The sequence below is a fragment of the Lathyrus oleraceus genome, chromosome 7, assembly GCF_024323335.1.
Source record: "Lathyrus oleraceus cultivar Zhongwan6 chromosome 7, CAAS_Psat_ZW6_1.0, whole genome shotgun sequence".
NCBI lineage: Eukaryota > Viridiplantae > Streptophyta > Magnoliopsida > Fabales > Fabaceae > Lathyrus > Lathyrus oleraceus.
The window spans coordinates 57919766-58063944 of record NC_066585.1 but is presented as its reverse complement, the minus strand read 5'-3'; positions in this window follow the sequence as shown (position 1 = coordinate 58063944).

The window sequence follows — 144179 nt, the reverse complement described above, 5'->3', positions numbered from 1 at the left end:
AGAGAACTCGTAGCTCGGCTAACGCACGCCGAAACAAAACGCTGAAAGGACGCTGAAACGTCAAAAGAAATACGCACCAAGGAAATGGAATGCCAATAAATGGACTTACATCCGACTCCGAACAAACAAACACAAACAGGAAACAGAATGCCAATAAATGGTCTTACATCTAACTCCACAAAAAACAAACAAACGGGAAACCGAATGCCAATATATGGACTTACATCAGACTCCGGACAAGCAAACGCCAACAGGAAACAGAATGCCAATGGCTGGTCTTACATCCGACTCCTAGCAAACACAAAAGGAAACAGATTACAACGAGGGTAAGAGAAAAGGAAGGTCTCGATCGCAACGAGGGCGAGAGAAAAGAATCGCAACGAGGGCGAAAACCAGCAAGGATTACATGTTAGTCGTCAGTTAAACTCGACAAGACATCGCATCTCGTGCCTACGTATTTCATCTGAACATGAGAATCAGAGTTGCCGTAGTTCGGCTAAACCATTTCTGTTTGTTTTGTGTTTTTTAGGTGAACGACGTTACTACGCAATCTACCGGGTGCTCGACCTTGGGAGACTTACTCACCTGTAGTAGAAGGAGTTAACGTGTCCTTAAGAGAAGGTAAAGTTTGTTTGTGTTTTAGGTAAGCTCGCGCAAGAAAGGAAGTCCTAGACGAAGGAACCGTGCTACCTTAATTGACATGCAAACGGGAGACTATACGAAGTCTAGCAATCCTATGGGGATACAATCACACCACACAAAAACAAGTGCATGAAGTAAACACACCAACAAGGAGGCTCAAACATCAAGGGCGAGGCTTTAGTCAAGGGGTCATATCAACCTCGACAAACAAGCCGGGCTTTAGTCAATAGGGGTCATATCAACCTCGACAAACAAGCCAACTGGAAGGGTATCTGAGGGCTCTTAACCACTGACATTGACCGTCAGGGTGAGCAGATGAAAGGTAATGAGGATAAGACCTCATAGCTCTTAACCCTGGTCTGGGTGAGCTTGAATCAATGAAAACATGGGGATCCAGAATGAGGGACCCTATTCCACTTGACTGACTCTATACAAGATCTTGGGTTAGGTTCAAGAGCGTCAGCACGTAGTGCGAGCATAATGAACGACTCAACGACTAACAGGGGACTGGCAACTAGTCCATTCTATCTGTCAATTGCCTCTTCACTTAGGAGGACTTAAGTAACATGCCTCGATAAGGAGGTCTTTAGCACAAAAGTAAACAAACACAGTCATTGCCTCTTAAGGAGGACTTCAGCCAAATGCCTGCCAAAAGAAACGACAGGGCTTCCAGACTACATGGAGTTAGAGAATGGTTACCTAGGTGGTATACCAACCACAAGCAAAGCAAAGCTAAAGCAATGAGCTAAAGCGACTAATGTACCTGTACAAAAGTCAAACAAGTCAATATCATATTCAGACAACCCAAACAGACAATCAACAGTGGTTCCTCAATATGTACATAGTACAAGTCCTATGTGTAGACAACTCAAGTAAGTTCATCACCACCTATAACACAACAAAGGTTAATGGACAAATTAATTTGCATCTCAAGTAATGATATCAACATCCATCATTAGAGTTAATTGCTTGAACCTGAAATACAAAGCTCCAAAGGTGAGTACAAACCACTAGTACCAAGACTAGGGTCAAAGGCAAAGCAAAAAGTCAAAGCAACAGCCAATATTCAGCATGAAGCACATTTATTCAAGTAAGAACATGTCCTAAAAAGGATCAAACTCAAATCTTAAGGCAAATCCATCTAATGATCATGCTAAGGCAAAGGCATTCAATGAGATCAACAATTGAGCATACAAATGAGAAAATGCACATTAAATCAGAAACACATTCAATGGTCATGAATTTTTTTATGTGATATCAACATGTTAAACACAAGTCTCATGCAAAAATTTAGGACCAGAAGAGATCAAATGGCATGTCAATGAAAATGAACAAAAGCATCATCCAAATGTGTGACACAAATTGTCACACCTAAAGTTCATGTGTCCAAAACAGAGATGGAATATGCTAAAAATGCCAAACAAAATCTCAAACATCATGTAACATGTTAGGATTCAGCACATCAAATTTCATGGCAATTGGACCATTAATGAGCATTTCACAATCAATTGAATGAAGCATGGTAATTTTGCATACATGTTCAAACATCAGTTCACATTCAAAAATCCAGAAATGATAAAATCACACAAATGACATCTAAAAATAATAGACATCAAGATAAACATGTAGGAAAAAATTGCATTCAATTTGGAGTCATTTTCTATTTTTTATGATTTTTTGAATTGACATAAAAATAATGAAATAAATGAAAACATGTGAAGCAATGTTAATGTGAATAGGAATTGGAAATAGCATCATGAAGTATTGAACCCAGGTCCGTATGGTTATAGGCGCTACAGCATGAAATAAAAACGGAACAAACACCAGGCCAAGTATCAAACTCAGGATCAACAGGTACAAGGCGCCTCAAACATAAAACAAACTGGAAAATCAAAACAACGTTCGCTAGGAATCGAACAGATGCAAGGTCGTATGCAAGCGTGTTTGACCAATGAAACGCTGCCGTTTGGATCAAGCGAAGTAACAAGTGGAAAATAAAAGAACACTCGCTGAGAATTGAACTGGATACTGGAAAATGAAAGGCGCGCGTACAGTAACATTCAAACGCTGAACCAGGGAACCCTAGTCCTGTGCACGTGCGGTGGTTGACGGTGGTTTCCACCGTCTTCCTCGTTGGAACCGGCGAAGCTTCTTGAAGAACAAAATGATGAAACAGTGGATTCAAGCTCCCTCGAGCTCCAAATCTTCTCCTCCAACCTTGATATGAAGTCTGGTACACGAATTGATGCTTGAAATGGCTTGGATCTAGCTCAAATTGCAATCTCCATGTTCATGTTCATATGCTTGATGTGCACGAATCTTGGCCAAAATCTTCAAATCAATGCTTGATTCTTCATCAATCACACTCAACAAACACAATTATGCAGTAAAATCAATGAGTTGTGTGCAAAAATTTGAAGTTTTAATTGAGAGAAAATATGGAGGGAAAGAAAATCTAGATCTAGAAATTGTGAAAACTAAGAAATTCTGTTATGATTAAGCTTTTATATCACATGTTAATCACTTTGCTAATGATAATTAAGCTTGGCTAATGAAAGTTTAATGAAAAATGAGGTGTATGACCAAATTGCAAAATTCACCTTATGCATGGCAAAAATGGATGTGAACAGTACACATGCATGGCTCAAATGCTCTTAAAATCAACCAAGGAACACAATGGCAATGGAATTAAGTTCATGTGATGCATCCAATTTTAAATTCTTCATTTTCCCTCCAAAAAGCACATGCATGGCCAAATGATCATGTGAGATTTTTTCATGCAATGCAATGATAAATTTGGAAAATATAGGTCATGAGAAGTAATATGGAAAAAGAGTGGCTCAAATTGGAGTTTTGAATCAAAAGTTATGGCACTTTGAAGTTTCATGCACACTTGGTGATCATTTGCTCATAACTCCCAAACCATTCATCAGATGTTCATGATCTTGGACTTTTTGGAAATGGGAGAGAAAGGCATTCAACTTTCATGTTGACCAAAAATTCATTTGAAGCTTCGTTGATGTTGGAAAGTCAAGTTGAATATGGTCCAAAAACTTGCCAATTTTGGAAACTTGAAATTACAGGTCACTTTCCATTTTTGGAAACTTTTGATCTGGCTTCAAAATCTTCAAAGTAGATGTTTGACATGATGAATAAACCTCTTTTGGACATGAATGAAGTGTCTCAAAACAATTCTCCACCTCCTAGCCCTCAGTTGACTTTAAAGTTGACTTTTATGGCCCCTAGATGACCTGGCAATGCATTGATAACTTTGAGCTTCTAACACTTGGCAAAATTGCTTCAAAATGAACCTTGATTCATATAAGCTCTCTAGAATACTCATGTGGCCTTCAACTCAAGGAGAACCTTGCCTTTTGCACTGATGATTCTCTTGATACCAAAGCCGGATTGCCATGATGCAATGCGATATGTAATGATATATGACCTAAAAAATGAAATGAATGCATGAATGGGGGGTGCAAATTTGAGGTGCTACAAGGCTGAAAACAAGGTGATTGAGGAGGCAAAAGAATATGATTGAATGATTGAATAAAAGAGTGGAATAGACTTTATAGTTACTTGATAAAAATCACACTAAAGTCTATAAGTAAAGGTGGAAGCGATAAGCAACTAGCCAAACGTCTCGCACCCAAAGATATCCAAAATGAGTGTAGGAAAGCTCTAGTCTCATTCCTTCTTTACCAGTTAAGGCTCACGACATATGATCATCATCCTAACTTTCAAATTGAAGGAGAAGAGAATTTGTTATTATCTGTTGCAATGGTGTGGGGAGAAAGACTTGACAGTTGATTGACGAGAATCACACTAAAGTCTATGAATAAGGGCGAACACTTTGAATAGCTAGCGCCTACGCCCCGTACGCAAAGTCGCTCTAGACAAGGATAGGAGAAACTCCATCTCATCATTCCCTATTACTTAAGGCTCATGGTGTATGATGCTTCTTATCACTGACAAGTTATTGGATAAGAATCTTCATTGTTGATCCTTATGTTGATGTTGTTTTTGTATGAAGAAGACTTGGTAGTTTGTTTGATTCGTATTGCACTAAAGTCTATCAATAAGGGTGAACGCTTTGAATAGCTGGGGCATACACCCTGTACGCAAAGTCGCTCTAGACAAGGATAGGATAAATTTCATCTCATCATTCCTTATTACTTAAGGCTCGTATCGTACAATTTGGATCGTATTTACCAAGTATTGACCTATGATTTATCTTGTATAATCTGTTGCTTGATGTGACTGAGGATGCCTTGATTGAAGATCTTGGAAGAATAAGTCTTATTAAGTGACTAAGGGTCTTTTGGTCACTCAATTTAGACTGTGGAATTATACAAGTTCAAAAGATTTAATTGATCAAAATTGCTTTTGATCAATTTGAAATCGGAGGTTTTGATGTAATTTTGAAATCTAATGATTAATCCTAATCTAATGGTTAGAATTGACCAAACCAACCTAAGGGATCATATTATGGTTAGTCAAGACTTGATTAAAAATCTACGTTAAAAATTCCAAGGGGAACATGCAATTATGTGGTTAAGATATCAAAATAACCCCTATGGGGTAAAATGGTCAATTCATAAAAATATCCAATTATGAACACAAACTTAATTCCAATTTAAGTTTAATTAGAAACTACAAATTGATTAAGTCCTAAATTCTAAAATTAACCTAATGTTCAAAAATTAACTAACTTCTAAAATTAACTAAAATCTAACTATTTTCTAATTTCTAATCTAACTAAACTATATTAAAATCTAATTATAAAACTATACAAAACTCCAATTAACTCCTAAATTCTAATTAAAATCTAAAGCCTAATTAAACCTAATGAAAATGCTAACAAAATAATCATCAAAAATATCAACACAAAATAAAATGGAATTAAAGGTAATTAAAATGTTGGACCAAAGGGGTTGCAGGTCCTGAATATAGAGTGCAAAATTCAGCAATAGGGGCTTTGGGCCCAACAGAATAAGCCCAAATACCAAGAAGTGTAGTTGGATTCAGCAAGTATGTTGCTAAGCAAAACAGGGGTGTGGAAAGTGAAATATTGGGCTTAACGACTAAGGCCAACAAAATTTGCAAAGGGAAGTGCAAAAATTCAGCAAACTCATTTTGTCTTCTCTACACATCAAATTCCAATTTTCATGTCAAAAAGGAACCACCACCGGAGCTTCGGCACCACCGCGCCAGAGGCGACGGAGTTGGTCGGAATCAAGAAAAGGCACCATTTTCCTACTCCTCTAAACCTCTTCTATCGTAATCTCTTATCTATTTCAACTAGAAGTTAATAAATTCTGGAAATTGAGCCATTAAAGTCAAGAACCCTAAACATAAAATCTTAAATTAAATGGAGATGGAGGAGTATCAAACCACCAAACCTTGCGGTTTTGATTCTCCACTACATAAGCTACATTGTGGTATCCAAAATTCAGCAAACAAGTAAAGATGAAAATTCACCGACCTGCAAGACGGAGGATTGTCTTGGAACTTGTTGAAATTTGAAGGTGATGAAGATGAAGAAGATGAAGTGAAAACCAGAGGTATGCTACTTGGACTCTTTAATCTTCTACTTCTACTATGAACTCCTCCTCTTCAAGAATCAACTCTGAAAAATTCTGAATTGAATTATTGTCATTGATGTTGATTATATGAATGTAGGGATGATTGTTGAAGGCAAGAGGTTTAACTCAATTGGTAACAAAATTCAATGTGAAGCTTGCTCCAATGGTGGTTTGAGCTTTGGTGTAGGGAGAGAGATTGGAGAAGATGAAGTGAGAGGAGAAAAGTTGAATTTGCAATGAGTAATTTGAGAGAATTCTGATTTTGGTCATCCTCCTTGATTTGATGAGAGTGATGAGTTTATATAGATTATAGGTTTGGATCAAATGGAGGTTAGGAGTTAGTTTTCATGTGGCTGGGAATTAGTTAAATGAGGCTTGGAGTTAGTTAAATGGTTTGGAATTAGTTTGAAGAGGTTTGGAGTTAATTTGAATTGGTTTGGAGTTAGCTTGGGAAGTTTGGTGAATTGAAGTGTTAAGAGCTTGGTTCAATGCATGGATGATATGGTTTGTTGCTGCATAATTATGTAAAGATTTCAATGTGTATTGATACAAGCATTGAGATTGGTTTGGAGTGCAAAGGATACTGCATTACTGCTGAAAAATGCAGTATTTTTTCTACTGCCAGCAGGTGTAATCGATTACCCTAGACATGGTAATATATTACCATCAAAAAATGGGTTTTTAGGCTACTGAAAGCAGTGTAATCGATTACCTAAACATGGTAATCGATTACTATCATGAAAAAATGATTTTTTTTTTGCTACTGGGAGCAGGGTAATCGATTACCCAAACATGGTAATCGATTACCATCATGAAAAAATGGTTGTTTGCTTATTTTTGATGCATGGGATCATGTGTGAGGCGTAATGGCTTGGCTTTATTTGAATGAGTGAATGAAATGGAATTAATGGGTCATGGAATGACTTGATCAAATGGACAATGAACTTGTATCAATGGGACTATAAATCAAAGCATGAATGAATCTTGTCATTTAATAAAACCATGAAAGTAATGGATGAAGCGGGAATGAAATAAGACTCGAATCAAATGGATCATGAGACCACGAGGTCAATGAAATATGAATGCAAACATGCCTTGAATCAATCATATAACACCATGCATTAGGGTTTACTAGGTCAAAGTTCAAAGTTATGTATCAAACAAGAATCTCGAGCCAAGTGAGAAGCCAACTCAAGTGGTGTATCAATGCCATGGACCACAACCAGGGTTTCCACTACCTCAATGAAAACCATGGGGTTCATAAACCTCAAAGCCAAGGACTAGGGTTTTGATGAACCATAGATCAGAAAGCCAAACCAACAAAGCACCTGAATACCAACTATCCCTGATTAGGGTTTCAAATAAATCCCAAAGCTTCACAGGCAACATCTCAAACCATGGACCCATAATTAGGGATCACAAGTCAGGTTAATTACATAGAAGGTCAAACACAAAATCCCATAGGAGAAAAGTCAAGAGTTAGAGTTGGGATGTACAAATGAATTTCAAGATGTAGGCCACAAGAGTCAAGGTCCCAAAGAATCCAGAAATTTGGGTTCCTCTCCACATGATGGGCAATACCATAATCCTCAAACCAAAACCTTGATTTTCATTAGCCACAAACCCTTAATCTATGATGCTTGTTAGCAAGTGTTAATCATGAATGAGCGATGCACATGAATGAAATATGAACGAGTCTCAAGCCATAAGTCAGATGAGAAGCGAAGAGGGAGGGAAATTTTTTGGGTACAACAGCTGCCCCTATTTAATCTTCTTGAACCTAAATACAAGAATTACATAAGCTTTTCAGGTATTAAAGGTAGAAGAGGATTAAATACTAACGTATCCAAAAATTTGCATGTTGGGAATGAATGTAATGTGATGAGAGCCAAGCTAAGGTTAGGATTTGGGTTAGTCAATAAAACTGGATTTTTAGCTTTTCTCATTTTCACGATTTCTTGTTATGCTTTATAAATGATATGCATGAGTGAAACGACGTGATTTATGCATGATAATGATTTATGCCATGGTTAAGCCAGATGCTCACATAGAGGGCGGTGTGAATTTTGGGCTAGGATAAGGTCATATCGACATGATTCTATGACACCTACTTCAAGCTCAAAAGTTATTGTCATACTTCTGGATTATGTCTAAAACATGGAGAGAGCTTGTACCTGCGTAGCCTGTCTCTGCCCCAATATACTAGATATTTGGACCAACTGCCTCAGTTACTATTTATGGAGTAGTCTTATCAACTGAGGTCTCAACTGGCTTACCCCAACGTTTTGAAAATGTATTCCCTAGATCAACCATCTTGGGAAGGATTGACTTCTCATGCTCTTGGGGTACCTTGCTCCAATATGAGCCTTGAAGTAAATTTTACCCCTATCCGGCTGATTCAGAGAGACTTGTAGAATCTCGACGTGGTTGCCCCAGATTGATTGACTCTTGAAGATATCTTAGATATGGGATATCAGGAATTTTTTCAACCTTCCCAATATGTAAGTTTCCTTGAGGTCAAATGTCTGTTCGCGTGTAAAATCTTCATTTTGAAATTGATAGTTATAACTTCATGGTTATGCAAGTTTCAAAAACTCAAGTGTGTTCACTAAGATTATGACATCTAGTGAACGACTCACTTATTAGAATGCCATATCAGCATCAATACAGATGTCAAATAAATCTTTAGGAGTCAGCTTAACGCGACCTTACCACAATATGCTTTTGAAATAAACCTTGTTTTAATTAGGACTTCTAAGGGTTGTAACGTGGTCTGGTTCACGGTTTTAGAAAGAAAGGATATAGGGCTCAAAACCTAATTTAACCCGCCCATTCTTCGTGATGTTCTTCAGCCCTACGTTCAGTTAGCTTACAACAAGCGTCCATCTTTTAGAAAAGGATTTTGGGTATTGTCAAAAATGGTTAAGGAACCCATGAGAGTTTAGAGCGATAGCCACTCACCTTTTGCTTTCGTTTGCAGTCACAAAAATTTGCTCTTGCTGAGGATTTTGATATTGATCCTCTTATTGTTTCTTTTGTTTTAAATCTTTGATTTCCCTTATTTTTTCCTGGGATGATCCTTTCGGTCTGCAACCCACTAGGATTCCCTAACTTTTGCCTAAGCCAATCTTGTTTTCAAGATTTTGACTTAGAGGGCTTTTCATTTGCTTTTGATTTTTTTCAATTTTTTTTGTATTGGAGCAAATCCTATGATACTCTGCTTTCTTAATTTATTGCACGGTTTGTGACTATCTTACTCCTTTTGTGGTAAGGGATAACCATTCTAAATTTGTGATTCCATCCTCTCGAGAGGGATGTGATATGATTGATCACTTGACGTGATATTCTCTTTCTGAATTTTGAATGCAAGTTCAAACTAACTGAAGACTATCCTGCCCCTAGTTAAACATGAGGGTTTTATGTGTTAAAGAAAGAAACTCCCACTTCAAGGCCCAAAGGGATTTAGTAGGGATTAACTTCCGTATATCTCTGGTGTTTAGGGATTTGAATAATGCCCTACATCATCAGCACGGTCTTATTCAAAAGCATACAAGCAACGATCTTGCGTATTTTTAATTGCATCATTCTCTTTTGATTTTATTTAACAAACAATTTGATACTGATAAAATAAAGTATGAGTGGACACAAATGGATTTAATCAAAACATGCACGTTTATTTCATTATGATCATTATTCAAAACAACCAAGTTCACAATTAGACAATACATTGACATACAAGAAAATATTACAAATGGAAAGTGTAAGACCCCAATTTTGTCCCTAAGATCCCTCATGGCATCACATCATATCATTGCATTGCCTCAAGGATCATTGGACACCTTACTTCCTTCCCTATGGGTTGGTTATCTTTTTGAGAGTGGTTATTGATCACCAAGCATTCCTTGCATTTGTATATCATTGCTTTTCTTTCTATCACTAACCAAAAGTACAAAAATATGTCATCTAACCTTTGTCTTGCAGATGAAGCAATCAACAGGTCAAGGCAATTCAAAGTCATTCATTGAGCAATAGATGGTGGTCATTCTTGAGATTTGGATCCCACAATCATTCACAAGAGTTCATATGAGCTATGATGTTATTTTGAAGCAAAATCCCAAGTGGTAGAGGCTTGAATTCCATCAGAACATTTCCCAGTCAACTGAAGGCCTAGAAAGTCAACTGCAAAGTCAACTGTGGATTTGGAGGTGGGAAGTGATTAGAAATACTTCATTCATGTTCAAACAGGTCTCATTTGACATTTCAAACACTCACATTGAAGAATTTAAAGTCAGGTCAAAACTTTCCAAAAATAGAAAGTGACCTATAATTTGAATTTGCCAAAAATGGAAAGGTTTTAGCCCAACTTCAACTTCAAATTACATCATCAAGAAAGCTTCATATGAAATTTTGTTGAACATGAAAGTTGTAGATCTTTCTCTCCCATTTCCAAAAAGTCCAAGATCATCAATTTCTCATGTGTGGTTAAGGAGATATGATCAAATCATGGCAAAGTGTACTTGAAGATTCAAATGGCCATAACTTTTCAACCAAAACTCCAAAATGAGTGGTTCTTTTTGCATTTTGTTCATCTTGACCTCTACTTTCCAAAAAATCCATTACATGACATGAATTTCACTTGCATGATCATGTGCACATTCATGAAGTTTTGAGAAGGAAATTCCATAAAATCATTTTGGTGAATTATGAGCCTACAAAACCATTTCCAAAACTTGCATGGGCCTTGTTTGAGTGGATTTGAATCAGATTCGTGCACTGTTCACACATGCATTTCATGCATATAGGTGAAAAACCAACTTGCACTTACACTCCATAACTTGCTAATTTCATTTGCATTTGATCTAAACCTGATTAGAGCATGATTAGCATTGCATATATAAAGAAAATCATAACTGTTTTCTGGAACAACCATTTTTTCAGATCTAGATCCAAATTCATCAATTTTTTTCTCTCAAAATTTTCTTCCAAATTCTTCACATCCAAGCCATGGCAAATGCTTGATTCATGATTCTGAACCTCTGTTGAACAAGTTGGCACGTGGAACTGAAGCAATCCATGCCATATTGAGCTATACTCGAAGATGGAAGCATCAATGGTGATTTCAAATTCTGTGGAATTCAAGTGTGTTTGAGCTGCAATTTCATCATCAATCAACTCCATAAGCGTTGTAGAATAGAATTGGAGTTATCACAAGTCTTGAATCAAGCCAAATCCAGTTCTGCTCTTCAAGAGGTTACAAATCGAATCTCTCATTTTTGAATTTCTTTGCCATGATGTTGTAGATCTAAGTGTGCTGGTTATGCTGAGCTTTGAATCATGAATTTTGGTGTTGTTTTGAGGTAGATATAAGTGATTAAAGTTTTGCTGATGAATTTTCTTTTCTTCGATCCGAGCTTATCTTGATGTTTTTGCATGAAATGTTTATGGATTGTTGATCTATGATGAAGGACCTACGTGTTAGTGTGTTTAATTTGGATTTCTGAAGATTTTGTTCTTGATGCATGATGAACATTCACTGTTCATGAGTTGCGCGCGATGAAGAAGATGAAGTTTACCTTTGGCCACGGTTTTGATCCGTTTGGGAACGGTTTCCTGCATGTGCATGTGTTAGCCTAGGTTTTGTTTCTGATTGGTACACGTATGCGCCACACTTGCAAAATGATTCGCTCACACTTGTTTGACCGCGCCACACAAGCATTGACCGACCAGGTCAATAAATGAAACGCATCGTTTCAGCCTTGCCGCGCCAGCATATTCAAATTGTATCTGGCTTCGATCCTCCGCGCCAACATTATTCAAATGCTTCATTATTTTCTCCTTTCCCTCCATTATTCCATATATGCTTCACATGTTTTTTTTAATTTTTTCTCATCTTTAAAAAATCATATCAATTTGAAAATCAATCCAAAAATTACCAGGTTTTTTGCATTGTGATCCTTATCCTCTCTAGTTTTTTATCATCATGATTTTACAAGTTGTGCTTGGTTGGATAATCTTTTGTGCTAGAATGATTGAAGATGTATGCTTATTTGACCTTGCCATGCTTATACCTTTGTGAAATGCTTGATTCTTATCCAATGATTCTGAAATTTTGCATGATGAAACTAGACACATTGCTTGACATTTTGGTTTTGATTTGGAATTTTTATCAATTGTCATTTCTGTTTTATGATTGTTCTAAGTTGGTGTGACAATTTGTGTCACACCTTTTGATGATCAACTTGTATGATGAGTTTGCCATGCCAAATGATGTCCTATGCTTCTGATATTTTGTGTGATGCATGTTATGAATGTTGTGATTGCTCATGAATTTTGTTGGAATTATTTGAATCATTTCTGTTTTAATTGAGATTTTTCATTCTGGTTGATCACATATGAGCTTTAAAATTGCTTTGAATTTCAATTTATCATGAAATGCTTTTGGTTAATGATATTGATGTGAGACCTTTTGGAATGTGTCAAGATGTGATTGAAGTTGATTCATGTTAAATTTCAGTTTCTGTTTTGGATTTTTTCTTCACCTTTGACCCTAGGCTTTGACCTAGTGGTTGGTTGCTTATCTTTGAGCTTTGATTTCAGGTTGAGCATTCAAGTTCCATAGTTGTTGATGCTTCATCACTTGAGCATTGATGTTTGCTTTTGATTACTAATCTTTGTGTGTTTTGTAGGTTGATGTTGACTCATTTGAGTTTGACTTTTGGCTTACACATTTTGTACATTGGGATTGTTTGTTGCTTATGGACTGTTGGTTGATTGTTTGAGTATTGTACTGATTTGTTTAGTGTTTCCACAGGTACATAAGTTGCTTTAAGTTCATTGTGAACTTTGCTTTGCTTGGTTGCTTAACCACTTAGGTATAATCTCTAATCTTCATGTAGTCTGGAAGACCTACTGTTATTGGTAGGCACCTGTCTGAAGTCCTCCTTAAGAGGCAATGCTTGTGTTTATTTATCTTTGTGCCAAGCAGGAAAAGTCCTCTTATGAGGCAATTGGCAGATAAAAGAGATGTGTAATCCATCTCCTGCTACTCAGTGTGTCATTCACCTTTGCTCACACCATGTGTTGATGCATGGTGAATAATAACCCAAGATCTTATAGAGTCCATTTGTGGAGAAGAGTTCCAACTTTCTGAACTCCCACACTTTCTATTGTTTAAAGCTCTCCCTGACCAGGGATAAGAGCTATGAGGCACACCCCTCATCTCCATTTCATCTGCTTCACCCTAACTCTCAATGTTAGGGTTAAGAGCACAATTACCCTATTCTAGCTGGCTATAAAGCCTAACCTTGCTTGAGCCTAATTGATTGTGTATAGTGTGTACTAATTGACTTGTTTGTCTGCTTACTTGATTCATCTGTGCATGTTTGCTTGTGTGCCTTTGTGCATTTATCTTCATCACTTGTATCTCATTCCATAATCATTGTTCATATCTTTGTGACACTTTGTTTGTCCATTGAGGAGTCAATTGTAAGTCCAGTTATTGGCAGTTGTTTCCTATGATCTGGAGGGATTTGGAACTAAGACCATTCATTGGCATTCCTTTCCTTGGAGTCGAGTGTAAGACCATTTATTGGCAACTTGTTTCCTCTTTCTTATTGCATTCTTTGTTTTGTTTTGTGAGGAGTCAATTGTAAGTCCATTTAGTGGCAGTTGTTTCCTATGATCATTCCTGTGAGACTAGTCTAAGACCATTGATTGGCATCTGGTATCATTGTTTCTTTTTGCTTTAGGAGATTGGAATAAGTCCATTGACTGGAATCTGGTATCCATGTTTCTTTTTACTTTAGGAGATTGGAATAAGTCCATTGATTGGCATCTGGTATCCATGTTTTGCTTTAGGAGATTGGAATAAGCCCATTGATTGGCATCCGGTATCCATTTGCTTTGTTCATCTGTTATTTGCATTGTTGCCTATTCCAAAGGAATCACTTGAATCATCTACATATGATCTCAAGAGGTGAACATCTAAGAAGTTTTACTTCCTCACCCTCCCACCTTTTTGTTTCCTTTAAACCTCCATTTGCATGTTAACCCAAAACAAGAAAACTATTGTGCAAACATTTTGACATGATTTCAAATTAGAAACCTAGGCCTTAAGCCTTTGATCTTTCAAACTTCATTTTGATAATACTTCTTTTGAATTGAATTCTAATCATACCTTGACCACTTTTGTGAATAATCCTAATTGGTTAATTTCACTCACTCAATTGTTTTGTGGCTTTGTCCATTCTTGATAAGTTTTCATACATTAGCCATAGGTTTGATTTATCCTAGTTGGTTGATGTTAATCTCACCTTTTGTCCTTAGTGATTGAATTGTAAGACTTCCTTGCTTATTATAGGGTTAACCCCTCACTAGCAAGTTGAAGCTTTTCTCACATGGTGGACTTGTTGTTTGTATAAGGTTGAGTTTTCTCCCGTGGATAACGAAAGACCTTAGGGCTTTTGTTTAAAATGAACCCACTCATATTTTGGAAATCTTTTAGCCGAACTACGGCGTTTTGATCCTTACCTTCCATGGAAAGGTACGTAGGCAACGGGTTCATCCGTTCAAACACAAAAATAATAAATTTGTATATTCTTTTTCTCATCCCTTCAATCCATGTTTGCACAATAAATATTTCATAAACAAATAACATTTCGTACAACAAGTTGTGAAAAGGGCTCCCTAGGAGTACCTATGACGTTTTGGGTGCCTAACACCTTCCCATTGCGTAATTAACCCCTTACCCAGATCTCTGATCTTTTCATTGGTTTTCTATGTGTAAAACTTCTTAGGCTTTTGTTCGCTTTTTAGCCATTCCTTCGGATAAATAAAAGTGCGGCGGCGACTCGATTCTTTGTATGCTTTGCTTTTGATTTAGTCAATAAATCATAAAGTGACGAATACACCGCTACAGAAAGATTGAAAAATAACATGATTATTCTTCTGCAGATACAACCTCAATTCTGAGCATCCTTCAACAATGACTGCACTTACCCTTTTCAGTCTTGACATTAGGCCCTTCTTTGGTAAAAGTCAGAACCTTCTGATTTATAAGTTCATGTACCCTAGCTTTGAAAACCCAGCATTCCTCAATAGAATGCCCCTTATGCCCAGAATGATAAGCACATGAGGCATTAGGATTGTGGTTTACATGATATGGGAAAGTGGAAGGCGGAATTTCCTTTGTCTCAATGAGTCCTTACTGGACAAGGTAAGGTAGCAGCTGAGCATATGTTAGAGGGATCTGATCATGTTGAGGACGCTTTCTATCAAACCGTCTGGTCTGCCTTTTCCCTTGGTGGTTATGTGGCGCAATTTGTTGACTTTTGAGAATTTGAGCATGAGGAGGTTGTTGATACTATGACGTAACACTAGGTGGAAATGAGTAGCATGGCATAGGTACCAAAGGTATCTGCGACTGAGAGTGGATTTGAGGGATAGCCATTGGTTGGAACATTTGAGCAGAATACACTAAGCCAAGATTGACTATCTAATGAGAAGTCTGACCATGATGAACTCCAAATAGGATATAGGGTGCCCTAGTGTAGGCGTATTGTGGTACGATAGCAGTAGAAGATGATGCCCATGGATAGGCCAACAACATTCCAGGGTGGTATCCTTGATTCAGATACTGCATAACAGGCTGGACTACAGGTGGATGAACCTGCACACGAATTGGAGGACCCTTGTATTCAAACTTATTTTCAATTGGCGCCTCAGCAGTTACAGGTGTAAAGCTCAATAACTTCTGATTAATGAGCTCTTGAACTTTGGCCTTGAAAGGGTAACAATTCTCTATAGAATTCCCTACATGCCCGACATGATATCCACATATGGCATGAGGGTCATGCTTACGACTGTAGGGAAATCTAGCAGGCTCGATTTATTTAGGCACAATTTCCCCAGTGTTAACAAGTACAGGTTGTAGTTGTGTGTAACTCATAGGAATTGGATCATTGCAAGGACATCTCCCTTCTTGATCTTTGTTTCCTTTGCTGATTTGCTTCTGCTTAAATTTATGGTTGCTTTAAGTAGGCCTCTAATGTGGTAGTAAACACTGCTCTTGAGGAAGAAGTGACAGAATACCTGTAACCACCTTCCGTTTGTTATCTCCCTTCAGACTGTCTTCAGCTTGCTTGTCAATCACAACCTGATTTGAGAAGTATGTTTTCATGTTATCCAAGAATATCCCCATAACCATGTTATCTCTATCAATGCCCTTAGTCTCTTCCATGATCCTTGGATGACTGGTGTCGGCAAATCATTGTCTTTCGGACGGAGGAATGGGTAGGGTGAGTTTTCTGGTTAACATGAATGAAATGCAAATGAATGAATACATATGTTATGGGATAGAGTGCAAATAATTATGCAGCATTCATAGATTCAAAGTCTGATAGCATAACAACCCAAGTTCCAAGGTCTAACATATCTACAACAATGTAATAATAATAATTTAACAACACCAATAAAACCGGATAATCTATGTATACTTCCTAATGTAGTATCAAAGGTCCGACGTCCATGAGAATAGAGGTATGTAGAGTCTATGGTTTCCTGCAGAAAATCCCATATCCCCCTCACAGGTAGGTTTTAGTCTTCAAAGGCAACCTAAGAGGTTCCTATAGTCAATGACCCATTTCTAGATACCATTGTCTTAGATGAATGACTCATCTGACAATGATGCTCCCAAAAGGATCTACTCTAGGTGTGACGTCTTGTGTGAACCATAATTGCGAAATAACTCCACGGAGGTCAAACACGACTCTAGTCACATTGATATCCTGTGTATGTACTCAAGTTCGGGTATATAGCTTCTCTCTCATGTATCAATAACCCAACCCAACAGGGAATATAACAGATAATATCCATAATAAATAGCAAATGAATATAATCATAAAGCAAGTAAGGCGCAAAGATAAACACCTAAAGCAAGCTAAGAAAGCAAACAAAACTAGGCTCGACTCCTTTGAGCGACTAGGAAATGCTCCAAGAAGCTAGATATCCCCAGCAGAGTCTCCAACTGAAGCTAGCGGAAATATACCTGAATGTATCGCACGCTCAAACATACAACAGAGTCGCCATCAAACTTTATTTATTCCCGAAGGAAAGGGAAAACATCGATAAAACTCAGAGGAAATAGATATGTTGGTGTCATACCCCAATTTTGTCTGGGTAAGAAAAATCTTTCGCTAGCGTTCACCACTAGATGTTAAGACATAAACTCTATCTTAGGGTTTCTCATCCCTAAACTACTCCAAAATCCTCAACCTTCTTAAAGGCTCATCCAACACTCACATGATTATTCTAAAGAAAACCCTCAGTGACATCAAATTTTCAACAAATCTTTTAGTGACATTTCATCCGTTAAGTTCTTGTACTTGACTCAAGAAAAAACATCTGTTGCGTTTATCTTTTATTGCTGTTACTAAAGCATGGGATGATATGCGCATTTTTGGGATTTATTGGTTAAAAGGCCCTTTTTTTTGTTTTATCCATAAAGACTTGATAGTTTAAAAAAAGCCCACGCCTGTTGATCCGCTGTCGCACGCGGATCAAATTGGCGCCGTTGCCGGGGATTCTTGTTTCTTTTAATCGTTTTTAGAGTCATAGGTTTAGTGTCTAAGCGTATAGGTCCTAGTTTCCTCACAGTTTCGTCCAACTTGCGTATTGGTCTTTTTGCGGTTTGAGATAAAAAAAAAATCTGTTTTTAAACAAATTGTCTCAAATTATTCCGATTTTTTGTCAATTCATTAGGAAAAAATCAGTAATCATAAATAGTGGACGACACCCTAAAAAATCGAAATTCCTTATTTTTCTATTTTTTATGATTTCTTTTCTGTTTTGATAGTTTTAAAAAAATCTGAAAAAAATCTCAAAATTCTTAATTGACTTCATTAGATTAATTTCGGTGTTAGTTTATTTTTCTAAATTTATTTTAATCGTTTTCCTTCATTGTGTTTGTTTTTTACTATGGCTGACCAAAGAACTTTAAGGCAGTTAGTTGTCCCTGATGTGAATTATAATGACATGTGTATTGAATATCCTGAAGCTGACACTCCTTTTGAATTGAAATATGGTTTAATATACTTGTTTCCAAGGTTTAGTGGCCTTGCAGGTGAGGATCCGCATGAGCATCTGAAAGAATTTGAGGTTGTGTGCTTTGCACCTTCTGGACCTTCACTAGAAGATATTGTCAAACAAATGGCTGCAAATAATCTCCAGTTTCAACAACAAGTAGATTCTACTTTAAAGACTTTGCAAACACAGATTGGCCAGCTTGCCACTTTGGTGAATGCCATGCAGCAAGCTCAAGGATCAAACCAACAACCCTTGGAAGAACATTTTGTTTTTCAAATAGATTTGATTTCTGAAATTGTTGATGATACTTGTAGTGATTTGTTTGCATCTGATTTTGCATCATTGTCTGGTTTTGATGATGTTTATTCTTGTAATATTTGTACTGAAACTGAAATTTGCTCTGTTTGTGCTGAAATTGAGGCTGCCTTGCAAGTTGATATTCTTACTGCAGATGAGGTTGCAAATAAAGTTGTTCATGTAGATAAAGCTCTTGACATCCTGGCTGCCCCAAACACTCCTTCTATTGAGCAGCCACCTTCCCTCGAGCTGAAGCAACGTCCTGAAAATATGAAATATGCTTATTTAGAGATGAATGAAAAACTACCGGCTATAATTTCTTCTAACCTTGATTTCGATCAAGAAAATAAGTTTTTGCAGGTTTTAAGGAAGCATAAAAAGGCATTTGGTTGGACATTGGCTGACATTCCAGATCAGATCACCTTCACGTGTCCATTTGACACTTTTACTTTTAGAAGATTCTTTGATCCTGGAATAAAAGGCGAAGATACTAATAAAAATTTCAAGTTCAATGGACATTACCCAAAGCTTTGGAAGAAGAAAATGTAGAATATAACTCTTTGGGAAAGGCTGCTTATGTGATCACATATCCTCCTTGACTACTCGGGTGTGTTCTTTCCTCTCCCTTCTCTCTCTTATTTTATGTTTGTTTCTTTCACTGAGGACAATGCATATTTTAAGTGTGGGGGAGGGAATACTTTATTTTCTTTGTTTTTGTTCTTTGTTTTGTTTTGTTTTTGTTTTCTTTCTAAAAAAAATTGCATCTTCTTGAAAGTTTTAGGCTATAGATTACTTTGAGTCGAGTTTGCGGAGACTTGAGAAAAATTCACAAGATCGGTATTGTTTTAACACCGTAAGTCTCCTGCATATGGAAATTGAGTTGAATTTTGATTATGTTTTAGCCTTACATTCTCATCCTCTGATAACTTTTGAGTAGTTTATTTCAGCAATCAGCACCATCTCACACACACTCTACGCAGGGAAGCAGATGAATATAAGTGAGTGTTCCGAAAAAAAAAAAAAGAGAAAAAAAATAAAGGAATGCACCTTCTAATTTTGGTGACCTTCACCCGGTCACTTAACCCAACGGATGTAGAACCTTCAATTTTTTTTTTGAAAATAAGACTAGTTGTCAGTTGGTTCAGCGGTTTCAGGTACTGAACTTGGTAGGGCGGATTACGGTCCGATCCCCCGCAACTACAACTGAAAAAGCAAAGGGTTATGCCACTTAAGTACCAGAACCCCGTGCAGAAAAGGATCAGAGTCACTAACCGATCTCCTTGCTATGAGTGTGTGGAGATAACGGGCTTAATGTGATTGCGCCTGAATGAAAAAGAGCAAAAGAAGGATGAGTAAGTTAGGCTTTAGTATAATAATATGATTTGAGTTGATTTGTGTATTCAGGAGGTTTATGTCTGCATAACTGTGGATTAGTGTTCTTACAATATCCTTAGTGTGCAAGATTAGTACCTATCAATGCAAAGTTAACCGAAGATGACTTGTAGCCTAGGATGAGTAACTGATGACGTATTTGTGCTTTCTTTGTTTTGTTTTTTGTTTTGCTCGGAGTGCAAAAGTTTAAGTGTGAGGGAATTTGATCAGTGCATTTTGATGCACGTTCTTTCATGTTTGTACTTAAGCATTTCTTCGTTTTGCTTTACTTATTTTTATGTTTTAATGTGTTTTTACAATTTATTTTATTTCTGCACTTATTTGTTTTTCGCATTATATTTTCAGCATTAGCAGCTTTCACGAGAAAAATCATATCTTGAGCTACGAGTATCAGATTGAGGCTGGTGAGTATGCGTTGGAAAGCTAAGGAAAAGATCTACAACTTTTGTTCAAAAGTAGAAAGCTGAATCGGACTGTAGCAGGGCCAGAAAGTCTGTTGAAGTTGCAGAATTTTATTTGTATTTTTGTTGGGTCATTTGTAGTGGGCTGGGTAGACCCAGTTGAGTTGTAAAACGGGTCTTCCCCTAGGTCTAGCAGCCGTACACCATGGGGAATGGAACGAGAAAATCACTGTTGAGGTACGAATTTGAGAGCTTGCAAAGAATGACTATGGAGAACTAATTTCCCAAGAATCAATTCACTGTAATCGGATGCCACTTTGAGGTTCTTTTATAATTTTCCAGTAATCTGTTCCTTTGAATTATATCTATAATCACAATTACTTGCTTAATTTAATTGTTTTTACATGATAGAATTCTTTAATTTGATTGTTGTCTGCTTTTGAATCAATTTCGTGATTAGTGTAGCTTTTGCATTATCGCGTTCGATCATATTGCGTTTGCTTATTTCGCAATAGTTTTAATCCGTTTGCTTTACTCGGAATTCAGGGACAGACTTCGTATAATTGTTATTGCGCTTGTCAGTAGTTTTTGTAATCGAATAGGATCAGACCCGTTTAGGGAATTGGAATTTTATAGGGATCAATGATAAGTCGGAAGATGATATAGTGGGTTGATTCGTTTCAGCTTATTCAAATAATCACTTTTCATAATCACTTATTTTCTGCATTTTTGTAATTGAACATCAAATCAACCCCCCATTCGATTACGTTTAAACGTGCATCAAAATGCACTGATCACCTATCAACACATTTGCAAGTCCAAAGTGTGTTTCAAATTTTTTCACGTTACTAATCCAAGTCCACTTTTCTTGTTAGTAAGTATTAAGAGCCATGTTTTTTTATGATCACTTGTTATTAGTCCATTTACACATCCCAAATATTTATGCCAAATTCTAAGTCCTTCATAGGTCCCTAAATTAACTTTGCATTTTTTTGAAGCATGTATGTGTTGGATTTAAGATAAGTCACCATGTTTAAGACTCATGTACCAAAATCCTTTGTTGGTTTTATGATTGGAATTGAAGTTACAATACTTATGACTTGTGGTTCATTTTAAATCTTTGGTTACGTTTGTATTTTACTGATGGTAATATACTAAAGGCAACCACTAGTTAAGTGTTTATGATGGTCCAAACAAGTTTCTAAATAAAATAAAGTTTAAATGTTTAAAAAGAGATTAATTACATAAATGAATTTTAAGTCTAAGATATTACAAATAATTCCAAAGTTAATACATTATCCAAATGTCCAATGATTACATCAAAGTGAACTTGAAAAGTTGAAAGCTGTTGCAAATCCAACAGTTTGGAAACGAAACTCTCAAAAGCCAGCGCCCAAGACCGTCGTTTAAGCCAACGGCCAAATCTAATTTCCTCATAAGGCCAAGGCGCCCTAATCCAACTAAAGCTGGCGCAGACTTCAGCTTTTTTGCAAAAAAAATCAACTCAAGATTAAAGGTCTTATCAATAAACATTTAAAAAACTGAAGGATAATGAATGAATCGATCAATTCAAAGATTTGCACAAAGGACCACCATGAACACCCAAGAACGTGTTCCGTTACCAGTTCAAAACAACAATAAATCCATAAAATAATAATCCCATAAAATCTGGGATGAAAAAGATAACTTAACAAGTTATCTCAAGACTTAAAAAACTCATCATATATACCCAGAGAAAAACACTTTAAGAGAGGACGGTGAATCATAAAAATGAATAAGAAATCAAAAAATATTTTTCATTCAAACACAACCAAACAGCACCCAAAAGCAAAGACATAGAAGAGGAAGACGAAGAGGAATCAAAAGTAATAGAAAACTTATCTCAAACATGGACGGGAAGCGTCGCTGGCGATTGACTCCGATCAAGTAAAACCTTCTTTCCTGCTTAAACTCTTTGCACCATCGTACTCGCCTTTCCAAACTGAGTAGAAACCCCCTGTTATCTTCTTTAAATCGTGACTGTAGAAGCTTTAATCTTGGAACTAGGGTTTAAGTTTAAACCATTTTCGTGTTTCTATTTGGGTTTTGAGTTGTTGGTAGAACGAACTAAGGTCTCCGCTGGTTATGTGGAAGGACGTTGAAGTTAAGGTTTAAGTTTATGTTTTTTTATTGAACGCCGATCCGATCGATTGAGGCGGAAAATAGGGTAGGTTAGTGTTTAGGGTTTGGTGTTTGGGTTTGGGGTCGCTGGAGAAGAAGGCGGCGCCGCCACGGTTGGCCGGCCGCCACCGTCTTCTCCAGTAGGTGATGACGGAGAAGAGGGATGAGAGTTGCAGAGCAACTCTGAACTCTAAATTGAAGAGAGAGAAAGAAAACGAGCAAATGAAATATTCCCTTCCATTTCCGTTTTTAAATGTTGGTTTTGGTGGGCGCATGTGCGCCAAGTAGCTTCCTCTTGGAAGGCCACGCCTGGGTTGACCTTGGTCAACCAGGCAATCCTGTGTGGACTCCCTACGTTTCCTTACAGTGCATTGCCAATCAGACCTCACCAATTCGTTTAACCAAGTCATATCAATGGATCTGACGGTCAAGAGCTTTCGTTGGAGGTCAACAAAGTTGATCGGGCTCAGCATCTCTTCCCTGTGTTTTGGGCCTCCGAATTGGGCTCAAAGACACTTTTTGTTAGTCAAACCCCCTTATTATTCTGTAAAGCACACAGATTTGGGCTTCTCTCACCATTAGCCCATTTTCTTTTTATTTTTTCTTATTCATTTATTTATTTTATTTCATATATTTATATATACATATAAAATATATATTAGAGTAATGTTGCTATAAAAAATAATATTTTTATTTTATTTACTCAACTTTTATTTTAAATGCTTTATTTGTTAATTGAAAATTAATCATTATTTAAAGTTGTAGAATTTGTTTAAGATATCATCTTGAATGTGTTTGATTAAACTCACTTGTGCAAATCCTAAGTTCATTTGAACCATGGTTTGAGTTATATTTTCATATTGACCTTCATCCCATAATCATTCTAAGTGTTATATTAAATCACTTAAAAAATTCATACTTCTCGATTCAATGTCAAGCCCATTTTCAACACCTTTCGTAAGTCGATCTTTTTTTTAAAGCATCGCCATCAACCTCACATGGATTACGATTGGGCCTTCTTACAATAAGACCTATTTGATTTTAATTAATCGATTAGATGAACTATTCACTAAATAAATTCAATTCATTCACATAATACAAATTTAAAACCTCGATCCAACATCGAGTATTCTTTATTAAAATTAAATTAAAATACTTAATCACAATTAAATTCTATTTCATTTAGAAATAAAAAAGGAGATGGCTTTGAGTTTTCAATTCCTCTCCTCGATTATTTGAATACGAGTTCTCTTACTCGGTTAGTCAAATAGTCGTCATTTCCATCCACCTAAGCACAAACAAATCAAATCATTTCATAATAAGAAATGAAAAGGGAGATGACTTTGAGTCTTCAATTTTTCTCCTCGATTATTTGAATACAAGTTCTCTTACTTGGTTAGTCAAATAATCTTCGTTTCTCTACAAACTTCTAAACCTGATTAAACCAAAACACTCTTATAAATAAATGAAATGAAAAAGGAGATGACTTTGAGTCTTCAACTTCTCTCCTCAATTGGTTGAATACGAGTTGTTTTACTCAGTCATTCAAGTACTTGTCATTCATTCTAAATACGTCAACCATATACAACCCTATTTTCATAAATATTCAGATGAAACAGAAAGCAGTCTAGAGTCTTCTATTCCTTTTCCCGGTTATTAGGATACGCGTTGTCTTACTCGATTATCCGAGTATTCGTCATCCATTCAAAAGACCTTAATTATTATCAAATCCTTTCTATAATTATGGATGAAAAAGAAAGTGGTCTAGAGTCTTTTATTCCCTTTCCCGACTGTTAGGATACGAGTTGTCTTACTCAACTATCCGAGTAATCGTCATCAAACCAAAAACATCTCAACCAATCAAAAACATCCAACATATTAATCCAACTTGTCACCCTCGTGTAACCAAAACTATTTTCATAAAGAACACTATTTAATCCTTTCTAATGCGCATAACAAACTAGTGCTTAAGCCTCCGCCGAGAGGAGACAAGCCCTTAGAACGCGATCTAAAACAGTCGTTCACTAAAAGACACCAACCAACCATAGTTCCCCAAACTACGAATGCTATGATTTCCTTATTACACCATAAGGATATGTAGGCAGGAGATTGTTGTATCTTCGCAAGCACGCTAATAAAAAACCTCCCCTTTTCCCTTTCTGAGGTTCTCATCCATTTCTATTTTCAATATTTTATAACCCAAAGATAACAAACAAACATAAATTAACACTCAAAACACAAATTAGAACTAAAAGGTTCCCGTTTAGTACAACGGACGAAAGGGGTGCTAATACCTTCCTCTTGTGTAATCCACACCCGAACCCGAATATGGTTGCGACGACCATTATTCCATTTCCTAAAGGTTTTATCGATATTTTCCTATTCCTTTATTGGGATAAATAAAGTTCGGTGGCGACTCTGTTCGAACATAAATTTTTTCCGCGACCATCGCGAGGAATCGTATTTTTCGAGATGCGACAGATGGTGACTCTGTTGGGGACTAGCTCCAAGCAAAAGAGAGTGTAGCCTAATTTAGTTCAGTTGATGTATTGTGTGTTAATTTTGTTTATTTGTTTGTTATTTATTCTGTTATTATTATATTGTCATAATTATTGTCTGGTGTTGTTATTGGCTATGTATTATTGGGGTTCTCTGGTTGGTGATACTTTGTGAGATAGGCTCTCCACCCGAGTCTGAGAAAAACTATAAGATTAAGTTGGTGGTTGCGTAGTGGACGCCCACAAGGAGTCTTCCTTGTTGGGAAGATACGCAGACCCCTCATAGTGGAGATTCTCTTGAGATATTATTGCCCGACGAGTTTTCATCACGACGATAGTATTCTCAAGTTGTATCAATGGCTCTAGGGACCGTTTAACCCATTATATCCGGTGGTTATGTAGTATTTACCTGAAAAGTCCCAGACTTATTAGGTTAATATGAAAACCCCAATCAGATGAGATCCCTTGGGCGTATTACTATCTTACAATAGTATTCCCAACCTCGATCTATGACTCTAAGAACCTTATTAGAACCTTGGACTCGAGAGTTGTGTAGTATGGACCCACTAGAAGTCTTTCTCTTTGGGACCATACGAAGGCCTCACCCAGACAAGACTCTATTTGGGGATGTTATTGGCGGATGAGTTTTCGTCATGACAATAACTTTCCTAAATAGTGATTGATGACTTTGGGAACCTCTTAACTTTAGCATCCTCCCAAAAGGGTTTTTGTTTAGTAACCAAGGATACCCACTCTCACGGCCTGTATATTGACCTACCTGTGGCATGCATAACATCATTCATAACATGACATTCATATTATTTTATTTCCAAGGAATCTGAGTGACATAAGTTGCAGGAATTCAAGAAACATGGAATCATGCAAAAGGAACATTTACTCTTTCAAGTTCAAAGATCCCGATCTAAGGAGCTTACGTGACTTGGTTTCTCAAATGCACCCGGTATACAGAATCAACTTTGGGAAGAATTATGGCAATCTGCTTAGGATCCTCAACCAACGAGTAGACTATACAACTTTAGTCACTTTGGCCCAATTCTATGACCTACCTTTAAGATGTTTCACATTCCAAGACTTCCAGCTAGCACCAACGTTGGAAGAATTCGAGTGTCTTGTTAGGATTCCTATGAAGAACAAGCCACTATTTAAAGGGATAGGTGAATCTTTGCCCCTTGAGATCATTGCTAGCACGCTTCACATGGATGAAAAGGAAGTAGAGGCTAACCTAGAGACCAAAGGGAATACCAAAGGATTTTCGCTAAGTTTTCTCTTGGAAAGAGCTCATACCCTACTAAAAGCATAAAGTTGGGACGCTTGTTACTCTACTATTGCGTTGGCCATCTATGGCATCGTCCTATTCCCAAATATGGATGGTTTCATAGACAGGGCTGCTATTTGCGTTTTCCTTACTGGAAACCCGGTGCCCACCTTGTTAGCTGATGGTTACTATTACATGAGCCATAGGTACACTAATAAGAAAAGGATGATTGCTTGTTGTGCTCCTTTACTACATCAGTGGTTTCTTGAGCATCTTCCAAAGACAGGAGTTTAGGTAGAACAGACAGATGTTAGTTGGCCTCAGAGATTGGGATCACTCTGATCCGAAGATCTTTCTTGGTATTCCAAAGAATACATCAACATGGACATCATATTCAGCTGTGGAGATTTCCCTAATCTACCACTTATTGGAACTCAAGGATGCATAAATTCTAACCCGGTTCTATCACTAAGACAACTTGGCTACCCAATGGAAGGCCCTCCAGAGGCGAGGTCTTTGGAAGCTTTCTTGTTACTTGAATTTAGGGTTGAGAATCCTAGCTTGTTCCAATGAATCAAAGAGGCTTGGAAGAATATCAATCGAGAAGGGAGAGCTGATTTGGGGAGAGCAAATGGGATTACAAAAGAACCATATTTTCATTGGGTAAAGGAAAGGGTGGAGATGATCAAAATGCCATTCGTCATTCGGACACCTGTACCTCTTCCTGAACCTAAGCTCACCCATGTCCCTATTGAAGAAGTGGAGGAACTCAAGACCACCATGGCAAAGTTAGAAAAAGAGAATGAAGAGTTGAAGATAAAACTCCAACAAATCATTAATGAGAAAAATAGCATGAAGTGGGAGCTTGAGAGAAAGGATGCATAGCTTCAGGCACATGTGGAAAAGTTCAACAAATAGGAGCATAAGAGAAAGAAGATCAAAGTGGGACTAGAACAAGCTGACCATTGCCTAGATACTCTTAAGGGTCAATTACGACGAGCCCGGAAAGAATGTCAAGACAATGAGCGTTGGTGGCATCTAGCCACGAAGGAAAACAAGACGATAAGAGATACACTTGGGGCTCAGATAAAAGAACTCACCAATTCCGTCTGTCATGCAAAGGCTGAAGCAGACCAGGAACGCCGACTCAAGAATATAGCCACCGAAGCTTCTAGGGTTTCACCCATGATATGGGAGGAGAAGTGTCGAGAAGTAAGGGACGCAAAAGAGTCTGCCAGCTATTGGAAGAGCCAGCTAGAGTCATTACACCAAGACAACTCCATATGGTTGAAGGAGCGAGAGTATGTGATTGAAGATTATGAATCCTTTAAGAAGACCATAGACTTTTTGCAAGGATATAGGGATAAGTTCCGTGCAAAGCTCGATGGGCTAGTGGGGTTCTGTAATTGGGCGGCTAAAGAATTACCATGGAAGTTAAGAGACGCAGTTGAAGAGTTAAAGGAAGATAGCACTCCTCCAGCCATAATCAGTTTCATTCTGCTCTGTAAAGGGTTGCTGAAGAGATACAAGGAAGAACTAGAAGAGCTTCAAGCCAGAAAGCCTGCAGTTTAACTTTCTTATGTCTTATATTTTGTTCCTTTAACAATGTATTTTGAACTATGGCCTTTTTTTGGACCCCTATGTTATGTACTTGAATGAATGACGTTTAAAAATTACTCCATTATTGCTATTCTAAGTATTTCTTGTTTCTTCGAATTACTAACAACTAATGGAACTCAAACGATTCCCTAAAAATAAAATATGCATAACATTTTGCATCTTCATTATGCATCACGCTTCATAAAAATTCAAAAAAACTTACCCAACCTTTTTACCCTTTATCCAGCCATACTGACTAATCAACACCGATACGAGACGCGAAGCAACTACAAGATGACGTTAGAGCAAGTTGAGGCTAACCAAGTTACCATGAGGACAAACATCAATACGATCAAAGAGAAAATGGATCAGCTGTTGGAGACAATGCTCGCAATTGCCTAAAGAGTGAGGATTGAGGATGAAGAAGCTAGGGAAAAAAGGAATGATAGTGTCATACGGTGAACTGGACTTTTTTGTGGTTTTAATCGCAATGTCGCGGTTAGCAAGAGTCGCCACCGACTTTTCTTTTATCCAACAAGGAAAGGTGGAAAAGAACAGGAAAAACCTTAATTTAGATTTTGGGTTCGGGAGGTACATTATACAAAGGGAAGGTGTTAGCACCCTTTGTATCCATGGTTATCCATGGGCTCTTAATTGCTCGATCACTTATATTATTTTTGTCTGAAAAAAAAAGTGTTTGTGAATTGTTTAGAAAAATTGTTTTGAAAAGAGAATTTAACTTTGTAATGATTCTTGTATGAATGTATACAAAGTGATTATCTCGTTTAGTTTTGAAAATTATTTAGAAAAATATAACTCGGTAATGATTCTAGTATGAATGTATACCAAGTGGTGATTTTCTGAAGGTATTTTGAAAGGTGTGAGGTGTGAAAAAATGTTTTAGGTTGTGAGCCAGCAATTAAGAGTTATACCGACCCAAGGTCTTTATGAGTATTTCCTATCCTTATGAGGGTAAAACTGTCCTTATTATTGAGAAATAAGTAGTTTTATCCTTTGGATGTAAAAGGGTCATCGTAGGGTCATCGATTGGTCATTGAAGGCAACAGTTATGAGGATACCTTAGCATTCGAAGGGACTATCATCATTTAACCGTAGGCAACATCGGAGGGTCATCGAGGGACAAAGTTGTATATTCGAAGGCAACATCCGAGGGACTATAATTTATTTTATGATGATTTAATCGAAGGGTCTTTGCTAAGGGTATCCCCACGTTCGCGGGACATGACCGTAATATCGTAATCGTAAGGCAACAAAGAGAGGTCCAAGATCACTTATTCAAAGGCAAAGTTTTACAATTAATTATATAATTAGGATGAAACTCCACATTAAAATTATTAAAAATAATATATTAAAAAAATTAATACATTAGAAATTAATACATTAAAAAATTAATTTAGGGTGAAACTCCACAAGGGTATCCCACAAATAAAGTGGAATACCTAGCCAATAACCTTTTCCTGGGATATGTGAACCTTTACGAAACTCAAAAAAAGAAACATGTCAGAACACCAAATCAGGGTGCAATCGAAGATTACACCGGAGAAATATCACAACAATAAATAGGATAGGATAAATAATGCATGGCTATGATAAAAACATAAAAAAAAAACAGACTAGAAGAATCAGGTACTGTCTCGTTCGCCTCTGCCTCGCCTAGCGAAGGCCACGGATTTTGAATTTGAAAACAGCCCCATGTTAGGAACTTTGAATTTTATGGCATTTTATCACAGGAATAACATGGTCAAACATTCAGGGTATTCAGGCATATTTAAATTCCCATACGAAAGCAAATTATATATCAACATTTAATCATGATGCATTATATATGTAGATATGGCCAATTGAAAGTATAAACAATAGAGATACGCAAACCTGTTTGCCAATTCAAGGTTGAAGGGATTGACCACTTGTAGTATCGGAATAAGTTAGGCAGCGGGAATTGGACGGCGATGGCTTCGGTGCAGATGGGCTGCCTTCAGGGTTTCTTTACTCTGAATTCTCCGGGTAGGCAGGGTTCCTATGCCAAAGTTTCTATTCGTCCTTCTCTGTTCTCTCTCTTTCTTTTTCCTCCAGGTTTTGTTCCAAGGAAACCTCAGAGTGTTTTGCTTCTCTTCCTTCTTTCTCCAGTAAATCTCCCAGTGTAAACTCCAAGTCTACTCCTCTACTGAAACTTCAGTATTTATAGACTGATTTCGTGGGTAATGGGCTTGGAATGAGGGAGACCCAGGTCCAAAATAATTTGTTATATTTTATTTATTTATTTTTAATTATTTAATTAATTAATTAATTAATTAATTAATTAAAAAAATTTCTTTTTTTTTTTTTTATTTTTTTTTTTTTATTTTTTTTTTTTACTGAAGTGCTGATATTTATAGTGATAATGGTGACCTAATGGGCTCAGAATGAAGCCCGAAATTTTTGTTGTCTGTCAGCTTCGCTAGGCGAGCGCGTAGCGAACAGGCCAGTTTGGGCCATTTTCTGGATTGGGCCATCCGTGAGCTGGGCCTTTGTTTCTTCAAGATCAGTGTTATATATGAGTCGGAATGCCTTGCAAAATGTCTTGAAATATTAATGGGCAAATTTTGGGGTATGACAGCTGCCCCTGTTCAATATTCTTGGACCGAGAGAGTTAGAATGGTGTGTACGCCATTCGTAGTCTGGAGGTGGAAGATTATTGAACACTAGAATGCCCCAAAAATTTGCACTTGAGAATCGACAGTTGGTCTTGATGGAGATGGGCTTAAAGGTGCCATCCGGGAGGTTTGATGACGAAAACTTCAGATCGAGCCGTACATTAGGCCAATTTGAAGACATGGGTGCCACACTGGGTCGTACATTAGACCGAATAATGAGTCATCCATTAGGCTGCCGACTTCGCTGGGGAGTCGGAGTGTGTCATATGCTGTTGGGGGATAAAGGATCAGAATGGACCATACGCTAGATCGCATCTGAGTTGCAGAATGAGCCGTACGTTAGGCTGAATCTGATGACGAAAGGGGTAGTCGTACGTTAGACTATACTTCAGAAATGTACCGTATGTTAGGTAGCATCTGAGGGGATGGACATCCGAACGGGTCGTACGTTAGACCGTCGCAGAATGAGTCGTCTGTTAGGCCGCATCTGATGATGAAAGCGGTAGTCGTACGCCAGACTACACTTCAGAAATGTACCGTACGTTAGGTAGCATCTGAGGGTTGTAAGATCCAAACGGGTCGTACGTTAGACCGCGTTGGAGTTGCTGGAGTTCAGAATGGATCGTACGCTAGATCGTATCTGAGTTGCAGAATGAGCCATACGTTAGGCTGTATCCGAAGAAGAAAGTAGTCGTACGCTAGACTACACCCCTGAACGTACCGTACGCTAGGCAGTATCCGAGGATTTGAAGGTCCAAATGGGTCGTACGTTAGACCGCATTGGAGTTGCTGAAGAAGTCATATGTTGGGCTGAATCAGAATGAACCGTACGTTAGGCTGTATCTGATAACCTGTATATGTTGTACTTGCAATAAATGTCTGGGATGGGCTTAAAGATGCCATCGTTAGGAGGATATCGAAGTGTTGTCAGAATGAATGTTCCCATGAACTGTATTTGAAATATGTATCTGAATCTTGAATGTGATTGATAAAGGTGTCTGTCTGAATGAACCTTCTACTTTGACTATATCAGGAGGATAATTAACCTGCAAAGAAAAAGTTAGCTTCATGCTATGTCATGATGCATGAGATGTTTCGTGTTATGCTAAAATAAATGTGAATGTTGTATGCATGCGTATGCTGTGAAAGGATGTAATGAATGAGTTATGCGTATGAGAAGTTCTGCTTGGGGACTCTACTGGGGAAAATAAATCCCCATCTACTGATTTGAGACATTTGCGTCGATGACCCTTTCTCGGCTGGGGATGCTTGATTTCTGTCTGATGGTGGAAATATTCAGCAGAGTCGGGCTGGAGATGGATGAGATGATCAGCCTGTCTGGCGATGCCGACCTCTGTTGGGGAATAGCTGGCTGTGCCTGGGGATACTACTAATTTCTTCTGAGGAATAACAGACTTGCTGGGGGAATAGAATTGGTAGCGGATTCATTGGAAGCATGGTTAGACCTTCTCCTCGATCCTGAAGTCGGGTAGTAATTGCTATTGCTATTCTACGCATATATTTTGGTAAACATTTATCATATTCAAATGCACATATTAATTCAAATTAAATCAATGGACATTTACGCAACCAAAACAGAAAAGTAAAAACAAAAGCATCTTTTTTTTGAAAGAGGGTTGTATTGATTTTGAAAGGAGGCCTATAAACAGGCAATTTGTGTACAAGGAGACAGAAATCCTAGTAAGAGGAAATTGTCGAAAACAAAGAGAAAGCTATGTGGAAGAAGTCCTATTGATTTTAAGCCTACTACTGTCATTATGTCTTCGAGCATCTCATCCCTTGCTGTCAGATAGAAGTGATTGGCTTGGTCAGTCCCTCGAACTTGGATGAAAGTTGACTGAGAACGGGACATAGTCATACGCTTTAATCCCTAATTTTTGCCTGGACCGCCTTTTCAGGTTTTCAGTCCACCAGGATACCCTTTTTTGCCCAAGCCGCCTTTTCAGGTTTTCGACTTGCCGGGTGTACATTTTTTTTTATATATCCCTAATTTTTGCCCGAACCCTTTTGGTTCGCCGGGATGCCCTTACTTTTGCCTAGATACGTCGATCTAGCGGGTCTCTTTTATGCGTAGTATTTTTTAACTATGTCCGCGTTCACGGGATGTGGGAAGTCTTCACCATCCATAGTAGCGAGTATCATGGCTTCACCAGAGAATACCTTCTTAACCACAAATGGCCCTTCGTATGTGGGAGTCCATTTGCCTCTGGGATCACCTTGTGGTAGAATGATACGCTTGATCACCAAGTCGCCAAGTTGGTACACCTGTCTCTTAACTCTTTTGTTAAATGCCTGGGTCATGCATTTCTGATATATCTGCCCATGACAAACAGCCGCAAGTCTCTTCTCATCAATCAGATTTATCTGATCGAGTCGAGTCTGAATCCATTCATCTTCATCTAAGCCCGCCTCTTTCATGATTCTTAGAGAGGGAATCTGAACTTCCACTAGTAAGATGGCTTCCATTCCATAGACTAAAGAGAACGGAGTTGCCCTTGTCGTAGTGCGCACTGAAGTGCGATAACCGTAAAGAGTAAAGGGTAACATCTCATGCCAGTCTTTGTATGTTACTGTCATTTCTTGCATGACCTTCTTGATATTGTTAGCAGTCCCCACGGCGCCGTTCATCTTTGGCCGGTACGGAGAAGAGTTATGGTGTTTTATTTTGAACTGCGTGCAGAGTTCAGTAATCATCTTGTTGTTCAAATTAGTACCATTGTCAGTGATAACTCTTTCAGGAGACAGCAGGTTTCTCAAATAGGTATTTGATAGAATCCATCTTAGAAGTCAATAAGGTGGTATGATTCAACATATACTGTCTTGGTCGGTGAGCAGCCCAGGCCAAAGCACAGCAAGCTTTCTCGGGCTGTGAGTATCTTGTTTCACAGTCGGTACCTTTTGCTAAGGCAGTATATGGCATGCTCTTTTCGACCAGACTCGTCATGTTGCCCCAACACACCTCATTGAATTTTCTAACACGGTCAAATACGTAATTAAAGGTCTTCCTTCAACTGGTGGCATCGGAACTGGAGGTTCTTGGCGATATTTCCTGATTTTGTCATAAGCTTCTTGGCATTCATCATTCCATACCATCTCTTGATTTTGTCTCAGTAATCTGAAGATGGGTTTGCAGGTAGCAGTCAAGTGTGGAACGAATCGGGCAATGTAATTCGAGTGCCCCAAGAAACCTCTGACTTCTTTCTTGTTTATTTCAGTACCCAGATTTACAATTTCAATTGATTCCTCATGCGGCTGTATAGTCTTTTCTTCTCGCAGTAGTCGGGCAAGTTCTCCAGGGACTTCACAATCTTCCTCGCTTCCATCCTCGGCTTGGTAGATCGGATTTTCAAAGTCATAATGAACAGTAGCAGAGTCATTACCAACAGGATCCAGAGTGGATATGGATCGGCAAATTGTTACGTGAGTGTGTGCAAGAAACATAGCTTGTTTGAAAAATGACAGGAAAGATAAAGAGCGCAATATTTGAATGCAAAAAGTCCATTGATCTATTGAATATGAATATGCTTATGAAAATGACAAACCCCTAACAAATTAGCCATTGTGCCTCGGGCATAGACACAATGCTTTAAGAAGTTTGATTGTAAAAGAAAATTAAAATTTGCAATTCTAGAATAAACAATAACAATTACTCCTGACTAAAGGAAATCGGGATAATGTCTTCAGTCTTCCAATTGTTGAGTCCGTCACCAATTGTTGGGAAAATCCAGCTATCTAAGTCGCAATCACTATCAGCATCTTCCATAGCATTAATCTGATTTTTGACTATCTTTCCAGAGTTAAACCCCAGGCCAGCTTTATCAGACTTGTACGGTACATTGATCAGTTGACCCCAACCAGCACGATCACCATTTTCAATCGCGGCTTGAGCATCTTTCAGAGAGATCATGACAGGGGGAGCACGAACAACCTTGGGCACAAGGGGAGTTGGCTTAAGGACAGGACTGGGTGGAGGAACCACTTCGAATGACTGAGAAGGAGTCTCAAAGAATTCACCATCCATCTCGACGTATTTGAAGGCTTGCACACTACTGACAATATACTCTTCTTCTCCACATACAGTGACAACCATGCCTGCTATTGGATACTTCAGCTTTTGATGAAGTGACGAAGCTACCGCACCTGCCCCATGGATCCAAGGGCGCCCCAACAAGCAGGAGTAGGCGGGACGAATGTCCATCACGTGAAAGGTAGTGTTGAAGACTTGAGGTCCTATCTTGATAGGGAGAACCACTTCACCATAGACAACACTCTTCGCACCATCGTAAGCACGCACCACAACATCACTAGGTTTCAGTTCAATGCCTTTGTAGTCAAATTTATCGAGTACAGCTTTCGGGAGCACATTCAAGGAAGAGCCGTTGTCGATCAACACGTGAGCCAGGGTGATCCCCTCACACTCGATGGAGATATGCAGAGCTTTATTGTGATTCTTTCCTGCTGGCGTCAGGTCAGCATCGGAAAAGCCTAGGCCATTGTCAACAGTCAAATTAGCAACATAATGTTCGAATTGATCGACGGATGTTTCTTGAGGCACATGAGCGGTCTTCAAGAATTTCATCAATGCATTGGCATGGGATTCAGAGGATAATAACAAGGACAACATTGAGATTTTAGACGGAGTATGCCCCAATTGTTCCACTACATCAAAATCGCTCTTACGGATGATTTTCAGCATCTCTTCCATTTCCTGTTTGGCAACATCTTCAGAAGTAACTTCGACCGATGTCTCTGACTGAGGAGGATTGACTGGTCTTTTTCCTCGAATTTCGGGAGCGGGAGGTGAGATTTCTGGGGAGTAGATCCTTCCACTTCGAGTAACTTTACTAGTCCCACAATATCATTAGGATTAGCAGAACTACCAACCTGCTTTATGCCATGGATGTAAACGTCGCCTCCATAGTTCCACGGAATAGCTTTGCTGGAGGAATATGGCACGGGGCCAGGTGCGGTAATAATCAGGGGAGCCACTTTGGGCTCAGCGGTAATCTTCACAGGCACTCTAGTAGCGGTAATCTTCACTGGAGCTTTGGACCTAGCAATCACAGATACCTCTTCAATAGAGTTGTCCACCTTAGGAACCCTTTCAAATAGAATTGTACGATCATCCATCAGCCGTTGAATGCCGTTCTTCAACTTCAAACAATCATTGGGTCGGAGTACACAGAGATCGCAATCTTCAGCACAACCTGGAAATAAACCAGCTTGCAATAAATTCCTTAACGATCAGGAGAGGAGATGCTAAATCAGCAACGTCAGTAACGTGAGAATTGTCGTCCACAACATTAACATTCTGGTCATGATTAGGCATAGGTGCTGTGATGACATTGGGGGTCGCCGGAGGATCAAATTCAATTTCTCCAGCGTCGATCATATCCTGAATCTTGTTCTTCAACAACCAGCAATCATTCGTATCATGCCCGGGGCTATCGGAGTGATAGGCACACCTGGCGTTGGGATTATAACGAGGAGAAGTAGTGTTGGGATTTGCAGGAGGGCCTCTGAGGGTAATCAAATTGGCCTTTAACATACTCTGCAGTGCTTGGGTTAAAGTCATATTGATCTTGGTAAACTGTCTTCTCGACCTGTCTTGTCTGTGTTGGAAGTTCTGAGATGGCGGTGCGGCAATTGTAACTGCCCCAACAGTATGGTCACGATTCTTCTTGTTATGCTTCCTCTCACTGTACACAGCATTTGATTCACTCTTTCCCTGATAGGACTTTTTGGTGCTTGCAGAAGTAGCTGCCTGTATCTTTCCACTTCGAATGCCGCTTTCAACCCGTTCACCTGTCAAGATAAGTTCAGTGAAACCTGACGAGGAACTTCCCAGTAGATGGCTGTAGAATGGGCCAGTCAGTGTACCCATGAACATGTCCACTAACTCTCGATCAGTCATAGGGGGTTTGACTCTGCCAGCCAAATCTCTCCACTTTTGAGCATATTCTTTGAAACTTTCTTTAGAGCCCATAGTCATATTTTGTAGCTGTAGCCGAGTAGGCGCTAACTCAGAATTATACTGGTAGTGCTTGTAGAAAGCTGTTGCTAAATCAGTCCATGTGCGGATGTTAGAGCTCTCAAGCTGATAATACCACTCTAACTGTGTGCTAGACAGACTCTCTTGGAAGAAATGGATCCACAGTTTCTTATCAGTAGTGTGCGGCTGAATCTTTCTCACATAAGCCCTTAGATGCATCTGAGGACAAGAGGCACCATCATACTTAGTGAAAATGGGAACCTTGAATTTGCGGGGAATGACCACATCAGAGACCAGACCCAAGTTTTCGAAATCCAGACCGGGCACTTTCTGCCCCTCCATAGCTAGCATACGTTCTTCCAGCAACTTGTACTTATCATCCTTCGGAGAGTACTGTTCATGTTCATAATCTTCATCGTCGTCCTCAGAATTGACGAGATTAGGATTCTCATCTTCCGAATCATTCTCGGTCTCTTCTTCTGAATCCTTCGGAATTCTAATCTTGACTCCTGTAACCTGTCCCTTAAGTCTTCTCCCCGGGTTGATGTAACCCACAGGTTTCTGGTCCTTCTTCTTCTCCATCAAAAGAGCTTTCAGTTCTTCCTGCCCCTTAGATAAGCTCAGCATCATTTCCTGGAATTGAGCATTCTGGGCCTGGAGATCTTTGACAGTTTGTTCGAGAGCCATTGTTCAATCTGTTTGAATCTGCTGGAATTGTTTGATAGGAAAATCGTGAGAACACTGATCCTTTAGAATACCTGTTATGCGATGCAATGCAATGTATGAAATGTTTTCAAGGACTTTCGGGATTTAACTTTGCATAAACTAACAAAAAGAGCTTTTTTTTTTCTTTTCTCTTTTGTTTTTGCTTTTGTTTTTGTTTTTTCTGTTTTTTTTTTTTAGCAGAGTTAAATCCCTAAATCCTTGAAATGGTTAGTACAATGCCATGATGTTATGATGTTATGTTGTTATGATGTCATGTTGTTAGATAAATAACAAGCACAAGCAAGTCACACAACAATCATTCCTAGGTTTTAAGGCTTGCGTGAGTTCCATAGGTAAATACCCTCCCCACTGAAGTTTGGTTGGTTCAACCTGTCTTAGAATAGTAACCGGGTTCTAGAAGGATCTCAAATCATTGACCTTTCCTTAAGTCCACTTCAGTGCAACACCAAGTGGTTGACCGAAGCTTCCCTAAAGTCCAATCTCAAAGAGTGTAGTATCGAGTCTCAACCAACTCCAGTCGGAACCGAAGCCAGTTATCTCACTACTTTCTAATGGCCAGGATGAGTCAATTAGGGTTCTAAAGGTCTGGTTAATGCTTTTATGACACCACGCGAATGCCAAATATTTCCTCAACTAACATGAGGAACATCAGGACATCCAAAGTGCCACATTAACCGTAGCCATCATTTTGACCATTCCAGTATACGCCGGACAGTCGCGATGATCTCTTGCTACTTACCTAAGGTACACTAGATCCGGGTGTAGGATCTTTCACTCAAGCATAACATACCCAAGCAATCCCTTAAAAATAAATCAGACAAATTGAATAAGTGATCTTGTTTTTAAGGTAACCTCTCTTTTTAAATATTTAGGATCCCCAGCAGAGTCGCCAGTTCTGTCATACGGTGAACTGGACTTTTTTGTGGTTTTAATCGCAATGTCGCGGTTAGCAAGAGTCGCCACCGACTTTTCTTTTATCCAACAAGGAAAGGTGGAAAAGAACAGGAAAAACCTTAATTTAGATTTTGGGTTCGGGAGGTACATTATACAAAGGGAAGGTGTTAGCACCCTTTGTATCCATGGTTATCCATGGGCTCTTAATTGCTCGATCACTTATATTATTTTTGTCTGAAAAAAAAAGTGTTTGTGAATTGTTTAGAAAAATTGTTTTGAAAAGAGAATTTAACTTTGTAATGATTCTTGTATGAATGTATACAAAGTGATTATCTCGTTTAGTTTTGAAAATTATTTAGAAAAATATAACTCGGTAATGATTCTAGTATGAATGTATACCAAGTGGTGATTTTCTGAAGGTATTTTGAAAGGTGTGAGGTGTGAAAAAATGTTTTAGGTTGTGAGCCAGCAATTAAGAGTTATACCGACCCAAGGTCTTTATGAGTATTTCCTATCCTTATGAGGGTAAAACTGTCCTTATTATTGAGAAATAAGTAGTTTTATCCTTTGGATGTAAAAGGGTCATCGTAGGGTCATCGATTGGTCATTGAAGGCAACAGTTATGAGGATACCTTAGCATTCGAAGGGACTATCATCATTTAACCGTAGGCAACATCGGAGGGTCATCGAGGGACAAAGTTGTATATTCGAAGGCAACATCCGAGGGACTATAATTTATTTTATGATGATTTAATCGAAGGGTCTTTGCTAAGGGTATCCCCACGTTCGCGGGACATGACCGTAATATCGTAATCGTAAGGCAACAAAGAGAGGTCCAAGATCACTTATTCAAAGGCAAAGTTTTACAATTAATTATATAATTAGGATGAAACTCCACATTAAAATTATTAAAAATAATATATTAAAAAAATTAATACATTAGAAATTAATACATTAAAAAATTAATTTAGGGTGAAACTCCACAAGGGTATCCCACAAATAAAGTGGAATACCTAGCCAATAACCTTTTCCTGGGATATGTGAACCTTTACGAAACTCAAAAAAAGAAACATGTCAGAACACCAAATCAGGGTGCAATCGAAGATTACACCGGAGAAATATCACAACAATAAATAGGATAGGATAAATAATGCATGGCTATGATAAAAACATAAAAAAAAACAGACTAGAAGAATCAGGTACTGTCTCGTTCGCCTCTGCCTCGCCTAGCGAAGGCCACGGATTTTGAATTTGAAAACAGCCCCATGTTAGGAACTTTGAATTTTATGGCATTTTATCACAGGAATAACATGGTCAAACATTCAGGGTATTCAGGCATATTTAAATTCCCATACGAAAGCAAATTATATATCAACATTTAATCATGATGCATTATATATGTAGATATGGCCAATTGAAAGTATAAACAATAGAGATACGCAAACCTGTTTGCCAATTCAAGGTTGAAGGGATTGACCACTTGTAGTATCGGAATAAGTTAGGCAGCGGGAATTGGACGGCGATGGCTTCGGTGCAGATGGGCTGCCTTCAGGGTTTCTTTACTCTGAATTCTCCGGGTAGGCAGGGTTCCTATGCCAAAGTTTCTATCCGTCCTTCTCTGTTCTCTCTCTTTCTTTTTCCTCCAGGTTTTGTTCCAAGGAAACCTCAGAGTGTTTTGCTTCTCTTCCTTCTTTCTCCAGTAAATCTCCCAGTGTAAACTCCAAGTCTACTCCTCTACTGAAACTTCAGTATTTATAGACTGATTTCGTGGGTAATGGGCTTGGAATGAGGGAGACCCAAGTCCAAAATAATTTGTTATATTTTATTTATTTATTTTAATTATTTAATTAATTAATTAATTAATTAATTAATTAATTAATTAATTAAAAAAAAATTCTTTTTTTTTACTGAAGTGCTGGTATTTATAGTGATAATGGTGACCTAATGGGCTCAGAATGAAGCCCGAAATTTTTGTTGTCTGTCAGCTTCGCTAGGCGAGCGCGTAGCGAACAGGCCAGTTTGGGCCATTTTCTGGATTGGGCCATCCGTGAGCTGGGCCTTTGTTTCTTCAAGATCAGTGTTATATATGAGTCGGAATGCCTTGCAAAATGTCTTGAAATATTAATGGGCAAATTTTGGGGTATGACAGATAGCACACTAGGTTTGAACCCCCAAGACGAGAGTTTCGTCCCCACCAAGAAGAGATTGGTTCAGATACCGGTAGGAGGCAAAGGAGATGGGGATCGTGTGAGCCTTCTGATGCGTCTACTCATCATGGATCCGAAATGGGAGATGACCCATACGATGCTTTCTATGTGCCTGATCAACCGGAGCCTAAGACATTTCCAGATCCTGCTGCAGATAGGCTTCGTACCCTGGAAAAGAAGATCAAAGCTATAGAGGGGAATAATATCTTCGGCGCCTCTACCATGAACATGTGTCTGGTATCAAATTTGGTCATCCCGGCTAATTTTAAAACTCCTGATTTCGAGAAATACAGAGGACAGACTTGCCCAAGAAGTCACCTGGTAATGTACTTCAGGAAAATGGCTGCTCATACTGAAAACGACAAACTACTTAGACATTGTTTCCAAGACAGTCTAAGTGGAGCATCTCTAAGATGGTACATGAGCTTAGAGCAGGGGAGGATTCAAAGCTGGGAGGATTTGACTGACGCATTTCTCCGTCAGTACAAATATAACTTAGATATGGCACCCGACCGAATGCAGTTACAAGGGATAGCCATGAAAGAAAGTGAGTCATTTAAAGAATACGCCCGGAGGAGCTAGTTGCTGAAAAGAACAATAAAAAGTTGAGGAATTTTATACAACAAATGCTAGATCAAGGTGAGTTACAGATAAATTGTTGTGTCAATAGCAAGCGCTAGGAAGAGATAGTCGTGGTGGACATCCCTTATGATGAGGTTAATATGGAAATACCTATAAGGCCATTGGTGATAGAGTTTCCAGCACCGTTCGCGTATGAAGATGAGAAGGCGGTCCCATGGATAGATCAGCCCAGAGCTTTTAAGCAAGGGCAGGAAGACCAACCTTTGGTGACCAACGAACCAAACGTCACCTCGATTGTGGGGCCGGTAGGAATGACACGTAGTGGTCGAGTGTTCGCGCCAAGAACTGATGATACTTCTGCAAAGACTAAAGGGAAGGAAGCTGTTGTCTAGATCCCCGTCCCTAATCAAGAAATGGAAGACATGCACCTGTCTCCTAAAGCTGCAGTCACTCGTGAAGAGGCCGAGGAATTTCTGAGGATAATCAAGAAGAGTGATTATAAAGTGGTGGACCAGCTGAATCAAACACCTTCAAAAATCTCCATGTTGTCTTTATTTCTCAACTCATAAGCACACAAGAACTCGTTGTTAAAGGTATTGAGCGTCGCGCATATCACGAAAGACATAACAATAAAACAGTTTGACGATGTGATAGCTTGTGTGACCACTGGAAATTTTTTGGGTTTTAATGATGATGAACTGTCAGTCGAGGGAAAGAACCATAACAAGGCCCTACATATCTCCCTGAAATGCATATACATTGTACTATCAAGGGTATTAGTGGTCACAGGTTCCTCGCTGAACGTCATGCCGAAGACAACTTTGATAAAGCTGCCAATGGAAGGGATAAGTATGAAGCCCAACACCCTAATCATAAAGGCATTTGATGGATCAAGGCGGGCAGTGATAGGAGAGGTTGACTTACCAACCAAGATATGTCCAACTATTTTTAATATCACGTTCCAGATTATGGACATACATCCCGGTTATAGTTGCCTACTTGGGAGACCCTGGATTCACTCCGCAGGCGCTGTCACCTCTACTCTAATTCAAAAGCTAAAATTCATTACAAATGACAAGATGATTGTGATTGGAGGGGAGGAGGATATCTTGGTTAGCCATTTAACATCTTTCCGGTATATCGAGGTGGATGGCGAGATAACTGAGACATCATTCCAATCCTTGGAAGTGGTAAATATGATGGCCATCCAATAGACATTGGAGACCCCGAAATCAGGACCATCAATGGCTTCATGGCAAGGAGCTAAGGCTATTATGGAAAGTGAAAATGCTCAAGACTGGGGCAAAATGGTGGAAGTGAAAGAGAAACGAGACAAGTTTGGCCTAGGGTGTGACCGGTCATCAAATAAAGCTGGTAACCAACATGACAAAGAGCAGATTCCTTCTATAAAGGACACGTTCACCAGCGCTGGCCACATTTTCGGCAAATAGGTGGCAATGATCAATGATGAAGATCGCGAAGAGGGGGTGTCTAGCTGGATGCGACAAGCGGCACCTAATGAAGAGCTGACAAACTGGAAGGTTGTGGAAGTTCCCCAAATTTTTCAAAAGTAATTTTATTAATTTAGACAAAACCCTGTGCTCTGCCCAAGACACAGTGGCGTGTTGTAGGGTCTCCCTTATCTTTTTCAAGAGTTTTTATATCATTAATGAAATGGCAATTTGCATCCAATTTTTTTTCCTTTCCTTTCATTTTTTTATTATTACAAAAATGGCATCAATTTTTATGCACGCACTTTCTAAATAAACTGCATAAATCATAACATGCAGAAACACCACTGAGACCATTGATAACGACACTGCTAAGTGTAGCGGGGTATTTGTTACCATTAGAGATATTGACTAAATCCAAGGTAAATCATACAAGTCGAGTCGCCACCACACTTCTATTTATCCAAAGGAATGGTTAGAAAGCGAACAAAAACCTAATAGTTTTAAACAAAACTAGTAAAAGAAACAGAGATCTGGGTAAGGGGGTTGGTTATGCAATGGGAAGGTGTTAGGCACCCAAAACATCCTAGGTACTCCTAGGGAGCCCTTTTCATACTTGTGAAGGTTGTTGTTTTGTAAAAATTTGTTTGTGCAAACATGATTGAAGAGATGAGAAGAGAATGTACAAGTTATTTACATTTGATGTTTGGATGGATAAACTCATTGCCTACGTACCATCTTAAAAAGATTAGGATCAAAACCTCGTAGTTCGGGGTAAAAATTTCAAAAATGAGTTAGTGAATTGATTGGTCCAAAAGCCTTAAGGTCTTTTGTTATCAAAGGGAGAAAACTCAACCAACCACAAATCCACCATGTGAGGATAGCTTCAACATGATAGTGAGGGGTTAACCCTATAATAAGCATGGAAGACTCATTGTCCATCGCTAAGGATATAGGTGAGTATTACATCTACCACAAGGATAACTCAAACCTAATAGCTAAAGGTTATGAAAAATTTTGATTAAGGAAGTGGCCATTGGAACCACAAAAGCACATTTGAATGGGTCATATCTACCAATTAGAAGTATATACAAAATGGTCAAAGTTGACTTAAGAGTTCAATTTAATATAAGTGTTATGAAAAGAAAATTAGAAAATTAAAAGCATAAGGCTTAGGTTTCTAATGTTTGAAAACAGTAATTAAATGTTTGTACAAAAAGATTTTGGCTTAGGTTAGAGTGGAGAGAAGAAGAAGAATGGCTAAGTCCTAAGCAAAACAAGAAGGTAAAGGAAAAGAAATGAACCACACAAGGAGTTCCTCTCTTGAGATCATATTGATGATCCAAGTAGCTCCCATCCTTTGGAATAAGCAACCACTAAATATAAGCAACCAATCAAGTCTCACAAGAGATCCTCAATGTATCTTGTATCTTCCACTTGGATGAACATGGCAATGGTCCTCCAATTAAGCTCAAATGTGAACTCCTAGCATAAAAGCACACACATCAAAAGTTCCATGAAGTAAAACAAGAATGGACAAGAGAGAGTTTAGGGATTTGGTCCTTCTAATCCATCTTCAACATTAAGATCTTTCACTCCAATTTTGCATAAGGAAGGTCCTAGAAACTAAGTCCAATTCTCCATTTCTTTGCATGGGGAAAGTCCTAGAATCTAAGTCTTTTTCTTTGCATTTTGGTCCACAACAATCAAAACAAAACACAAGCACAATAATATATACACAATTATGTGCTCAAGTGAGCAAAAGGCAAATGGCATTAACATAAACATGTGCTCAAATGAGCAAAGAGAAAAGCAAATGAATAATATGTGCAAGAATAGTAAATTGCATTAAAGTAAATTGCATAAAGTAAATGTTAATTGTCAATAGTTAGTGTTAGTAGTTAGTATGCCATAAGGCAAATTTAGCGTTATGTTAAGCAATCGTAATTGGACTTATGTAGAAGTCACAACTATCTGAGGCCGGTCAATAATAATGTAGGCAACAAACACAAGTTAGGAGTCTTGATTAGTGAACCAAGTCCCAACAACTTGCCATGCCAAAAAGAAGAAGAGAATTGATCTTGTATTGGTTTAAGCCTTTTGCATGATTTAGAAGACAACATATCCTTAATGCAAAGTCATTCACTTGATCAATTGATCAAGATGAATTAGATTTGAATCAAGGAAGGTTAAATCTCTCTAATCAATGCTAACTTATCAACCTTCAACTCATTGATCAAAAAGAAGAAGAAGAAGAAGAAGAAGAAGAAGAAGATGGATAAGAGAAAAGGAAATGGCAAAATTAAAGTGCATTAAATGAAATACAATATACCAATCCTCATATGTTGACCAATGACATTGAAAGTCAAGGTCAAACAATCAAAAACAGAAGTGAGATGAAGATTGAGTGTCAAGAAAAGAATGAAACTATTTTTGGCATTTTAATATTAAAAATAAACTTGAATTAAAATATTAAAGAAAGGTCAAACTTCAAAATCACTTCAAATCAACTTTGAAAGGTCCAAGTGATTTATCCTAAGTTCAACAAGGTCAAACAAAATTTGACAAAAAATTTCAGCATTTTTAAAAGTCAGAAACTATTTTTAATCAATTAAAAATGAATAAAAATAACCTAACTGAACTAAAATCTCAAATAAATCTCAAATCAATTCAAAAATTGATGAGAATATTTTTCATAGATCCATCATTATTCAAATAGGTTAGGAAAATATTTTTGTATTTTTTGAATATCAAAAACTATTTAAAATGAATTAAAAATAACCAGAAAAGAGAAAATTCACAAAAAATATCAAATGATGAAATAAAAAATATTAAAAATCAGAAATAGAAACTAGAATTTATTTGGGAAATAATGCAATTGGTCCCATATTTTTTGGATTAAAAATGAAAGAGATATGATTTTTTGAAATAAAAGGAGTTAAAGAAATTAAAATCAGAAATTAAAATATGAGAAAAAATGTGAGGCGTTGGATGATGGCCCATTAATTGAGTTGGCGCATCAGACGGATCATAGGCACGCGTCCACCAAACACACTAGTCAATGCAATCACACCTAGCCATTAATTAGGTCATAACATTGGACGGATCAGATCAAATCTGGAATAGGAAATGCACGGCTGTGATTTAACCTGGAGACCAGACGGTGGCCAGCGCCACCGTCTTCTCCGGCCAACCTCCGGCCACTTCAAAAAAATGCAGAAACGAAAATGGCCACCAAATGAGGCGATCTATATATCAATCGAAAGAGGAAGTGATGTACATCACTCCTATACCATGCACTTCCACTCTAGATCCCTATAAATGGAGAAATCAGAGCTGGAAGTATGATGGTGTTCATCATGAACTTCATGTTTTTGCAAAATTGAAAGCACAAATCAAATGCCTCTATTGAGAGGACTTCAGCCACACCAAGGAACACAAGAAATGAGCAAGGATCAGAGAGTTTCGAAGAGCAAAAGTTCTGTTATCTACCTTTGAAATGTAGGTCTTAGAGGCACGATCCTTCACAACTGAAGCTTGCAATGAGATCTAGTGATGAAGAGGAAGCAAGGTTAAGGAATTATAGGTCTGAAAATCAACCAATGTAGTTGAAATTTAGATCTGAATTTTTTAGAAAAAAGTGAAAATTCCTTTAGTGATGGCTATGGAGAAAATTCTGTAGCGTTTCAGGTAGAATTAGGGTGCTGAATGGAAGCTCACATGCCATGTATTTATAGCCAATGCCATGCTGAAAATGTGATTTCAAACTTGCATGAATGAAGGGGCCCCTCCATACATGGGCCTGTACAGGCGCATGGAGGGCCCAATTCCACATGGATTGGCAAGCTGAGATCATGAGTGAATGAAATGGACGTGCAATTTTGATGCAATCAGCTCATGCATGGTAATTGAATCAAGTTTCCCAAAAATGCACTTAAAGTTCTTCTCTTCGAAAATGATATTTGCCAAATCCAAATGTAGCCATGTGAGTAATGGTTGGAAAGGTCTTTGTATGAGGAACAAATGTTATGTTGGTCAAAAATCCATTTGGAATGTGGAAATTTATGAAATTTGAGTTTAAAGTGTGATGTGCAAAACATGTCAAGGCAAGGTTTCTAAAATTGGCCAACTTTCAAGCCCTTCTGTTTTGATGATGCAAGCTTCAAATGGAAAAACCTCCAACACAAACGTTGTATATCTTTTCAATACAATCAAAATGAACTTAAATTTTGCATCATTTGGATTTTTGATGAAGGAGTTATGGGCACTTGAAGTTAGACTTTTTTGACTTTTAATGCCTTTGGCCAAAAAGGACCTATAATGTCTTGCATTATCACATGTGTTTCCTTTGAGATTTTGTTAAACATAACATTTTAAGTAGACATCTTAATATTTCCAATTCATTTGATCCCACGTCAAAATCATAAAAAATGAAAGAGTTATGTTCTTGGGAAGTTGACCCAAAATTAGGGTTTTAGTCAAAATGACCTATAATGTATTGGAATGTCAGATGGTCTTCCAAGCTTCAAATAAATTTTTGATGAACATAAAAGTTGTTCATATTGTACTTAAGAACATTTTGTATTTTGGAACCATCTCCATTTGACCAACACATAAAAAGTTAGGTCTCAGTGCATTTCAAAATAGTCAGATGAATTGACTGATCAACTTCTCAAGTCCATGGCTCATATCTTGATGAATTGATGATTGAGGACACTCAAATAAGTTCAAATATTTATTAAATTAAGAATTAAAGAACTTCCCTTGATTGTATTTGACCATGGGCTGAGGTTGCTTCAAGAGCAAGGCATTGTGATGCACAGATGAATTAGGGCTTCTCTGGGGAATAAACCTCAAACCCTTTGACTTGCTTTGATCAAAAATGATGAATTGAGATACTAGGGAGGCATATTTTATGTATGGGAGCTTTGGGAACCATTACCATGCTTGCTATCATCTCCTCTTGACCCAGTCTTTGCACAAATGATCTCCTTGGAGCTTGGGACTTTGTGATTGCTCAAGCTACAAACAAAAGATATTAGTGACACATTTTTGTGCTTTTGGTTAGTAAATAAAATGTGAAAAGCAATGATGATACAATTCAAGCATGCCTGGTGATATCAAACCACTCACAAGGAGTCCCACCCAAAGGTAAAGGGGACTAAGATGCTCAATGATCCTTGAGGTTATGCAATGCAATGTTATGATGCTATGAGGGATCTTTGGGACAAAATTGGGGTCTTACACTAAGGTCCAATATGATTTTGATTGTCCAATCTACCAAGCTGAAGACGAGGTGGGGGAGGATTGCGAACTCCCTGAGAAGTTGGCCAGATTACTCAGACAAGAAGAGAAGGTCATTCAACCACACTAGGAGGACGTTGAAGTTATCAATCTGGGAACAGAAGAAGACAAGAGAAAAGTAAGGGTAGGCGCCGCGCTTTAAGATGTAGTAAAGACAAGATTGATAAAGCTCCTCCACGAATATGACGACGTGTTTGCATGGTCGTACCAAGATATGCCCGAATTAGATACTGATATCGTGACCCACAAGCTTCCCCTTAAAGAAGAATTCTCTGCTGTCAAAAAAAAGCTAAGAAGAACTCGACCAGATATGGATCTCAAGATCAGAGAAGAGGTGAGAAAGCAGTTTGACGTTGGTTTCCTGGAAGTCGCCAAGTATCCACAATGGGTTGTCAACATTGTACCGGTACCGAAGAAAGATGGGAAGGTCCGCATGTACAGTCGCCCATTTAAGGGTCAAATCAATAAAAGAGAAATCTTAACAAAAGTTGTGCCCAAATTATTTTTGTATTTTATCTGTTTGTTTGCAAAGTACCTTTTATTTTGATAAATATCACTCTTAAAATCTTGGAGAAAATAAAACACATGTTTGAACAAAGTGATAAAATTGCTTTTGAAACAATAAACGGATAAATCCCTTAGTCTCCAAGTTCGTTCTCGTTTTTCATAGAGGTGTAGGATTGTTTGCATACACCTATGTTCCTTTCAACCACTAATTCACGCCTCTCATAAATGTACTCATGGTATAGCCAAACCGGGGCAAGGCTCCATTGCATTTCCAACAGAAACGTTAATAAATCATGGATGGAGTATCGCGTGTTGAAAAGTCTGAACCCTTTAGTGGCTTGAAGCAACCCAAATATATTCCCCAAATCACCTAGTGGGACATCAAAACATGATCTTCATTGGTCACCCCAATAACAAAAGTCCACACTATTGGCATCATTCCCCAAAGCAAAAACGTCTTAACCGGGGCACATCCCAATTGCTCATTTGCATACCCGCATACATCACATGCACCATGTACATCAATTACATACATAATCTTCCTACCAAATAGGGAAATTCACCAAGAAATAATTATACCAATCATTGGCATACATATGCATAGCCTTATATGATTCCCATTCCTACATATACCTCCTAAATATCCCCAGCAATTGCATACTTGCATATGTCTCATGCATCATCCCATGCATGGTATTCCTACCTAAAATGGAACATCATACAAAAATCAAATATAAAATATCAGGATCCAAGGTCGCTCACGAATATCTTAGACATTCCTCATAAAGTTATTTCCCTGCATGTGCTCGTAGAATTATTTCTTAGCAAACCATTTTTTAACTTTATGATTAATAATGGTGTTCCCAGCATTTTCTTTGCTATCATTGCTCCCCAAGCAGAGGTTTCCCTAAAAAGTCTCTTATGAGTTTTTCCACTGTAGAGCATTTCCAGTATGTCTCCCTTAAAAGGAGTCTTTTCTTAAAAATTCCCCCAATAGACGAATATTCGAGATCCTGCTTCATCTATCTGAAGAATCTCATTTCTCTGTTTGAGATATTGCTTCATCAATTTGAAGAAATATCATTTTTTAGAGATACTGCTCTAATATCCTCGGAGAGTCTTAGATTCAATTAAGGTATCTTTCCCTTGCTGGAATATCTTAATTATATCAGATAAGTTGTTGCTTCGACTCGATACAGAGAATCTCATTTTTACTGTTTGAGATACTGCTTCATCAATATGAAGAGTCTCATTTCAGATTTTTTTAGAGATACTGCTCTAATATCCTCGGAGAGTCTTAGATTCAATTAAGGCATCTTTCCCTTGCTGGAATATCTTAATTCTATCAGATAAGATGCTGCTTCGACTCGACACAGAGAATCTCATTTTTACTGTTTGAGATACTGCTTCATCAATATGAAGAGTCTCATTTCAGTTTTTTTAGGGATACTGCTCTAATATCCTCGAAGACTCTTAGATTCAATTAAGGTATCTTTCCCTTGCGGGAATATCTTAATTCTATCATATAAGATGCTGCTTCGACTTGATACAGAGAATCTCATTTTTACTGTTTGAGATACTGCTTCATCAATATGAAGAGTCTCATTTCAGATTTTTTTAGAGATACTGCTCTAATATCCTCGGAGAGACTTAGATTCAATTAAGGTATCTTTCCCTTGCGGGAATATCTTAATTCTATCATATAAGATGCTGCTTTGACTCAATACAGAGAATCTCATTTTTACTGTTTGAGATACTGCTTCATCAATATGAAGAGTCTCATTTCAGATTTTTTAGAGATACTGCTCTAATATCCTTGGAGAGTCTTAGATTCAATTAAGGTATCTTTCCCTTGCGGGAATATCTTAATTCTATCATATAATATGCTACTTCGACTCGATACAGAGAATCTTATTTTTACTGTTTGAGTTACTGCTTCATCAATATGAAGAGTCTCATTTCAGATTTTTTTAGGGATACTGCTCTAATATCCTCGAAGACTCTTAGATTCAATTAAGGTATCTTTCCCTTGCGGGAATATCTTAATTCTATCAGATAAGATGCTGTTTCAACTTGATACAGAGAATCTCATTTTTACTATTTGAGATATTGCTTCATCAATATGGAGTCTCATTTCAGAGTTTTTTAGAGATACTGCTTTAATATCCTCAGAGAGTCTTAGATTCAATTAAGGTATCTTTCCCTTGCTGGAACATCTTAATTCTATCATATAAGATGCTACTTCGACTAAATACAGAGAACTTCATTTTTACTGTTGAGGTGCTGCCTCATCAATATGAAGAGTCTCGTGCCAGATTTTCTTTATACTACTCTAGTATCCTGGAAAAGTCTTGAGATTTAGCTAGGGATGTCATTCCATTACTAACATATCTCGACTGTGATGTCCAAGATACTGTTCTGACGACTCCCAGAAAGTCTTGGTTGTTCCGTTTTACTTTAGGATAATGTCTTTTACTATTTCTCACTGCATTTTCTTCCTGTATTTTCTTCCTTGCATTTCCTAGGATAAAATTGGGGTCTTTTTTGTATTTTATTATCTCCCACCGTGAATGCACGAAGACTGCTGTCATTCTTACTTGCCGGTTCGAGGTAATTAAATAGGGGCAGCTGTCATACCCTAATTTTATCCGGGTAAGAAAAATCTTTCGCCAGCGTTCACCACCAGATCTTAAGACATAAACTCTATCTTAGGGTTTCTCAGCCCTAAACTACTCCAAAATCCCCAACCTTCTTAAAGGCACATCCAATACTCACATGATTATTCTAAAGAAAACCCTCAGTGACATCAAATTTTCAACAAATATTTCAGTGACATTTCATCTGTTAAGTTCTTATACTTGACTCAAGAAAAAACATTTGTTGCATTTATCTCTTATTGTTGTTACTAAAGCATGGGATGATATGCGCATTTTTGGGATTTATTGGTTAAAAGGCCCTTTTTTTGTCCATAAAGACTTGATAGTTTAAAAAAAAGCCCACGCCTGACAACACATTTGCAAGTCCAAAGTGTGTTTCAAAATTTTTTCACGTTACTAATCCAAGTCCACTTTTCTTGATAGTAAGTATTAAGCAGGGCCCTGATGTGGTAGTAAACACTGCTCTTGAGGAAGAAGTGACAGAATGCATGTAGCCACCTTCTGTTTGTTATCTCCCTTCAGACTGTCTTCAGCTTGCTTGTCAATCACAACCTGATTTGAGAAGTATGTTGTCATGTTATCCAAGAATATACCCATAACCATGTTAGCTCTATCAATGCCCTTAGTCTCTTCCATGATCCTTGGATGACTGGTGTCGGCAAATCATTGTCTTTCGGACGGAGGAATGGGTAGGGTGATTTTTCTGGTTAACATGAATGAAATGCAAATGAATGAATGCATATGTTATGGGATAGAGTGAAAATAATTATGCAGCATTCATAGATTCAAAGCCTGATAGCATAACAACCCAAGTTCCAAGCTCCAACATATCTACAACAATACAATAATAATAGTTTAACAACACCAATAAAAACGGATAATCTATGTATACTGCCTGATGTAGGATCAAAGGTTCGACGTCCATGAGAATAGAGGTATGTAGAGTCTATGGTTTCTTACAGAAAATCCCATATCCCCCTCACAGGTAGGTTATAGTCTTCAAAGGCAACCTAAAAGGTTCCTATAGTCAATGACCCATTTCTAGATACCATTGTCTTAGATGAATGACTCGTCTGACAATGATGCTCCCAAAAGGATCTACTCTAGGTGTGACGTCTTGTGTGAACCATAATTGCGGAATAACTCCACGGAGGTCAAACACGACTCTAGTCACATTGATATCCTGTGTATGTACTTAAGTTCGGGTATATAGCTTCTCTCTCATGTATCAATAACCCAACCCAACAGGGAATATAACAAATAATATCCATAATAAATAGCAAATAAATATAATCATAAAGCAAGTAAGGCGCAAAGATAAACACCTAAAGCAAGCTAAGAAAGTAAACAAAACTAGGCTCGACTCCTTTTAGCGACTAGGAAATGCTCCAAGAAGCTAGATATCCCCAGCAGAGTCGCCTGCTGAAGCTAGCGGAAATATACCTGAATGTATCGCACGCTCGAACATATAACAGATTCGCCATCAAACTTTATTTATTCCCGAAGGAAAGGGAAAACATCGATAAAACTCAGGGGAAAGAGATATGTTGGTGTCATACCCCAATTTTGTCCGGGTAAGAAAAATCTTTCGCTAGCGTTCACCACCAGATGTTAAGACATAAACTCTATCTTAGGGTTTCTCAGCCCTAAACTACTCCAAAATCCCCAACCTTTTTAAAGGCACATCCAATACTCACATGATTATTCTAAAGAAAACCCTCAGTGACATCAAATTTTCAACAAATCTTTCAGTGACATTTCATCTGCTAAGTTCTTGTACTTGACTCAAGAAAATACATCTATTGCGTTTATCTCTTATTGTTGTTACTAAAGCATAGGATGATATGCGCATTTTTGGGATTTAGTGGTTAAAAGGCCCATTTTTTTGTTTCATCCATAAAGACTTGACAGTTTAAAACAAAGCCCACGCCTGTCAACATATTTGCAAGTCCAAAGTGTGTTTCAAATTTTTTCACGTTACTAATCCAAGTCCATTTTTCTTATTAGTAAGTATTAAGAGCCATGTTTTTTTATGACCACTTGTTATTAGTCCATTTCACATCCCAAATATTTATGCCAAATTCTAAGTCCTTCATAGGTCCCTAAATTAACTTTGCATTTTTTTGAAGCATGTATGTGTTGGATTTAAGATAAGTCACCATGTTTAAGACTCATGTACCAAAATCCTTTGTTGGTTTTGTGATTGGAATTGAAATTACAATACTTATTACTTGTGGTTCATTTTAAATCTTTGGTTACGTTTGTATTTTGCTGATGGTAATATACTAAAGGTAATAATCCCATAAAATCTGGGATGAAAAAGATAACTTAACAAGTTATCTCAAGACTTAAAAAACACATCATATATACCCAGAGAAAAACACTTTAAGAGAGGACGGTGAATCATAAAAATGAAAAAGAAATCAAAAAATATTTTTCATTCAAACACAACCAAACAGCATCCAAAAGCAAAGACAGAGAAGAGGAAGACGAAGAGGAATCGAAAGTAATAGAAAACTTATCTCAAACGTGGAGGGGAAGCGTCGCTGGCAATTGACTCCGATCAAGTAAAACCTTCTTTCCTGCTTAAACTCTTTGCACCATCGTACTCGCCTTTCCAAACTGAGTAGAAACCCCCTGTTATCTTCTTTAAATCGTGACTGTAGAAGCTTTAATCTTGGAACTAGGGTTTAAGTTTAAACCATTTTCGTGTTGCTATTTGGGTTTTGAGTTGTTGGTAGAACGAACTAAGGTCTCCGCTGGTTATGTGGAAGGACGTTGAAGTTAAGGTTTAAGTTTATGTTTTTTTGTTGAATACCAATCCGGTTGATTAAGGCGGATTTAGGGGAAAGGGAGGCCGGATTTGGATTCTACGGCCGAAAATAGGGTAGGTTAGTGTTTAGGGTTTGGTGTTTGGGTTTGGGATCGCCGGAGAAGAAGAAGGCGCCGCCACGGTTGGTCGGTCGCCACCGTCTTCTCCGGTAGGTGATGACGGGGAAGAGGGATGAGAGTTGCAGAGCAACTCTGAACTCTAAATTGAAGAGAGAGAAAGAAAACGAGTAAATGAAATATTCCCTTCCATTTCCGTTTTTAAATGTTGGTTTTGGTGGGCGCATGTGCGCCAAGTGGCTTCCTCTTGGAAGGCCACGCTTGGGTTGACCTTGGTCAATCAGGCAATCCTGTGTGGACTCCCCATGTTTCCTTACAATGCATTGCCAATCAGACCTCCCCAATTTATTTGACCAAGTCAGATCATTGGATCTGACGGTCAAGAGCTTCCGTTGGAGGTCAATAAAGTTGACCGGGCTCAGCATCTCTTCCCTGTGTTTTGGGCCTTCGAATTGGGCTCAAAGACACTTTTTGTTAGTCAAACCCCCTTATTATTCTGTAAAGCGCCCAGATTTGGGCTTCTCTCACCATTAGCCCATTTTCTTTTTATTTTTGCTTGTTCATTTATTTATTTTATTTCATATCTTTATATATACATATAAAATATATATTAGAGTAATATTGCTATAAAAAATAATACTTTTATTTTATTTACTCAACTTTTATTTTAAATGTTTTATTTGTTAATTGAAAATTAATCATTGTTTAAAGTTGTAGAATTTGTTTAAGATATCATCTTGAATGTGTTTGATTAAACTCACTTATGCAAATCCTAAGTTCGTTTGAACCATGGTTTAAGTTATATTTTCATATTTACCTTCATCCCATAATCACTCTAAGTGTTATATTAAATCACTTAAAAATTTCATACTTCTCGATTCAATGTCAAGCCCATTTTCAACACCTTTCGTAAGTCGATCTTTTTTTTAAAGCATCCCCATCATCCTCACATGGCTTACTCTTGGGCCTTCTTACAATGAGACCTATTCGATTTAAATTAATCGATTAGATGAACTATTCCGTAAATAAATTCAATTCATTCACATAATACAAATTTGAAACCTCAATCCAACATCGAGTATTCTTTATTAAAATTAAATTAAAATACTTAATCACAATTAAATGCTATTTCATTTAGAAATAGAAAAGGAGATGGCTTTGAGTTTTCAATTCCTCTCCTCAATTATTTGAATACGAGTTCTCTTACTCGGTTAGTCAAATAGTCGTCATTTCCATCCACCTAAGCACAAACAAATCAAATCATTTCATAATAAGAAATGAAAAGGGAGATGACTTTGAGTCTTCAATTTTTCTCCTCGATTATTTGAATACAAGTTCTCTTACTTGGTTAGTAAAATAATCTTCGTTTCTCTACAAAATTCTAAACCCGATTAAACCAAAACACTCTTATAAATAAATGAAATGAAAAAGGAGATGACTTTGAGTCTTCAACTTCCCTCCTCAATTGGTTGAATACGAGTTGTTTTACTCAGTCATTCAAGTACTTGTCATTCATTCTGAAATACGTCAACCATATACAACCTTATTTTCATAAATATTCAGATGAAACACAAAACGGTCTAGAGTCTTCTATTCCTTTTCCCGATTATTAGGATACGAGTTGTCTTACTCGATTATCCGAGTATTCGTCATCCATTCAAAACACCTTAATTATTATCAAATCCTTTCTATAGTTAAGGATGAAAAAGAAAGTGGTATAAAGTCGTCTATTCCCTTTCCTGACTGTTAGGATACGAGTTGTCTTACTCAACTATCCGAGTAATCATCATCCAACCAAAAACATCTCAACCAATCAAAAATATTCAACATATTAATCCAACTTGTCACCCCCGTGTAACCAAAACTATTTTCAGAAATAACACTATTTAATCCTTTCTAATGCGCATAACAAACTAGTGCTTAAGCCTCTGCCGAGAGTAAACAAGCCGATGTTTAACCCTTAGAACGCGATCTAAAACAGTCGTTCACTAAAAGACACCAACCAACCGTAGTTCCCCGAACTACGACTGCTCTGATTTCCTTATTATACCATAAGGATACGTAGGCAGGAGATTGTTGTATCTTCGCGAGCACGCTAATAAAAAAACCTCCCCTTTTCCCTTTCTAAGGTTCTCATCCATTTCTATTTTCAATATTTTATAACCCAAAGATAACAAACAAACATAAATTAACACTCGAAACACAAATTAGAACTAAAAGGTTCCCGTTGAGTACAACGGATGCAAGGGGTGCTAATACCTTCCTCTTGCGCAATCCACTCCCAAACCCGAATATGGTTGCGACGACCATTATTCCATTTCCTAAAGGTTTTATCGATATTTTCCTATTCCTTTATTGGGATAAATAAAGTTAGGTGGTGACTCTGTTCGAACATAAATTTTTTCCGCGACCATCGCGAGGAATCATATTTTTCGAGATGTGACAGTTGGGTAAGGAAGTCGGTTATGCAATGGGAATGTATTATCACCCCTAACATCCATGGTACTCCATGGGAACCATTTTGATTGTTCTCGCTTGAATAGGTGTGATATCTAAAGATTACATGCAGGAGAATGGGAAAAGGAAGAGAACATAGATAAAGTGCTCAGTGAGGATTAAGGCCCTCATGCCTATGTATCCTCATAGTGCAATCAGGATTTCAGAGCTCCGTAGTTTAAAGAACTAGTGGTGGGAGATGAAAAAAAGTGTGATAAATGTATGGTCTTAACCAAAGAATTATGCTTTGAACTCCAACAAGGGTGAAAAGATGAACACAAAAGTAAGGTGGCTATTATAGGAACGTAGGCTAGCATTGCTATCACTATAGGGTAATGCCGAAAATATGAAGAAATAGGTGTTTGGGCACAGTCTCAAACATCTCTTGGTTCACCAGGTGACACAAGGAAGAGCACTAAGAGGTAGTGTATTTGGCTCAAAGGTAACTGGTATATCACATGGAGTGAATGAAGGTAATTTATGAATGCATCATAGAGATGAACGGAATGAAGTGACCAAAGTCACAGAATTAAATATTTGGTAATAAGTGACTGAAAAAGTGTTGTTTAAAATCGAAAAGTGTATTGGAATCCGTAAGAGAAATGGGATTTGTACCATAGAGAGAAACAACTTAAACCGATAAGTGGACTAGCATGGCTGCCACTATAGGGTGTTTAGCCAAAAACAAAGACTAAACTAAGTGTTTGGGCACAGTCCCAAACAACTATAGGTAGAAATGCGGACTTTTCGCTAGGCGTCCTAAAAGGGTGAATATGGACATCCAAAGAAAGTGTGTTTCGATGTCAAAGGAATGATATGTCACTGGGTGAACAATTTATGATCGAAGGTAGATAATGGATCATGAAAGATATGAATGATGCCCTAAGAAGAAGGATGAATAATTAGAAGTATGCTCGCCAAGGATTCGCATCCTCGTGCCTACGTATTCTCATTGTGCAATGAGAAAGTCAGAGAAATTGTTGTTCGTGGAACCACGAGAACAAAGAGTGAGATAAGGGTGATGAAGAGTATAAGTTGTACCAATAGAATGGTATCAAGGGAACCCACAAATGGATGGGACTTGGAATCAAAGAGTAACCAGGCATTTACCAGTACGTGGGCTAGCATGGGTTTCGCTATAGGGTAAAGCCAAAACAAATACCAAATTAAGTGTTTGGGCACAGTCCCAAACAACTCTTGATTCACAACATGAAATGCCGCTATATCATTCTAAAAGGGTATAGGAGGGCCCCAATAGAAAGTATTGTTGTGTACAAGGAACAATATATCACTAGATGGGGGACCAAACAGTTCGAGATCAAAGAAGGACAGTATCTTGGATCCAAGAAAGAGATAGACTCTCAATCAAAGAGCAAGGTAGGCATTTATGAGTACATGGGCTAGCAAGGCTGCCTCTATAGGGTAAAGCCAAAAACAAAGACTAAAATAAGTGTTCGGGTGTAGTCCCGAACAACTCTCAATTGATGAGGTGGACTGCCACTATATCATCCTAAAAGGATGTACAAGAAGTATAAGGAAAAGTATAATTGATCTCAATAAGATGGTAATTATTGAATGAATGAAGAATGATTGATTGATAAATAGGATAGCTCGCGAAGAAACTGGGTTCTCCTGCCTACGTATCCTTATAGTGCAATAAGGAAATCAGAGCTTTCGTAGTTCAGCCTACTAAGGCTGAAAACAAGGTGATTGAAGAGGCAAAAGAATATGATTGAATGATTGAATGAAAGAGTGGAATATACTTGATAGTTACTTGATACAAATCACACTAAAGTCTATGAGTAAAGGTGGATACGATAAGAAACGAGCCAAACGTCTTGCACCCAAAGATATCCAGAATGAGTGTAGGAAAGCTCCACTCTTATTCCTTCTTTACCACTTAAGGCTCACGGCATATGATCATCATCCTAACTTTCAAATTGAAGGAGAAGATAATTTGTTATTATCTGTTGCAATGATGCAGCGCAAAGACTTGACAATTGATTGACGAGAGTCATACTAAAGTCTATGAATAAGGAAGAGCGCTTTGAATAGCTAGGGCCTATGTCTGGTATGCAAAGACGCTCTAGACAAGGATAGGAGAAACTCTGCCTATCATTCCCTATTACTTAAGGATCATAGTGTATGATGCTTCTTATCACTGACAAGTTGTTGGAGAAGAATCTTTATTGTTGATCCTTGTGTTGATGTTGTTTTTGTATAAAGAAGACTTGGTAGTTTATTTGATTCGTATTGCACTAAAGTCTATGAATAAGGGAAAACGCTTTGAATACCTAGGGCCTACGCCCCGTACGCAAAGTTTCTCTAGAAAAGGATAGGAAAAACTCGGTCCCATCATTCCTTATTACTTAAGGCTCGTATCGTATAATTTGGATCGTATTTACCAAGTGTTGACCTTTGATTTATCTTGTATAATCCGCTGCTTGATGTGACTGAGGATGCCTTGATTGAAGATCTTGACTTGAGGCCTCGAGCTCCACAACTTAGAAGAAAAAGTCTTATTAAGTGACCAAGGGTCTTTTGATCACTCAATTTAGACTATGGGATTATACAAGTCCAAAGGATTTAATTGATCAAAATTGCTTTTGATCAATTTGAAATCGGGGGTTTTTATGTAATTTTGAAATCTAATGATTAATCCTAATCTAATGGTTAGAATTGACCAAATCAACCTAAGGGATCATATCATGGTTAGTCAAGGCTTGATTAAAATTTTACGTTAAAAATTCCTAAGGGAACATGCAATTATGTGGTTAAGATACCAAAATAACCCTTAAGGGGTAAAATGGTCAACTCACAAAAATATCCAATTATGAGCACAAACTAAATTCTAATTTAAGTTTAATTAGAAACTACAAATTGATTAAGTCCTAAATTCTAAAATTAACCTAATGTTCAAGAATTAACTAAATTCTAAAATTAACTAAAATCTAACTATTTTCTAATTCCTAATCTAACTAAACTATATTAAAATCTAATTATAAAACTATACAAAACTCCAATTAATTCCTAAATTCTAATTAAAATCTAAAGTCTAATTAAACCTAATTAAAATTCTAGCAAAACAATTACCAAAAATATCAACACAAAATAAAATGGAATTAAGGGTAATTAAAATGTTAGACCAAGGGGGTGCAGACCCTGAATATAGAATGCAGAATTCAACAATAAGGGCTTTGGGCCCAACAGAATAAGCCCAAATACCAAGTGTAGTTGGATTCATCAAGTATGTTGCTAAGCAAAATAGGGGTGTGGAAAGTGAAATATTGGGCTTAACGGCTAAGCCCAACAAAATTTGCAAAGGGAAGTGCAAAAATTTAGCAAACTCATTTTATCTTCTCTACACATCAACTTCCAATTTTCATGTGAAAAAGGAACCACCAACGGAGCTCCGACACCACTGTGCCAGAGGCGGCGGAGTTGGTCGGAATCAAGAAAACGCACCATTTTCCTACTCCTCTCAACCTCTTTTATCCTAATCTCTCATCTATTCCAACTAGAAGTTAATAAATTATGGAAATTGAGCCATTAAAGTCAAGAACCCTAAGTATAAAATCTGAAATTAAATGGAGATGGAGGAGTATCAAACCACCAAACCTTGTGGTTTTGATTATCCACTACATAAGTTACATTGTGGTATCAAAAATTCAGCAAACAAGTAAAGATGAAAATTCACTGACCTGCAAGACAGAGGATTGTCTTGGAACTTGTTGAAATTTGAAGGTGATGAAGATGAAGAAGATGAAGTGAAAATCAGAGGTATGCTACTTGGACTTTTAAATCTTCTACTTCTATTATGAACTCCTATTCTTCAAGAATCAACTCTAAAAAAATTCTGAATTGAATTGTTGTTGTTGATGTTGATTATATGAATGTAGGGATGATTGTTGAAGGTAAGAGGTTTAGCTCAATTGATAATAAACTTCAATGGGAAGCTTGCACCAATGGTGGTTTGAGTTTTGGTGTATGGAGAGGAATTGGAGAAGATGAAGTGAGAGGGAAAAAGTTGAATTTGCAATGAGTAATTTGAGAGAATTCTGATTTTGGTCATCCTCCTAGATTTGATGAGAGTGATGAGTTTATATAGATTATAGGTTTGGATCAAATGGAGGTTAGGAGTTAGTTTTGATTTGGCTTAGAATTAGTTAAATGAGACTTGGAGTTAGTTAAAATGGTTTGGAATTAGTTTGAAGAGGTTTGGAGTTAGTTTGAATTGGTTTGGAGTTAGTATGAGTTGGTTTGTTTGGAGTTAGCTTGGGAAGTTTGGTGAATTGAAGTGTTAAGAGCTTGGTTCAATGCATGGATGATATGGTTGGTTGCTGCATAATTATGTAAAGATTTCAATGTGTATTGATACAAGCATTGGGATTGGCTTGGAGTGCAAAGGATATTGCATTACTGCAGAAACACGCAGTATTTTTGCTACTGCCAGCAGGTGTAATCAATTACCATCAAAAATGGGGGTTTTAGGCTACTGGAAGCAGTGTAATCGATTACCCAAACATGGTAATCGATTACCATCATGAAAAAATGATTTTTTTGGCTATTGGGAGCGGGGTAATCGATTACCCAAACATGGTAATCGATTGCCCAAACATGGTAATCGATTACCCAAACATGGTAATCGATTACCATCATGAAAAAAATGGTTTTTTGCTTATTTTTGATGCATTGGATCATGTGTGAGGCGTAATGGCTTGGCTTTCTTTGAATGAATGAAATGAAATTAATGGGTTATGGAATGACCTGATCAAATGGACAACGAACTTGTATCAATGGGACTATAAATCAAAGCATGAATGAATTTTCCCCTTTAATAAAACCATGAAAGTAATGGATGAAGCGGGAATGAAATAAGACTCGAATCAAATGGATCATGAGACCATGAGGTCAATGAAATATGAATGCAAACATGCCTTGAATCAATCACATAACACCATGCATTAGGGTTTACTAGGTCAAAGTTCAAAGTTATGTATAAAACAAGAATCTTGAGCTAGGTGAGAAGACAACTCAAGTGGTGTATCAATGCCATGGACCACAACCAGGGTTTCCACTACCTCAATGCAAACCATAGGGTTCATAAACCTCAAAGCCAAGGACTAGGGTTTTGATGAACCGTAGATCAGAAAGCCAAACCAGCAAAGCACCTGAATACCAATTATCCATGATTAGGGTTTCAATTAAAGCCCAAAACTCCACGGGTAACACCTCAAACCATGGACCCACAATTAGGGTTCAGAAGTCAGGTTAATTACATAGAAGGTCAAACACAAAATCCCATAGGAGCAAAGTCAAGAGTTAGGGTTGGGATGTACAAATGAATTTCAAGATGTAGGCCACAAGAGTTAAGGTCCCAAAGAATCCAGAAATTTGGGTTTCTCTCCACATGACGAGCAATACCATAATCCTCAAGCCAAAACCCTGATTTTCATTAGCCACAAACACTGAATTTATGATGCCTGTTAGCAAGTGTTAATCATGAATGAATGATGCACATGAATGGAATATGAATGAGTCTCAAGCCATAAGTCAGATAAGAAGCGAAGAGGGAGGGAAAATTTTAGGGTACAACATCTTCACAATACTCATCTAGGTCACTAATCCTAAACATTTGCATATCATCTTGAGCATTCCTTTCATTTGCATAAGCATGGTTCAACACAAGGAGACAAATGACTTGGATTCATGGCTTTGTGCCCGCACCTAGTGGATACTATGGTTCGTCAGTAATTTGAGGCAAATCGGGAAAGCAGACCCTCATCTCTTGGTTTATAACATTGGTAAACAATTTCGCTTGTCTATTAAATTGTTTGATTGTGAGGCATTTGATCAAGCATGATCATGCCTTGATCATCAGGGTTTACCATGTACTTTGTTAATCAGGTGTCCATGTGGTTTTATTCCTCATTTTATTATTGATCCATGATCATTCTTGGTCAGACATTTGGTTCCTGATTACATGTTTTCTTGTTGCATTGACACGTTCGTCCATTCATTCAACAATGGTTCAATCTGATTTACAGGTCGTGTCAGTTGGATTCATCAATCAATTGCATGTTGTCATTACAGTCAGCATTATGTCATACTATTTTTCCGAGTTGATTTTAGCTTCAAATTGATTTTAACTTTAAATTAATTTTTGAAGTTTAAATTGATTTTTTGAGGTTGGATTTGAGTTTTGAAATTTAAATTTGATTTTAGAAATCATTTCATCTTTTTTTCAAATTAATTCTAGGAATTAGTACAAAATCGATTTTTGAAGATAGAATTGATTTTGATGTTTCTTATTAACGTTAAAAGTTATTGCATCATGTAAAATTAAGCTTTCAGTCTCAATTTAATTTTAGAATTTTAATTATTTTTTTAGAGAATTTTCTTGATGGGCCATGGTTATTAAAGATACATAAGCCCATTCGTTCATTTTTTTATAAACCATGTGCAAATCCACAAAACCAATCCAATTATCCTTTTTTTCCCACATCCATTTAGTTACACATTATCCAATTCCATTTTTATCCATTTTACATTCATAACCATTTATCCAAATCCATTTATCCAATTTATATCCCCATTTGTCCATAACATCCATTTCAAATCCACATTAAATCCTTATCCATTTACCAATCCAATTCTCCATTTTAAAACCCATTTAACCCATATAGAAATCATTTAATTTCCAAACCAATTATCCAATTAATCCAAAGCAATATCCAACTAAACCAAGTTTATGCCACATATCCAAGTGCCATCCAAGGGAATAAGACAAAAGAGAGAAGTGCAATTGGAATGAAGAACCACACCAGAATAGTACAAAACGTGATCATTATAACATGAAAGAAGCGAAATGCAGGAAGACACGGGCTACGACATCTAGACGCAACACCAACTATAGCTGTAAGACCCCAAATTTGACCCTAAGATCCCTCATGTTATCTCATCATATGCATTAGCGTTGGGATCACACCTTGGCATCCTTCTTACCCCTCATTCATTGGGTTAGAATTGGGAGAGATCACCAAGCACATTTGATTGTATCATACTTTGTATTTTATCATCTTTACTAACCAAAATACCAAAAATATGTCTTTATGTAAACTAACTCTTTTGTAGGTAGGGCATGTGCTCACCTTTGATCTATCAAGCTCACATCTAGGGTTTAAGACCATTAAGGCAAGGAGCTCAATCAATAAATGGTTTACTATGGCTCTAAGCATCATATATGAATCCCCTTGATCTTCACATATTATTTTGATCAATAAATCATCAAGAGTTTGGAGTTGGTTTGCCTTGGAAACCCTAAGTCATCTAGGTATCTTGTGTAAATTCTTCAACAAGCTTCTTCAACAATTGATCAAATATTTCAAGGGATACTTCAAATTTCATCATCTTATGCATATATGATCCTACATGAGTCCCAAAAGTCAATAGAATTGCAAGCTAGCAAGTTGGTTGATGGCGGTTGACCAGAGGAATTCATCTGATCAAAACTGGGGTTCCCTAGACCTTATCTCCTACATTTTTTGTCATATGAAAATGATTCGAAGAGAACAGTTACTCTAAATGATATTCCAAACAACTTTCATGTTGAGTTCTAGAGCTAGTTTTTCTTGGAAAATCATTTTTTATGGTGAAAGATTATAGGTAATTTTGTCTAAACCCTAATTTGGAGGTCAACTTCCCAAGACCATAACTTGCTCATTTTTTATGAGATGAAAGATTTAAAAGTTACACAATTAAATTAAAGATTTCTACTTCAACTTTTATGTTTAGAGGAAGAACAAATTCAACTTTTATGTGCATGTGATATGAGGATACATTATAGGTCATTTTGGACCAATGCCATTGAACAAGTGATTTTCCTCAACTTCAAAAATGCATAACTCCTTCATATTAAATCTAAATGAGGTCAAATTTGTGACCATTTTGAAGGACTTTGATAGAGATACAACTTTTATGAAGGAACTTTTCTCATTTGAAGCTCACATAAAAAGTTGGCCAAGGTGGAATAAGTGAACGTGTAGCTTGACACTTAGAATTTTTTTTGACATGTTTGATTTTCCCAACTTCCACCTTAAAATTCATCATGATCTAACTTCAAATGAAAAAGTGTTCAATGTGAAAGTTGTTCCTCTTGATCTAACATTTCCAAAAAGTCCAATTTTATCCATTTTGGACAAGATTTAAATGGGTTGCGCATGGCTTGAACATGAGTGATCATTTGGCACAAATTGAACTTGAACATTCCATACACCAATGCATAACATTCCAACATGATCTCAGCAACGCTTGTACTCAATTATGGATCAGAAGAAGTGATTACATGGGCCTGTTACACGTCCATGCACCCATGCAATGTACATTGTTATTTTTGGATTTCATTTCAAGTGTGCAAATATCAATCCATTAGGCTATAAATAGAGCCCCTTGCCATCAGAAACAAGGACCCAGCACACCAACTTTGATCCCAAACCACCAAACCCTCTCATTTCAAAGGATAATCTTGATAATTCCCATTGGAAATTGAGTTTGAACCTCACTGTTTTGAGATTCAAATCTCCAAGGATCTCGAGCCTTTTGTCCATTTAATTCTACTCTATCAAGTGTCCTGAGAAAGATCAAGAGCAAGCAAGAGCAAGATCAATCGAGAACAGACCTGCATTGAAGGTATTTTCCAGAATTTTCCTTCTCTTCGATTCTCACTCAATTCTCCATAATTCTCTTGGATCTTTGGTTGTCTGAAGTCCTACCAATGTAGGCAACAAGATTGAGTTGCTTTTAGGCCAAATTGAAGCAACTCAGATCGTGCACCTCATATTTCAACTCCTTGTATCTTTCAATATATTTGGAGTTAGGATAAATTGAGGCTAGATTCAAGCTCCTAAGCATTTTTACTTTAACTTCATGTCCTTATTTTTAATTTTGGTGATGGTTGTGAGTGAACCAGTCCGGTGAAGCTCACTGGAGAAGGGGACCGGAGCTTTGGCTCTGGTGATGCGTTGGCGCTCATTAGAACTACATGATCAATTTGAAATGTTATAATCTCGTGCATTGGTTTTGCATATTGTTGGTACAACGCTTTGACTCGTGACTATTCTGGAATGCGCGCTAGCAGCCACTTGATCTGCCACCTCAATTAATGAGGGAGATCAAGTGGTCCACGTTTTTTCTTATTTTCTGATTTTCATTTTATTTAGTTTATTTTCATTAATTCTTGTTAATTTTAATATTGAGCCAAAAAATATGAGAGTTTCACCAAAAAAAATTAAATAAATTCCTCTTTTATTTTCTGAATTAAATTTATCTTTTGGATCATTATTAATATTTTTCATGATTTAATTGATTTTGTGAATATTTTTAATTGTTTAAATATACTTTTTAAGTTTCCAAAAATTATGAAAAAATTTCTCCAAGGTCCTTTGACCTTGTTTGACCTGTGATTAATCTCATGGCCATTTCTTTGGTATTTTGATGAGGTTTTAGGATTTTGATAAACCATAATTTAATTTAATGCATATTTTAATTGATTTTAATTGTTTAAATGCAAAATAAATTGTGTTGAACTTCTAATATTGACTTGTTGAATTGGACTTGTATTGTTGGGTCTTGGTCAAGGTTGATTTGACTTTGTTGAGTTAAAATTATTGGATTTAGGGGATTGATGAAATGTACATTTCATCTCCCAAAATGAATGAATGATTTTAATTTGGTAAAAATCCTCCTTTGACCAATTTGTGTTGATTCCATTTCCCTTTCCTCTTCATCTCAATCCTCTCCTCTATTCATTCATATCATGGACCTATGATATCTTTATATCCTAAGGTTAGTTAATTGCAAAATCAACATAAGTATGGATGAGATTAGGTTCACCTCTTTTGCATATTCTTTTTGTGTGTGGTATGTTGTAGGAGCATAGTTCATTATATTATGTCTCTAACATGCATTAACACCATAATTTATATTGCCCGGCCTCAAATAGCTGTGACTTCTACATAAGTCCAATTACGATTGCTTAACATAGCGCTAAATTTGTGACACAAAAGGCATAGCATTCTAGTAAGTGATATTGTAAGTCTCCCCTATTTCATGGTATTATATGGAAATTTGGCATTTTTTCCTTCCTTTGGAAGATGTCTTGGTTCAAGGATCCATGCTTGTGAATAGTGGATTGAGTATTCTCCAAAGAATGACTTAAACAAGAGCAAAAGCAATACTAACTTCTAATCAACTAACAACTAACATTTAATTTCAAGTCATTTACTCTTACGCACTTTAACTTTAAGTCTTTATTCATTTGCCATTATTCATACCATTCAACTTGTTTACTTTAATGCCATTTTCATTTTTTCTCATTTGAGCCTCATTTTGTGATTATATTGTGATTGTATATACTTGTTTGTTTTTGTGGTCTTTTAACCTTAATGTAGATAATAACAACAAAAACCCTAAAAGACATTTGTGTGGACTGTTGGATTTTATCTGAGACATTGGACTTAGAATTAGGCAACACTCCCTATGCAAAAGGACTTGGCCAATGCCAACTTTCATGAAACTAAATGCTTGTGAATTGAAACTTTATCTGAAGTAAGTATTGTGATCCCATTTGAGTTCATCTGCTACATGGTTTTATTGAAGTTGTTACTTCGAACCTGTGTCTAGTGCCTATCTTTGAATTCATCTGATACATGGAAGATTATGAAGAAGATCATGGAGTTGCTAAGCTTGGATGTGGCTATCTTTATTTGATTCCTTGCTCTCCATCTTGATATTTGTGTATTGATATTGCTTGATTCTAAAGTCCAAGGAAAATTTGGGTTTCTATATGACATTCTTGTCTATTGAATTGCAACCCATTGGTCAGATCTTTTAAACTCTTAACTTTTAAATTTTTGCTTAGGATTAGTCTCTTGATCTCTTCCCCACTTATTTAATTTCAAATCTCTCCCCTCTTTCAAAATCTTCTTTGTTTGTGATTTCTAAACTTAGACCATATTGCAAATTAGAAACTTTGGCCTTATACCATTGAATTTTTAAACTCTTTTCTTAATCAAATTTGTAAATGAACTTAACTATACTTGACTTAAACTTTCAAAAGACAAAAAGAACTAACACTCATTCAAAACTTTTTAGGCATTTTGTGCCTTTGTTAAAACTTAATTTTTTGTTAAAAGAAATGCATCCACTTTGAAATTGTTACCACGAACTACGAGGTTTTGATCCCTCATTTTATGTTGGTACATAGGCACAAGTCCGAAGGTCTTGTTAAACACAAAAATATAATTAATGAACTCTTTTCTCATCCCTCCACTCTATTTATTGCAAACATAATTTTGTACAAAAATACATATGCACACAAAAAAGGGTTCCCTAGGAGTACCTAGGACACTTTGGGTGCTGACACCTTCCCTCTGTTTGTAACCAACCCCCTTACTTGTAATTAGTTTTGATTTGAAAACTTCTTATCTTAGGGTTTTGTTCATACTTTTCCTTTTTCCCTTGGAAACAATAATAGCATGGTGGTGACTCTGGATTAATTGACGTCTAGCTTATCCATAGCTTGATGGTCATGAATTTACCGCTACAGAAATTAAGTGGAGACTCTGCTAGGGAGTAGTCTCTAGTGGGTTTAGTCTACTTTTTTGTGTGTATATATTTGTACATTTGATGTTTGTATATTTGTTTGTATGATATAATTTGCTTGTTGTGCTTGGTGATCTCTGAGTGGTGAGATAAGTTCTAACCTGAACTTGAGTGCAATTAAGATAGGAAGATGGTATAGTCATGTTCGACTTATGTGGAGTAGTCCTTAACAAGTTGGCTTGAGACTCATTTACTAAGTGGAGACCCTTTTGGAGTTATGAATGTCACACAAGTTATTTGTGGTTAGGCATTACTTTCTCTGATTTGGGGTCCGAGAAGCTGAGGACCGTAGAATATTTAACCCCTTTTGGCATATTTAGGACGTAGTACGGAGACTGTTCAAGTGTAGACTTGATAACAGTTGTCACGCGATACTACACTCAGACGAGTTTCTCTTGAGAATATTATGGGTTGATGAGTCAGTCATCCTAATCTGTAATATCCGATATATGAAATCAAGACTCTGGGAACTTTTTAGAACACGATCTACAGGTTTTTATCCATAGTACACTCCTTCGGGATGGTTCTTACCCAGACTTCATGCTCGTGACTCATAACAAGCCCTTGATTCTTGGTTGATCCAATCAAGCCTTATCAATATCAATGGAACTTGGGTGTTGATAAAGTGTAAGCCATAATCCACCAAAATGGATGATTGATCTTGACAATGACTTGATTCATCCCTTGACCTTTGTTTATTTGCTTTGTGTGTGATCCCTTATTTGTGGTTGTTGCATTCATGCATTCATGCGCATCATAACACTCATCACACGAAAAATAAATTTCAAGGAACTGAGGTCTTGTTTGGAAATATTTTCAGACCATGGATTATGGATGAAGGAACACTAAGAAGTACAGTTCCAGATGTCCAGATTTGAAATAGTTAAGGAAGCTATCATCTTTTGTATTAGACCCCTTGGACTTCAAACAACATCATGGGAAGCTTTTGTTTGTCTTGTATGTTAATGTGGTTGAAGGACTTTTGAGTGTGTTGGTTCAGTTTTATGACCCCCTCTACCGTTGCTTCACTTTTCCTGATTATCAGCTCGTGCCTACGTTAGAGGAATATGCCCATCTCTTGGGAATACATGTTTCTAACAAAGTGCCTTTTAGTGGATTGGAAGAGATTCCCAAATCTCATATTATAGCTGAAGCTTTTCATCTGAAGAAGTCTGAGATAGAGGCTCATTAGGTGAAAAAAGGAGGATTGTTTGGATTTACTTCTGAGTTCCTCATCAAGGAAGCTACCACCTTTGCTCAAGCCGGTAGTGTGGATGCTTTTGAAGCCATCTTTATATTGCTCATCTATGATTTAGCCTTGTTCCCTAACATTGACGGTTTTGTTGATGTTAACGCCATCAGAATTTTCTTGATTGGGAATCTTGTGCCTACTTTGTTGGGTGATATGTACTTCTATTTTCATATAAGGAATTCTAAAGGTGGTGGGACGATTGTGTGTTGTGTCCCTCTTCTGTACAAGTGGTTTATTTCGCATTTGCCTCAGACGTCTGCTTTTGTGGAGAACAAACAATGTCTACGGTGGTCCTAGAGACTTATGTCTCTCACTAATGATAACATAGTTTGGTATGATTCTTCATTGAGTAGCTTGGATATTATTGATTGTTGTGGTGAATTCTCTAATGTGCCTCTCATTGGTACACAAGGAGGAATCAGCTACAACCCTGCTTTGGCTCGTCGTCAACTTGGGTTCCCCTTGAGAGACAAACCTAATAACACTCAGTTAGAAGGTCTTTTCTATCAAGAGGGTAAAGATCGCAAACTTTTGAAGCAAAATATGGTGCATGCTTGGCATAATGTGCATAGGAAAGGAAGACCCGAGCTTGGTCCGTGCAATTGTGTAGCTTTGGAAGCTTACACTCTTTGGGTGAAGAAAAGAGCTTTGGAATTGAAGATGCCTTATGCTTGTGAAATACCGATGTCTATGGTTGTGGTTGAGCCATTAACTCTACCTAACCAAGATATAGAGGAGTTGGGATACGCACTCTCCAAGATGAAGCAAGAGAAGGATATGTGGGAAGAGCATTTCCATGCTTTGAGCCGAAAGAATGAGGAGTTGCAGCTTGAGTCTAAGGATAAAGATGCACTTATCGAGCTTCTTGAAGACCGACTTATGAAGAGACCGAGAGAGCCAGAGGTTTCATCTTCCTCTGGTATACCTCAGCCTTCCGTTGCCTCGAAGAAGATTATTGATCAGCTTGTCCTCAAGAAGACTCAGATGAAGACTTCTTTTGAGTCCGAGATTCGACGCATCTGAAGGAAGTATGCGTCTGCGACCCAATCTTCTGACATTGTTGTTAGGGATCCTTAGGACAATTGGGTTCCCTTTCTCTTGTATTTTGTACTTTGGTTTCTGAAATTGTACTCAGTGTAATCCTTCCAAATTATATAAATAAAATAGATTTTATGGTCAATCAAATTGTGCAATTGTTATTATTTATATATTTGCAAATGAAACAGTAAGTTCCTTGAAAATAAAAACAATCAAGCATTGCATTTCATGCATCATTTGCATACAGGTTTCTCTTTCACCAGATGTCTTATTGGTTCTTCTTCCGAGCTTCAGCCAAGCTGACTCATCGATACAATACTCGCGCCAATAATCCAAGGATCATGGAACATCTAGAGCAAGAGAACAGAGATTTAAAGGACGAGATCGCCTGCCTGACTGCCATGATGGAGTCAGTGTTAGCTGCTCAGAGTCAATCGTCTCCAACGCCCGCAACTCCTCATCCTCAAAGGACTATCATTTTCGAAGTTGCCACCTCTACCATTCTTGATACTACTACTCACTTTGCGCCAACCATGCCAGCCGGACTCCCGTGGGGAATGCCGCCCAACTTTGTGCCTGAAGGTTTCGCGCCTACCTTTGCTTCCATGTCGGCATCTAGCCCGGTCATGTCTGTGCCGCCACCGGTTGTTCATACTTTACCCCATGTTGAGGACACCATCTATCATTCCGAGATGACTGAAGGGCCTGATGTTTATGAAAAGATAGATGAAATGAAAGACCAATTCCTTGAGTTGAGAAAGGAGTTAAAGACCTTAAGGGGAAAAGATTTGTTTGGTAAGAGTGCTGCGGAACTTTGATTGGTTCCTAATGTGAAAATCCCGATGAAGTTCAAAGTCCCTGAGTTTGAAAAGTATAAGGGGAATACATGTCCACTCAGTCATCTCGTCATGTATGCTAGAAAGATGTTGACGCAAACTGATAATGATCAGTTACTGATTTATTATTTCCAAGACAGTCTGACTGGTGTTGCTCTGAGGTGGTACATGGGTTTGGATAGTGCGAGTGTCTGCACGTTCAATGATTTGGGTGAGGCTTTCGTGAAGCAGTACAAATATAATATGAATATGGCGCCGGAAAGGGACCAGTTGAGGTCATTGTCTCAGAAGGATAAGGAAACTTTCAAAGAATATGCTCAGTGATAGAGAGAGTTTGCCGCTCAGATTACCCCTCCTTTAAGAAAAGGAGATGACCAAGATCTTCCTCAAGACCTATAGCTCATTTTACTACGAGCATATGATTTCCAGTGCCCCTGGTGATTTTACCGAAATGGTAAACATGGGGATGAGATTAGAAGAAGGTGTCCGAGAAGGACGGTTTTCTAGAGAGGAGGTTTCGTCCAGCAAAAAGTACGACTGTGGGTTTTCCAGAAAGAAAGATAACGACACCAATGCAGTATCTATTGGGAGGCAGAGGATGCCTCATGTTAGAATAAGTCAACAACCCCGTCAACACCATCATCAAGTATCATTTATCATTCCGGTATTTTCTAACAAATAATCAACACCAATTCAACAACAACGTCAACAATGAACAAATATCTACAACAACAACAATATCAACAATCATCAACAACAATAAAACTTTGAGAGGAAGAAGGTCTCTTTCGACCCGATTCCTATGTCTTATGCTGAATTGTATCCATCTTTGGTTCTCAAGAACCTACTTCAACCAAGAAATCCTCCGCAAATTCCAGAACCACTTCCATGGTGGTACGAGTCAGAGCTTCACTGTGCCTTTCACCAATGGGCTCCTTGCCATGATATTGAGAACTGTTACCCCTTGAAATACGAGGTTTAGAAATTAGTTAAAAGTGGGATGGTGTCCTTTAAGGACTGTGCGTTGAATGTCAAAGCTAACCCATTACCTGCTCATGGTAACCCTTCTGTTAACATGGTAGACGGTTGTCCTGGGGAGTTCAAAGTATATGATGTCCGCTTCATTAGAAGGTCCTTGGTGACAATGCACAAGGATATATGTATGGTGAGTGATTGTGAGCATGACCATGATGGTTGTGCAATTTGCAGTGTCAATCCTCGAGGTTGTGTAGTTGTGAATAGAGACATCCAAAGGTTAATGGATGAGGGTATGATCCAGATTCTTCAGTCCCGTCACTTGGGTGACGATGTGAATGTAATATTTCCAGTGTTCAAGACACCAGAGAGAGTGGTGATTCAATTTGACAGCAGCAACAGTAAGAATGTCAACAATAGATCGGTATCGTCGTTGGTTATACGGTTAGCGGGTCCCGTCCCATATGCATCCGATAAGGTTGTTCCGTATCAGTATAACGCTACCATGTGTAGCACCTCAAATTTGCACCTCCCATTTGTATATACATTTCATATTTAGGTCATTAACATTGCATTCACATTGCATAGTCCATTACATCTCATCAGTCAAGACTGGTCAGGAGATTCAACTGTGCAAGAGAGCAAGAGCATTTTCCATGAGATGAAAGCCCTATGGTGGTTCCAATGAGCTTACATGACCCAAGGATCATTTTGAAGCAACTTGGCCAAGTGTTGAAGGCTCAGAGTCCACAGTGCATGTCCAAGTCATCTGAGGCCCATAAAAGTCAACTGCAAAGTCAACTGTAGATTTGGAGGTGGGAAGTGATTAGAGATACTTCACTCATGTTTAAACAAGTCTCATTTGACATTTCAAACACTCACATTGAAGAATTTGAAGTCAATTCAAAAATTTCCCAAAATAGAAAGTGACCCATAATTTGAAATTTCCAAAAATGGAAAGGTTTTAGACCAACTTCAACTTAATTTTACATCATCAAAAAAACTTCAAATGAAATTTTATCCAACATGAAAGTTGAAGATCTTTCTCTCCCATTTCCAAAAAGTCCAAGGTCATGGATTTATGATGTGTGGTTGAGGAGATATGATCAAATCATGATAAAGTGTGCTTGAAAATTCAAATGGCCATATCTTTTGAACCAAGGCTCCAAATTTGGTGGTTCTTTTTGCACTTTGCTTCTCATAACATGTAGTTTCCAAAACATCCGTTACATGGCATGAATTTCATTTGCATGATCATTTGCTTATTCATGAAGTTTTTTGAAGGAAAATTACTAAAATCAATTTGGGTGATCATATGCATGAAATACCAATTCCAAAGTGTGCATGGGCTTTTTTTGAGTGGATTTGGGCCAGCTTGGAGCACTGTTCATGCATGCATCTCATGCATGAGGTGAAAATGAAAATTGATGCATACACCTTGTAATTTGTTAATCTCATTTAGTTTTGGCTTAAGCTTACTTTCAGAATCATTAGCAAGACATATATAATCATAATCACAAATGCATTTGCGATGAACAACATTTTTCAGATCTAGATCTTGAAATCAATCAAATTTTTCTCTCACCAAGAATTTCCAATTTCTTCACACAAGGACCATTTCTCTTGATGAATTCATGATTATGAAGTGTTTTTGAGGCAAATTGAACGTGGATTTGGAGGAATTCGTGCCAGTTTTGACCACACTTGAAGCTTGAAGGTTCAATGGAGTTTGCAAGTTGAGCTAGATTCATACGTGCTGGAGCTTCCAATTCTTCATCAACCATCATAACAAGGATTATAGAGGAGATTTGGACCATTGCTGAGCCTTGTAGCACGCGTTTCCAACTTGCTGTTCTTCAAGAGGTCAAGTTTCGAACCTCATAATTCTCAAATTCATTGTTATATTTGTGTAGATCTTGTGTTGGTGATCATTCTGGTGAAAAAATCAATTGAAATGGTGCATTATTCATGAAGTTATGTGTGTTTGAAATTTGAATGTCCATTTTGATTTTCTTCGATTCAAGCTTGTTATGATGTTTTAGCGTGATTTGATTGTGGATCTTTAGTGTACATGAAACAAGGATTCGATTGGCTTTAAAATTTTTGAAATCTGAAAAAAATTCTGGAAATCTGGAATTTGCTCATGAAGTTTATGTCATCTTCATCTTCATCTTCATGAAGAAGATGAAGATCATCACCGTTTCCAGATTAGCTACGAATGTTCATGTTTAGCTACGAATCCTTGCATTTAGCTACGAATTTCTGAGCAGCGCTAGGGCTTTAGTTGAAACAACACCATTTTGGTGCTTAGCGCGCGTTTTCAAATGCGTACAAGGTTCGAGTCCCAGCGAGCGAAATTTTCAAATTGATCATCATTTTCACATGTTCCCTCCATTTTGCCATGCTTGTTCATGTTTGGATTTCAAATTTTATGCCAACTTCATAAAATCATATAAAATTGAAAAATCATCCAATTCAATCCCAATTTTTTGCAAAATGCTCCTTGTTTTGTCTAGTTTTTTATGACCATGAATTAGAAAGTTGTGCATGGCTGGAAAATTAAGTTGCTCTAGGATGATTGAACACATGTACATTTATGACCTTGCTTTGTTCAAACTATCATGAAATGCTTGTTTTTAATCCAATGGACTTGAAATTTTACATGCTAATTCTAGACGCATTGATGGACATTTTAGCTTTGGTTTGACATTTTTCCCATGCTCCATTTCTGTTTTATGCTTGTGTTTACATGGTGTGACAATTTGTGTCACACCTTTTGATGTCCAACTTGTGCAATTTGATTTCTATGCCAAATGACCTCTATTTCTTTTGATTTTTTGTGTGATGATCATGTTAGATGTGTTGGATGTTCATGAATTTTTCCAGAATTATTTGAATCGTTTCAGTTTTGATTGAGGATTTGCATTCATGATGATCATTTGGATGCCTTGAATTGGTCTTTGATTTATCTTGTACATGAAATGAACTTGCTTATTGATTTTGGTTTGGTCCTTTTTAGGGTTTGTTCATGATTGATTAAACATGCTTTGTGTTAAATATCAAGTTCTGTTTTGGGTTTTTGCTCCCCTTTTGACCCTAGGCTTTGACCTAGTGGTTTGGACTTACCATTTGAGTTGTGATTTCAGGTTCAAGTGTGCATCTCCTTGGTTGATGTTGCTCCTTCATTTGAGCTTGACTAGTTGTTGTTATTGGCTAACATTTGCTTGTTTTGTAGGCTTTGAGAACAATTCACTTGTGCTTATGGTTTATGTGTTGCATGTTGAGTTGTCTGGTTGATATTGACTGTTGACTGTTGGTCTGAACTGTGTACTGATTGGTTTAGCTGTTTCCACAGGTACCTAAGTTGCTTTAAGTTCATTTGAACTTGCTTGGCATTGCTTGTGGTTGGCATACCACTGAGGTATAATTCCTTAATCTTCATGTAGTCTGGAAGACCTACTGTTATTGGTAGGCACCTGTCTGAAGCCCTCCTTAAGAGGCAATGCTTGTGTTTGTTTAATTTTGTGCCAAAGCAGGTGAAGTCCTCTTAAGAGGCAATTGGCAGATAAAAGGGATGTGCAATCCATCCCCTGCTATTCAGTTGTGTCACTCACTTTGCTCACACCATGTGTTGATGCATTATGAGTAAGAACCCAAAATCTTGTCCATAGAGTCAGTCATTTGTGGAGAAGAGTTCCTACATTCTGAACTCCCACACTTTCTATTTTGATTCAAGCTCTCCCAGGCCAGGGATAAGAGCTGTGAGGTCTTACCCTCACTTCCCATTTCATCTGCTTCACCCTAACTCTCAATGTTAGGGTTAAGAGCTGACAACACCCTTTTCCAGTTGGCTTGTTTGTCGAGGTTGACATGACCCCTTGACTAAAGCCTAGCCTTGTGTGAGCCACTTGTTTGCATATAGTGTGTATGCTTGCTTGTGTTTGCTATTATGTTGTTTAGGATAGCTTGCTTCTTGTGCAAGTTAGGATAGAAACCTCAACATAGGGATCCTATGCATGACAACTCCTAGGCTCGAGTCGTAGTCTCCCTAGTAGATTGTTATCCTCCGTTTGTCTCTGGTTAGGTTAGAAGTTCTTTCCCTGTTTAGGGGAACTACGTCGCCCTGATCCTCATACCAGATGAGGTACGTAGGCAGGAGATGAGTTGATCTCTCCATGCGCCCTTTGTCTTTTTCAACCCTTTGTGTGTGTTTGGAGTCTGACGTAAGTCCAGCGATTGGCAGTCGGTTTCCTGTGTCTTGTTTGCTTGTTGGAGTCTGACATAAGTCCAGCGATTGGCAGTTGGTTTCCATGTTTGCCTATTTGTGTGGAGTCTGACGTAAGTCCAGCGATTGGAAGTCGGTTTCCTGTGTTGGTTTTGTTTGGCGTGCGTTAGCCGAGCTACGAGTGCTCTGATTCTTCTATGGTCAGAGAAGATACGTATGCATAGGATGCGACATCCTAGCGAGCACGTTTCCCCTGTCCCGAACTACGTCGACTCTGATGTTTGTGTCTAACAAACTACGTAGGACCAGGATGCGACATCCTGCCGAGTTACCTTCTTCCATCTTCCGTCTGTGTTTGATTCCAGCGTGTCTGCAGTGTTTGAGCAGTTTTGGCAACCTTTCTTCTATTCTTTTGAGCGTGGATCCCGTCGAGTACGACGGATGCGTAGGGGTGTTAATACCTTCCCTTCGCATAACCGACTCCCGATCCCATCTTTCTCTGGTCGCGAGACCATGTCTTTTCCAGGTTTACTTCGAGCGTTTCCTTTCCCATCTTTGGGATAAATAACGCACGGTGGCGGCTCTGTTGTTTCGTTTTCCCGCCGGTTTTTCGCGTAATGCGACAGCTGGCGACTCTGCTGGGGACTACTAGAGAAGTTGACCTCTTGCTGGTCCATCTTCCCTAAGCGAGTCAATCCTAGTGCTCTTTAGGATAGTGTTGGTTGCTTTTACTGTTTCATTTATTGCATTTATTTGTTGAAGTTCGTATTTATGTTTGCATTTATGTTTGCATTCATCATGCTTTCATTGTGCTGGTTGTGTGTCTGTCTCTCTGTGGGATGGGAGTTACAAGAGGTAAAAGGCCCAATACCCAGGCCATGAGTGAACTTTAGGACACCTAGGAATAGAGTGATTCATGGGAAGCGGGTGATATTGCGCCACTTAGCAGAGCATGATATCACGAGCAGTTCAGACTCCGATGGGGTATTATCGTTACATATATCTGGTGTGTACATGATGATATTCTTGAAAGGGTTATTTATTCTGCGTTTCTCTCGACTTTACCCTGGCCTAGATGACACCCGTGAGTGGGGAGGGAATTGAATCATTACAGGTACCATTGGTGACTTGTTGGTGACTTGTTGGTGACTCTTGGGTCCTGTTGGTGACTTAGTTCTTATTGTATGGGTCTCAAATGACTTTGGGTTTCAGATGACTTTGTGGTTCCGAATTCAAGCCGAAGCTTTGAACCTGTGCTCCTAGATACACAGCCAACCAGTCATATTTGCATCATCTGCATCATAGCATGTTTATTTTCAAAAAATAATGCAATAAAAAATGATGATAAAAAAGAAAAGAAAAAAAAAGCTAATCTCCTCATGCATATCATTTCTCAGGTTCATTCAGGAATCTATTCACTATGAGAGATGGCAGCCGTTCCAGAGTTGAAGAGGAAGACTTGCACCTACAGTTTTCACCGTGAGCCATTGACCTCTCTGATAGAGATGAGCAACTTTGTTATCGGCGGTAATCAGAAGGTGTTTGTTGATCAGTATGGGGATTTGTTGACACTGTTGAAGATGGTGGTAGATCCCGTACCGTTGCATACTCTTCTACAGTTCTATGACCCAGAGCTCCGTTGTTTCACCTTCCAGGATTATCAGTTAGCGCCCACTCTTGAGGAGTACTCCATTCTGATGAATGTCCCGATCAAATATCAGGTTCCCTTCATAGATGTGCCAAAGGAGGTTGACTTCAGGGTTGTTGCCAGAGCTCTTTATTTGAGTATCAAGGAAGTGAGTGACCATTGGAAATCAAGTGGTGATGTTGTGGGTTTGTCTTTGAAGTACTTGGTGAGCATGGCTAAGGAAGAAGCGAAGAAGGGGAATTGGGAAGCTTTCAATGCTCAGTTAGCTATCATGATCTATGGAGTTGTGTTGTTCCCTAGCATGCCTAATTTTGTGGATCTTGCAGCAATTACTATCTTCATCAGAGGAAACCCGGTTCCTACCCTGTTAGCTGACACTTACTATGCTATCCATAGCAGGCATGGTAAGGGTGGAGCTATAAGGTGTTGTCTCCCATTGCTACTTAGATGGTTCTTGTCTTTTCTGCCAACCAGTGGACCTTTTATGGATACTCAGAACACTCATAAGTGGACTCAGAGGATTATGTCTCTCACATCCTATGACATCAGGTGGCAAGCTTATAGGATGAATGTGCGTAATGTCATCATGAGTTGTGGAGAGTTTCGTAATGTGCCACTCATAGGGACTAAGGGTTGCATCAATTACAATCCGGTTCTTTCTCTTCGTCAGTTGGGATTTGTTATGAATGAAAGACCACTAGATGCTGAGATAGCTGAGAGTGTGTACTTTGAGAAGCGAAGTGACCCAGTTAGGTTGGAGCAAGTAGGAAGAGCTTGGAAGACTATTGGTGTCAAAGATGGATCTGTCTTGGGAAAGAAGTTTTCCATTGCTATGCCTGCCTACATTGAGTGGGTCAAGGATAGAGTTGAGACTTTGTTGTTGCCCTATGATAGGATGGAGCCATTGCAGGAGCAACCGCCTTTGATCCTTTCTGAGAATGTGTCTGCTGAGTATTATAAACAAGCCTTAATGGAGAATCATCGGTTGAAAGAGAAAGAACAAGAGATCCAGATGGAGCTTTACAAAGCCAAAGCTGATAAGTTGAGTTTGGCCCATAAACTCAAAGGAGTGTAGGGTGAAAGTGCCAGTAGGTTGGGAAGCAGGAAGAGGTCCTATGAGGAGATAGAAGCAATGTTGGATGGAGAACACCGTGAGCGCTTGAGGTTGCAAAGAGCGGAAGCCAATTACCAGAAGAAGATACGAGACTTGGAAAGGCAGCTTAAAGACAAGGATATTCAGTTGAAGAAGGAGGTAGACCTGAGGCTTACATCAGAGAACCAACTTAGAGAAGAAGTTGTGGAGCTCAGAAGGCAACTGAAGGAGAAGATCACCCCTTTACCTGATTGTTCAGAGTGCAACCTTTTGATTGATCAATGCCAGTACCTGAAGACTCTCATTCCTGGAGGACGACTTCCGTAGTTTATCTTATTGTTTATTTTGAGAATCACCTCCAGGATTGTTGGATGGGATTTCTTGTACTCTGATGATTTGAATTTTTGATTGAATGGTGTTTGTATGACATTTATTACTCATGTCTATAGATGAGGTTGTTGATGTTTCACCTTTTGTTCATTATCCTGTGTAGGTTGTTTCTTTGGTGTTCTTGTTGCAGGTTGCCATCTTTTGAAAGATGAATTAGGCTTTTGAATGCCTGAGAAATGAACATATCATGTGCATCATACGCATCATTAGCATCATACACATATCATTCTTGCATTACAGGTGTTCTTGAACGAGACTTCTCATTCTGGTTCCTGTTTCAGGCAGGATTGTTGATCAACGTCTGCACCGCTACGCGACGAGGTTGAATCAACAGAGGAATATGGATCAAGTGCAAGCTGAGTTAGCAGAGATGAGGGCTAACATGGCCCAGTTCATGCATATGATGCAAGGGGTTGCGCAAGGTCAAGAAGAACTTCGAGCCCTAGTCCAGAGACAAGAAGCTGCAATTCCACCGGTCAACCATGCTTTGCCAGAGGGAGGCCCAATCAATGACAACGTTACTGCTGATGTTCCCATCAACAACTATGCTGTGGGTGATGAGTTGAGGGGTATCAGAATCAACGGTCAACCTATTGCTCTAGAGACAGCTAATGCCAGAGTGACCCGTGCTCTAGTTCGTCATCCTGCTCCGTTGGTTGATAGGCAGGAGGATATGTTTACTCTCCTCAGTGAGGATGATGAAGTTGTGGGAAGAACTGACGAAAGGGATAGGAGGGTTGATGCCCTAGCTGAGAAGATCAGATCCATGGAGTGTCAGAACTCTTTGGGGTTTGATGTTACAAATATGGGAAAGATACAACGGTACTTCTTGTCCTCGCACTCATGTGCAGGCTTACTACAGAAAGATCTCTGCCTACACAGATGATGAGAAGATGTGGATGTACTTTTTCCAGGACAGCTTATCTGGAGCGTCCTTAGACTAGTACATGGAGTTGAAGAGGGAGTCCATTAGAAGTTGGAGGGATCTGGGTGAAGCCTTTCTGAGGCAATACAAGCATAATATGGATATGGCTCCCAGCCAACTCAGTTGCAAAGCTTATGTCAGAAATCAGGAGAAAGTTTCAAAGAGTACGCCCAGAGATGGCGGGAATTAGCTGCAAGGGTGCAACCTCTGATGCTGGAGAAGGAGTTGACCGATATGTTCATTGAGACTTTGCAAGGTGTGTTCATGGACCGGATGGGGAGTTGCCCGTTTGGTAGCTTTTCTGATGTGGTGATTTATGGAGAAAGGACAGAGAGTCTCATTAAAGCTGGAAAGATTCAGGATGCTGGTTCTTCATCTTCAAAGAAGCCGTTTTCTGGGGCACCCAGAAGAAGAGAAGGAGAGACAAATGATGTGCAACACAGAAGAAATATGAATAGCGGACATTACCGTCAGGTTGCTGCTGTGACTATCCCAGCACCTCAACAACGTCAACCTCAACAACAAAGAGCACCACAACAACAGCAATGTCCATTTCAGCCGAGACAAAGAATGTCGGATCGTCGATTCGACCCGTTACCTATGACAAATGCTGAGTTGCTTCCCGAATTGCTCAGGTTGGGATTTGTTGAGTTACGCACTATGGGTTCGTTGACGAAGATACCTGCTGGGTATGATGCCAACGTTCGTCGTGACTTCCATTCTGGTGCACCGAGGCACCATATTGAGAACTGTCGGGCTTTTCATCATAAGGTCCAGGACTTAATTGACGCCAAAACAATCAATTTTGCTCCTATGCCTAATGTTATGAACAACCCTATGCCTCAACATGGTGGGCCCAGGGTGAATAACGTGGAAGGTGAGGAGGCCTTGGATTTGGTAGTTGATGTTAATGAGGTCCGGACGTCACTGTTTGTTGTAAAAAAGCATCTGCTGGATGGGGGAGTGTTCCCGGGCTGTGATGAGGATTGCTCAGGCTGCGAGGCTTCAGAGAATAGTTGTATGCAGTTGAAGAAGGGTATCCAGGGTTTGATTGATGAGGGTTGTTTGCAGTTTGCTAGGGCTGTGAAAGAACATGGGGCGGTGTCAACTGTCACCATTTATTTCAAACCGTCCGAGGGTTCTGGACGTGGCCAGAGAACTGTCAATGCACCTACAACCGTTGGTACTCCTGTTACCATTTCTGCTCCAGTAACTGTCAGTGCTCCCACTACTGTTGCTGTGTCTGGTAGAAGGGCTGTCGAGAACAGTAGGGTCGTGCCGTGGAAGTATGATAATGCCTACCGCAGCAACCGAAGGGCGGAAAGTCAGATCAGGCCAGTGAACCAAGCTCCTGTAACTATTGGTTTGCTGAGTAGAGCTCCTGTGATTGTTGGTCCAGTTGTGGACAATGTAGGGGGACCAGGAGGTTTCACGAGAAGTGGTCGTCTGTTTGCACCACAGACCTTGAGAGACAACGATGCTGAGGCTCTTGCCAAAGCGAAGGGGAAACAAGTTGTGGTTGAAGAAGAACCTGTACATAAGGAAGCGCCTGAGGGGTCGTTTGACAAGGATGTGGAGGAGTTTATGAAGATTATTAAGAAGAGTGACTACAAGATTGTAGATCAGCTGAATCAAACTCCGTCCAAGATTTCTATACTCTCATTGCTATTGTGCTCTGAGGCACACCGTAATGCCTTGCTGAAAATGTTGAATCTGGCTTATGTGCCTCAGGAGATCTCTGTCAACCAGTTGGAGGGTGTTATTGCTAATGTGAGCACAAGGCACAGTTTGGGGTTCACAGACTTGGATCTGACGCCAGAAGGTCGCAACCATAACAAAGCTCTGCATATCACCATGGAGTGCAAAGGCGCAGTATTGTCACATGTGTTAGTGGATACTGGCTCCTCGTTGAATGTGTTGCCCAAGAAGACCTTGAGCAAGATAGATGTTAAAGGGGTTGTCCTCACTCCAAGCGATCTCATTGTTCGTGTATTTGGTGGATCCAAACGGTCTGTTTTTGGTGAAGTCACCTTGCCGGTGAAGATTGGCCCGGAGGTTTTTGATATTATCTTCTATGTGATAGACATCCAGCCAGCATATAGTTGCTTATTGGGGCGTTCCTGGATACATGGGGTTGGGGCAGTTTCGTCAACTCTCCATCAGAAGCTGAAGTATGTGTGGAACGGTCAGATTGTAACTGTGTGCGGCGAGGAGGACATTCTGGTGAGTCATTTATCCTCTTTCAAGTATGTGGAGGTGGATGGCGAGATCCATGAAACTCTATGCCAGGCGTTTGAGACCGTTGCTCTTGAGAGGGTGGCTTTCGCGGAGCAGAAGAAGTCAGGTGCCTCAATTGCATCCTACAAGCAGGCTATGGAGGTTGTCAACTCAGGCAATGCAGAAGGCTGGGGCAAGATGGTGGACTTGCCCGTCAAAGAAGACAAGCTCGGTATTGGTTATCAACCTCTGCAGGCGGAGTAGGGTGTTCAAGATCAGAAAGAGCCGAGTACCTTCACCAGCGCTGGGCTGATGAATCATGGTGACGTCTTTGCAGCCGGTAGTGAAGACAGTGACAGTGATTGTGATTTGAACAACTGGGTTCGACCGTGTGCTCCAGGGGAGTCGATCAACAATTGGACAGCCGAAGAAGTGGTCTAAGTTACTCTTCAAACAGAGTAATTTTCTTTTGTTTTTCATTTTGCACAAAACCCTACGTTCTGCCCAAGGCGTAGTGGTTCATTGTAGGGCCTCATCATGTTTTTCAATGATATCATTAATAAAGGACGTTTTGCAAACAATTTTGTGATCCCTGTCTTTCTGTTTTGTTTTTATTTTTTTCAAAAAACAATAAAAATGGCAATGTTTTTTTTTGTGACTTTCTTGAACTCTTTTTTCTAAAATAAACCATTAAACATGCAGAATTAATCTTACGGACTCCACGATGAACAGTTATGTTATGGCTCAGTATGATTTCAATAATCCCATCTACCAAGCTGAAGAGGAGAGTGAGGAAGATTGTGAACTCCCTAAAGAACTTGTCAGATTATTAAAGCAGGAGGAAAGGGTCATCCAACCTCATCAGGAGGAGTTGGAGATTATTAATCTTGGTACTGAGGACGCCAGAAGAGAGATCAAAATCGGGGATGCCTTGAAGGAAGATGTCAAGAGAGGGCTGATTGAAATGCTGAGAGAATATGTGGAGATATTCGCCTGGTCGTATCAAGATATGCCTGGGTTGGATACAGATATTGTGGTGCATAGGCTACCTCTCAGGGAAGATTGTCCTTCAGTCAAGCAGAAGCTTTGCAGAACTAGTCCTGATATGGCGGTCAAGATCAAGGAAGAGGTGCAGAAGCAGTTGGATGCGGGTTTTCTGTCAGTTACTACTTATCCCCCGTGGGTGGCCAACATCGTTCCCGTGCCGAAGAAGGACGGTAAAGTCAGGATGTGTGTCGATTACCGGGATTTAAACAGAGTTAGTCCGAAAGATGACTTCCCATTACCTCACATTGATGTATTGGTTGATAATACGGCTCAATCCTCGGTTTTCTCTTTCATGGACGGTTTCTCTGGCTATAATCAGATTAAGATGGCGCTAGAATACATGGAAAAGACGACATTCATTACACCTTGGGGCACGTTCTGCTATGAGGTGATGCCATTTGGGCTGAAGAATGCCGGTGCTACCTATCAGAGGGCTATGATGACTCTCTTTCATGACATGATGCACAAAGAGATTGAAGTGTACGTGGATGATATGATTGCGAAGTCTCAGACAGAAGAGGAGCATCTGGTGAATTTGCAGAAGTTGTTTGAAAGGCTGAGAAAATTCAAACTGAGACTGAATCCAAACAAGTGTACGTTTGGTGTGAGATCCGGTAAGCTGTTGGGTTTCATTGTCAATGAGAAGGGGATTAAGGTTGATCCAGCAAAAGTAAAAGCTATACAAGAGATGCCTGAACCGAAAAGCAGGTTCGTGGGTTTTTAGGGAGATTGAACTACATTGCACAGTTTGTATCTCACCTAACTGCCACGTGTGAACCGATATTCAAATTGCTAAGGAAGAATCAAGCAATCAGGTGGAATGATGACTGTCAAAAAGCTTTTGATAAGATAAAAGAGTATTTACAGAAACCTCCAATCCTTATACCTCCAGTTCCTGGGAGACCTCTGATAATGTACCTGTCAGTGACTGAGAACTCGATGGGGTGTGTATTGGGACAGCATGACGAGTCTGGTCGAAAAGAGCATGCCATATACTACCTTAGCAAAAAGTTTATCGACTGTGAAATAAGATATTCGCAGCTCAAGAAAACTTGTTGTGCTTTGGCCTGGGCTGCTCGCCGACTGAGACAGTATATGCTGAACCATACTACCTTGTTGATTTCTAAGATGGATCCAGTGAAGTACATCTTTGAGAAGCCGGCTCTCACTGGACGTGTTGCCCATTGGCAGATGATTTTAACAGAGTATGATATTCAGTACACGTCGCAGAAGGCCATCAAAGGTAGTATTCTGTCAGACTACCTTGCCGAGCAACCAATCGATGATTATCAGCCGATGATGTTTGAATTCCCTGATGAAGACATCATGTATCTTAAGATGAAAGATTGTGAAGAGCCTCTTGTCGAGGAAGGACCGGATCCTGATGACAAGTGGACATTGATGTTTGATGGGGCTGTGAATATGAATGGCAACGGTGTTGGGGCAGTGCTTATCAATCCTAAAGGGGCTCATATACCTTTTTCTGCCAGACTGACTTTTGATGTAACCAACAACGAAGCTGAGTATGAGGCTTGTATCATGGGGATAGAAGAAGCCATCGATCTAAGGATCAAAACACTGGACATCCATGGAGATTCCGCTCTAGTGATTAACCAGGTCAATGGAGATTGGAATACTCACCAGCCGCATTTGATTCCTTACAGAGATTACACCAGAAGGATCCTGACTTTCTTCAAGAAGGTGAAGCTGTATCACGTCCCCCGAGATGAAAATCAGATGGTTGATGCCTTGGCTACTCTGTCTTCTATGATCAAAGTTCATTGGTGGAATCATGTGCCACATGTTGCGGTGAATCGACTCGAGAGGCCTGCGTATGTGTTTGCAGCCGAGTCTGTTGTTGATGAGAAGCTGTGGTACTATGATATCAAGAATTTCCTCAAGAGCCAGGAATATCCTGAAGGAGCGTCAAAGAATGACAAGAAAACCCTGAGAAGGCTAGCTGGAAGCTTTTATTTGAATCAGGATGACGTGTTGTACAAGAGGAACTTCGACATGGTTCTGCTCAGATGCGTGGATAGACACGAAGCAGACATGTTGATGCAAGAAGTGCATGAAGGATTTTTTGGTACCCATGCTGGTGGTCATGCAATGTCTAAGAAATTGTTGAGAGCCGGTTATTACTGGATGACTATGGAATCCGATTGTTTCAAGTATGCTCGGAAGTGCCATAAATGCCAGATTTATGCTGATAAGGTGCATGTACCACCAAGTCCTTTGAATGTCATGAATTCGCCTTGGCCATTCGCGATATGGGGCATCGATATGATTGGGAAGATTGAACCTACTGCTTCTAATGGACATCGCTTCATCCTGGTTGCGATTGATTACTTCACCAAGTGGGTGGAAGCAGCTTCTTATGCCAATGTTACCAAGCAAGTGGTTGCCCGATTCATCAAGAAGGAAATCATCTGTCGTTATGGGGTTCCTGAGAGAATCATTACTGATAATGGTTCGAATCTCAATAACAAGATGATGAAAGAGCTTTGTAAAGATTTTAAGATTGAACATCATAATTCTTCTCCTTACAGACCGAAGATGAATGGTGCTGTAGAGGCGGCAAACAAGAATATTAAGAAGATTATGCAGAAGATGGTCGTGACATACAAGGATTGGCATGAGATGCTGCCTTTCGCTTTGCATGGGTACCGTACTTCAGTACGTACGTCGACCGGGGCAACCCCTTACTCCCTTGTGTATGGTATGGAGGCAGTCCTACCTGTTGAAGTGGAGATTCCTTCTCTGAGAGTCCTGTTGGATGTCAAGCTTGACGAAGCTGAGTGGATTCGGACGAGGTTTAATGAGTTGAGCCTTATCGAAGAGAGACGGTTAGCAGCTGTGTGCCACGGGCAGTTGTATCAGAGAAGGATGAAGAAAGCCTTTGATCAAAAAGTGCATCCTCGAAGCTATTAGACTGGTGATTTAGTTTTGAAGAGGATCCTTCCTCCCGGTACAGACAACAGGGGCAAGTGGACTCCTAATTATGAAGGTCCATATGTTGTTAAGAAGGTTTTCTCTGGTGGAGCCTTGATGCTTACAACTATGGATGGTGAAGATTTTCCGTCTCCTGTTAACTCAGATGTAGTCAAAAAGTACTTCGCATAAATTGACCCGCTGGACAAAAAGAATAAAAGAGTCCAGGCAAAAAAGGGCGTCCCGGCGAACCGAAAAAAAGAGAAAAAAGGTTCAGGCAAAAGTTAGGGATAAAGAATGAAAAATATGTACACCCGGTAAGTCGAAAACCCGCAAGGGCGGCTTAGGCAAAAATGGGTATCCCGGTGGATTGAAAACCTGAAAAGGCGATCCAGGTAAAAGAGGGATTAAAGCGAAGACTACAGTCTGAGTTATCTGTACTTCACCACGCTTCAGTGTCTACCATCTCGAAGGATATGATCGGTCCAATCATTCTTCTCAGAAAGCAAGGAATTTGGGGAGAAATTGATGATCTGTGAGTCATAACAGAATTGGGAAATAGTGGATGCCGTGTTCACATTGCCAATAGGATAGTTTATTTCCTTTTGCACGCAATTACCTCTTCCTAGGAATTGCTTCCTGATGTATTTGCCTTTATAGGCTCATTTTCAATCAATAAAAGTCGTTATTCAGATAAATTGCTCTCTCGTTTTTATTTTACTGTTTTGTTTGCAAAAAACGTCCGAATTTTTGATAAAACATTGCATATAAAAACATGAAGGCTAGACAATAACGTGCAGAAAGATAAACATTTGAAAATCATTTTGAATGTCGATTACACTTGGTGTATTTTGTCTGTACAATCCCCTGGGGCATGTATGTCTTGCTGTCTTGCAGATCCCTATCTTTTGATTGCTGGCTAAGGCAGGTGAGCCACAGTTTGCTCAAAAGGAATTCCAGCACTGTCCAGTAGTGTGAGAGGTTGGGTTGTCCCAGGCAGGTTCAGGGTTTGTATCCCCAGCTAAGCAAAGATCAGGGTTGCCTCCGCAGGCAGGCCTGAAGTTGATTGCAAATCCCCACTAGGGTCATGAAGAGTATTTCCCCAGCAGGTCTGAGGACTGGTAGTTCCCCAGCGAGCCGGAAGATTATTGTTCCCCAGCGGAGGTATCCATGGATAGTTCCTCAGCAGCCAGGTTTGAAGTGATGTAATCCCCATCAGGGTTGAGTTGATAGTTTCCCCAGCGGAAGTCTGCAGTGTTATTTCCTCAGCGGAGCGGAATCCCCAAGCGGATCGAGTTCAGTAGAGGTCATCCCCAGCGAGGATCATCTATTCCCCAGCAGTAGTGTTGTTCCCCACTGAGAGGCGGTGTTTTCCCAATGGCTGACTCCCCAGTTGGTTTAGTTTCTTTGTCGTTCCCAGAGTGTCAGATCAGCAAAGCACTCCCAGCAGTGCGTCTCCCCACAGAGTTGGAAGATCAAATCAGAGTTGTTCGCTCGGAAGCGGTCGTGTGCTTTCCCAGTGGGAGTTCTCCTCCATTTGCGTTTTGCATGTAGTAATCATCATTTGCATCTTCAAAATGCGTAGCATTTCCATTCAATATGGAGCATTACGCCATAAAAACTCAAACATATGCATACATATGTTACACCAGTTGGATCATATCCCCAGCTGAGGCGGATCGTATTTCAAACATCTGTATGGCACATTTGCAACAGTTGCTCCTGACAGCATTCATGATGGATATCCCCCAGAGAGGTTTATTTCCTCACTTGTCCGTGAAGGGAAAGTTTTGATTGACTCCCCCAGCGTAGTCCCTGGCAGGTGACTGCCCTATCTTGACATATGTATATGTCATCCTTGTGATACCGGTTAGTGTCATATAAACACTCGTGTGTGTTCTTTTTTGTTGGTGTCGGTAAACATCGAGTCTCATCCCAGTCATCGATAAATGTCTGGTCTTGTTTCATTTCTGAACATCATCTTTCGATGTTGGTAAACATCGAGTCTCATCCCAGTCATCGGTAAATGTCTGGTCTTGTTTCATTTCTGAACATCATCTTTCGATGTCGGTAAACATCGAGTCTCATCCCAGTCATCGTTAAATGTTTGGTTGTATATATTTTTTCCAGTCATCGGTAAATGTCTGGTCTTGTTTTTTGGTGTTGGTAAACATCATCTTTCGATGTCGGTAAACATCGAGTTTTTCCCAGTCATCGGTAAATGCCTGGTTGTGAAGTATTTCTCTATCAAATCCCCAGTAGAGTCGTCGGTAAACGTCTTGTCTGGTTCCAGCGGTAAATATCTTTTCCTCCCCAGTCGGAGCCGCCATCGGTAAATGGCCCCGCTTTCCTTGGTATCAGTGTATATCAAGTCGACTATCCCCAAGCCGCCATTGGTAAATGGCCTCGCTTTCTTCGATATCGGTAAATATCGAATGCCCAATTTAGTCGCCATCGGTGAATGGCCTCGCTTTCTGTGACATCTGTTTCCCAGCAGCCATCGGTAAATGGCCTCGCTGACGTTGATATCGGTAAATATCAAGAGTTGTTTTGAAGCCACCATCGGTAAATGGTTTTGCTTCCTTCTAATATCAGATTCCCAGTTGAAGCCACCATCAGTAAATGGTCCCGCTTCCTTTGTATGTTGTTTCCCAGCCGCCATCGGTAAATGGCCTCCCTGACGTTGATATCGGTAAATATCAAGTTTCCAGTAAAGCCGCCATCGGTAAATGGCCTCGCTTTCCTGAGTTATTTTATTGTGCATCCACCATCGGTAAATGGCCTTGCTTTTCTTTGCTTTATCCCTCGCAGATTGCAAATTTTCCGGTTCTTTCGGTATTCAATCCCTGTTTACCTTGAAGGTCTGACAGCCGTCGCTCTCATCCGTTCAGGTCCCCAGTTGATTGAATAGGGGCAGCTGTAGCACCTCAAATTTGCACCTCCCATTTGTATATACATTTCAATTTTAGGTCATTAACATTGCATTCACATTGCATAGTCCATTACATCTCATCAGTCAAGACTGGTCAGGAGATTCAACTGTGCAAGAGAGCAAGAGCATTTTCCATGAGATGAAAGCCCTATGGTGGTTCCAATGAGCTTACATGACCCAAGGATCATTTTGAAGCAACTTGGCCAAGTGTTGAAGGCTCAGAGTCCACAGTGCATGTCCAAGTCATCTGAGGCCCATAAAAGTCAACTGCAAAGTCAACTGTAGATTTGGAGGTGGGAAGTGATTAGAGATACTTCATTCATGTTCAAATAAGTCTCATTTGACATTTCAAACACTCACATTGAAGAATTTGAAGTCAATTCAAAAATTTCCCAAAATAGAAAGTGACCCATAATTTGAAATTTCCAAAAATGGAAAGGTTTTAGACCAACTTCAACTCAATTTTACATCATCAAAAAGCTTCAAATGAAATTTTGTCCAACATGAAATTTGAATATCTTTCTCTCCCATTTCCAAAAAGTCCAAGGTCATGGATTTATGATGTGTGGTTGAGGAGATATGATCAAATCATGACAAAGTGTGCTTGAAAATTCAAATGGCCATATCTTTTGAACCAAGGCTCCGAATTTGGTGGTTCTTTTTGCACTTTGCTTCTCATAACATGTAGTTTCCAAAACATCCGTTACATGCATGAATTTCATTTGCATGATCATTTGCTTATTCATGAAGTTTTTTGAAGGAAAATTACTAAAATCAATTTGGGTGATCATATGCATGAAATACCAATTCCAAAGTGTGCATGGGCTTTTTTTGAGTGGATTTGGGCCAGCTTGGAGCACTGTTCACGCATGCATCTCATGCATGAGGTGAAAATGCAAATTGATGCATACACCTTGTAATTTGTTAATCTCATTTAGTTTTGGCTTAAGCTTACTTTCAGAATCATTAGCAAGACATATATAATCATAATCACAACTGCATTTGCGATGAACAACATTTTTCAGATCTAGATCTTGAAATCAATCAAATTTTTCTCTCACCAAGAATTTCCAATTTCTTCACACAAGGACCATTTCTCTTGATGAATTCATGATTATGAAGTGTTTTTGAGGCAAATTGAACGTGGATTTGGAGGAATTCGTGCCAGTTTTGACCATACTTGAAGCTTGAAGGTTTAATGGAGTTTGCAAGTTGAGCTAGATTCATACGTGTTGGAGCTTCCAATTCTTTATCAACCATCATAACAAGGATTATATAGGAGATTTGGACCATTGCTGAGCCTTGTAGCACGCGTTTCCAACTTGCTGTTCTTCAAGAGGTCAAGTTTCGAACCTCATAATTCTCAAATTCATTGTTATATTTGTGTAGATCTTGTGTTAATGATCATTCTGGTGAAAAAATCAATTGAAATGGTGCATTATTCATGAAGTTATGTGTGTTTGAAATTTGAATGTCCATTTTGATTTTCTTCGATTCAAGCTTGTTATGATGTTTTAGCATGATTTGATTGTGGATCTTTAGTGTACATGAAACAAGGATTCGATTGGCTTTAAAAATTTTGAAATCTAAAAAAAATTCTGGAAATCTGGAATTTGCTCATGAAATTCATGTCATCTTCATGAAGAAGATGAAGATCATCACCGTTTCCAGATTAGCTACGAATGTTCATGTTTAGCTACGAATCCTTGCATTTAGCTACGAATTTTTGGGCAGCGCTAGGGCTTTAGTTGAAACGGCACCGCTTTGGTGCTTAGCGCGCGTTTTCAAATGCGTACAAGGTTCGAGTCCCAGCGAGCGAAATTTTCAAATTGATCATCATTTTCATATGTTCCCTCCATTTTGCCATGCTTGTTCATGTTTGGATTTCAAATTTTATGCCAACTTCATAAAATCATATAAAATTGAAAAATCATCCAATTCAATCCCAATTTTTTGCAAAATGCTCCTTGTTTTGTCTAGTTTTTTTATGACCATGAATTAGAAAGTTGTGCATGGCTGGAAAATTAAGTTGCTCTAGGATGATTGAACACATGTACATTTATGACCTTGCTTTGTTCAAACTATCATGAAATGCTTGTTTTTAATCCAATGGACTTGAAATTTTACATGCTAATTCTAGACACATTGATGGACATTTTGGATTTGGTTTGACATTTTTCCCATGCTCCATTTCTGTTTTATGCTTGTGTTTACATGGTGTGACAATTTGTGTCACACCTTTTGATGTCCAACTTGTGCAATTTGATTTCTATGCCAAATGACCTCTATTTCTTTTGATTTTTTGTGTGATGATCATGTTAGATGTGTTGGATGTTAATGAATTTTTCCAGAATTATTTGAATCATTTATGTTTTGATTGAGGATTTGCATTCATGATGATCATTTGGATGCCTTGAATTGGTCTTTGATTTATCTTGTACATGAAATGAACTTGCTTATTGATTTTGGTTTAGTCCTTTTTAGGGTTTGTTCATGATTGATTAAACATGCTTTGTGTTAAATATCAAGTTCTGTTTTGGGTTTTTGCTCCCCTTTTGACCCTAGGCTTTGACCTAGTGGTTTGGACTTACCATTTGAGTTGTGATTTCAGGTTCAAGTGTTCATCTCCTTGGTTGATGTTGCTCCTTCATTTGAGCTTGACTAGTTGTTGTTATTAGCTAACATTTGCTTGTTTTGTAGGCTTTGAGAACAATTCACTTGTGCTTATGGTTTATGTGTTGCATGTTGAGTTGTCTGGTTGATGTTGACTGTTGGTCTGAACTGTGTACTGATTGGTTTAGTTGTTTCCACAGGTACCTAAGTTGCTTTAAGTTCATTTGAACTTGCTTGGCATTGCTTATGGTTGGCATACCACTGAGGTATAATTCCTTAATCTTCATGTAGTCTGGAAGACCTACTGTTATTGGTAGGCACCTGTCTGAAGCCCTCCTTAAGAGGCAATGCTTGTGTTTATTTAATTTTGTGCCAAAGTAGGTGAAGTCCTCTTAAGAGCCAATTGGCAGATAAAAGGGATGTGCAATCCATCCCCTACTATTCAGTTGTGTCACTCACTTTGCTCACACCATGTGTTGATGCATTGTGAGTAAGAACCCAAAATCTTGTCCATAGAGTCAGTCATTTGTGGAGAAGAGTTCCTACATTCTGAACTCCCACACTTTCTATTTTGATTCAAGCTCTCCCAGGCCAGGGATAAGAGCTGTGAGGTCTTACCCTCACTTCCCATTTCATCTGTTTCACCCTAACTCTCAATGTTAGGGTTAAGAGCTGACAACACCCTTTTCCAGTTGGCTTGTTTGTCGAGGTTGACATGACCCCTTAACTAAAGCCTAGCCTTGTGTGAGCCACTTGTTTGCATATAGTGTGTGGGCTTGCTTGTGTTTGCTATTATGCTGTTTAGGATAGCTTGCTTCCTGTGCAAGTTAGGATAGAAACCTCAACATAGGGATCTTATGCATGACAACTCCTAGGCTCGAGTCGTAGTCTCCCTAGTAGATTCTTATCCTCCTTTGTCTCTGGTTAGGTTAGAAGTTCTTTCCCTGTTTAGGGGAGCTACGTCGCCCTGATCCTCATACCAGATGAGGTACGTAGGCAGGAGATGAGTTGATCTCTCCGGGCACCCTTTGTGTGTGTTTGGAGTCTGACGTAAGTCCAGCGATTGGCAGTCGGTTTCCTGTATCTTGTTTGCTTGTTGGAGTCTGACATAAGTCCAGCGATTGGCAGTTGGTTTCCATGTTTGCCTGTTTGTGTGGAGTCTGACGTAAGTCCAGCGATTGGAAGTCGGTTTCCTGTGTTGGTTTTGTTTGGCGTGCGTTAGCCGAGCTACGAGTGCTCTGATTCTTCTCTGGTCAGAGAAGATACGTATGCATAGGATGCGACATCCTAGCGAGCACGTTTCCCCTGTCCCGAACTACGTCGACTCTGATGTTTGTGTCTAACAAACTACGTAGGACCAGGATGCGACATCCTGCCGAGTTACCTTCTTCCGTCTTCCGTCTGTGTTTGATTCCAGCGTGTGTGCAGTGTTTGAGCAGTTTTGGCAACCTTTCTTCTATTCTTTTGAGCGTGGATCCCGTCGAGTACGACGGTTGCGTAGGGGTGCTAATACCTTCCCTTCGCATAACCGACTCCCGATCCCATCTTTCTCTGGTCGCGAGACCATGTCTTTTCCAGGTTTACTTCGAGCGTTTCCTTTCCCTCCTTTGGGATAAATAACGCACGGTGGCGGCTCTGTTGTTTCGTTTTCCCGCCGGTTTTTCGCGTAATGCGACACCATGCTAGAGAATGGTCAAGAGGTTCCTTTACCTATGACTAGTTCTGTTCTGAGCATTGTTGATGTTATGAAGGTGACCCGTAGTGGTCGAGTTTTGGGGTCGGTGTTCCCAGAGAAGGAGGAAGATTGTTCAGTTGGTAAGAAGGCGGAAGTGCCTGCAGTAGATCCAGTTAGTGCTCCAAAGTGTCAGTCTGCTGAATCCAACGGTTTAAAGCCTAACGATGATGATGAGGTGCTTCGTTTGATTAAGAAAAGTGAATTCAATATGGTGGAGCAGTTGCTCTAAACTCCCTCCAAGATTTCAGTGATGTCTCTGCTCATGAACTCTGATGCGCACAGAGAAGCATTGCAAAAGGTATTAGAACAAGCTTACATGGAGCATGATGTTACGGTGGATCAGTTTGATCATATTGTGGCTAACATCACTTCCTGCAACAACTTGAGCTTTTGCGATGAAGAACTTCCCGAGGAAGGTAGAAATCACAACTTGACACTACACTTTTCGATAAAATGCAAGGAGGATGCTCTGTCAAATGTATTGGTTGACACTGGTTCTTCATTAAATGTACTCCCAAAGTCAACTCTGTCAAGATTGTCGTATCAAGGTGCTCTGATGAGATATAGTGGCGTGATCATCAAAGATTTTGACGGTTCTCGCAAGACTGTGATCGATGAAGTGGACCTTCCTGTGAAGATAGGTCCGAGTGATTTCCAGATTACTTTCCAAGTAGTGGATATCCACCCGGCCTATAGCTGCTTATTAGGAAGGCCATGGATACATGATGCGGGAGCAGTCGCGTCAACATTGCATCAGAAACTAAAATTTGTCAAGAATGGTAAGCTGGTTATTATCGGTGGGGAGAAGAAGACTTTGTTGGTAAGCCATCTGTCATCTTTCTCTTATGTAGAAGCTGAGGATGAGATTGGAACTCCGTTCCAAGCTCTATCTATTGCTGAGGAAAAGAGAGTTGGGGCACCTATGTCCTTATTCAAATGCGTAGAGAATTGTTGAAGATGATAGTTCTGATCAGTGGGGTTAGATGGTAGAAGTCACCAACAATAAGAGCAGAGCTAGTTTGGGTTTCCAACGAGGTTCATCTGTGGTTAGAGCTGAAGATGTGCAACCAAGTTTCCATAGCGAATGGTTCATTCATGGTAATGAACAACACTTAGCTGCCATGATCGAGGGTGACGAAGATGAAGATTGCATCAATTTTGTGATGCATGGAAAAGCTTGCAACAATTGGACTGTTGTTGATGTTCATATTATTGTGCATCGATCTAAGTAATTGCTTTTATTTGTTTTTGAAAATCCTTCTCCTATGCCTAAGGGAGAAGTGAACATTGTTTAGGCATTTTCAAATGTGATCATCAATAAAATATAATTCTATTCATCCACATCTATGATGTTTTTATTTGTGCTTTTTTCTTTTTCTGAAAAATGGTAATCACAAAAAACATAAATAAATAAATAATAATTGTCCATCTGCATAATATTCGGTCACAATTCACTTCTCTAAAATTAAAATATCAAATCATTATACAGGTTGGTTTCTAAACCCATTGAATACAATGATCCTACTCCTTCGCCAAATTTTGAATTCCCTGTGTTTTAGGCTGAGGAAGGAAGTGGTGAAGAAATATCTGATGAATTGTCCCGTCTTCTTGAGCACGAGGAAAAAGCCATTCAGCCGTTCGAAAAGCAGATTGAGTTAGTCAACTTGGGTTCCGAGGATGATGTGAAGGAAGTCAAGATTGGGTCTCGACTGTGTCCGGGAGTTAAGAAGGGGTTGATTGATCTAGTTTGAGAGTATTCAGATGTGTTTGCTTGGTCCTATCAAGACATGCCTGGTTTGGATTCTGAGATTGTGGAGCATAGATTGATGCTGATATGGCAGTAAAGATCAAAGAAGAGGTGCATAAGAAGATTGATGTTGGTTTCCTTGTTATCGTCGAGTATCCACAATGGGTGGCCAATATTGTGCCTGTTCCGAAGAAGGATGGAAAAGTCCGTATGTGCGTTGGTCATAGAGATTTGAATAAAGCCAAATCAAATGATGATTTCCCTCTGTCACACATTGATATGTTGGTAGACAATACAACTAAGTTCAAAGTCTTTTTGTTTATGGACGGATTTTCCGAATATAATCAGATCAAGATGGCACCTGAAGATATGGAGAAGACCATATTCATTACACCTTAGGGAACATTCTGTTATAGAGTGATGCCTTTCGGTTTAAAGAATGTTGGTGCAACTTAGCAGAGAGCAATGACTACTCTTTTTTATGATATGATGCATAAAGAGATCGAAATTTATGTCGATGATATGATTGCTAAATCCAGTGATGAAGAGGAACATGTTAAGCATTTGTTGAAGTTATTCCATCGTTTGAGGAAGTATAAACTCCGCTTGAATCCCAATAAGTATACATTTGGTGTTCGTTCTGGTAAATTATTGGGCTTTATTGTCAGCGAGAAGGGTATTGAAGTTGATCCTGCCAAGGTCAAAGCAATACAAGAAATGCCTGCGCCCAAAACTGAGAAGCAAGTCAGAGGTTTTCTTGGCCGCTTGAATTATATCTCAAGATTCGTTTCACACATGACCACCACATGTGCTTCTACATTCAAGCTTCTTCGGAAAGATCAGTCACGTGATTGGACCGAAGACTACCAGAAAGCTTTTGATAGTATCAAAGAGTATCTGCTTGAGCCTTCGATTCTGCCTTCACCTGTTGAAGGAAGACCGTTGATCATGTATTTGACTGTGCTTGAAGATAGTATGGGTTGTGTTCTTGGTCAGCAAGATGAAACTGGAAAGAAGGAGTATGAAATTTACTACCTCGGTAAGAATTTCACCGATAGTGAGACTCGGTATTCTATGCTAGAGAAGACTTGTTGCGCATTGGCTTAGGCTGTTAAGCGTCTGCGCCAGTATATGTTGAATCATACCACTTGGTTGATATCCAAAATGGATCCAATCAAGTATATTTTTAAGAAGCCTGCTTTAATTGGGAGGTTTGCTTGTTGGCAGATGTTGTTATCTGAGTATGATATCAAATACCGATCTTAGAAAGCGATCAAGGGTAGTGTCTTGGCTGACCATTTGGCTCACCAACCAATCAAAGATTACCAGTCAGTATAGTTTGATTTTCCTGATGAAGAGATTTTGTACATGAAAATAAAAGATTGTGATGAACCATTGCTTGAAGAAGGGCCAGAACATGGTTCCCGCTGGGGCATGGTGTTTGATGGAGTTGTTAATCAGTATGGTAATGGCATTGGGGAATTGAATATTACTCCTCAAGGAACGCATTTTCCATTTACAGCTAGATTGACTTTCAAGTGTACAAACAACATGGATGAGTATGAAGCTTGCATTATGGGGCTTGAAGAGGCCATTGATCTCAGAATCAAGTATTTAGACATCTATGGAGATTCGACTTTGGTTGTGAATTAGATCAAAGGTGAATGAGAGAAAAATCAACCCGGTTTGATACCATATAGAGATTATGTGAGGAGGATTTTAACTTTCTTTACAAAGGTTGAATTTCATCATATCCCTCGAGATGAAAACCGGATGGCAGATGCTCTTGCAACGTTGGCTTCAACGATTGTAGTGAAATATTGGAATGAAGTTCCCAATTTGACTGTGATGCATCTTGATAGGCCAGCTCATGTGTTTGCTGTTGAAGAAGTTAAAGACGAGAAGCCATGGTACTTTTATATCAAATGTTTTCTCCAAAGTCAGATTTACCCGCCTGGGGCATCTTTGAAAGATAAGAAGACTTTGAGATTAGCCGGAAATTTCTACCTGAATGGTGATGTATTGTACAAAAGAAACTTCGACATGGTTCTGCTCAGATGCATGTGAAATTCTAGTTATCAGACTTTGGATGTCACACTGGTTGTTATGACATCCAATTCTGCACAGACAGGGATTATGCAGAACTTAACAGTAAGTGCAGTAAATAACACAAGTAATTGTTCACCCAGTTCAGTCCAACATGACCTACATCTGGGGGCTACCAAGCCAGGGAGGAAATCCACTATTAGTAGTATCAATTCAAAGCTAAACTCACCCGTTTACAACTTCTCACTTAATCCCTACCCAATGCAATTTCAATCTTAACCTAAGATCAGAGTTCCTACTCACTCCCCCTCAATCACCTCAGTGATATTAAAGACACTTTGAAGTCACACTTCAAAAACAACTCTTGATTATGCTTCACAGCTTAAATCAAGATACACAGCACTCACGCTTAAAAGCTTTGAGTGACACAACACTTACAACTCAATGAACACCCTATGCCAAAGCTATCATCTACTTGATAATGGCTTGGCTTACAAGATACGTCTAATACTAGAGTCACAAAATACAGCAGTGAAGTATGATGGACACACTAAATCTTCACGCCTCAAAATCCCCGAAACTGAATGAAGGAATGCCTTCCTTTTTATATTGCAGCACCTGGGCTTTTGCACCTGTATTTTCCTGAATTTTAGGTCACACAAGTTCCCTCAAATTCAACATTTAGGTTGCTAACAAATAGGCTATTTGTTAGGTTCATTGAATGTAGCTTGGTTGTTGATTTCCTGGATTTTCTCTCAGCTGTTGAATCCCTAAAGAATAGCCTGAGAAAAAGCTGAAACAGAAAACTGAACAACCTACAATTTAGCATATGCTGTCAGGAATGAATGTCACGACATTCAGCTTGACATCAAGGTCCATATGCTGAGTCTGTTTTTCCAGAAAACAAACTGTACAAATTTGCTGACCTGTACATGATCAAAATGACCATACTACAGTAACAGCTTACATTAATAAATGTCAAAGTGTCCAACTTAACATTTACACAATTGGCCTTAAGTTCGTTCTGTTATTCTCTTGAAGAACAAACTCAGTAATATGCTGAAGTATAGCAGAACACCACTCTGCCTAATCTTCAGTAGCTGTTGTCAATGATGAATGTCACAACATCCAGTTTGACATTCAGTCAGTAGGCCTTATGCCAGGTCTGGTTCTTCCTTGATAACCAGACTGCAAATGAATACTAAGTTCTAACAGAACTTCTGTTCCTTAGTATCTGTTGACAGGTATGAATGTCACAACATTCAATAATCCTGTGTTAGCTAGTCCTGCAGTAACTACAATGTAGTCACACATACATGTCATGACATCAGTCAAGACATTAGTGTTTTACCATATAATGCAGCCAATTAAACACCTACAAACTCCCCCTTTGGCAAATTTTTGGCTAAAACACTTTGATCCCCATAACAGAGTTCATAGCAGCGGAATAATACTAGCTAATACACTCAGAGTGGCAGCACACTCACACACATGGAAGTTAAGAAAAAACTTCACATAGCAGCACACACATATGAGAAGTTGCACCTAAACTTCAACATCAGCTGCAGGGGGGGGATCTTTAGATCTGTCATGAGAGTCTGTTGTAGAGACCCACTCTGTTTGTCAGGGGTATTGGTGGTTATTACTCCCCCTTTTTGTCACAAATGTTGCCAAAGCCAACAACATAGCCAGAGCACAATGACAGAGTTCCAGACTTGGTTTTACTTCACAGTTTCAACCAAGTTAACATCCACTTGATCTTGCTTCACAGCTTCGATCAAGTGATCACCCACTTTTGCTTTACAGTAGGTACCACCATATCAGATGCCATGATTTTGTTTCTGACATCCAGAACCACTCCTGCATGAACAGCATCCTTGAACTCCTGCAGGTACATTGGCCTTCTCTCTGTAGGGTGTCTCCTTACCCTCTTGTATCCACCCTTGTTGTAAGCAGCATAGCTATGATCTGTTGACCCATCATAGCCTAGTACAAATTGTTTAATAGGCAGAGATATTAAACAATTTATCCCAAACATCAGTGGTTGCTATAAGGTCTCAGAGAGACATATTCCCAGTTTGCTCCTTAAGTTTTCAAACTGAGTAGCATCCAGAGCCTTTGTAAATATGTCAGCCAGTTGAAGATCCGTGGCTACATGTTCCAAAGTGATCACCTTGTCTTCCACCAGATCTCTGATGAAGTGGTGCCTAATGTCAATATGTTTGGTCCTGCTGTGTTGGATGGGATTCTTGGAGATATTGATGGCACTGAGATTATCACAGAACAATGTCATGACATTTTGAGAGACATTGTACTCAGTGAGCATCTGTTTCATCCAGACCAGTTGGGAGCAACTGCTTCCTGCAGCTATGTGTTCAGCCTCTGTAGTGGACAGAGAGACACAATTCTGCTTCTTGCTGAACCACGATATGAGGTTTTCTCCTAAGAAGAAACATCCACCTGATGTGCTTTTTCTGTCATCAGCACTTCCAGTCCAATCAGCATCACAGTACCCAGATAGGACAGGCTCAGACCCATGTGAATACAGCATCCCATAGTCACACGTCCCATTGATGTACTTGAGAATCCTTTTGACTTGATTCAAGTGGCTCACCTTGGGCTCTGCTTGGTATCTGGCACATACTCCAACTGCATAAGAAATATCAGGTCTACTTGCAGTTAGATACAGTAGACTACCTATCATGCTTCTGTACAGGCATTGATCGACACTAGGCCCTCCATCATCTTTGGTTAACTTCAGATGAGTAGGAGCAGGAGTCCTCTTGTGCCTGGCATTATCCATACCAAACTTCTTAACTATGTTCTTGGCATACTTGCTTTGGGAGAGAAACATAGAGTCCTCCATTTGGTTTACTTGCATTCCAAGGAAATAGGTCAGTTCTCCCACTAGACTCATTTCAAACTCAGACTGCATCTGGTGAACAAATTGTTTAACCATTTGTTCTGACATTCCACCAAAGACTATATCATCAACATAGATTTGAGTTATCATGATTTTGCCTTCTTCATCCTTTACAAACAAGGTTTTATCAATGCCACCCTTTCTGTATCCATTTGAGGTCAGAAATTCAGTTAACCTTTCATACCAAGCTCTGGGTGCTTGCTTCAACCCATACAAGGCTTTCTTCAACTTGTATACATGCTCAGGTTGGTTAGGATCACAGAACCCTTTGGGTTGTTCCACATAAACTTCTTCATTCAGGTAGCCATTCAAGAATGCACTCTTCACATCCATTTGGAATAGCTTAAACTTCAGGATGCATGCTACCCCCAACAGCAATCTGATGGACTCAAGTCTAGCCACAGGAGCAAATGTCTCATCAAAGTCTACCCCTTCTACTTGAGTGTATCCTTGAGCTACTAGTCTTGCTTTATTTCTAGTAATTACTCCTTTCTCATCAGATTTGTTTTTGTAGATCCACTTGGTACCAATGATGTTGGACCCTTCAGGTCTTGGAACTAGCTCCCATACTTCATGCCTTGTGAACTGCTCGAGTTCCTCTTGCATGGCAATGATCCAGTATTCATCAGTCAGGGCTTCTTTCACATTCTTTGGTTCAACCTTGGAAACAAAGCAGGAATTTGAGTTTATTCCTCTTGACCTGGTAGTTACACCACTGGTGGGATCCCCTATGATAAGATCCTTAGGGTGGTCTTTCTGAATTCTGATAGATGGAACTTTGGAGGGTGCCTCTACTTCACATTCAGGAGGAGGTTCCTGTACTTCTTCAGACTTGACTGGACTGTCAGTTGGACTGTCAAGGAATGTTTCAACATCCTCCATGGCATCGGTTCCTTCCTTTTTATCATCCACAATGACATTTATGGATTCCATCAGGACATTGGTCCTGTAGTTGAACACTCTGTAGGCTCTGCTGTTAGTGGAGTATCCCCGAAATATGCCTTCATCACTTTTGGGATCTAGCTTCCTTCTCTGTTCACGATCTGTGAAAATGTAGCATTTACTTCCAAAAATATGAAAGTACTTCACAGTGGGTTTTCTGCCCTTCCATATTTCATACAGAGTGGAGGAGGTTCCTTTTCTCAAGGTGACTCTGTTGTGAACATAGCACGCGGTATTCATTGCTTCAGCCCAAAAGTGCATAGGGAGCTTCTTTGCATGAATCATTGCTCTGGCAGATTCTTGGATAGTTCTATTTTTTCTTTCAACTATTCCATTCTGCTGAGGAGTTATAGGAGAGGAGAACTCATGGCTTATTCCTTCAGACGAGCAAAACTCATCAAACTTGGAATTCTTGAATTCAGTACCATGATCACTTCTAATCCGGACCACACAACTGTCCTTTTCCCTTTGAAGTCTTATGCACAGATCTTTGAAGACATCAAATGTATCTGACTTCTCTCTGATGAAGCTTATCCACGTGTATCTGGAATGGTCATCAACCACCACGTAAGCATACTTCTTCCCACCAAGACTTTCAACCTGCATAGGTCCTATTAGGTCCATGTGCAACAGTTCCAGAACTCTGGAGGTTGTGGAATGTCCCAGCTTCGGGTGTGACATCTTGGTTTGCTTGCCCACCTGGCATTCTCCACAGACTCTTCCTTCATCAATCAGAAGCTTTGGAATTCCTCTGACTGCTTCCTTGGATATGATCTTCTTCATTCCCCGTAAGTGGAGATGTCCAAGTCTTCTATGCCACAGCTTCACCTCCTGTTCTTCCTTGGCTGAGGAGCATGTTGTGGAAAAGTTAGAGAGTTCAGGTTCCCACAGGTAGCAGTTGTCTTTGGACCTGGTTCCTCTCATAACTCCCTGATTGTCACCATTTGTCACAATGCACAGCTCCTTAGTAAACTGAACATGAAAACCTTGATCACACAGCTGACTTATGCTGATGAGGTTTGCAGTTAGTCCTCTTACTAACAGCACATTGTTCAGTTTTGGCACTCCAGAACAGTCCAGTTTGCCCACACCTCTTATTTTTCCTTTGGCACCATCACCAAAAGTCACATAGCTGGTAGTGTGAGGTTGAATATCTACCAGTAGATTTTCCATACCAGTCATATGTCTTGAGCATCCACTGTCAAAGTACCAGTCTTCTCTGGAAGAAGCCCTTAGGGCAGTGTGTGCTATCCTAGCATACCATTGTTGCTTCTTAATGGGAACACATCGCTTACGTGTTTTATGCTTAGGTCTGACATGTGAGACTCTGTTAGGGAAACCATGAATCCAGTAGCAGAAGGCTTTTATATGTCCAAGCCTACCACAGTGATGACACCTCCAATCCTGGTATTTCCTCTTCTGATGATCATTCATCCTAGTTCCTCGATGTTGAGACATTTGGCTTTGACATCCGCTTGAACTTCTGAACTCTAGCCTTTGGGCGTTTGTGTTCAGCTCTTTTTCCAAATCCTAGCCCAGATTTGGTTCCAGACTGCTGTCCCACCGTTAGAATCTCTTCCAAGGTGTCAGTTCCCTTATTCATCATTCTGATGGATTTGGTCATCTGGTTCAGCTTGGAGGTCAGCAGGGCTATCTCACCATTTAGCCCCTCTATGGCAGACAGTTGCTTCTGTCTCTCATCTTCCAGTTCCTTGATGAGTTTCTTCTGCTTTTCTCCTTGTGTACGCACTTCTGCACTGGTGGTACACAGCTTCTTATATGCTGCAGCAAGTTCATCAAATGTCAGCTCATCTGCACTTGTGTCATCTTCAGAGACACAAACACTGGTTAGTGAAGTGACATGTTTGGCAGATTCTCCTTCAGATTCACTTTCAGAATCTCCTTCAGACCATGTGATAGCTAGCCCCTTATTTTGCAATTTGAGGTAAGTAGGACATTCAGCTCTGACGTGTCCATACCCTTCACAACCATGACACTGGATTCCCTTCCCATGGTTGAACTTCTCCTCAGAAGTTGATCTTTTCTTAATGTCAGACGGGATGTTCTTGACATTAGGTCTACCTCTTTGATCAATCTTCTTCATGAACTTGTTGAATTGCCTCCCAAGCATGGCTAAGGCTTCTGATATACTTTCATCACCTCCAGTATATCCTTCTTCTGACTCCTCTTCAGCATTAGATATAAAGGCTATGCTTTTCTTCTTCTCGGCATACTCACCTAAGCCCATTTCAAAGGTTTGGAGAGAACCAATGAGCTCATCTACCTTCATATTGCTGATGTCCTGAGCCTCCTCTATGGCTGTGACCTTCATAGCAAACCTCTTAGGCAAGGACCTGAGAATCTTTCTTACAAGTTTCTCTTCAGTCATTTTCTCACCTAGTCCACCAGAGGTGTTTGCAATTTCAAGAATATTCATGTGAAAGTCATGAATAGTCTCATCCTCTTTCATCCTCAGATTTTCAAACTTGGTTGTCAACATCTGAAGTTTGGACATCTTCACCTTGGAAGTACCTTCATGAGTTACCTTGAGGGTATCCCAGACTTCCTTAGCTAGTTCACAATGGTGCACCAGCCTGAAGATGTTCTTAGTGATTCCATTGAACAGTGCATTCAAGGCTTTGGAATTTCCAAGAGCTAATGCCTCTTGTTCCTTGTCCCAATCTTCTTCAGGAATCTGCACACTGACTCCATCTTCATCTGTCCTCGTTGGATGTTCCCATCCCTTGTTGACAGCTCTCCAGACTTTGCTGTCTAGAGACTTTAAGAAGGCTATCATACGAGGCTTCCAGTCATCATAATTAGATCCATCCAACATGGGTGGTCTGTTTGAGTGTCCTAAATCCTTGTCCATGGTACTAGAAAGTAACTTCCCTAGATCTCACCCAGAACTTCACAGGCAGGGTGCCTGCTCTGATACCAATTGAAATTCTAGTTATCAGACTTTGGATGTCACACTGGTTGTTATGACATCCAATTCTGCACAGACAGGGATTATGCAGAACTTAACAGTAAGTGCAGTAAATAACACAAGTAATTGTTCACCCAGTTCAGTCCAACATGACCTACATCTGGGGGCTACCAAGCCAGGGAGGAAATCCACTATTAGTAGTATCAATTCAAAGCTAAACTCACCCGTTTACAACTTCTCACTTAATCCCTACCCAATGCAATTTCAATCTTAACCTAAGATCAGAGTTCCTACTCACTCCCCCTCAATCACCTCAGTGATATTAAAGACACTTTGAAGTCACACTTCAAAAACAACTCTTGATTATGCTTCACAGCTTAAATCAAGATACACAGCACTCACGCTTAAAAGCTTTGAGTGACACAACACTTACAACTCAATGAACACCCTATGCCAAAGCTATCATCTACTTGATAATGGCTTGGCTTACAAGATACGTCTAATACTAGAGTCACAAAATACAGCAGTGAAGTATGATGGACACACTAAATCTTCACGCCTCAAAATCCCCGAAACTGAATGAAGGAATGCCTTCCTTTTTATATTGCAGCACCTGGGCTTTTGCACCTGTATTTTCCTGAATTTTAGGTCACACAAGTTCCCTCAAATTCAACATTTAGGTTGCTAACAAATAGGCTATTTGTTAGGTTCATTGAATGTAGCTTGGTTGTTGATTTCCTGGATTTTCTCTCAGCTGTTGAATCCCTAAAGAATAGCCTGAGAAAAAGCTGAAACAGAAAACTGAACAACCTACAATTTAGCATATGCTGTCAGGAATGAATGTCACGACATTCAGCTTGACATCAAGGTCCATATGCTGAGTCTGTTTTTCCAGAAAACAAACTGTACAAATTTGCTGACCTGTACATGATCAAAATGACCATACTACAGTAACAGCTTACATTAATAAATGTCAAAGTGTCCAACTTAACATTTACACAATTGGCCTTAAGTTCGTTCTGTTATTCTCTTGAAGAACAAACTCAGTAATATGCTGAAGTATAGCAGAACACCACTCTGCCTAATCTTCAGTAGCTGTTGTCAATGATGAATGTCACAACATCCAGTTTGACATTCAGTCAGTAGGCCTTATGCCAGGTCTGGTTCTTCCTTGATAACCAGACTGCAAATGAATACTAAGTTCTAACAGAACTTCTGTTCCTTAGTATCTGTTGACAGGTATGAATGTCACAGCATTCAATAATCCTGTGTTAGCTAGTCCTGCAGTAACGACAATGTAGTCACACATACATGTCATGACATCAGTCAAGACATTAGTGTTTTACCATATAATGCAGCCAATTAAACACCTACAAACTCCCCCTTTGGCAAATTTTTAGCTAAAACACTTTGATCCCCATAACAGAGTTCATAGCAGCGGAATAATACTAGCTAATACACTCAGAGTGGCAGCACACTCACACACATGGAAGTTAAGAAAAAACTTCACATAGCAGCACACACATATGAGAAGTTGCACCTAAACTTCAACATCAGCTGCAGGGGGGGGGGATCTTCAGATCTGTCATGAGAGTCTGTTGTAGAGACCCACTCTGTTTGTCAGGGGTATTGGTGGTTATTACTCCCCCTTTTTGTCACAAATGTTGCCAAAGCCAACAACATAGCCAGAGCACAATGACAGAGTTCCAGACTTGGTTTTACTTCACAGTTTCAACCAAGTTAACATCCACTTGATCTTGCTTCACAGCTTCGATCAAGTGATCACCCACTTTTGCTTTACAGTAGGTACCACCATATCAGATGCCATGATTTTGTTTCTGACATCCAGAACCACTCCTGCATGAACAGCATCCTTGAACTCCTGCAGGTACATTGGCCTTCTCTCTGTAGGGTGTCTCCTTACCCTCTTGTATCCACCCTTGTTGTAAGCAGCATAGCTATGATCTGTTGACCCATCATAGCCTAGTACAAATTGTTTAATAGGCAGAGATATTAAACAATTTATCCCAAACATCAGTGGTTGCTATAAGGTCTCAGAGAGACATATTCCCAGTTTGCTCCTTAAGTTTTCAAACTGAGTAGCATCCAGAGCCTTTGTAAATATGTCAGCCAGTTGAAGATCCGTGGCTACATGTTCCAAAGTGATCACCTTGTCTTCCACCAGATCTCTGATGAAGTGGTGCCTAATGTCAATATGTTTGGTCCTGCTGTGTTGGATGGGATTCTTGGAGATATTGATGGCACTGAGATTATCACAGAACAATGTCATGACATTTTGAGAGACATTGTACTCAGTGAGCATCTGTTTCATCCAGACCAGTTGGGAGCAACTGCTTCCTGCAGCTATGTATTCAGCCTCTGCAGTGGACAGAGAGACACAATTCTGCTTCTTGCTGAACCACGATATGAGGTTTTCTCCTAAGAAGAAACATCCACCTGATGTGCTTTTTCTGTCATCAGCACTTCCAGCCCAATCAGCATCACAGTACCCAGATAGGACAGGCTCAGACCCATGTGAATACAGCATCCCATAGTCACACGTCCCATTGATGTACTTGAGAATCCTTTTGACTTGATTCAAGTGGCTCACCTTGGGCTCTGCTTGGTATCTGGCACATACTCCAACTGCATAAGAAATATCAGGTCTACTTGCAGTTAGATACAGTAGACTACCTATCATGCTTCTATACTTGCAATTGACTACTTCACAAAGTGGGTTGAAGCGGCATCATACGCAAATGTAACCAAGCAAGTTATTGTAAGGTTTATCAAGAATCAGATTATATGCCGGTATGGTGTGCCAAGTAAGATCATTAATGATAATGGATCGAACTTGAACAATAATATGATGGAAGCTCTTTGCAAAGACTTCAAGATTGCACATCATAATTCTTCTCCCTACAGACCTAAGATGAATGGGGTTGTTGAAGCTGCAAACAAGAACATCAAGAAGATCATTCAGAAGATGGTTGTGACGTATAAGGATTGGCATGAGATGCTCCCGTTTGCTCTGCATGGGTATCGTACATCTATTCTCACTTCAAAAGGGGCAACCCCTTTCTCACTTGTTTATGGCATGGAAGTTGTGCTCTCAGTAGAGGTTGAGATCCCATCATTACGTGTCATGATGGAAGCCAAGTTGACTGAGGCTGAATGGTGTCAAACCAGGTATGATCAGCTGAATTTAATTGAAGAGAAGAGGTTAATTGCCATGTGTCATGGTCAGTTCTATCAGTAGAGGATTGTCGCAACATGCGAAAAACAACCGACGAAAAAGAAAACAGAAGAGTCACCACCGTTCGTTATTTATCCCAAAGGAGGGAAAGGAAACGATCGAAGAAAACCTAAAGAAAAAGGAAAAGACAAGGTCTCGCAACCAAATCTTGGGTTCGGGAGTGGGTTATGCGAAGAAGGTATTTGCACCCCTACGCATCCGTAGTACTCTACGGGATCCACTCTTGTTGTTCTAGTTTAAAGGGTGTAGGTTTATCTAAGGTACTATCTGCTAAAAGAAAGGTCAAAAGAAAATGACTCGCAAGGATGTCGCATCCACTGCCTATGTATCTCATATGAGTATGAGAATCAGAGTCTTCGTAGCTCGGCTACCTATGGGTTAAAGAGAAATGTGCTCGCTAAGACATCGCGTCTTATGCCTACGTATCACATCTGGAATGAGAATTAGAGCAAACCGTAGTTTAGCTAACTACGGGAACAAAGGTCTCGATTGCAACTAGGGCAAGAGAAAGGGAAGGTCTCGATCACAATGAAGGCGAGAGAAAAGAATCGCAGCAAGGGCGAAAACAAGCAAAGATAAGTTGTTAGTTGTCAGTCAAACTCGGGAAGACATCGCATCTCGTGCCTACGTATCTCATCTGAACATGAGAATCAGAGTTGTCGTAGTTCGACTAACTAGGGGTTAAGGATTGCCATCTGAACATGGACTTACAAAAGAGGACACCAGCTATGTCAAAGGAAAGTGGGCAATGTGTTCAACGTCCTAGCAGTAGGTGTCGCTGCTCGCTGAATCGAGTCTTAGGCAGATACCTCTTTGCAATAGAACGAATTGACATGCCACAAGATCGGAGACGCACGGAAGGTCTAAAAGTGGGGAAGCTCTGCCCTAGAGCCTATGTGTTAGGATTTACAAAAAGGAACATCTACCTAATGTTAGCATGCAAAGAATAAAGGAATTCTACCTATGTTATCATACAAAGGGTTCTACCTAATGGGTGCTACCTAAACGGAACAAGAGTCGACGGATGGAGCAAGGAGAGGATCCACGGATAAGGGTAGATGGTGATGCCTGAGGCAATCGACTTACAGGTAGATGGCGATGCATGAAGCAATCGACTTACAAGAGGATGGGTGAATGCGTGCTGGTTCTGTTAAGTTTTGAAAAATGATTACTCGACGTTGGATCGAGCTTTTGATCTTGTTTTGAAATGATTATCGGATGTTCGTTTTAATTCTTGTATTAACAGATGAATAAAGAATGAAAGAATAAATATTATACACTTTATGGGAGAGGGGTACATTTTTTATGAATGGGGATGGTTCATGGTAATCAAACAATAAGAATATATGCCTCAATCATCATACAAGTAGGCAACAATTAATCAAACAATAAGAATATATGCCTCAATCACCATACAAGTAGGCAACAGTTATCAATCCAATCAGATAAGTAAACAATGTATATAACCCAATCAAAGAATCAAAGAATGAAATAAAGGAGCATTAAACAATGCATGGAAAGTGTGAACATGTTAAACAAACAAGCAATGGTAAGCATGGATGAAAGAAACAAGTGTAACAAATGACAGATGAATCGGACAGATAAAAAGATGCACAAAAGATTCACTGAAATAATTTAATCAAGAAATGAGGTAAGGATCAAATAAAATCAAGATAAAAGGCCTCTAATACATGGCATATGAGATGAACAAGGGAGGATCAAAAAATCTCTTCAATTGCCATGAGCAATCCCTAAGTCAAACATCGATCATAAAGAAGTCAACTGAAAATTCAAGCCAACTTAATAAATACCAAATAAATATCAAATTAATCAAGAAAATTATGAAAAATTAAACTAAATAAGGTGGGGTCAGGAAATCATCATCCCCCCAAAAGATTTTAAAAATAATGAAAATTGGTACTTGAATTAATTAAAATAAAACAGAGGTCAAACCAAAAGCCAACCAACCAAACTAGGTCAAAAATAAATCCAAAATAACTTGAAAATGGGAAATAAAATTCCAAGAAAAGGTCAGGTTGACCACGGGACAGTGGTCAACCTTCATCCCAAAAATCAGAAGCTAAAAATAATTTTAAGTCATAAAAATAAAAATCAAGAATTAAAGGTATGCTTAAAAGAACCCCTTGGAAAGAATAATTAAATTAAAATATAAATACTAAATAAATGTGAAAATAAAAATTAAATTAAATTAAATAAGGCATTAAGAAATGTGGAAAATATTTTTGGGGATTTTTATCAATAAAGAAAATATTTTAAAGAATTAAAATCAAAACAGAAATAAAAAATGGGAATTAAAAAGATATGAACAAGGGGGTGTATCAGTACTTAATTGAACTGGGAAACAAAATAGGCGCTCATGGGCCTTGCAAGCGGGGCGCTAAAAGTAGATGGCAAAGGCCCAAGGTCCAAAACGCACTTAAGCCAGGCGTGACAAAAATGAAATAACATTTTAAATAAAATAAATCATGTGACATTTATCAATTGGTCATGCTCACTTAAAATGCTACAGGACAAAATAGCATGAGCGGACCAGATTAAAACGCGCGTGCTGGATCTAAAGGCTCATTGTAGCACCTCAAATTTGCACCCCCCCCCCCATTTGCACATTCATTTCATTTTTAGGTCATTAACATTGCATTAACATTGCATAGTACCTTGCATTTCATCAGTCAAGACTGGTATCAGGAGAATTCATCTGTGCAAAGGAGCCAAGCATTTCCATGAGATAAAGGCCCTATGGTGGTTCTAGAGAGCTTACATGAGCCAAGGTTCATTTTGAAGCAATTTGACCAAGTGTTGAAGGCTCAAAGTCATCAGTACATGTCCAAGTCATTTGGGGCCCATAAAAGTCAACTGCAAGTCAACTGAGGGCTAGGAGGTAGAGAAATGGTTGGAGACACTTCATTCATGTCCCAAAGAGGTTTATTCATCATGACAAACATCTACCTTGAAGATTTTGAAGCCAGATCAAAAGTTTCCCAAAATGGAAAGTGACCTGTAATTTCAAGTTTCCAAAAATGGCAAGTTTTTAGACCAACTTCAACTTGACTTTCCAACATCAAAGAAGCTTCAAATGAAATTTTGTCCAACATGGAAGTTGAAGATCTTTCTCTCCCATTTCCAAAAAGTCCAAGATCATGAGCATCTGATGAAGGGTTGAGGAGATATGATCAAATCATTGCCAAGTGTGCATGGAACTTCAAAAGACCATAACTTTTGACTCATAACTCCAAAATGAGTGGCTCTTTTTGCAAAATTCTTCTCATGACATGAACTTCCCAAATCAATCATCACATTGCATGAAAATTCATCATGTGATCATATGCATATTCATGTCCATTTTGGAGGGAAAATCATGAATTCAAAATTGGTGTATCATATGGACTTTTTAACCATTCCAACATGTTCATAACATGGTTTTAAGTGAAAATGCATGGCTATTTGCTACTGTTCACGTGGGATTGCATGCATGGGGTGAAAAAACCAAATTTTGCATAACACCTCTTTTCTCATTAAAGTTTAATTAGCCAAGCCTAAACATGATTAGGAAATGGATTAACATGTCATATAAATAGCTAATCATAACAGAATTTTCACAATTTGACAATTCTAGATCTAGATTGAAAATTTCCCTCCAAAATTTCTCTTCTTCCAAATTCAAAAATTCTTCGAAGAACACTTGATTTTTATTGCACATTCTGGATTCTTGATCATTTTTTGGTACAGATCAAGCCTTGATTTGCAAAAATTGGTGAAGATTCAAGCCATTCCAATCATGAACATGAACATGGAGTTTTGAAGATCTAGCTAGATCCAAGCCATTCCAAGGGTTGATTTGTGCTTCAGAGGTGTTAACCAGGTTGATAGAAGAGGTTTGGATGCTGCTGGGCACTTGAATCCACCACTGCCATTGTTGAAGCTTCAAGAAGGTGCAATTTTCGAACCTCTTAATTATCTCTTTTATGCATACAATCTTGTAGAGTGTTTCATGGTGAGAATTCTGACATAAAATTCATTAAAAATGGATGTGTATTCATGAAGTTATGATGATTTAAAGTCTTGATGCATGAACATGTTCTTCATCGATTTGCATTTTTCATGAGGATTTAGGCCAAAATGTTAGTAGATTTGGAACCTACTCATTGAGACGAGTCCAACGGTATATCATTTCGTAAAAACTGGGAAAATTTTCATGAGTGGCACTGTTCACGCCATCGTCTCCACGAAGGAGACGGTTGTTTCCACCGCACCGGCCGCCGCTAGGAACAGTGTTCCAACGCTTCTGCAAAACCCTAGGGCGCACGCTGAAACGACGCTGTTTCGCGTATCCAGGCCCTCCCTTCGAATCTCCGCTCCAGCGTTTTGGAATTTTGGTTTTCATTTTTCCTGTACTTAATGAAACGACGTAGTTTCATGTGTCCACTTCATTAATTCATTTCATTATTTTATGTTTAGCAATTTTTATTTCAATATTTCCATGAACTTTAAAAAACCATAAAAAATAGAATAATGATCCAAATAATGCCAAGTTTTTTTCTACATGATCCTTGAGATGTCTAGAATTTTATGATGTTGGTTTTATGATTTTATCATTTCTGGAAATTAAATGGTGCTAGACTCTTTGAACATGTATGCTTTTGTGACCTTGCTTCGTCCATTCTATCATAAAATGCTCAATATTGATCCAAATGCCATGAAATTTTGCATGATGATTCTTAACATGATGATGGATTTGTGAGATTTTATTTGGTATTTTTTGTTATTGTCTTCACTGTTTGGGACACATGTACTTTAGGTGTGACAATTTGTGTCACACAATTGAATGTCTAGCTTCTCCATTTTCATTGCCTAGCCATGTAAGCTCCTCTGTTTATGATTTTTGGCATGATGATTGTGTTGGACATGTTGTATGCTCACAAAAATTTCCAGAATTGTTTGAGTCATTTCTGTTTTGATGTGGAATTTTCATTCTTGATGATCCATTGTGAGCTTTGGATTTGCCCTTTCCTTCTCTTGCACATGAAATGGATTTGCCTAATGCTTTTGACTTTGTCCTTTTTAGGACATGTTCATGATTAATTAAAGTTGCTTTGTGTTGAGTATTAGCTTCTGTTTTGGATATTTTCCCCACTTTGGACCCTAGGCTTTGACCTAGGGGTTTGAACTCACATTTGAGTTGTGCATTTCAGGTTCAAGCTTCTAGTCTTGATGGATGATGTTGATTTCATAAATTGAGATGCAAAATGATGTGCTTCACTAACATTTGTTGTGTTGTAGGTTCCTTGGAGAGGAATTCACTTGATTATTTGCCACTTGTTGGCTTGACTTGTTATGTATATTAGTTGTCTGACTGTTGTTGTCTGTTGACTATTTATCTGAATACCATACTGATTGGTTGGTTGTTTACACAGGTAATTTAGCCGCTTTAACTCATCATTTGAGTTACTTTGTGTTGCTTGTGGTTGGCATACCACCTAGGTAACTTCCTATTCTTCATGTAGTCTGGAAGACCTGTCATGTTACTTTGGCAGGCACCTGTCTGAAGCCCTCCTTAAGAGGCAATGCTTGTGGTTGTTTATCTTTCTGCCTTGTACATTCAAAGACCTCCTAAGTGAAGAGGCATTGGCAGATACAAGGGATGTGCAATCCATCCCCTGCTATTCAGTTGTGTCTTTCATCTTGCTCACACCATGTGTTGATGCACTTTGAAAAAAAACCCAAAATCTTGTTGTGTCAGTTATTGTGGAGTAGAGTTCCTGATTCTGGACTCCCACACTTTCATTGATTGAAGCTCTCCCAGGTCAGGGATAAGAGCTGTGAGGTCTTACTCTCACTTCCCATTTCATTTGCTTCACCCTAACTCTCAATGTTAGGGTTAAGAGCTCAAAACACCCCTTTCCAGTTGGCTTGTTTGTCGAGGTTGATTTGACCCCTTGACTAAAGCCTAGCCTTGTATGAGCCACTTGTTTGCATATAGTGTGTGTGCTTTCTCTCTTGTGCTTGTATTTGCTTATTTGTTGTTTAGGCTAGCTTGCTCCCTGTGCAAGTTAGGTTAGGATTAGAGACCTCAACATAGGGATCGTATGCATGACAACTTCTAGGCTCGAGTAGTAGTCTCCCTAGTAGCTTGTTATCTCCCTAGTCTCTGGTTAGGATAGAAGTTCTTTCCCTGTTAAGGGGAACTACGTCGCCCTGATCCTCATACCAGATGAGGTACGTAGGCAGGAGATGAGCTGATCTCTCCGGGCGCCCTTTTCTTTTTCAACCCCCTTGTGTGTGTTTGGAGTCTGACGTAAGTCCAGCGATTGGCAGTCGGTTTCCTGTGGTTGTTGTTTGTCTAGAGTCTGACATAAGTCCAGCGATTGGCAGTCGGTTTTCTGCGTTTGATTGTTTTGTGTGGAGTTGGATGTAAGTCCAGCGATTGGCATTTCGATTCCTGTTGTGTGTTTGCTTTGACGTCTCAGCGTCTCTGTTTAGCGTTTTGTTTGGCGTGTGTTAGCCGAGCTACGAGTGCTCTGATTCTTTCTCTGGTTAGAGAAGATACGTACGCATAGGATGCGATATCCTAGCGAGCACATTCCCCATATTCCTTCTCCTGTCTTCTGTCATCTGTGTTTTACTCCAGTTTGTGCAGTCTTGAGCAGTTATCTAGCAACCTTTCTTCTATTCTTTCTGAGCGTGGATCCCATCGAGTACGATGGATGCGTAGGGGTGCTAATACCTTCCCTTCGCATAACCGACTCTCGATCCTATCAATCTCTGGTCGTAAGACCATTCCTTTCCAGGTTTACTTCGAGCGTTTCCTTTCCCTCCTTTGGGATAAATAACGCACGGTGGCGGCTCTGTGTCTTTTTCCCGCCGGTTTTTCGCGTAATGCGACACTCATGAGGCGACAAGTCATCGTCTTCTCCATTGGGTTAAAAGAAACCCTAGCCATGCTCATGCACACGCGAAAAACAGTGATTTTCTTCAAACTTCCACAACAAAATGCAACCACCATAGGGCATCAAATGATATGAAACAAAGCCCAGGTTTCAAGTATGAAATGCAAGGTTTAACATGGTGTCCTTGTTTGAGTAAAATGATGGCTTAATCATGGAGAAATATTGACAATAAGATGTCAATATGGGCACGGGCATAACAGAAAATCACAACACAAATCCATAAAATGAACATTGCCTCATGTTGAGGGCTTCAGAAACAGGCATAGGCATATGGTTAACATGAAAATGAACATGATGATGAGCATGGTAATGGCATAGATGTATCAAGTATAGAATGAGCAAAACAAATAACCATGGAGTAAGATGATTACCTAGTGGAAGCTTGGTCCACTGCCTCTTGGTTGTGGAGAGAATGGAAGAAGATGAGGCTGCCTTGATGCTTCAAGAAACTTCAACTTGAGAGCTTGATGAGAAAAATGGAATCTGACTTGTGACTTTGCCTTGCTTGCTTGCTCGAAAGTTTTCAGCTAGCCTTTTAGGTTTAGGGTTTTTAGCTCTTAAATATGGTGGATCAAATGCTTAATGGGCTCTGAAATGAATGTTTTGGTTTATGGGCAAAAAATGTACATTTGGTGAGGTGGTGTTAGAAAAAGAAAAGGGCACGTGAGAGGTTGTTATTTGGGGCCAAATTCTTAAGTGAATGGAAATGAAGGTGCATGGCCAAATGAGGAAACAAACATGGGCTGGATTTATGCAGCATAACTTTGGTCTGGTTTGGCAAGCAAGAAAATAGTCCAAGATGATGACTTTGTGGCTATGTAACTTAATGAGCAAGCTACCAATTGGTGAGACAATGCAAACAGTAGAAAGATCTCATGGAGTATAGCATGTTTCATGTTGAGCATGAGTGGAAATGATGAATTGAAAAAGGTGAAAAATGGTCTCAAAGTCATGTCACACCAATTGCAAAATGGTTGGGCCAGTTTGGCCTAAAATCTGCCTAGAAAATCAAGTCATGGTGCCAACTTTAAATGAATGTACCTTTCAAACCATGGATCCAAATGAGATGATTCCAAAAGGAGGTGAAAGAGGACATGGCAAGGTATAATTGTTGTGAAGAAAGCATTTCAATTGGTGCCTTGAAGTGCAAGAAAACTGGACAAGAAGTCTTGATAAACTTTGAAGATTTTGAGACTTAGAAATTTTTCTAAGTGTCCTAAAAATATGTCCCACTTTGACTAAGCATAACTTTCTCAATCTTGATCCAAATGGAGCAAACTTTATATTTCTAGAAAGCTTGGAACAAGAGGAACAACTTTAATGTTGGAGAAATTTTCAAATGGAGCTTTTATCTTGATGGAAAATGGGCTTAAAGTGAGTGCAACAATCATGAAAACTTGCCCTAAATGGAAAGTCAACCATTTCCAAATTAAGTAACTTTTCCATTTCCTGATTAAATGATGAATCCATGATCCAACCTTGATCAAATTTCACATGTAGGATCTCCTATGCATGGATTTTGAGATTCCACTCTCAAAATGTCAGGAGTTGACTTTTCTGGCCCCACAGTTGACTTTTCCCAAAATGTCTGATTCCCGATTCCATTGATCAATTGTAGTACTTCTGGCTCAAATAAAGAGCTGATTTTTTTGTATGTAGACCCTTGTGGACATATGGAAGGCCATGGAAAAGAGTTTCACCCAAGGAATCAGAAATAAACTGATTTTATACCAAACCTTAGTTTTAGGGCAAAAATGATCGGGAACTGATTGCATTGCTTGCCAATGGATCTTTCTGAGATAATTATGAGTCTTCCTAGGCCAAGATGCCTCTCCAATCATGACATGGATAAGATCCTCTACTTTCAACCAAGCATTTCCTGTTGCAGGTGTAAGAACAAAAATTGTTCTACAACAGATTCCATGATTTTGATGATAACAAAGGATGAAACCAAAAATGGCACCCTAACGAAAAGTTTCTAAGTGTGCAGGGTTCTAAGGAAAGAAGGAAGAAATCACCAGATACAAAATCATATTAGATACAAATTATCAGAAGACCAGAAGCATCTGAAGTAGAAACACGTTCAAGAAAGTCTAACTCTTAGCAAAACAGCAAAATATCAGAAGCATCTGAACAAGAAGTACGCTCTAGAAGTTCTGACTCTGAACAACGGTATGTCAAACTCCAGAAGTTCTCAGCGCTATCTGAAGAAACCATCAGAACTCAAAAGAGATCAACATCAGAAGTTAGATAGCAAGATTCCAAGATCTCCAGAAACACGAAGACTCTGATTATGGAATTGCTAAATAAGGAAGAGTAACGTTAACTTCAAATAAAGTTATGGAAATGGACTTCCTAATACAGAAAGAGACGTTAACTCCAAATTCAAATGAATAGGAACTATATTTGGAAAGTAGTCATTCAAGGAGAAAAAGTTGTTTTGGCAACAAACAACATAAGTTATGGCACTAATTATTATTCAAGAGTTATTATCTGCTATGATTTTTCAACGGCTCTTTCTCTCCTATATAAAGGACAGTAATCAACTTTGAGAGGTTAGAGAAAGCAAGCATACACAAAAACATTCTTCATCTCTCTCAATATTTCACAAAGCTTTCGCTTGAAACGTAAAACACTTTGTTCTTACTGTTGTAATATTTGCTTATCTTAGAAGCACTCTAGATTACATAAGTTTTTATCTTTGTTGTATTTCCTCAAGTGACTATGTGCAGTCTGTATACTTGAGAGGACTAAGAGATCTTTCTCTTAGACGTTGTTTGTAATCAATCTTTCAAGATTAGTGGATTAAGTCCTTGTTGAAGGCGAAATCACCTTGGCCGGGTGGACTGGAGTAGCTTTGTGTTATAAGCGAACCAGTATAAAAATCCTTGTGTGATTTTCATTTTGAAAAAGCGCTTATTTTTTAAAACAATTCAAACCCCCCTTTCTTGTTTTTCTCACCTTCAGCAGGTAGCCATCAAACCCTAATTTCCTGATTAAATCCAGATGAACACTCTGATAGCTCTGAATCCTTCATTGATGAACTGAGGACCATAATAAGACACCTGGAGCCCCCTGAAACCCTAGGGACTTGTATACTCAGAGAATGAAGTCCAATTCTCAATCTTGCTTTGTGTGGGCTCCTTCTGTTAAGGAGTGACCAATCAAAACCTGATTTCCATGTCACTAATGCAGTATGCAATGAGTATGACCTAGTATGATGCCAATGAAGTGTAAAACATAATCCCATGCTTCTAGGAAAAAAACGAAGGGTAAATTTTGGGGTATTATAGCTGCCCCTATCCAATCAGCTGGAGACCCGAAAGGAAGATAGCAACGGCTTTCGCACTTTCGAGGTATCAAGGGATTGAATACGATGAAAGCCCGAAAATTTACACTGAAGTGAAAAATGAAGTAATAATAATGCATGTCAGAATCGGCAAAGAGGTAGTCTTGAAAAAAGAATTTGTCTGGTACGGTGAGAGTCGGTCTGAGCACCGAAAAAGAATGTTAGCCTGAATACCAAAATAAATGGTAACACATAAATAACCATGGCATGAATGCCGCTCATCAATCTGAATACTGGAAATGACTTCGATCTGAGCATCGGAAGATACTAGATTATCAAGCATCGGTCTGAACACCGGAAAATTGGCCTGAGCGCCACTTCGATCTGAATACCGGAAAACTGGCCTGAATGCCACAAGTTGCATCGACCTGAGCATCGGAAACTTCTTCGATTTGAACATCAGAAAATTGGCCTGAATGCCACTTCGGTTTGAATACCGGAAAACTGGCCTGAATGCCACAAGTTGCATCGACCTGAGCGTCGAAAACTTCTTCGATCTGAACATTGGAAAACTGGCCTGAATGCCACAGGTTGCGTCGACCTGAACATCGGAAACTTCTTCGATCTGAACATCGGAAAATTGGCCTCAATGCCACTTCGGTCTGAATACCAGAAACTTTCATGCCTGTCGGCATTGGCAGAAATAGGGAAAATGATAATTGAGGTGGCGCGTGGGCCAACGCCCCCTGCTGGGAATAATAAAGGATAAGTCATGAACAAACTTCAGTCTGAGCACTGGAAACAAACTTCTGGCTTATCACTTGGAATACCAAGAATGTCTTATGCTTTACATGCGTATGTTTGAATTTTTCAATGGCGTAATGCTCCATGAAAATGGAAATGCCACGTGATTTGGGAGGATGCAATGCGATATGATTCTACATGCAAGGATGTGAAATGCTAGGTTAGAGAGAACGCCAAGCCGAGGCAAGGAATTCTGTTGGGGAAATGATCACAATCTTCTAGACCCTGGAAATATTGTTGGAGATACACAGTCCAATGAACTCTGTGGGGAAATGAACAGGCCACACGGTGTTTTGGCAATAACAAAATACCAAGACTCTGACTGGGGAGAGAATGGCACTGAAAGCTTACTGCTGAGGAAAGCGACAGTGGTTCTGGCAACCATAATCTGCGAGAGAGACGACTCAGCAGGGGAAGCAAGCACCGATACGGTACCGAGATTCTGCTTCAAGGAAAGAGACCATGGATCTATCGTCGAGATCATCGATCTGGCATCGAACTCTGAGGAGCAGCCGCTTCTGCTAGGAAAATACGGTCTGACACTGTCGACTCTACTAGGGAACGTATAATCTGAAACACATGCTCGGGGAAGTACATTAGTGAGAAACTGCTGGGGATTAAAGAATCCAATGCTTGGACCAACTTTGCAGGGATAAGATACCAAATACCAACTGTTGAAGAAAACATCCGCGATCATCCGCTGGGAACCTTGAGGAAATGCCCCAAGTGTACCTGTTCTAAATAGACGATCCAAAACACTTCAAATTTACAGCAATTTTAAATGTTTATTAAGCCTGTACCTGTAAAGCTCTTATGTTTCATGATGCAATGTTTATCGAAAATTAGGACGTCATTTTTGCACACAAAACAGTAAAATGAAAATGAACACAGAGATACTGAATAACATGATTTTATTGATTGAATGGCCTCTGAATAAGCATTTACATCAGGAAGCAATCCCTGGAAAGAGGTAATTGCACACAAGATAAAAACAGGAATTAATCTAATGGCAATGTGAAATGGATTTCTATCGGGTTCCCATTCTGCTATGACTCGCTCGTCTTCAAGATCCTCCAAATGATCAGATTTCTAAAAAAGGTGATTGGATTGTTTCCTATCCTTCAAAAGTTTCTAGTTATCGACATGAGATGAAATTCAGAACTACTCAGAATGCAGTCATTCGCTTAATCCCTAACTTTTGCCTGGGTCGCCCTTTTGGGTTTTCAATCCACCGGGATACCCATTTTTGCCTAAGTTGCCTTTTCAGGTTTTCAACTTACCGGGTGTACAATCTTTTCATGTTTAATCCCTAACTTTTGCCCGAACCTTTTTCATTTTCTTGGTTCGCCGAGATGCCCATTTTTGCCTGGACTATTCTTTTTATTGTCCAGCGGGTCTATTTTATGCGAAGTATTTTTTAACTACGTCTGAGTTCACAGGGGAAGTGAAGTCTTCACCATCCATAGTTGCAAGCATTAAGGCTCCACCATCAAAAATCTTGGTGACAATATATGGTCCATCATAGTTAGAAGTCCACTTGCCCCTGTGATCTGTCTGAGGAGGAAGGATCCTTTTCAACACCAAATCTCCGACTTGGAAGCATCGAGGACGCACTTTCTGATCAAAGGCTCTCTTCATCCGACTTTGATACAACTGCCCATGACAAATGGCTATCATCCGCTTCTCTTCGATAAGGCTCAACTCATTGAACCTTGTCCGAATCCATTCAACTTCGTCTAACTTGACATCCAGCAGGACTCTTAGAGAAGGAATCTCCACTTCAACAGGTAGGACTGCTTCCATACCATACACAAGGGAGTAAGGGGTTGCCCCGGTCGATGTACACACTGAAGTACGGTACCCATGCAAGGCGAAGGGTAGCATCTCATGCCAATCTCTGTACGTAACGACCATCTTCTGCACAATCTTCTTTATGTTCTTATTTGCTGCCTCAACAACACCGTTCATCTTAGGACGATAAGGGGAAGAATTATGATGTTGAATGTTGAAGTTCTTGCACAACTCCTTCATCATTTTGTTATTGAGATTAGAACCATTATCAGTAATGATTCTTTCGGGAATCCCATAACGACAAATGATTTATTTCTTAATGAATCGGGCAACCACATGTCTGGTGACCTTCGCAAATGACGCTACTTCGACCCACTTGGTGAAATAGTCGATGGCAACAAGGATGAAACGATGCTCATTGGAAGTAGTCGGCTCAATCTTTCCAATCATATCAATGCCCCACGTAGCAAACGGCCACGGCGAAGACATCACATTCAGAGGATTTGGCGGCACATGCACCTTATCAGCATAAATCTGGCATTTATGACACTTCCGAGCATATTTGAAACAATCAGATTCCATGGTCATCCAGTAATATCCCGCTCTCAACAATTTCTTAGCCATTGCATGTCCGCCGGCATGAGTACCGAAGGAGCCTTCATGAACTTCCTGCATTAACATGTCCGCTTCGTGTCTATCCACGCATCTGAGCAAAATCATGTCGAAGTTCCTCTTATACAACACATCGTCTTTGTTCAAGAAGAAACTGCCTGTCAATCTTCTCAAAGTCTTTCTATCATTGTTGGATGCCCCTGCAGGGTACTCTTGATTCTTCAGAAAGCACTTGATGTCGTGATACCAGGGCTTGTCATCAACTACCAATTCAGCAGCAAACACATACGCGGCCCTATCAAGGCGCATAACATCGATCCTGGGAACATGGTTCCACCGAATCACCTTGATCATGGAGGATAGAGTGGCAAGAGCATCTGCTATCTGGTTCTCATCACGAGGTATATCATACAACTTTACTGTTGTGAAGAAAGTCAACAGTTTTCTCGTGTAATCTCTGTAGGGGACCAGCTTAGGCTGGAGAGTATTCCAATCACCGTTCACTTGATTGATCACTAGAGCTGAATCTCCGAAGATGTCCAGAGTCTTGATTCTCAAATCAATGGCTTTCTCAATACCCAAGATACACGCCTCATACTCAGCTTCATTATTGGTGCACTCGAAAGTCAGACGAGCGGTGAAAGGCATGTGGGCACCTTTCGGAGTGGTAATGATAGCACCAATTCCACTTCCTTTGGCATTGACGGCCCCATCAAACATTAAAGTCCACTTTTCGTCTGGATGAGGTCCCTCCTCAACAACTGGCTCTTCACAGTCTTTCATCTTGAGGAACATGATGTCTTCATCCGGAAAATCAAACTTCATCGGCTCATAATCATCAATCGGCTGTTGAGCAAGATAGTCTGACAGAATACTCCCTTTGATGGCTTTCTGGGATGTATACTGGATGTCGTACTCTGTCAGTACCATTTGCCAACGAGAAACCCTTCCGGTGAGAGCTGGCTTCTAAATATATACTTGACTGGATCCATTTTGGAGATCAGTAAGGTTGTGTAAGTCAGCATGTATTGTCTCAATCGCTTAGCAGCCCATGCAAGTGCACAACATGTCTTTTCAAGCATTGAGTATCTCGACTCGTAATCTGTGAATTTCTTACTCAGGTAGTAGATGTCATGCTCTTTCCTACCTGTCTCGTCGTGTTGACCGAGAGCACAACCCATGGAATTATCAAGTACTGTCAAATACATAACCAGCGGTCTCCCTGGGACTGAAGGCATAAGGATTGGAGGATTATGCAAATACTCTTTTATTTTTTCGAAAGCCCTTTAGCAATCATCATTTCACCTGATAGCCTGATCTTTTCTTAACAATTTGAATATTGGCTCACACGTGGTTGTTAGGTGAGAGATGAACCTTGCAATGTAGTTCAAACTCCCTAAGAAACCACGGACTTGTTTTTCTGTTCTTGGCTCAGGCATTTCTTGTATTGCCTTTACTTTGGCAGGATCCACCTCAATCCCTTTTTCACTAATAATAAAACCCAACAGTTTTCCAGATCTCACCCCGAAAGTGCACTTGTTCGGGTTAAGCCTCAGCTTGAATTTCCTCAAACGCTCAAACAGCTTCTGTAAATTCACCAGATGTTCTTCTTCCGTCTGAGATTTGGCAATCATATCATCAACATAAACCTCGATTTCAAGATGAATCATATCATGGAAAAAAGTTACCATAGCTCGTTGATATGTTGCCCCAGAATTTTTCAGACCAAACGGCATCACCTTGTAGCAGAAGGTGCCCCATGGGGTTATGAAAGTTGTCTTCTCCATGTCTTCTGGCGCCATCTTAATTTGATTATAACCAGAGAAACCATCCATGAAGGAGAATACCGAGAACTGAGTCGTGTTATCGACCAAAACGTCGATGTGAGGTAATGGGAAATCATCTTTAGGACTAGCTCTGTTCAAATCCCGGTAGTCAACACACATTTGTACCTTTCCATCCTTCTTAGGTACTAGAACGATATTTGCAACCCATGGCGAATAATTTTTAACCACTAGAAACCCTGCATCCAACTGTTTTTGCACTTCTTCCTTTATCTTGACAACCATCTTTGGTCTCGTTCTTCTGAGCTTCTGCTTGACCGAAGGACAATCCTCTTTGAGAGGCAAACGGTGTACCACAATGTCTGTGTCAAGCTCTAGCATGTCCTGATAAGACCAAGCGAAGATGTCAACATACTCTTGCAGCAATTCAATCAACCCCTTCTTCACATTGACTTCTAAAGCAGCCTCTATCTTGATTTCTCTCTTGACGTCCTCGGTGCCGAGATTAATCACTTCAATAGACTCTTGATGCGGTTGAATGACCTTTTCCTCCTGTTTTAACAACCTGGCAAGTTCTTCAGGGAGTTCACAATCTTCATCACCCTCTTTTTCAGCTTGAAAGATTGGATTTTCAAAGTCGAAACGAGCCATAGCAGAACTGTTATCAATAGGATCCGATGACGTGCATCTGCATGAGTGATGGTATGTGCTTATGAGTGTGAACAAGGAGTGAAAACTAAACAAACATTTCCAAATACATTTTTTTGATTTTTGAAAACTGCAAAAATAGAAAGACAGTGAACAAAATATTTGAATGCAAAAAGACGTCCTTTATTTATGATAAAAAAATGCAGGTATTCACATAGATGAGCCCTACAATGAGTCATTACGCCCTGGGCGAAACGTAAGACTTGGATATGCACAAATAAACAAAGAAAATTACTCTTCAAGAAGAGTGACTTGGATAAACTCTTCAGAAGACCAATTACGGAGAACTTCACCCGGGACCCTTGGACGCACCCAGTTGCCAATGTCGCAATCACTATCCCCATCTTCTTCGTTGATTGCAGAGATATGGCCATACTGAATGATGCCAGCGCTGGAGAAAGTAATCGGCCCCTGACGAGTCTGAGGCGTTGAAGTTGTAGAAGTCAATGCTGGCTGATACCCAATCCCAAACAAAATGAGAACACCGCGGCGGTACCTGTTATGCAAGACATGCTAATGGATATGCAAATGCAATGACATGTTTATCAAATCCAAAGGGTATTCTACCCCTTGATTCCAGTCTCATAACGGATAAACAGTGTAAGAAGATCGAGTTGTGGATGAGAACCAGAAAACCACGGCTAGAATCAAGAAGAAGATATAAAACCCCTGGAAATAGATAAACATGTGTTAAATGATGTGAACGCAAAATGATGTGATGCAATGCAGTGACATAGGAATCAGGATTGTTGTATCTGCTTGAACAACTGTCAGGTCGCACTGTCTAAAGAGAAAATCATTGAGGAACATATAAGAGATCAAAGTTCTGCTCCAACAAGAATACCAGAAAATCGGGTTGGTTGAAGGTTAAGGTTTCCTGAATTTAGCCGGCCCTTACTGGCAGGTTCTAAGAACAGAAGTTTGTCAGCTTCTAGTCCTTCAGTCGAGAATAATACGTTTACCACTGAAGGTTTGGCATTATTACGAGACAAAAGACCTCCACTGACTCCCCTCAACAGGACATCCTAAAAGCAAGTTCCCAGCCTTGGGGTCCTCGGATTGAGCAGCGAGAATGCGCCCACCAGAGCTAACATAACCGCGTCTCGGAGGAGTGGCCTCGACTGAGTCCTCGAGAAATTGTCACCAGAGTCGATGATTTCTACAGGAACATCATGTCGTTACGGAACACCCGTAGGACAGAATATATCCAAAAGAAACATTGTATGGGTGTGGGTCTTTATGAACGACTTAACGTAGCAACATGCTACGCAAGCCTCATGACTATCCACTCTAAAACCTGTGTGTATGCTCAAGCCTGGGTAGTGGGCTTATCTCTCATAGAACAACCCAACCCAACAAACAACCAACCCCACAGATCCAACAGATACAACAATCATATGTACACAATGCAATAAGACAAAGCAGATAAAAGCTGAAAGTAAATAACTGTACAGAAGAAATAAACACCCAACAAACAAGAAACTCACAAAAGCTAGGAGGGACTCGCATAGGGAAATCGGGTCCCCAGCAGAGTCGCCAGCTGTCGCAACATGCGAAAAACAACCGGCGAAAAAGAAAATAGAAGAGTCACCACCGTTCGTTATTTATCCCAAAGAAGGGAAAGGAAACGATCAAAGAAAACCTGAAGAAAAAGGAAAAGACAAGGTCTCGCAACCAAATCTTGGGTTCGGGAGTCGGTTATGCGAAGGGAAGGTATTAGCACCCCTATGCATCCGTAGTACTCTACGGGATCCACTCTTGTTGTTCTAGTTTAAAGGGTGTAGGTTTATCTAAGGTACTATCTGCTAAAAGAAAGGTCAAAAGAAAATCACTCGCAAGGATTTCGCATCCACTGCCTACGTATCTCATCTGAGTATGAGAATCAGAGTCTTCGTAGCTCGGCTACCTATGGGTTAAAGAGAAATGTGCTCGCTAAGACATCGCGTCTTATGCCTACGTATCTCATCTGGAATGAGAATCAGAGCAAACCGTAGTTTAGCTAACTACGGGAACAAAGGTCTCAATTGCAACTAGGGCAAGAGAAAGGGAAGGTCTCGATCGCAACGAGGGCGAGAGAAAAGAATCGCAGCAAGGGTGAAAAAAAGAAAAGATTAGTTGTTAGTTGTCAGTCAAACTCGGCAAGACATCGCATCTCGTGCCTACGTATCTCATCTGAACATGAGAATCAGAGTTGTCATAGTTCGACTAACTAGAAGTTAAGGATTGCCATATGAACATGGACTTACAAAAGAGGACACCATATGTGTCAAAGGAGGGTGGGCAGTGTGTTCAACGTCCTAGCAGTAGGTGTCGCTGCTCGCTGAATCGAGTCTTAGGCAGTTACCTCTTTGCAATAGAACGGATTGACATGCCACAAGATCGGAGACGCAGGGAAGGTCTAAAGTGGGGAAGCTCTGCCCTAGAGTTGTCATGCAATGTGGACCTATGTGTTAGGATTTACAAAAGGGAACATCTACCTAATGTTAGCATGCAAAGAATAAAGGAATTCTACCTATGTTATCATACAAAGGGTTCTACCTAATGGGTGTTACCTAAACAAAACAAGAGTCGACGGATGGAGCAAGGAGAGGAGCCACGGATAAGGGTAGATGGCGATGCCTGAGGCAATCGACTTACAGGTAGATGGCGATGCATGAAGCAATCGACTTACAAGAGGATGGGTGAATGCGTGCTGGTTCTGTTAAGTTTTGAAAAATGATTACTCGATGTTAGATCGAGCTTTTGATCTTGTTTTGAAATGATTATCGGATGTTCGTTTTAATTCTTGTATTAACAGATGAATAAAGAATGAAAGAATAAATATTATACACTTTATGGGAGAGGGATACATTTGTTATGAATGGGGATGGTTCATGGCAATCAAACAATAAGAATATATTCCTGAATCATCATACAAGTAGGCAATAGTTAATCAAACAATAAGAATATATGTCTCAATCACCATACAAGTAGGCAACAATTATCAATCCAATCAGATAAGTAAACAATGTATATAACCCAATCAAAGAATCAAAGAATGAAATAATGGAGCATTAAACAATGCATGGGAAGTGTGAACATGTTAAACAAACAAGCAATGGTAAGTATGGATGAAAGAAACAAGTGTAACAAATGACAGATGAATCAGACAGATAAAAAGATGCACAAAAGATTCACTGAAATAATTTAATCAGGAAATGAGGTAAGGATCAAATAAAATCAAGATAAAAGGCCTCTAATACATGGCACATGAGATGAACAAGGGAGGATCAAAAGATCTCTTCAATTGCCATGAGCAATCCCTAAGTCAAACATCGATCATAAAGAAGTCAACTGAAAATTCAAGCCAACTTAATAAATACCAAATAAATAGCAAATTAATCAAGAAAATTATGAAAAATTAAACTAAATAAGGTGGGGCCAGGACATCATCATCCTCCCAAAAGATTTTTAAAATAATGAAAATTGGTACATGAATTAATTAAAATAAAACAGAGGTCAAACCAAAAGTCAACCAACCAAACTAGGTCAAAAATAAATCCAAAATAAATTGAAAATGGGAAATAAAATTCCAAGAAAAGGTCAGGTTGACCATGGGACAGTGGTCAACCTTTATCCCAAAAATCAGAAGCTAAAAATAATTTTAAGTAATAAAAATAAAAATCAAGAATTAAAGGTATGCTTAAAAGAACCACTTGGAAAGAATAATTAAATTAAAATATAAATACTAAATAAATGTGAAAATAAAAATTAAATAAAATTAAATAAGGCATTAAGAAATGTGGAAAATATTTTTGGGGATTTTTATCAATAAATAAAATATTTTAAAGAATTAAAATCAAAACAGAAAAAAAAATGGGAATTAAAAAGATATGAAAAAGAGGGGTGTATCAGCACTTAATTGAACTGGGAAATAAAATAGGCGCTCATGGGCCTTGCAAGGGGGGCGCTAAAAGCAGATGGAAAAGGCCCAAGGTCCAAAACGCGCTTAAGCCAGGCGTGACAAAAATGAAATAACATTTTAAATGAAATAAATCATGTGACATTTATCAATTGACCATGCTCACTTAAAACGCTACAAGACAAAATAGCATGAGCGGACCAGATTAAAACGCGCGCGCTGGATCTAAAGGCTCATGAGGCGACACGTCATTGTCTTCTCCATTGGGTTAAAAGAAACCCTAGCCATGCTCATGCACACGCGAAAAATAGTGATTTTCTTCAAACTTCCACAACAAAATACAACCACCATAGGGCATCAAATGATATGAAACAAAGCCCAGGTTTCAAGTATGAAATGCAAGGTTTAACATGGTGTCCTTGTTTGAGTAAAATAATGGCTTAATCATGGAGAAATATTGACAATAAGATGTCAATATGGGCACGGGCATAACAGAAAATCACAACACAAATCTATAACATGAACATTGCCTCATGTTGAGGGCTTCAGAAACAGGCATAGGCATATGGTTAACATGAAAATGAACATGATGATGAGCATTGTAATGGCATAGATGTATCAAGCATAGAATGAGCAAAACAAATAACCATGGAGTAAGATGATTACCTAGTGGAATCTTGGTCCACTGCCTCTTGGTTGTGGAGAGAATGGAAGAAGATGAGGCTGCCTTGATGCTTCAAGAAACTTCAACTTGAGAGCTTGATGAGAAAAATGGAATCTGACTTGTGACTTTGCCTTGCTTGCTTGCTTGAAAGTTTTCAGCCAGCCTTTTAGGTTTAGGGTTTTTAGCTCTTAAATATGGTGGATCAAATGCTAAATGGGCTCTGAAATGAATGTTTTGGTTTATGGGCAAAAAATGTACATTTGATGAGGTGGTGTTAGAAAAAGAAAAAGGCACGTGAGAGGTTGTTATTTTGGGCCAAATTCTTAAGTGAATGGAAATGAAGGTGCATGGCCAAATGAGGAAACAAACATGGGCTGGATTTATGCAGCATAACTTTGGTCTGGTTTGGCAAGCAAGAAAACAGTCCAAGATGATGACTTTGTGGCTATGTAACTTAATGAGCAAACTACCAATTGGTGAGACAATGCAAACAGTGGAAAGATCCCATGGAGTATAGCATGTTTAATGTTGAGCATGAGTGGAAATGATGAATGGAAAAAGGTGAAAAATGGTCTCAAAGTCATGTCACACCAATTGCAAAATGGTTGGGCCAGTTTGGCCTAAAATCTGCCTAGAAAATCATGTCATGGTGCCAACTTTAAATGAACGTACCTTTCAAACCATGGATCCAAATGAGATGATTCCAAAAGGAGGTGAAAGAGGACATGGCAAGGTATAATTATTGTGAAGAAATCATTTTCAATTGGTGCCTTGAAGTGCAAGAAAACTGACCAAGAAGTCTTGACAAACTTTGAAGATTTTGAGACTTAGAAATTTTTCTAAGTGTCCTAAAAATATGTCCCACTTTGACTAAGCATAACTTTCTCAATATTGATCCAAATGGAGCAAAATTTATATTTATAGAAAGCTTGGAACAAGAGGAACAACTTTCATGTTGGAGAAATTTTCAAATGGAGCTTTTATCTTGATGGAAAATGGGCTTAAAGTGAGTGCAACAATCATGAAAACTTGCCCTAAATGGAAAGTCAACCATTTCCAAATTAAGTAACTTTTCCAATTCCTGATTAAATGATGAATCCATGATCCAACCTTGATCAAATTTCACATGTAGGATCCCCTAGGCATGGATTTTGAGATTCCACTCTCAAAATGTCAGGAGTTAACTTTTCTGGACCCACATTTGACTTTTCCCAAACTGTCTGATTCCCGATTCCATTGATCAATTGAAGTACTTCTGGCTCAAATAAAGAGCTAATTTTTTTGTATGTAGACCCTTGTGGACATATGGAAGGCCATGGAAAAGAGTTTCACCCAAGGAATCAGAAATAGACTGATTTTATACCAAACCCTAGTTTTAGGGCAAAAATGATCGGGAACTGATTGCATTGCTTGCCAATGGATCTTTCTGAGATAATTGTGAGTCTTCCTAGGCCAAGATGCCTCTCCAATCATGACATGGATAAGCTCATATACTTCCAACCAAGCATTGCCTGTTTCAGGTAGCCATGAAACCCTAATTTCCTGATTAAATCCAGATGAACACTCTGATAGCTCTGAATCCTTCATTGATGAACTGAGGACCATAATAAGACACCTGGAGCCCCCTGAAACCCTTGGGACTTGTATACTCAGAGAATGAAGTCCAATTCTCAATCTTGCTTTGTGTGGGCTCCTTCTGCTAAGGAGTGACCAATCATAACCTGATTTCCATGTCACTAATGCAGTATGCAATGAGTATGACCTAATATGATGCCAATGAAGTACAAAACATAATCCCATGCTTCTAGGAAAAAATGAAGGGTAAATTTTGGGGTATTACAAGGATGAAGAAAGCTTTTGACAAGAAGGTCAGACCTCGTGTGTTCAGAGAAGGTGACCTTGTGCTCAAGAAGATTCTATCTTTCAAGCCAAATTCTAGGGGCAAATGGACTCCTAATTATGAAGGCCCATATGTTGTTAAGAGAGCATTTTCAGACAGTGCTTTGATTCTTACAACTATGGATGATGAAGAGTTCACTTGTCCTGTGAATGCAGATGTAGTCAAGAAATACTTCGCCTAAAAAAGAAAAGAACGACTCGCTAAGTAGAAAACCTGAAAGGGCGGCTTAGGCAAAAATGAGTGTCTCGGTGGATTGAAATTCGAAAGGGAGATCCACGCAAAAATTAGAGACATAAAAATAGAAAATCATCCTGATAACTTGAGTACCCCACCTTGGGGCAATTTATGCAAAAATTAGGGATTATGGCAAGTAACTGCATCCTGCTGATCTTCAGTTTTGAAGACATTCTTGAGCAAGTCAGTCAATTCTGATTCATCATCTCCAGTCGTCACCCAGAGCATAATGGACATCGAAAGTGGTAGAAGGATTAGTGATCATTGTATTCAATGTAGCCCTTTTCCATATAAATTACCATTTTTCAACTTTTGTAAAGATCTATGGAGTCTTGTCATTTATAGACTACCATTCCATTAAATAAAATTGTGCTTTTTATCCAATTGTTTCTACTCTTGTTTAATTCAGCCAAATAGATTTAAATTTTATTAAGATCATTTTTGAAATTAAATTTTAAATTAAAATCATATTTTCTTAAATATATAAAAGCAGTTATTTTAAGCAATCGATATCATTTAAAGGAATATCAACAACAGTTTGAAAAGTGGTAAGCCCTAAAATACTGAGCATTATTGGTTCTCCCCAAGAAATGGGTGTAATCCCTATTTCATCCCCGTCAGCATTTCGGTAGCCGAGTTCTGGTGGTTTCCCCAGCCGAGTTTGTTGGCCTCCCTTGAGTTATAGGCATGTTATTTCGAAAGTTTTTACAGTTTCGGCAGATTTTGGTTCCTCGCAGATCGTCAGAGTTGCTCCTTGATTCTGAGAAGCTATTGTGTTAATCCCCCGCAGAATGGATAGCAGTTTTCCTCAGTAAATCCTTGGGCTTTCCCCAGCCAGGATTGAGCCTTTAAGATAGTTGATCTTTTCTCCAGCAGTTGTTTCCCTCTTGTGCGGATTGCCCGAGAATTGTATCGATGATTCAAACCAGCGACATTTGTATCCTTTACGATCATTTTATCAGCATAATCATATACATATACATATACATACGCATTCAGAAATTTCATTATCGCATCATTACACCTTGTGATTCATTGTTATTTTAACTCTCTGCTATGGTGGTACTTTATCCCCATGCAGGTTCGGTGTGTCTGTCCTCCTTCAATTATAGAGTGTCGACCCCTTAAGCAGAAAGACTTTAACCTTTCTCCATTCCTCACTGAGTTATTTCCTCGTGGATGATTGTTATTTTAGTTACCTCCCCAGTTAATTATCTGGATGGAACCACCCCCCTTAAGTTATATCCTGATTGGGTTGAGTCTTGATTGACTGTTTCTTTCTAGATCTTACCTAGATAGATGCTTTTGGTCCCCTAAGAGTTTATTACCCAGTAACTGGTAATATTCTTCTTAGTTTGCATTGTGTCACTTTTTGCCCAATACCCGACAAAAGTACCATTTTTCCCCAGAGTCTTTGTATCTCCAGTGAGTTTTCCTTTCAAAATGCATTATACTCCTGTGGACCTTCAGTCTCTTCGGATTTTTTTCCTTTGTGGCAATATTTCTCCACAAAGATCATTTTTAACATTCATAGCATATGCATCATGAGGTCTCTTAGGGACCAAAATTTTTTTTTGTATGTTATTATTTAAGCCCATTCTACTGAGTCGATGCAAAGATTTTAACCTTCATCTCCTCAGTTAGAAAGTCCTTAAATAGGGCCAGCTGTAAGACCCCAATTTTGACCCTAAGATCCCTCATGTTATCTCATCATATGCATTAGCATTGGGATCACACCTTGGCATACTCCTTACCCCTCATTCATTGGGTTAACATTGGGAGAGATCACCAAGCACATTTGATTGTATCATACTTTGTATTTTATCATCTTTACTAACCAAAGTACCAAAAATATGTCTTTGTATAAACTAACTCTTTTGTAGGTAGGGCATGTGCTCACCTTTGATCTATCAAGCTCACATCTAGGGTTTAAGACCCTCAAGGCAATGAGCTCAATCAAGAAATGGTTTACTATGGTTCTAAGTACCATATATGAATCCCCTTGATATTAACATATTATTTTGATCAAGAAATCATCAAGAGTTTGGAGTTGGTTTGCCTTGGAAACCCTAAGTCATCTGGGTATCTTGTGTAACTTTTTCAACAAGCTTCTTCAACAATTGATCAAATATTTTAAGGGATACTTCAAATTTTACCATATTATTCATATATGATCTCCCATGAGTCCCAAAAGTCAAGATAATTGCAAGCTAGCAAGTTGGTTGATGGTGGTTGACCGGAGGAATTCATCTGATCAAAACTGGGGTTCCCTATACCCTATCTCCTACAATTTTTGCCATATGAAAATGATTCCAAGAGAAAAGTTACTCTAATGACATTCCAAACAACTTTCATGTTGATGTCTAGAGCTAGTTTTTCTTGTAAAGTCATTTTTTTATGGTGAAAGATTATAGGTCATTTTGTATAAACCCTAATTTGGAGGTCAACTTCCGAAGACCATAACTTGCTCATTTTTTATGATATGAAAGATTCCCAAGTTGAACAATCAAATTCAATATGTTTAATTCAACTTTGATGTTTGTAGGGAAAAAATCAACTTTTATGTGCATGTGATATGAGGATACAATATAGGTCATTTTGGACCAATGCCATTGAACAAGTGATTTTCCTCAATTTCAAAAATGCATAAATCCTTTATATTAAATCCAAATAAGGTCAAATTTGTGACCATTTTGAAGTAATTGGATATATCTACAACTTTGATGAAGGAACTTTTCTCATTTGAAGCTCACATAAAAAGTTGGCCAAGGTGGAATAAGTGAACATGTGGCTTGACACTTAGAAATTGTTTTGACATGTTTGATTTTCCTAACTTCCACCTCAAAATTCATCATGATCCAAGCTTTAAATGAAACGGTATTCAACATTAAAGTTGTTCCTCTTGATCTATTCATAGCTATAAAAAAGCATTTTATTTTCTTGGATGCTGAAAGGATATACTTTATAGGTACATTGGACTGTTATTGCTCCAAAGCTCCTGCCCCTGCTCCATAAAACAAGAAAAGGTAATGAGTCAGTATTTGATGGTAACTCAAAGATATAAATGAATCTTAATTTTTTGATTTTTTCTACTATAATATCATTTTATTCATATGTCCTTTTAGTTTGTCATTGGGTTGATTGTGAAGGCGGCTCATGCAAGATGACATCGATCCTCAAATATAGTAGCGAAAGCGAAATAACCTATAAAAATTTCCTCAATGTACTACTTCTCCTTACTTGAGACAATCTAAGATTACATGCCTCACTATTAAAATTAAACCATAAAATTATTAGTTCTACAATTGAATTATTTTTTATTTGTATTGTAGGTGCTCTTTGTCGCATTACGCGAAAAACCGGCGGGAAAACGAAGCAACAGAGCCGCCACCGTGCGTTATTTATCCCAAAAGAGGGAAAGGAAACGCTCGAAGTAAACCTGGAAAAGACATGGTCTCGCGACCAGAGAAAGATGGGATCGGGAGTCGATTATGCGAAGGGAAGGTATTAGCACCCCTACGCATCCGTCGTACTCGACGGGATCCACGCTCAGAAAGAATAGAAGAAAGGGTTGTTAAAACTGCTCACAAACTGCACAAGGCTGGAAGGAAACACCGAAAGACAAAAGAAACGGGACTCGGCAGGATATCGCATCCTGGGCCTACGTAGCCTGTCATGCACAGTCATCAGAGTCGACGTAGTTTGGGACAGGGGAAACGTGCTCGCTAGGATATCGCATCCTATGCATACGTATCTTCTCTGACCAGAGAAGAATCAGAGCACTCGTAGCTCGGCTAACGCACGCCAAACAAAACCCACACAGGAAACTGACTGCCAATCGCTGGACTTACGTCAGACTCCACACAAACAGGCAAACATGGAAACCGAATGCCAATCGCTGGACTTACATCAGACTCCGAACCACCAACACACACACAGGAAACCGATTGCCAATCGCTGGACTTATGTCGGACTCCAACACAACACAAAGGGGTTGAAAAAGAAAAGGGCGCCCGGAGAGATCAGCTCATCTCCTGCCTACGTACCTCATCTGGTATGAGGATCAGGGCGATGTAGTTCCCCTTAACAGGGAAAGAACTTCTATCCTAACCAGATACAAAGGGAGACACAAACCGCTAGGGAGACTACGACTCGAGCCTAGAAGTTGTCATGCATACGATCCCTATGTTAAGGTTTCTATCTAACTTGCACAGGAAGCAAGCTATCCTAAATAGCACAATCATAACACAAAAGCAAGCACACACACTATATGCAAACAGATGGGCCCACACATGGTTAAGCTTTAGTCAAGGGGTCATGTCAACCTCGACAAACAAGCCACTGGAAAAGGGTATGATTAGCTCTTAACCCTAACATTGAGAGTTAGGGTGAAGCAGATGAAATGGGAAGTGAGGGTAAGACCTCACAGCTCTTATCCCTGGCCTGGGAGAGCTTGACTCAAATAGAAGGTGTGGGAGTTCAGAATGTAGGAACTCTTCTCCACATATGACTGACTCAACAGGATCTTGGGTTATTATTCAAAGTGCATCAACACAATGGTGTGAGCAGGATGAATGACTCAACTGAATAGCAGGGGATGGATTGCACATCCCTTGTATCTGCCAATGCCTTTTCACTTAGGAGGTCTTTGATATGTACAGGGCACAAAATAAACAAACACAAGCATTACCTCTTAAGGAGGGCTTCAGACAGGTGTCTGCCCACATAACAGGACAGGTCTTCCAGACTACATGAAGTCAGAGGAATTATACCTCAGTGGTTAAGCAACCAAGCAAAGCAAAACAAGTTCAAAAGAACTCAAAGCAACTTAGGTACCTGTGAAAAATCTAAACCAATCAGTTCAACTGTACAGACAAACAATCAACAGGCAATAACAAACAGACAGACAATATTCACAATGTGCAAGCCACAAGGCAAACTCAAATGAGTTAGCATCAACCTACAAAACACACAACTGTTAGTAATCAAGAGCAAACATCAATGCTCAAATGAGGAAGCATCATCAACTATGGACTTGGATGTTTAAATCTGAAATCAAAGCCCACATGTAAGCCACAAACCACTAGGTCAAAGCCTAGGGTCAAAGATGGAGAAAAAAGTCAAAACAGAACCTCAAATTTAACATGAATCATCCTTATCCAATCAATAACAAATCTCAAAAAGTCCCACATCAAAATCATTAATCATATTCATTTCATAAGCAAAACATGGCAAGGCATGCAAATGGTGATCACATTGAGACATCAGAAGAAACAAATGCACATCAAATCAAAAATGACTCAAATAATCTTGGCAAAATTCATGAGTAAACAGGACATATAACATGATCATCATACAAAAAATTAGAGGCATTGGACATCATTAGGCATGGCAATCACATAGCATAAAACAGACAACCAAATGTGTGACACAAATTGTCACACCAAGTTAGCATGAGCATAAAACAGAATGGGAGCATGGAAAAAATCTCAAACCAAAGCCAAAATATCACTCAACATGTCTAGAATCCACACACAAAATTTCAGAAGCATTGGATCATTTTTGAGCATTTTATGATGAAAGGAACAAGGCAATAGCACAAATGGACACATGTTCAATCACCCTAGGACAAATCAATTTTTCAGCCAAGCACAATTTGCAATTTAATGATCATAAAAAAGTAGACAAGATAAGGAACACAATGCAAAAAATTGGAGATCAATTGGAGCATTTTTCATTTTTATATGATTTTTGAAGTTTATGAAAAATTTAAAAATGAAAATGGAGCCAAAGTATGAAATGTGGAGGGAAAGGAAAAAAATGCATTGCAATTGAAAATGTCTCTCGCCCGGATTCGAACTTGGCACAAATTCAAACCTGGCGCGCACCTAAAACGACTGTGTTTTGCTTCTAAAACCCTAAGCGCGTCAGGAAACCGTTGCTGGATCATGGAAAACCGTCACCTAAACAATATTCGTAGCTAATTCAAAATACACATGCAAATTTCGTAGCTAAACTCAAGCAGAACCCTAGCCATTCTGGAAACGCATGAAGCTCATGAAGATCATGAAGATCTTCATCTGGATTTTCCAGATTTTCACAAAATGTTCCAGAAATGAAAAACAACTATACCAATCGGCTCATCATGCTACACACATCAAGGATCCATGATTACTTTGCATTAAAACACCATAACAAAGCCAAATCGAAGAAGATCAAAATCAACATCAAAACTTCAATTGAGCATAACTCCATGGATATAGCATCATTTCACTCGATTTTTTCACCAGTATCATCACCATTCAAGGATCTACAAGAACATCATAACAATTTGCAAAATAAAAGAGGTCGAATTCTGACCTATTGAAGAACAACAACTGGAATTGGCTCGTTTCAAGGTTTGTGAAGGTCCAGGAATCTTCTATGATGCTTGTGGATGTGATTGGTGATGAATTAGAAGCTCAAATGCACACGAATTCAGTTCAATTTTCCAATGCCATGGATGCTTCAAGCTTTGAATCTAGCTCAATATGCCACGATTTTCTCTTAATCCACGTCCAATTCTACTCAACAACACCTCAGGAACATGAATCAACCAATAGAACGTGCTTTTGTTTGAAGAAATTTGGAAAAAGTTTGAGAGAAAATTTTGATGATTTTCTTGAATCCAGATCTGAAAATGTTGCTAATCATCAAAAGCAGTTATGATTATCCATTTATACTTCCTACTAATCATGTTTAAATCCAGCTTAAGCCAAATGCAAATGTGATTAACCACTTTGAAGGTGTATGTGCAAAAATGATATTTCACCTCACATGCATGCCATGCACGTGAACAGTACTCTTTCAAGGCCCAAATCCACTTAAAATGAGTTCATGCACATGTTAGAATTGGTTTGGTATGCTCATGATCAACAAAAATGAGTTTATGAAATTTTATTCCAAAAACTTCATGAATAATCCAAAGACCATGCAATGAGATTTCATGCCATGTAATGGTATGCTGGGAAAATACATGTTATAAGGATCAAAATGCAAAAAGAACCACTCATTTTGGAGCTTTGGTTAAAAAGTTATGCCCATTTGAACTTTGAAACACACTTTGCCATGATTGGATCATATCTCCTCAACCACACATGAGAAATCCCTGATCTTGGACTTTTTGGAAATGGGAGAGAAAGATATTCAACTTTCATGTTGGACAAAATTTCATTTGAAGCTTTCTTGATGATGTAATCTTAAGTTGAAGTTGGTCCAAAATCTTTCCATTTTTGGAAAGTTCAAATTACAGGTCACCTGCTATTTTGGGAAAGTCTTGATCTGACCTCAAATTCTTCAATGTTGATGTTTGAAATGTCAAATGAGACTTGTTTGAACATGAATGAAGCATCTCTAACCACTTCCCATCTTCAAATCCACAGTTGACTTCTGTTGACTTGTGTGGGCCTCAGATGATTTGCACATGGACTGATGAATTCTGAGCCTTCAACACTTGGCCAAATCACTTCAAAATGATCCTTGGGTCACATGAACTCGTTGTATCAACCCTAGGGCTTTGATCTCATGGAAAATGCTCTTGTTGCCTTGCACAGTTGAATCTCTTGACCAGTCTTGCCTGATGAGATATGATGGACTATGCAATGACAATGCAAGGTTAATGTGATGTTAATGACCTAAAAATGCAATGTATATACAAATGGGAGGTGCAAATTTGAGGTGCTACACTCTTGGCATGAGTTACTCTGACATTAGAATGTCGGTGACAAATTTATCATCAACTTCTTTTCCATTGGTTGTTCCTTTATTATGGACATGACAAAGTTATAGTTGCAATTGGGCAGTGTTAGTTGCAATAGGGCAGTGTTAGGATGGTTTTAGAAGTTTTTCATTAAATCATTTTAGTGTATTTTATTATGAATTTTTTCTGCACTTCAACACACAACTATAATAAAAATCAGAGAAAACAAATGATATTTCTAATTCAAATTCAAATATTGTTGGTTGTTGATTTAGTGCCGAAGAAATTGAAGTTTATTATGTTGGTATAAAAAAATAAAAATAAAAGTCAATTTATTTCCTACCTTTTAGTTTATGGATATGTGGTTTTTTGTTTTTGGCATTTTTCTCAATGTTTTTGAGAAAAAGAAGTAAGTGATTTATTTTATCTCATCATACAACTGTACTTTAGATCTTTAAGACGAAGCAAACATATATTATCCTTTTATATGTATTTCAGAAATAATTGCATTGGACTCTACAATAATTGCTTATTAGTTGCACTCTAATGAAGTAATTAATATTCCCTCCGTTCCTTTTTAAGTGTCACATTTTGACTTTTTACACATACCAAAAAAGCTAATTATTGTTGTTACTTTTTAAACAATAATTCTCATTTTACCTATAATACCCTTAATTATATTCTACATTCATTTTACTTTTTCTCTCTCTGTAATAATTACATAAGGATAATTTTGACAAAAGTGCATTTAATACTACCTTGAATTCTACAAGTGACAATTAAAAAGAAACACAAATTTATAAAGAAAGTTAATAAATTATTATTGATTTAGATTCCACTATAAGATACCGCTTTGTAATTTTTTAATTTTATTTATGAATTAATTACATTAAATTTTCTAAATTTTTAACGTGCAATAATACTTGGTTGCAATCAATTATGATCTTTTTGTTAGGATGAGTTTATGATAAATAATAGTAGTTGGTTAGAAAGTGACAATGATATCGATGCAAACATGTGATAATATATTAATAAATTATAATATTCTAGAATATCACTCTATTTTTTATTTAGTTCCTAAAATATATAAAAATTAATAAATACTTTTTAATTATATAAAAGATATTTTTTGTATGAAATTCTTTGTAGTATATTATAATTTAATACTAATGAATAAATTTAAAGACGAACCCTTTCACGGTTGTTAAAAAAATTAGTTTATATTATGTTAAATTAATAGAAAATCTTTTATGCGTCACTCAATTTTTAAAAAATATTTTATATTATTTTAATAAAAAAATTCTTCAAATATAAAACTAAAATAAAGGTGAATAATCTCCCTAATTTATTTACTCTAATTAAAATTTTAAAAGATTATAAACAATTTAAATCTCTGTTTAATGAATTTTTAGATCTCTACCGTATATATTTCATTTCTAGTTATATAAATGAGGTGATCCAAAAAAAAATACACCGTCCAAAGACATTAGGTGATTCAATAAATGAGGTAGATATGGTTAAATTTAACTTGAAATTGTAGTCTATAAATAAATACGATATAAAAGTTATCTAATTTAAATTATTTTTTAATATTTCATGTCATATTTAAATTTGATCTTAAAAATATGCAAATCAAAGCTACACTTATTAATAGATAAATAATATTTTTAAAATTAATAAACAAAATAAATTTATTAAATCTATTAACTTTTTTTTTAAATATGTAAGAAATATTACGAGTTATTATTATAATAGAGTAATTGCCTTAATTGTAAAAAAGTAAAATAAATTATTTATTTTTTATGATATATCTTATTTTAATATTAAAAATATGCAAATCAAATTTATAATAAAATAGAGTACATTAAAATGTACTCATTATTATAAAATAATTACTACATTATTCTTAAAAGACCTAAAAAGTGCAAATGCGTTTATGTTATAACCAAAAGACATGTTATAACCAAAGACATTTTAATATTTAATATTATATTTTTATTTAGTTTATAAATATGCAAATAAAGTTACACTTATCAATATATATTTGATATTTTTGGAATATTAATAAATAAAATAATTTAATTCATTAAATTGATTGAATTTCTTTTTTTTAATATGTTGCAAGATACAAGAGTTTATAATAAAAAAAGTTATATATTTTAAAAGTCTATTCTCTCTTCTAAAATAAAGGTCTTATATGTAAAAAATTAAATTGATTAATTTATTTAATACAACATATTTTTTTTTTTATTTTTATATTATTTATTTGCATGGCATAAATTTCATTTAATATATTTTATTATAAATGAAATATTTATGAGAAAAATAAATAGATTAATCAATCCATTCTATAAAAAATGCAACTTATTTTTTTAATATTTTGGTTAAACTTTAAATAAATTCACTACATTATCTTTATATATATATATATATATATATATATATTATCAAATAAAATATTTTATTTTTATTAATTTTTTTTTTAATTATATAACTATAACATTGTGCGATTTCTTGCGAATTGACAGATCTCTTATTGGTTAAAATATAAAAGATTTTTTTTAAAATAATCACTTTTTTCAAAAAAAAAATCTAAAATAATTAATATTTCAATTTTTTTAAAAATAACCACCTTTTAAAACAGATGCGTCAGTTCATCTGACGCATCCATTTTGAACAAGAGGAGGCGCCAGCAGCGCTGACGCATGCTTTAAAAGCAATGCATGGTGGCGCCAAGGGTGTTGGCGCATGCATGTACTTGCATGCTTCTGGCGTCTACATGTGTTGACATGTGTGGTGTCTAGCCCTTTGGCGCATGCATTTTCATATTTCTTCTATAAATACCTCGTCATTCAGCCATATTTTTCACACAACTTTTACCCTACAACCACATTTTCTTTCATTCAACTTCAATCTCCTTCAAGTTTTTGAGTTTTAACCATGTCTGGATACAATCACAAGCAAAATCCCGATTTAATCTTTTCCATCGTTGCGTCTCCGATAAAGATTCAACTTTGGAATATAGATTCGTTTGAACGTCTTGATCAGGCATTGAACAGTTTGTTAGATGGTGAAAGGATTAGAAGAATCTAATGACTTGTGTCCACGTTCAACCAAAATGGAGAAGTGCGTGAATGAGTGGATATTAAGACTGACAGAGATGTTCATAAGATGATGCATTACATGTTCAAAATTGTTTTGATGGTTGTAATCGTTTTAGTTATTGTAATGGTATTTTAATTGTTTTAGTTGTTTGTGTTGTTGTTTATGTAATGGTATTTCCTCAAAAAATTATAATATGAAATAAAATTAGTTTTTTATATATTGCAACAGAGGTACATGTGAATTTATCTTGTTGTGCTCGTTCCAACACTAGGACAGTTAGTACGATTGTGACATGGCTGGTGGCATGAACTACATAATCTAACCATTTTGTTTGCCGTATCCATTTCGGTTCGAATACGGGTGCTGTTTGGGCGACCCTTTTTCTTCTTTCACATAACTTCGTTGTGCAGACAATGTCTCCTTGATATTCTGGCCAATGATCCTCTTTTGCCACTACGAAAAAACTAATTTTGTAAACATTTGATAGGCTGGTGACTTTGTAAACGTCAGATAATAAGTAAGATGGATCCCTTCGAACCTTTGAACATGCCGCAATGACATGAGAGTAGGGCGTACGAAAGACTTGGAACTTTCCATAGTCGCATCAACCTCTATCTAGTTCCACTCTGTACTGTCCCATCAGTATGCCCTCATTGTGATCCATGGACTCGACAACATTATACCAACCTTTAGTACGGTCAAATCTGAAATTTATATTGTTGTGACCACGTGTGTGTTTGCTTTGGCAGCTTCATATCTAATGAATTTCATTGAAGCATCACTGAACAACTGCCCAGATTGCAACATTGAACTCCATTTGGAACGTCTGGTCTCAAACATCGGCCCTAGCCTGAAATATGTTGTCTGCATCAAAGCGATTATAGGTAGGTTTCAGATGCCTTTGAAGATGGAGTTCATTGATTCCACAAGATTTGTCGTCATGTGGCCCTAACATTGTCGCCAATGAAATATACGAGATTATTATACTCGCCTTTAACGACAGATTGTCGCCAATGACAGACGATATTTCATCGCATATTAACCGAGAGCTAAGTTTCTGATGGTCTTGCATTGGGTTTGTGAGCATGCATGTGTGAATTGGACCCATGGATCCAATCTCCTAAAAATCACTCCTCTTCCGGTACGAAGGTGACAACCTGAAAAGACAGTGCTCATTTGCACAATAAATTTTGTACCTCAATGCATTAGTTCTATCAACTCTGAAATCAGCTGATAGTTCCATGTGAAACTTTTTAACGGCTTTTACACAATCTTCTTTTATGTGAAATGTGTCTCCTTGTTTCAAAGATCCTTGCATTTACACATAAGGATTGTACCATATATCTGATGAAGGTTCATCGAAACCCAAATTCAAGCTTGTCATGTGTTAAGGTGGACAGTATACATGACTAGCTGGTAATGACTCCTCTTCTTCATCAGCGTTCACCATTGAATCAACCAAAATCTCGGCTTCTTCTTTTTCGTCATCTATAACATTCACCTCAGCTTGTTCGTCGCCATCAGTTTCACAAAACACTTGTGACTGATCAATGAATTGAGACACTTGTTGTTGTTGTGGTAATATATACAACTCTATATTGTTGTACCCAGATTGTTCGTGACTGACAAATATATGGTGAACATCGTCATCGTCTCAAATCTTCTTCTAATAAAACTTCACCTAGTTTTCTGCAAACCAAACCAGATTTTTATAGATGATTTGGCCCACAGGACTGCACTGCAATTTCTTTTCTGTTTTTTGTTTCAGATGTGAAAAATTTGATCGTCAATTTATTGTAAACCGAGTTACCTCTGTGTTACGAAAACAAAAAGTGAATAATTGATGCTCAAATATTTTACCTTCGGTATGGGAACTGATCATGTAATATGGTGAGGAAGACATTTTTTTAAATCTAACTTTAGTATTTCTATTGATCTGTATGGGTACTGATGGTGAATGCATTGATATGTTATTCACATGCAATTAAATAGGATAAACATTGAATGCATTAATCACGCAATTCATCTGCAAAGACAAGACAATGCAATGAAAAGAATCCATGCAGAGACAAGATAATACAATGCATGCGCCTTTTAGAATCTCTGCACACACAAAGCATGCGCCTGCACACACAAAGCATGCGCCTGCACATAAGGAATCTCACAAGAATCTTTGCCCTAATAGTCCAAAACAGACGCCCATTCCAATGGCGCATAAAGCAACCTAGGCGCCCATGTTATTGGCGTCTCTTCATTGTATGGAAAAATTCACATGCATGCGCCATTAGGTCGGTAACAACGCAACAATTTGTGTCTGAGCCACGATATTTGATTGATTCACGCCAACTAGCTTCGTCATCATACGCCCAACAACAAGTCCCCGTCCAACATCAATGTCAAATCACCAAACCCAACAACCAACCTCACATCATCAACCTACCACATACACCCAACAACCAAACACCCAACTTCGCAACCCATTCATACCACACACCCAACAACCAAACACCCAACCTCGCAATCCATTCATGCCACCCACCCAACCACAAAACCAAGAATCAAACCCTACCCACCAACAACCATACGCATCAACCACAACCGTCTATCCCAAATGATTCATATGTGTCAGTTCATCGTAGCCCCCCGCTAATGACCACCCAAACATCCCATCACCAAAACACCAACCATTGTTTAACTATAATACACCCTAGAAACCATTACTTCATTTGCAAAACGATTCAATGTTCTAATTCGGGCAACTATACCGTCCATAATTCACCCAACTACGACAGCATGGACACCGAACTACATTACGGAAGCACCGTTGGCCAGAGCCCCCTGACTATTGGGAATAAATGATGACACATCTATCAAATATCGCTGGAACTTCCACCGGGCCTTCACACCAGCCATTATTGGATCAGGTCAGCACACAAAGACCCAAACAGTTGGTATAAGCCCTAGAGGCCAATACTTTTTGTACTTGTATCGAATTATTTATTAATAATAAAA